The sequence below is a fragment of the Stenella coeruleoalba genome, assembly GCF_951394435.1.
Source record: "Stenella coeruleoalba genome assembly, chromosome: 19".
In the NCBI taxonomy this organism is placed as follows: domain Eukaryota; kingdom Metazoa; phylum Chordata; class Mammalia; order Artiodactyla; family Delphinidae; genus Stenella; species Stenella coeruleoalba.
Window position 1 is genome coordinate 40273708 of NC_137165.1, and position 135505 is coordinate 40409212.

At 55.4% G+C, this 135505-nt stretch overlaps 9 protein-coding genes across 14 annotated transcripts in view; 6 read left to right on the forward strand and 3 right to left on the reverse strand.

Moving 5' to 3' along the window:
• Positions 1-12946: 12946 nt before the first annotated feature.
• Positions 12947-21551, forward strand: PPP1R1B (protein phosphatase 1 regulatory inhibitor subunit 1B). Its single transcript, XM_079904899.1, has 7 exons — positions 12947-13395; positions 15033-15093; positions 15379-15401; positions 15857-15932; positions 19061-19258; positions 20543-20662; positions 20753-21551. Exons 1-7 carry the CDS (start codon positions 13315-13317, stop codon positions 20800-20802), a joined length of 609 nt encoding a protein of 202 aa, XP_079761025.1. The 5' UTR covers positions 12947-13314; the 3' UTR covers positions 20803-21551.
• Positions 21552-22023: 472 nt separating this feature from the next.
• Positions 22024-44812, forward strand: STARD3 (StAR related lipid transfer domain containing 3). Of its 2 annotated transcripts, XM_079904854.1 has the most exons (15): positions 22024-22157; positions 34259-34530; positions 37421-37498; positions 37884-37961; positions 38085-38138; positions 38537-38654; positions 38848-38946; positions 39167-39222; positions 39590-39682; positions 41403-41465; positions 41632-41727; positions 42109-42188; positions 42277-42381; positions 43510-43603; positions 44051-44812. In XM_079904854.1, the coding sequence occupies exons 2-15, from the start codon at positions 34309-34311 to the stop codon at positions 44153-44155; spliced, it is 1341 nt and encodes a 446-aa protein (XP_079760980.1). In that variant the 5' UTR covers positions 22024-22157; positions 34259-34308; the 3' UTR covers positions 44156-44812. The 2 variants fall into 2 exon arrangements, with proteins under 2 accessions (XP_079760980.1, XP_079760979.1); XM_079904853.1 differs by having other exon boundaries at positions 43510-44812.
• Positions 44813-45554: 742 nt separating this feature from the next.
• TCAP (titin-cap) lies at positions 45555-47809 on the forward strand. Its single transcript, XM_079904901.1, has 2 exons — positions 45555-46721; positions 46959-47809. Exons 1-2 carry the CDS (start codon positions 46612-46614, stop codon positions 47350-47352), a joined length of 504 nt encoding a protein of 167 aa, XP_079761027.1. The 5' UTR covers positions 45555-46611; the 3' UTR covers positions 47353-47809.
• A 1383-nt stretch (positions 47810-49192) lies between these two features.
• Positions 49193-51154, forward strand: PNMT (phenylethanolamine N-methyltransferase). The gene is made up of 3 exons (XM_079904895.1): positions 49193-49786; positions 50302-50509; positions 50634-51154. Exons 1-3 carry the CDS (start codon positions 49585-49587, stop codon positions 51073-51075), a joined length of 852 nt encoding a protein of 283 aa, XP_079761021.1. The 5' UTR covers positions 49193-49584; the 3' UTR covers positions 51076-51154.
• A 538-nt stretch (positions 51155-51692) lies between these two features.
• PGAP3 (post-GPI attachment to proteins phospholipase 3) lies at positions 51693-65660 on the reverse strand. 3 transcript variants are annotated; one of them, XM_079904892.1, is made up of 8 exons: positions 65441-65660; positions 64121-64218; positions 63169-63321; positions 55313-55375; positions 54559-54620; positions 54118-54254; positions 53639-53843; positions 51693-53316 (listed from the first exon to the last, which is right to left on the reverse strand). In XM_079904892.1, the coding sequence occupies exons 1-8, from the start codon at positions 65619-65621 to the stop codon at positions 53154-53156; spliced, it is 1062 nt and encodes a 353-aa protein (XP_079761018.1). In that variant the 5' UTR covers positions 65622-65660; the 3' UTR covers positions 51693-53153. The 3 variants fall into 3 exon arrangements, with proteins under 3 accessions (XP_079761018.1, XP_079761016.1, XP_079761017.1); XM_079904890.1 differs by having other exon boundaries at positions 53162-53489; XM_079904891.1 differs by lacking the exons at positions 51693-53316; positions 53639-53843; positions 54118-54254; positions 54559-54620; positions 55313-55375 and adding an exon at positions 57222-57456.
• A 9387-nt stretch (positions 65661-75047) lies between these two features.
• ERBB2 (erb-b2 receptor tyrosine kinase 2) lies at positions 75048-97974 on the forward strand. 3 transcript variants are annotated; one of them, XM_079904831.1, is made up of 27 exons: positions 75048-75323; positions 81391-81542; positions 82456-82669; positions 83430-83564; positions 83850-83918; positions 84103-84218; positions 84344-84485; positions 85352-85471; positions 85737-85863; positions 87900-87973; positions 88063-88153; positions 88393-88592; positions 88943-89075; positions 89162-89252; positions 89943-90103; positions 91572-91619; positions 92950-93088; positions 93171-93293; positions 93581-93679; positions 93962-94147; positions 94282-94437; positions 94555-94630; positions 94930-95076; positions 95452-95549; positions 95748-95936; positions 96219-96471; positions 96613-97974. In XM_079904831.1, the coding sequence occupies exons 1-27, from the start codon at positions 75251-75253 to the stop codon at positions 96966-96968; spliced, it is 3768 nt and encodes a 1255-aa protein (XP_079760957.1). In that variant the 5' UTR covers positions 75048-75250; the 3' UTR covers positions 96969-97974. The 3 variants fall into 3 exon arrangements, with proteins under 3 accessions (XP_079760957.1, XP_079760959.1, XP_079760958.1); XM_079904833.1 differs by having other exon boundaries at positions 88913-89075; positions 96613-97021; XM_079904832.1 differs by lacking the exon at positions 83430-83564.
• A 163-nt stretch (positions 97975-98137) lies between these two features.
• MIEN1 (migration and invasion enhancer 1) lies at positions 98138-99431 on the reverse strand. The gene is made up of 4 exons (XM_079904903.1): positions 99310-99431; positions 99109-99206; positions 98669-98745; positions 98138-98581 (listed from the first exon to the last, which is right to left on the reverse strand). The coding sequence occupies exons 1-4, from the start codon at positions 99396-99398 to the stop codon at positions 98498-98500; spliced, it is 348 nt and encodes a 115-aa protein (XP_079761029.1). The 5' UTR covers positions 99399-99431; the 3' UTR covers positions 98138-98497.
• Positions 99432-104902: 5471 nt separating this feature from the next.
• On the forward strand, positions 104903-113804 carry GRB7 (growth factor receptor bound protein 7). The gene is made up of 15 exons (XM_079904851.1): positions 104903-105037; positions 109152-109308; positions 109423-109576; positions 109760-109916; positions 110043-110164; positions 110257-110334; positions 110708-110845; positions 111183-111293; positions 111489-111587; positions 111886-111966; positions 112079-112195; positions 112362-112422; positions 112549-112636; positions 112741-112834; positions 113056-113804. Exons 1-15 carry the CDS (start codon positions 104974-104976, stop codon positions 113200-113202), a joined length of 1668 nt encoding a protein of 555 aa, XP_079760977.1. The 5' UTR covers positions 104903-104973; the 3' UTR covers positions 113203-113804.
• Positions 113805-128697: 14893 nt separating this feature from the next.
• The window catches only part of IKZF3 (IKAROS family zinc finger 3), a 24534-nt gene continuing 17726 nt past the window's right edge, over positions 128698-135505 (reverse strand). Inside the window, exon 5 of the mRNA XM_079904885.1 lies at positions 128698-129714. Within this exon, the coding sequence (XP_079761011.1) occupies positions 129011-129714 (704 nt within the window). The 3' untranslated portion in view covers positions 128698-129010. The remainder of the gene's footprint in view (positions 129715-135505) is intronic.

Sequence of the window (135505 nt, forward strand, 5' to 3'; positions counted from 1 at the left end):
ATCCCTGAGCCCCCAGACTCCCCCTCCTGCCTTTTTTTTTTTTTTTTTTTACCAATTTCAGTGTGGGGAGGAGGACTTGGGATGCAGGGGTCACAGGTTCCCCTCAAAGTAGCTTTCAGAGAGAGGGCTCAGGGCATGGAGGCTGAGCCTGGGAGTGCCCGACCCCCATTCCCTGGGCACCAAGCTCAGATTCTGAGGCCACGTGAGGCCCAAAATGCCTCCCCTTCCAGGGTGGTTCCTGCCCAGCTGTAGACCCCCTTCTTGGACCTCACACCTCTCAGCAGGCTTAGAGCCCCTCTCCTTCCTCTCCCTACCCCACACCTTCCCTGCATGGGGTAAAGGCAACTCCCCGAGGGGAGGGGAGATGAGGTCCAGAGACACAGCTGAGTCCCACTCCCACTGCCATTTCTTCTTTGCTGATGCTACTCCCCAAAGCCACCCCCCAATATCTCAACCCTTCTGACTTATGGATCTGGCCCAGGCTCTGTTCCCCTGGGAAGCTCTGACTTCCCACAGGCCCTTGCTCCTCTGGCTTCCCGCATAGGACAGAGGCCGTTCATCCTGTTGAAAAGTCAAATCTGAATGTGACATTCCCCTACTCAGGCACCTTCAGTGGCTCCCCATCACCCCTAGGATTAGGCCATGCTCCTTAGGGACACCCTGGTCTGGCTGCTATGCAGCTCTCTCTCGACGCTTGTCCCCGCCTTGAACTCCGCCCCTCAGCCACTCTAAACTCTTCAGCTTTCACGAACCTCATGCCTATGAGCCCTTGCTCAGGCTGTCCCCTCTGCTTGGAGCACCCTCTCCACTTTCTTCACCTTTTAAGCCTAAGCATCACCTCCTCCAGGAAGTCTCTCTGGGTTAGATGCCCTCCCCAGACTTCCCTAATGCCTTCTGCACACCTCTATGGAGGCACAGGCCATGACCTTTGCCTCATGGGTCTCTCCCACCTGGAAGGCAGGAACTGGTCCCAGAGCCTGGCACATACAATATCTGCAATAAGTGGTCGTGGTGACAAAGGTCTGTCCTGCCACTGCCCAGAAACTGGAGGCTGCAGCCAGGGCAGGACACACGCCTAGAGGAAGCTCCTCCTCCTTTCCCCTCAGCCTCCCTACCAATCCCCGCACTGACATGGAACCTCAACCTTCCCCCCTGTAAAATGGGCGTGATAATTACAATAAGATGCCTGCTAAGCATTAAATGAGCTAACAAATGTGGAAGTGCTGCCTCAGCAACTGCCCCATCCAGGTATGGCTGGTTTTGCCTCAGGCCCCTGATCAACTTTAAAAAACACCCCACCACCACCACCACCAACAACAACAAAAAAAACCTTTGGGACTTCTCTGATGGCGCAGTGGTTAAGAATCTGCCTGCCAATGCAGGGGACACGTGTTCGAGCCCTGGTCCGGGAAAATCCTACATGCCGCGGAGCAACTAATCCCCTGCACCACAACTACTGAGCCTGCGCTCTAGAGCCCACGTGCCACAACTACTGAATGCCGCGTGCCTAGAGCCTGTGCTCCGCAGCAAGAGAATATATTGCAATGAGAAGCCCGTGCACCGCAACGAAGAGTAGCCCCCACCTGCCACAACTAGAGAAAGCCCGCATGCAGCAACGAAGACCCAACGTAGCCAAAGGTATATAAATAAATAAATAATTAATTAAAAACAAAACTTTGTTTCTGAAGCTCTGTTCATCACTGCATCTTTGTTCTGCCTTTCTTGTCAGTTTTCCAAGTGAGCAGTTGGGATGTCCTGTCCCTGCCCCTCCACGGGTCTGCAGAGGAGGGCGGTCAGTGGAAGAGGGAGCTCGAGCTGGTCAAAAGAACACCAGACTTAGCAGGGTCTCAACCTTTGTCAAATCATGTAAACTTCTGCTTCCTCATCTGTAAAATGGGACTAGTGCCACTTGTCCACCTGCTGTCTCTCTCAGCACTGATGGGAGGACCAAAAGGACAGTGATTATGAAGTGTGCTTGGAGTGGTTAAGTCCTGATTGATGGCAGAAGGTGGGCACCTGATGGGGCAGTGCAGGGCAGTGGGAAGAGCACAGGACGGGTGTGCATCCCAGGTTTCTTTCCTCCAGGCAGGCTCTGCTTTGAACTTGCCCATGACTTGGGCATGTCCTGATTTCCTCCCCTGGAAATCAGCACCAATGATCTGGGCTGGGGACTTCTGGGTACCTGGTACCGGACAGTTCTCTGATGCCTCCCTTGAGCCCAGTATCAGAGCATGGGGCACCTGAGGCTGGCAGTGGGCACAGAGGACCCACAGCTGCAGTGGTGCTGGTGTTCACAGGAGGACAGCCTTAAAGGGCTGTGCATGGGGGTGGGGGCGGGGGTGTGCATGTGGGGAGGAGGTCACAATTTAACCAGAGACCTCTTGACTTAGTCCCTAGGAGACTGGAGCCCAAGACAGTGTGAATGAGACTTAGCCTTTACTTCCCTGGTTCAGTACCCTGTGGCGTCAGGGGGGCACGGGGAGGGAAGGGAACAGGGGTAGGAGCCTCATGGCCCAATGCCCCGTCTTACAGATAAGGAAACCACAGCACAGAGAGGAGAAGCAACATTCCTTGTTTCACACAATAAGTGGTGACAGAGCTGGGACTAGAAACTAGGACCCTGATTACTGCTTTGGGGTCCTCCCGTCCCTGGGGCCTCAGAGCTCTCTGTAATACTTTAATGTTTTGTAATCCATAATAGTGAAATGACAGTGGCAGTGTTATCTGTGCCAGGCCCTGACCTCACACACACAATCTTATTTCATTCTCACCATGACCTCGGATGTGGGATCACTGTTACCTCCACTTAAAGACTAGATGCTGAAGCACAGAGAGGTTGAGGCTAAGGTTGCTGTGTCAGACTTCCCTGGTGGTACAGTAGTTAAGAATCTGTCTGCCAAGGCAGGGGACGTGGGTTCGAACCCTGGTCCGGGAAGATTCCCATATGCCGTGGAGTAAGCCACAACTAAGTGAGCCTGTGCACCTAGAGCGCGTGCTCCGCAAAAAAGAAGCCACCGCAATGAGAAGCCCGCACGCCACAACTAAGAGTAGCCCCTGCTCTCCGCAACTGGAGAAAGCCCGCAGGCAGCAACAAAGACCCAACGCAGCCCAAAATAAATAAATTTATTTTTAAAAAAATGTTGCTGTGTCAGGGTCACATGGCTGGTAAGTGGCAGAGCCTGGATTTGAACCAAGCTCTGCCTTACTCTGAGTCCAATCTCTTACTCACTTTTACAAAGTGTTCCCTTCTCTGAAACCTGGGTTTATCTCCACACTGTGGGACCAGCAGACGCTACAATAGAGAGGGAAAGGAGGGCACCCTGGGAGGATCTGGGGCCAAGGGTTTGCCTGTTATCCAGGCCCCCACGTAATGGGAGTCAGTGCCCTGGCCTGGGTCTCTGCAGTTCTACTCATGGTAGGTGGCGGGGGGGGGGGCGGGGGGGGTGTCTCTCTACACAAGGAAAGGGGCAGTCACATCAAACATGGGTTTTCTCCACCCTGTATCCCTCTTCCCTCAGCTCCTTCAGGAGGTGCCTTCCTCGTCCCTGCAAGCTCAGTGAGGTGCTTCCTTCACCAGGAAGTCCTCCCTGATGCCCGCTGAGGAAATGTCACTCTTTCCCCTGGCCCTTGGCTCCACGTTGAGCACTTGAGGATGGACCGACCTGCTGGAAACCTAGCTTTACTACTTGCTCACTAGCGGGGGCCCACCCCATTCTGTTTTTCGGTCTGTAAAATGGGAATAAGGAGCCCTGTCTCACGGAATCTTTGTGAAGATTGGAAGCAAAGCGGTGTCCTATGAAGAAGCACCTGGCACCCAGTGGGCCCCTGCCACTCCTTCTCCTTGTCCTTCCCACCCTGGCTTTCTCCCGGCTCTCTCCTCATCACCCCTGCCGCGTGCCGGGCAGAGGGCCTGGAGCTCCCCGGCCGCTGGGTCCCGGCTCACAGCCTGCCTTCCGGCCTGCCAGGCTCCCTCGGCACGTGCCCCGCGCCCCCTGGGGCCGCGCCACCTCCTGGGCGGCCTCGGCGCGCGCCCTCTGGCCTCTAGCCCGGCTCGGGCCGCCGGTCGCCTCCCGGAAGGGTGTTCAACTGGGGCTGGGGGGTGGGGGCGGCGGCGGGAAGCGGACGCTGCCCCTTTAAGGTGCCACCGCCGCGTGGCAGGGAAACAGCTTGTGCCAGCCCCATTCCGCCAGGCTCCGCTCGCAACAAGAAACACAATGCATAACAATCAGGCGCGCTCTTGGAGCTGTGCCACGCGGCGGGGGCGGGGCGGGGCCTTGGGCGGGGTGGGGGCGCCCAGGTCACGACCCCGACCGGCGTCCGGTGGCCACGGGTCGGCCCGGAACCCGCGCTGCCACGCGCAGCCGCTCCGCGCCTCGCGAGGTGGCCCAGCGCCCCGGCGCCCCCGGCCTCGCCCCGCTCGCCTCCCCCTCCCTCCCCGCCTTCGCGCTCCCTACAAAGTTCATTCCCACTAACTCTTTTCCAGGCCACTTCCTCCTCACAGCTGACAATCCAGGGCCCCTCATTCTCCCAGTAATCACTCCACTGCACTAATTGCACATGCAAATATGCAAATGCGTATTAATTAATTACTATACTAATTAGTTCTGTGGTATTTGCGAGTAATAAATCATTGGATGGGAGCGAGGAAGCTGGAGACCTGGCCCATTTTCATTCTGCATAAAATTTTAATGGTCTCTCTGGCTGATCCGGGACGGCGGCGCGCGGAGAGGCTCTTAAAGGGCCAGTGGCGGCGGGAAGGGGCAGGGGCGCGGGGCGCGGGGCGACCCCGGCCCTGGGCGGGCTTGGAGGTGCAGCCCCACGTCCTGCAGAGGCGATCTCCAGCACAGGGTTGGCTCTTCCCCTCCCCTCCCGGGCTAAGGGTCCTCCTGGGTGGCTTCTAAGGAGAGAATCCGGGCCGGGTGGAGGAGGCTGAGCTCGGTTTCTTTAAGAAAGGAAAGAGGGCAAGGAGCTGCGAGAGGCCAATGCCAAGGCCTTTGGCGCCCCGGGGAGACAGAAATGAAGACTCCATCTCCAGGATGGCTGAGTAAACTGAGGCACCAGACAAGACAAGCTTAGCTCTCACCCCAGCCTGTCCCCAGGGGAAGGAAGCCTCCAGGATGTCCTGGGTGCCCCAGTCTCGTCTCTGGTGGGGGCCACCACGGCTGGGGGTACCTCCAAGCTTTCCCTTTCCACATGATCAAACTGCAGCACCGCCTCCATGGGCACCAGCTGGCACCCTGGCAGAGAAGTCCTAGGCTTGAGTGGGCCCCCGGGACCTGGGTTTTTTCTTCCAGGAGGTCGTCAGGACCTAGGCATAGGGAGGGGGCTGGAGAGTTTGCAGGAGCATTGACTCAGGGAGGTAGAGGGTTGTGCCTCCTGACTGAGCCCAAGCCAGGGTCTAGGGGGATGTCAGAGGTGGGAAAACTGAGGAAGTGGAGCCTGCGGGTCTGTCCTGAGCCAGGAACCCCAATACTAGGGTCTCCAGTCTGGTTCTGCTCACCCTGCAACCTTCTGCCATCAACAAGCCCCTAGTGGGGCAAGGCCTATAGGGGGTCAGTGCTCTAGTGGGCCCATGATAGTAACAGCAGCTCACAATACTGTTAATTCAGGGAGACATTTATTTAGCTGGAGACCTGTTCCGAGAATTCTAGATGGCTCACAATCCCCCAGTGACGTAGCTTCTATCACAGGCCCTTTTATGGATGGAGAAACACGGGCACTAGACAGTTAAGCCACCTGCCCAAGGTCACTCAGCTGCGAGGAGTGGAGTGGGATTTGAACCAAGACAGTCCAGTTCTGGCATCCGGGTTCTTTCCACCACACTCTGCCACCTCTCTCTCCACCACTATGTCCTCAGCAACTGCTGAGAGCCGGGCCCTACGCTAAGGATAAGAACTTCATGGGTAGTGTCTCATTCAACCCTCATGACAACCCAGGAGGTAGGTTCTGGGATTCTCCCCATTCTAGAGCTGGGGAACCCAAGGCTCAGAGAGGTTGACTAAGTTGCTCTGGGCACACAGGGAGGAGGTAGCAGAGTCAGGCTCGGCCTGAATGACGGTAGAGGCCAGCAGGTCTCGGGGTGTGGGGCAGGAAAGGGTCATGACAGCTAATAGAACAAGAGAAGAAATGGAAGGGAATTCAATTAGACAGAATGTGGGGAGAACTTTCTTCTTGAGAGGTGGGGCTCCGAGGAGCTGGAGTCAGGTGGAAGCTTTTCCTTCTTTTCCAAGAAGCAGGCTGGGGAAAGGCCATGGCTACCTGAGTCAGGAGGAGGTTGGGGGTTTGAGGAATGGGAGGAAACAGAAGGGCCCAGAATGAGAGAACCCAGTCAGAACCATAGAACTCAGAAATCCGGGTTGGTTTTGTCCCCAGAACACCTACCTGCCCCCACCCGTGGAAATCTCCTGAGCAACCCCACCCCAAGATTTGCTACTTGTGGGGAGCTAGGAGATCCAGTCTCTGCTCTTCCCAGCAGGGGGATGAGAAAGATAATACTATCACATTACCGTAAGCACCTACGATGTGCCAGGCACTTCGTGTGCCTCAGCTTGTCTAATTTTCACAACAGTTCTGTAATTATTATCCCTATTTTATAAATGGAGTCACTGAGGAAGGAAAGAGAAGTTAAGTTACTTGCCCAAGGTCACACAGCTAGTAGGTGGGAGACTGGGATTTGAACTTCTGACCTGGTGTGCTTTACCACACTGTTCCCCGTTTCCTACTGAGCTCCTTGTGTCTACAGGGGCATGGCTGGATTTTTCTTTAAAAATAAATAAATTATTTACTTATTTTTGGCTGCATTGGGTCTTCATCGCTGCGCGCGGGCTTCCTCTAGTTGCAGCGAGCAGGGGCTACTCTTCAGCGGCCATGGCTCACGGGCCTAGCTGCTCCGCGGCATGTGGGATCTTCCCGGGCCGGGGCACGAACCCGTGTCCCCTGCATCGGCAGGCGGACTCCCAACCACTGTGCCACCAGGGAAGCCCGGGGCTGCTCTTCATTTTGGTGCGAGGGCTTCTCATTATGGTGGCTTCTTTTGTTGCGGAGCACGGGATCTAGGCGCGTGGGCTTCAGTAGTTGTGGCTCGTGGGCTCAGTAGTTATGGCTCGCGGGCTCTAGAGCGCAGGTTCAGTAGTTGTGGCACACGGGCTTACTTACTCCGCAGCATGTAGGATCTTCCCGGACCAGGTATCGAACCTGTGTCCCCTGCATTGCAGGCGTATTCTTAACCACTGTGCCACTAGGGAAGTCCAGCATGGCTGGATTGACTCTTGCCCAGCAGAGTCAGGGAACACAGTAGCAGCAGGCCTTTCACCCTGGGTGCCTTTGGAACTTGCAGATGCAAAGAACATGTCTCATGTCTGCCATTCACAAGACCCCCACCCCGCGTGGATTTTCATGGTGCCTTTTATATGCTAGTGGATGTTAGGCAAAGTGAATGTTCTGGAGGCCCAGATCCCTCCTCTCACTATCCTGGGGATGAGTGTGTGGGCATCTCCCCAGAGCGGGGATGTTATCCCAGCATTCCTTGCCGCCTCCCAGCCCCTCCCCCCACCTTGAGAGAACAGCAGGGTCAGTGAGTCTGTTAGCATCTGTCAGGGGGACCACCCTGATATGCGAATTGAGATTCCAGTGCGCTCAGGGATGAGTCCAGGTTCCCTTTGCCTCCCAGTTGCTCAGGGGAACTTCTCTAGGGAATCTGAACACCTCATCTCCCCCAGGACTAAGAAAACCTTTGACACCTACCCTCTGGGCCTGGGAGTCCTGGGTTGGGGGTTTTAGGGCGTTGGGAGGGATGGGCTTTGGGCTGCAGAAAAATCATCCTCCCCTCTCCACTCCACTGAAGCCCACAGAAGCTGGGTTTCATTGGGGTTTCCCCCACACATGTCCAGTTCTTGGGAGATTGGGGGCAAGCTGGGGAGTTGGGGGAAGGAGGCAGGAGGGGCAGGCTGGCGGCTCTGAGCTTCTCCGTGCAGCCCTCGGGGCCGGGTGCCTGGGCAGGAGGGGGGCAGAGCAGCTGTTGGCGATTTATTAAGCAGTCACGGAAAAATTGGTTTATAAATTAACAGCTGTTTTAACTTTAGGGCCTCTTCTTCAGGGAATGGAAGCAGCCGACTGGACCGGGATTGGAGTGTGTGTGAAGCTGGTGGAGGGGGTGGGAGGCGGCAGGCTCCGGCAGCTGGCGTTCTTCGGGGGCAGCCTCAGCTGGCACCTCGGGGGGCACCAGGCAGTGGCCAGAGCAGGGGGTCTCCAGGTGCCCGGGGCTGAGGCTGCCCCCGCCGTGGGCTGCCGGCCTGCTCATTCTTCTCAACAGAATCCCACCTGGGGGCGCCAGAGGGAACAGATACCGCTGTACTCATGTCTGCCACCAGAGGGCAGCATCCGCACATTGATTTTTGCTTCCCACCCAGGTTGGTCCAAACTGGGCTGAGAGAGAAACCCGGTCCAATTCTGAGCAAGAGAGAAGCCCAGTTCTGTGTATGCAAGCGATCTTGTACTTAACTCTGAAGTCAGACGGTTTGCCTTTGAACGCAGGCTCTGGGCAGAAGTTCTGAGCCTCATTTGCCCCAACTATAAAACAGAGTGAATCTAACGAGGATTAAATGAGACAATACATATAAAAGGCCTAGCCCCGTGTCCAGCACAGAGTAAATGCTCCATATACGTCACGCGTTGCCGATTTCTATGACTCATGTATTTATCTATTCATTCATTCCTCAATCCATCCCCTCTACAGCATGTAGTGCGACTGTATTCTGGGCACTATGGCAGGCAGGTGATGATGCAAAGACAGATAGTGGGTAGGACATGTCTCAAAATAGTGTGCTAAGAGTTATGATACTCCCAGTGAGGGGGGAAGGGAGATTGACTTGGATGGGGCAAAAGAACATTTGGGGGTGATGAGAACGTTCTATATCTATATTGATAGTGGTCACATGTTGTATGGAAATGTTTCATAGAAATTTATATTTAAACTTGGTACATTTTATTGTATATAAACTCTAACTCAATAGAGTTGATTTTTAAAAAAGCACCCAATGTGAATTTACTGAATGGGCAAAGGGTTGAATGATGGATGAATGAATGAATGTGTGTCAATGAGTGTCTTAGATGATTGCCCACCTGTCCTGGTGTCACCAGTGTCCCTACTGAGGGTGCCTTTGCCCTCTTCTCTCGGTGTCCACGGGTTTTCCCAAAGGCGGGCCTTGGAATCCCCAGTTTCTCCCTCCCGCTCTCCATCCCGCCCCCCCCCCGCCCGCCCCCCACCAGCAGTGGCAGGGAAAGATGCCCCAGAGAGCCCAGCTAATGCTCCCTGGCTTCTCTAAGGTTGCTTCCAGGGGCTTCCGGGGGCCTCCCTTCCAGCTGCCACATGCCAACACAGCCAGCTTGACTCAGCTCCGTGGTGCCAAGGTCAGGGTTGTGATGCCCAGCTACAGACACGCAGTGCCAGCAGCGCAGCAGCCCAAACACTGGCCGACTCCGCCACCTTCTGGCTATTTTCGGAACTGCACTCCTGGCGCTCTAGAGAAGCTGGAACCTTTATTGAATACTGACCGGGGAGCCCTGCACTGGGCTGGGGACTTCATTAGTTTCACTTTTTCGAATCGTCACAGGTACCATGTAAGGTGGGCTTTGAGACACGAGGAACCTGAGGCACGGTGAGGCTAAGAATTTGTCTAAGGTCACACAGTAAGTTACAGAGCTAAGATTCCTACCCAGGTCTGTCCAATCTACCCAGTTTATGTTGTCCACTAGAGTATACCTTGCTTGGAAGAAAGGAGGGAAAATTCACGATTGAACTCTTTCCCTACCTCCCCAAAAGAGAACAAAGGCTTCACACTTCCAGAGAAGGTGAATGTAGTGCCTCCTGTATGCCGGACAATGTGGCAGGCAAGAGGCAATGATGTGAGGAGAAACGGTGTGCTCAAAATAGTGTGCTCAGACCTACTGTACATTAATAGACACTGTGACAAACTTTGTCAGTCCAAGCAGAAAGACCCATAGTTCAATGGGAGTTAAGTCAAACAAGGTCTTGAATTTGTTCCTTGGACCCAAACGCCTGTGTTTCTAACTCAAGAATAATAACCGAGGAGTGGCATATTATTTTTACATCTCATTTGCATATGATTAATTCTAAGTCAGAGAAAATGGAGGTCACCCTGGCCCCTTGCTTCTCAACCCCTCTGGGATGGGCCTGACGCTGGCCACCTCCCCCAGCCCCTGCTGGGCTCCTCCATCCTCACCAGCCCCTCCCCACTCCTTGCCCCTGCCCACACCTCCCTCCCCCCAGAAGTCCCTTTCCCTTCCTCCTCTGTCACCCACGCAGCCCCCGCCACCTGGCCGCCCACCTGAAAAACTTTTCCCCAAGTTCTTGAGAAGTCGCGTAGGATCCAGGAGAGAAAAATCAAAGTAATAAAACCTCATTTAATTCCTAACGGAGGGCAGAGCTGTGAGCTGCAATTATCTTAATGCTGAGCTATTTTTACTCTCTCTCCATCTCTGTCTCCTGCCTCTCCCTGTCGTGAGGCTTTCTCTCTCCCCCTTTGTCTCTCCATCTCTCACATGTGTTTTCTCGCTCTTTCTTTCCGATGTTTCCTACCTCCCCCTCCTCTCTTTCTCTCACCTCCTGTCTCTGTCATCCTTCCTTCCCTTCCTCCTCCTTCCTGTCTGTCCCTTGTGACTGTTCCTCTGTCAGTGAGGTTCCCCCGTCCCTCTTGGCTCCAGGGTTTAGCAGCCAGAGCTGTGGGTGCCTGGGCAAACAAAGGTTGGGGGAAGAGGGCAAAGACCCTCCCCTCTATCCCTGAAGACCCCATCTTCCAAGCTTAGCCAAGAGAGGAGAGTCTCCGTTCCCAGCTGCCCCAGCCTGGGTCAGGGGAACTTTTCCTGATTCAGGGCCACCCAGAGCTCCAATCCTTTTGGCAGAAGCTCTATGAACAAGCCTCCCTGGTCAAAGGAGCCTCAGCCGCTGTGTTCCCCAAGGCCCTCTCAGCTCGGATGGGCTGTGAGGTTCCACTTGTAGTGATGCCTCCTTGTCCCTGTCCTCTTATTACCCATCCAGCTGTCCTCTGTCCCCTTCATCCCAACCAGGACCTTCCCACCTCCCCAGCACTGGAAGCCACAGGCCTTTCAGCCTCATCTTAGTCCAGTGGCCACTCAGGTTACTGCCTGAGCCATGCCTTTCCTGTGCCCCTTCCGACTCCCAGGACCTCCTCATGTGCACTGCCAAATTGGTCGTTACCGCCCCCCACCGTAACCCAGCTGAAGGAGGGGTCTGGGCCAAGCCAGGGGCTGCCAGAGATGCCCACACCCCTGGGCCAGCAACCTAGCATCTGGCTGTTTCCCCACAAGCATAAAAGTCAACAAACACAGCGGGACTTGAGCCAGGCCTGGGGGTTGGGGGGAGTGGCACTGAGCAGCCAGGGCTTCCAGTGCCCATGGGCAAAGCTCTGCCCTCCTGCTACCCTCTCCTCACCCCCAGAGTGGGCGCTGACTCTGGGGCACTGCATTGTGCCCCTGACCCCATTTTCACAAGACTCCTCTGGCCTCTTGCTCCTTCTTGCTCTGCCAAGGACCCAGCACACTGGGGCTGGGAGTGGAAAAGTTGCTGGGTGGGGGGAGGGGGACGCCTGGCTGTTCCAGGCCCGAGGGTGACCAGGAGAAAAGAGAGCCAACACAAACAGAGCCCCAAGAAGACACATGCCTATGTACACGTCTACACACACACCCTCTCGTCACCGCAGAAGGGCGTTCAGTCCCTCGCCCCTAGGTCCACAGAGGGAAACACCGGTTCCTGCAAAGATACCCAGGACCTGGACAGATAAACAGGGACACTCCAAACCACAGGGCCATCTCCTCCCCTTTCTCCCCTCCAGAGACACACACAAACGCCTCTGCAGAGAGAGAGAGGTTCACACCTCAGAAACGAGCACACACACACCTCTCCCCCCTGCTCTATTCCTGCACCAAACTCACACACGTGATGGCACGTGTACTGGTACAGGCTGGCCCCCCAACACCCCCAAATCTATCTCCCCCAGGCTGGTTCTGTCTCCCCCACGTTAGATCTGGGGAGGCACTTGAATCCAAGATATTTCACGGCAGGGACACATTCCCCGCACCCCACGGGAGTGCTCCCAGGATCACAGCCTCATCCCCTTCTACTGTACAGGCTGGAGCTGTGGATACAGTACCCACCCCCCCACCCCCACCCCCACCCCCCGCAAGCTGGCACAGCCTGCCCATCACCTTGACAGCCTCTGACATCCTCCCCCACCTCACCCCCTCCCCCGCACACACACAGTCTTCCCACACCCTGCCACTCACACCCGCATCCTTGACACTCTGACACACTTACTCACATAGACTCGCACACACTCTCACCACACCGACACCCCCCCACCCCCCCCCCACACACACACTCCCTAGCTATAGGCACTACAGGGCCCCTGGCACTCACTTTCACACACTCCCTGCCATGATGACTGACACGTGTCCCCCCACGCACAACCCGCTCCACGCTCACTCGCTTTCTAGGACACCCCCATTCACAGCGTGGCAGGCTGGTGGTATTCTCTCCACGACCTCACAGGCCTCCCCGTGAAACTCCAAGCATCCACGCCAGGAAGGGGTTAAAGCCAGAGTCCCCGCTGCTGCTCTCCCCTCGGCCTGCCCGCATTATCCTCCCTGCTGGACTCCATCAATAATGCAGCTTCAAGTTCTGGGGAGACGGCAGGGGGCCCCCAGCCCGCTCCCCGCGTCCTGGCTCACACTCCCCGCCCTCCTCCAGGCCCCGGGAGAACACGCTCCTCGGCGCTCATTGGCCCCTGTCTCCTGAGTCCTCCCACCAAGCTCCCGGGCGCCAGTCCCAGGCTGAGGGGACGGGCTGGGCACCCCAAGGCTGGGGCCGGAGGGTGAGACCCGGAGAGACGGAGCGAGGCAGAGGCAGAGACAGAGACAGACATGCGGAGAGGGAGCAAGGGAGATAGAGGAAGGGCGGAGAGACACTGAGAGAGAGCGAGGGAAGGAGGGGAGCGACAGGGACCCAGACCCGCGAGCCGGGGAGCCCGGGGTGCGGGCGCGAAGGCACCGAGGCACGGGCGAGCCCCGGAGCCCGGCGGGGTAGGCGAGCAGGCGGCCGCCCCCCGCCCCCGCGCCCCCTCCCCTCGCCGGCGCGGTATTTTTATCTGTGCGTGAACAGCCCTCCTGCTCCTCCCCGCCGCACTCGGCCCGCTGTCGCCGCGGCGCCCTGAGCAGCGCGCCTGCACCGCAGCCCCGGACCCCGCGGCGCGCGCCCCGCCCACCGACCACCCGCCCACCATGGACCCCAAGGACCGCAAGAAGATCCAGTTCTCCGTGCCCGCGCCCCCCAGCCAGCTCGACCCCCGCCAGGTGGAGATGGTAAGGGGGCTGCGCCCCAGCCCCGGCGGCGCCCCCCTCACCCCCGCTAAACACCCAGGCTCCTCTGCGCTCCGGGGTCTGAACTGGCCTGGGAGACGGGGGCGAAGGAGTCCCGGGCCCGCCTCGGACGCGGCGGGGACGTGGGGCAGCGCGTGAAGTTCGCTGGAGACTCGTGCAACTTTTTCCCCCGGGGCCTCGGTCCTGATCCCGGGGCGGGAGAATCCCAGGCGGCCCCAGGGAGGGCAGACGGTCCTCCGGACCCTGCACAGTGTCCTCCTTCCCAAACTCCCACGCGGACCACTGGTGCCGCTCAGATGTGAGAAACATGGTACACTGACCTATTACACAGAGCAGGCCTCCGCCCAGCTGCCCCACGCTCTGGCTTTCTGTCTAGTTCCACCCTGTGTGCCTGGGCTGGGGTCACCAGAACCTTGTTCTGACCTCTAGACAGAGCCACAACATGGCAACAAGGGTGGGGGGGATGATGACCAGTCATCACAGAAGCCAGAAGTCCTCCCACCGACAACTGAGTTCTCTGGACAGCCTTTCTGGGGACTGGAGGCCTCCAACGGCTTGAGGTGGGGGTGGGGGGTGGGATGTGATGGAGGGAGAGAAGAGGGTTCTGCCCCCCACCCCGCAACTTAGCCATTCACTTGTTGCTGAGATGCAGCTGGCCCCCCACAGTGCAGTGAGAGTGGAGCCAAGTCATTTTGAGGAGAGCTAGGCGGCCATGGGGGCGGGTTGGGTCCCCGGCCCAAGCAGCTTTTGGTCTGGAGGGCAGTGTTGGGAGCTTGGCAGAGGGAGGTGGCAGTTTCAGCTTAATTCACCTGGTTCTCTTTGTGCATTTCCCTGGAGCTCAGAGGGGACCTAATTAACTGACAGTTGGTCTGATTGCCAAGCTGGGGGGAAGGCGGGGGAGTCACTAGGAGTGCTCAGTGCGCCCCCCACCCCCCGGTGCAGCTTGGCTCATGTACCAAGCAGGGCAACTTTTTGTTTTTTATGAGGACTGGGTGAAGAGTTCTGGGACCCAGAGCCAGGCCCCCAGAGACCACACCCAGGCCCCTGTGGGTCTGAGGGTCAGACCCACACCTGAGCCTCAGTGTGAGGTTGGAGGTGCCTGCAGTACCAGGCTCAGCCTCCCTCTGCAACTGGACCCACTTTCCCTGGAGCCCTTGAGCTGACCTTAGGTAGGCAGGGCCATGTGGGTGCCATGGCCCATGGGGCATCTTCCACAGCCAGCTTCAGGTCCTGAGGTCTGATGTCTTCAAAAATGAGAGAGGAAGGGCCTTGGTAGGGGAAGACAGAAAGGGAGGTGGCAGTTCTGGAGTAGCCATGGAGTGGGATGGGCGTCAGCTGGGAGCCAGTGATGCATTTTTCTTGTCCCTTCCCTGCCTTGGCATGCTGTGTGACTTTGAGCTCTTTGCTGAACCTCTCTGAGCCTTGGGTTTCACCTTGGTAAAATGAGGGGGTTGGGTGAGCTATGGAGTTCCTTACAGCTCTGACAGGCTTTGATTCAAAGGTTCCCTGGGGACTCCAAAGCACTGTTTGTTCCCTGCTGCCTGGGTAGGGGGTGGGGAGTGGGCTGCAGGTGTCTGTCCTGCCCCACCTCCTCCCCATCTCTTTCTCTATCTTCTTAGATCCGGCGCAGGAGACCAACCCCTGCCATGCTGTTCCGGCTCTCAGAGCACTCCTCGCCAGGTGGGCCCCTACCCTGCCCCCTAGTCCTGGCCTCATCCTAACCCTGATGCCTTCTTGGGGCCCCTGCCAAAGTCCCATGAGTAGGAGACTGAGCAGAAGATGGGGGGGTTAAGGTCTGGGAGCCCAACTCCATTGGGTTCATTTATTGACCAGGCACCTCCCAACACCAGGAGGGAAAGGGCACAGAGACTGAGCCTTTGGGGAAAGTAATTCAGATTCTTTCTCTCTTCTCTCTCTCCCTCTTCTCTCTTCTTCCTGGCTCGGTTCACTGGTGGCCTCCCTCAGAGGAGGAGGCCTCACCCCACCAGGTGAGTTTCCAGGGGCAGCTGGAAGGAGGGATGCCAGGGCCCTTTGTGATGGGCTGGAGGGGATTACTTCCCAGCTAACACACAGTGCAACCCAGGAGGACATTAGCATATCAATTGGCACCCCGGTGAGAGTGCCTGGTGCCAGGGTGCCACCCACACCCTGCCCTTGTCTTTCCTCTGCCCTTGTCTTTCCTCTGCTCAGACTCAGGCTGGGCCTCCAGAACGCAGGGTCCTGATCTGAGCCAGGCCGTGTCTATGGAGCCCCTCCCAAAGCCACCAGTTAGCCTCAGCCTCGGTGCAGGAGGTGCAGGACCCGAGGGGCGGCAGCGCCTGGGCCTGGACCTGAGAACAGAGGCTAGCCCAGTCTGCCTGGGTTGCCTTGGTGGGATGGAATGGAGGGAGGGTGAAGGACAGGGGCCTCTGTAAGCCCATTTAACCTGGTACTTCCCCAGCAGAGAGCCTCAGGAGAGGGGCACCACCTCAAGTCGAAGAGACCCAACCCCTGTGCCTACACACCCCCCTCGCTGAAAGGTACTGTCTCCCACCCATCAGTTGGGCTGTCCCCTTGACCCCTGCAACTGGGCTGACATTGGGTGTGTGTGTGACATGTTGAGCTTTTGTTGGTGGGGACGGATAGTCTTGTGTACCCACCCCAAGCCCTACTTAGAGACCAATTCTTTCTTAATTTGGCCTTGTAAAAGGAAGGAGCCCAGGGGCTGAAAAGGGTGGCATGGGTCTTAAAATTAGGTTGTGGGGTTGAGAGAAAAGAGGTACGTAACAAGTAGGCATCGGCTCTGCACCTCCTTTGCAAGCATGCACTGGACCACCTCCCCCTCCTTCTCCCCGAAGGGCACCTTCTTTGGGCTGCACCCCTTGCTCTCCTCTCCCATTCCCGTGCCATTTGCACAGGTCTGCACACCGATGTTCCTGCTTCTCCTTTCTATACCAAAAGGCAAGTCATTCCTATAGCACTCACTTATCAAACACCTAGTGTATGCCAGGCCCCCCTGGTGGGTGCTGGGCAAAAATAAGAGTAAGATTTGGCCTCAGCCCTCCTGGGGCCCTTCACCTCAAAGGGTCAGGGAGAGTTACAGAGGAGAGGGTGTTTAAGCTTGGATGGGAAGGCTGAATGAGAATTCAACAGGCAGGCCAGGCGTGGAGGGGCATTCCAGGGAGAGGGGGGAAGGTGTGCAAAGGGAAGCTGGTGTGGAATCACAGGGGGCTTCAGGGCCGGCCTGGAGACTTGGCTTCCGGGGGGGAGCTGGGGGAGATACACCTGGAGGAGAAGGTGGCACAGGTCGGGGTGTGAGGAGGGTCTCCTCCTAACTAAGCCTTAGGATGCCTTCCTACACCCACCTCAGCTCCCACCTGAGGCTCTTCCTGCCTGGCCAGCCCCACCTCCCACGGAGGCTGGGAGGGAGGGAACCAGAAGGGTGTGCGGAGAGCTCCCTCCAGGGTGGGTTTAATGAGTTCCCAGTGACCAGCCAAGTCAACAGGTGCACCTGTCAGCCTGCCGGCCAAGGCTGGGAGCAGAGAGACTGGGAGGAGAGGCCAGAAGGGCAAGGAGGCCTTTCTCTTCCTCAAGGACAGGACGAGGCAGGGACAGCAAGCGGGCAGTGGGTTCAGCTTTTGGAAGGCCTTCCTACCTGTAGGGATGTGGGGAAGGCCAGCCCCTGAAGCAGGCATGAGGGAGGAGGTGGCATCTTCCCAGGAGAGAATATGAGAAATCTCTCCCCTCCCCATCCTGGGCTGGGCTGGGGGCAAGTGCGTGTGAGAGGGAAGAATCACCCTTGGACTCTTGATTGTGAGCGAGGGGCAGAGGGCTGGGGTGAAAAAGATGCCAGAAATGTGCCCCCGCCCCCGTGGCCCCTTTGGGCTGCAACTTAAGGAGTGTCTGAGTGGGGAGAGGCAGGGCGGTGGAAAGGGGCCAGGAGAGGGGTGCGGGGGCTGTGCTGGGGACCTTGGAGCTTAAAAAGGGCCACTTGGGTCGGGGGAACTCAGGTTCCCAGAGCTGGAGACAGAGGGATTAGGAGACAGTTGGGAGGATGAGGGGGAGACCCCAGAGAGCCCTGCGAGGCACGAGGCAGGCGAGGCACGCGGGAGGCGCACGGGCGCCAGCACAGGGCTGCGCACACCTATTGTTGATGCTGTGGCTCACGAACTGAAGAACTGAACTCTCCACCCCCGGCTGCTCGAGCTGCCACCTCCTCTCCTCCCTTCCTCCCTTCCCCAACGCTCAGAGGACCCTTCTGAACCTGCAGGGCACTGTGTTATAGGCTTTGGCTCCTTTCTGGGCAGGGAAAGCATCTGGCAGGGTGGGGGACTTGTAGGTGGAGAAGCTCAGGGCCCCCAAGGAAGGGTGGACACTGAGTCTTGGCTTGAGGGGGTTCTCCAAGGCCGAGCTCTCACACTTGGCTCAAGGTGAAACTTTCCCCAAGGACAGGGTGGGGTAATTTATCGCACTTTTATTGCCTGGGTAGCTTGCCCAGAGCCAGCAGGAGGCACCGGGTGGAGCTCGGGGCAAGGCAGGGCAGCGGGCAGGCACAATGCACCCTCTGTGCCTGGCCCTGAGTTGGCAGGAGAGCGGTGCCCTGCTCCCTACACTGGAGGTTTCCAGCCTGGATCTGCCCCCTCTGGGCTTTCTGAGGGGAGGGGCTGCCTGCGGAGCAAGGAGGAGCTGCAGCAACTGCAGGGCCCAGCTCGTCAGTACCTGGTCTCTGGGCCTTGACTTTAGTGACCCAAATGCTCTAAAATCCCACCAGCTCCTGGCCCCCCTGCTGCCTCTGTCCCAGCCACTCCTCCCAGGGTCCCCTCAACCCCTGTCGTTCTCCCAGAGTCCCCCAGCCCTGGCCCCTTTCTCCTAACCCCCTAGTCCTTTCCATCTTTTGGAAACTTCTCTCCAGCTGCCCACACTGTTCCCTTGCTAGGTCCTATCCCAGCAGGCCTTGGTGGCGTTGGGGGGGTGGGTGGTGTTCACTGCTTTCTAGGTCACCGCAGAGGGAGATGAAGCTTGGGGATGTGGGTCAAGAGTGTGGGGGCCGCGTCTGAGCACGCCGCATCCCCAGGCACGGACTTCACTGGCTGCAGACTATTATGTCCTCAGCCTCAGAACTGTTCCTACCTCTCAGAGCCTAGGGCAGGGGTGTGTGGAGTAGCATCTACGATGGGGCAGTGCCGGGGAGTGGGGACCCAGCCCAGCATGGGGTGGTGGGCAGGATCGGGGTAGCAGTGAGCCCTAAGCAGGCTGGGCACTCCCCTAGAAATTGAAAGGGACACATCCCCCAGGGCCTGGCCCACGGGCCCTGCGCCTTCTCCAGGGGCTGTAGCTGGTGGACAAGCTCCCCAGCCAGGGACTGTTAAGCTGCTGCTGTACCCGCCTGGTCTTGTCCGGCTTGGCAGGAGCTGCCTGGTGCCGGCCTCTGGGACAGCAGCACCTTTGGACAGCTTAGGAGCCAGACGTGATCAGGAGGCTACCCCCTGCTGCTTCTGCCCTGGTCTGGCCCCCAGCAGGCTGACCTGCAGCTTTTAGCTTTTAAACTAGACCCCTGTGGGGGATTAGCTCCGCCCCAGGCCCACAGGAAGGGGGCTGGGGACTGGCACATGCCTCTCCCGCTTCTGGGGCCCGGCTGAGCCCTGCCTTCCCGCTCCCCCTGCGCCAGCTGTGCAGCGTATTGCTGAGTCTCACCTGCAGTCCATCAGCAACCTGGGTGAGAGCCAGGCCTCAGAGGAGGAGGATGAGCTGGGGGAGCTGCGGGAGCTGGGCTACCCAAGAGAGGAGGACGAGGAGGAGGAGGACGAAGAAGAGGAGGAGGACGAGGACAGCCAGGCTGAAATCCTGAAGGGCGGCAGGGGGTCTGGTAAGCTGAACGGGCTGTGAAGCCTGGGCTCCACCACCACAGATTATGTGGGATCCTCCCTGAGTGTCCTGGAACACCCCCTCCCGGTTCACATTTTCTCACACATGTAAAGGGCCTCCCCACTCTCTCATCCCACAGGATGCCTTGCACTCAGCCTTACCTGACACCTGGGCTGTTCCCATCCTTGACTCAGTCCTTCTCCCAATCAGGTTTCCTCCAATAATTCCTCTCTTCCCTAAGAATTAAGGCAAGGCCACCTGAGGTTTGAGGCTAGACCCAAGAAAGGACTTCCCATCCACGGCAGTTGGGAGGTGCAAGGAGATGGGGGATAGTGGGCTAAGAGTATCCAGTGCCCCATCGCCTGCATTTCTGAACACAGGATGTGGTCTCTGCAGGGGGGCACAGGGCTGGTCGATAAGTCCTCTCCAGGAACCTGTGGCTCTTTTCCCCTTTTTTATTTCCTAGGCTGGAGGTGAGAGGGTGCCCTCTAGTGTCTAGATGGAGAATGTAGGATTCAAGAACCAACTGCGTTGGCTGCAGCTCCAACCCCAGCTGCCTGGGAAGACAGGGGCCAGGGAGGGGCATGAAACCTACACAGAAGGCCTCAGAGCTAGAGACCTCAGATCCCCAAATCTCCACAGGGAGTCCCAAGGCCCAGAGAATTCCTAGGCAGGAAGATCTCAGCCCTCCCAGGACTGTTCTTTCTAGGCCCAGGCCATCCACATCTATCCCTCCCAGTGCACCTTAAACGTTTTGGTGCCATTATTTATGGAGATGAAAACTAGCCAACCACTCCTGCTTGACGTGTCCATCCCTTGCACCTCCCCCCAAAATGGCGTGGGCCTCCTCTCTGCCTTGGCAGCGGGGGCAACGGTCATGGGAGCAAAATCTCCAGCTGGAACAGGTGAAGGGGAGGTGAGAGGAGACTTCCCTTAGGAAAGCAGCAGGGCAGTGGGTCAAATGACAGGATGACCAAGGAGCAATATCCATTGGCACCAGTCTTGGAGCAGCTCCTAAGTGCCGGCGCTGGGCTGCAGGATATGAACTATTATCTTATGTAAGGCAGTCTACACAATTTCCCTCTTACCATCCCCTTCAAAGAGGTAACAACGGACCTATCTAAGTCATATGGCTAGTCATTGCAAGAGCTGTCTTAGTCCAGTGCTCTCTTCACTATACCACGATACCCTCCGAAGGAGCCAGCTGAGAGACTCGGCTCCTGTTCCAGGACAGCCAGATGGATACTCAGAGCCTGTGCTTTTATCCCTTCTTTCCCGTCCCCAGCTGGGCAGAAGACTACTTTTGGTCAAGGTCTGGAGGGTCCCTGGGAGCGTCCGCCTCCTCTGGATGAGCCCCAGAGAGACGGAAGCTCTGAGGACCAAGTGGAAGATCCGGCATTAAATGGTGAGGTTTGGGGGTGGGTGGGGCTGGGGAGGCGGGGCTGGGATATTGGTGGGCGTGGCCAGACCCTAAGTCCTTCTGCTTGCCTTGCAGAACCTGGGGAGGAGCCACAGCGCCCTGCTCACCCTGAACCTGGCACATAGGCACCAGCCCTGCATCTCCCAGAAGTGGCGAGGGCATTGCTGTTCCCCAGAAACCCACTCTGTCCCCACCCTATTTTGTACCCTTCCCCTCACTTGCTAGGGCTGCGGCTTCTGACTTAGAAGACTAGGGCTGGTCTGTGTTTGCTTGTCTGCCCACCTTTGGCTGATGCCCAGAGTCCCTGGGCACTTGCTGCCTGATGCCTACCCCTGCCAGTCATTCCCCCATTCACCCAGTGGGTGGTGGGATGTGAGAGCGCTTGCATTGGGAAATCCAGTAAATGGGGGACAAAGGTTCATCCTTCACAAGTCTACTCCCCAGACCCTCTCCCCTGGGCACAGGAAACCCACAGGGCAGGACCCTAAGATCTGGGGAAAGAGGGTACTGAGAACTTTAAGTGCCCACAGATCCTTCTCCATCCCCTGGGGAATTCCAAGTCACCACCCCTCTCACTGGCTTCTACCAGGGCCCAGGATTCAGGCATCCTTTCCACAGCCTCAACATTTTGGAAATCTTCCCCTTATCAACTGCTCCCCAGCCTGGGTGCCTGGAAGATGGACTGGCAGAGGCTGCTTTGTTGCATTTTGTTTGTGCTTTGATGCCAGGAATGCCGCCTAGTGTAAGTCCTTAGGGGGGCACATGGTGGGGGAGCCAGGCTCTCCTTGTCCTCCAGCTGCTCTGCCCCCTTCCCTCCTTCCCTGACTCCAGGACTGAACCGCTCCCATGCTGTAATAAATCTTTGTAAATAACTGCTGAGACTTCTCTTTCAGGGGGAAAGGAGAGGGAGGAGGTAACAGGTTTCCCTGTTACCCTGTGGTGGTCATCCAAGGGTCAGGTCCTCGACCCTAGTGTCCAGTCCTCTAGTTTGGAGCCTTGACTGCTGACAAGCTCCGAGCCATCTTGGGAAGGACCACAGGAGTTCTAGATCCTGCTGGGGATGGCTGAAAGAGGCAGAGGGGGAAGGAAGAGTCCTTCAAGAGTAACTGGATTCCTCCAAAGGGCCTGTCCCCCAGCCCCACAGGCCTCCCCTCAGGAAGATCCCTTTTTCTCCACAGTGCCAGGCCTGTGTGGCCCAATAAGGATGATGCCCCTGGGCTTCTTTCCAACACCCCTACCGTTAGGAATATCCTTTCAGGCCTAACTTTAGCTGCAGCCCCCACTTCCGCCCCTTGGGGGTGGGGCCCGAGGGCTTGGGGGCGGGGCTGCAGTCCTACGCACGTTCGCTCTCGGGGGCGGACTCAGTGGCGGAAGTGGCGCCGCCGGGAGATCCCCTTCCTCTCCGAGGCGCTGCTGGGGCCGCGGAGACCGGCTGCGGCTGGGGCTAAGAAGAACTGGGGCCGTGGCTGACATGGAGCAGGTGGGTCCGCGAGAGGTCAGTGGGACCGGGTGGTGGTACGAGGGCTACGTCTTGCCAGCAGATCCCGCCTCTCTAGCCGGTGTCCGTTCATAGTTCCGTCCGACCCTTCCCACACCCCCTGCGCCCCAGGTTCCGCCCCCTTCCTCTGCTTGGCCTTGCTCCACCCCGCGCCGGGTTCGAGGGTCTCGGGCGTCGACCGTCCGCGGCCCCGCCCACTCGAGAGAGCCCGGGAAGGGCGTCCCGGATCGGCCTCCAAAGCCTATCTCTTCTTTGTGAGCGGAGAAGCGAGGGGGCGGTATCAGGGTATTAAAGGACAGGAGTTGGATATGGGGAGGGGTCAGGGCCTGAAAATGAGGAGGAATATATCTACAAGTTACTGTAGGTCTGCGTCTGTCATCCGGTCTCCCTCAACTTCCTTTGGAAATGGCAGTGAATGACATCCTAATTGACATCAGAAGGGCCCTTTAGTATCTTTCTTGAGTTCTTAGAGGTGCATACTAACTCGTAATTGAAGTAGTTGATACGTGCCTCTCTCCGCCTTTTTTGGCTTCCTCCGCGTCAGCATCCCCTTATTTTCTTCCTACTTCTCTGACGGTAGAAATACCGTTTCACATTCTCCTCTCGCCCAGTCCCTTACTCTGTACACTGAATTTGCGTGGTCTCGTCAACTCTCATGGCTTCAGCTTTACACCACCTAAATACCCGAAACGCGCCCAGATGTACATCTTCAGCGGAGTGCCCCGCCCTGGAGCCTCAGACTTGGCCATCCAGCTACCAGTTGTACAGCTCCACTCCAGCTGCCACTCACTTCGTCTGAACTTGAACTGCTGCCTTCTCCCCTGCAGCTTCATTCTTTCTCTACCACCTCATCCCAGCCAGAAACCTGAGAATTATACTTCCTCTTCCTTCTCAATTCCCATATCTAAGAGGTGACCTGAACATGCTTCACACTTGGCCCTGTGCCTCTCTTTTGTTACCACCCTTGTTGATGTGTTTCTCACCAGGATGACTGCAGTGACTTCCCAGCAACTTCCAGTCATGGCTGCCTGCAACCCAGCCTCCAAACTGTAACTCTTGTGATCCTTTTATTTTTTTTAATTAATTAATTAATTAATTTATGGCTGCATTGGGTCTTCGTTGCTGCACGCGGGCCTTCTCTAGTTGCGGTGAGTGGGGGCTACTCTTCGTTGCGGTACGAGGGCTTCGCATTGCCGTGGCTTCTCTTGTTGCAGAGCACCGGCTCTAGGTGCGCAGGCTCTAGAGCGCAGGCCTAGTAGCTGTGGTGCACCGGCTCAGCTCCTCCGCAGTATGTGGGATCTTCCCGGACCAGGGATCAAACCCGTGTCCCCTGCATTGGCAGGCGAATTCTCAACCACTGCGCCACAAGGAAGTGCCTCTTATGATCCTTTAGAAACACATCTCATAATGTCACTTCCTTGTTTAAAACCCTTTGATGGTTTCCCATTGCCTATGGGAAAGACTGAATCTTTAGCACAATTTACAGAGCTCTCAATGACCTTACCTCTTCCCTACCCTGTGTGTACCCTAAGGTCCAATAATACGGCATTGCAGGATGCGCTTGTCCACACCTTTTGTGTCTCCATGCCTTTGCATGCACCAGCCCCGTTGCCTGAAAGCCCCTTCTCCTCTTAGCTGCTGGGCTACCTTCTGCTTGTCCTTCAGTGCTCTGCTCAGGTAGCATCACCTCTGGACCACCTTCCCCCCACCACCCCCAAGGCTAAATATTGCCCCGAGTCCCTGCAGCACCTGTCCGTAATAGCATGATGATTGACAATACAGACTCCTGAATCAGACTTCCTGCGTTCTTATACTGTTTTGTGATCTTGATGAAGTCACTGCCTTGGTTTCCTCATTTGTCAAATGGAGATAGTCATGTGCCTACCTGACAGTTATTGTGAGTATTAAATGAAATAGTGTATGTTTAGGGCTTAAAACAGTGAGCACATGAGTGCTCAATAAATGTTAGCTATTACTTTTTTTTTTTTTTTGCGGTACGTGGGCCCCTCACTGTTGTGGCCTCTCCCGTTGCGGAGCACAGGCTCCGGACGCGCAGGCTCAGCGGCCACGGCTCACGGGCCCAGCCGCTCCACGGCATGTGGGATCATTCCCGGACCAGGGCGCGAACCTGCGTCCCCTGCATCGGCAGGCGGACTCTCAACCACTGTGCCACCACGGAAGCCCAGCTATTACTCTTTACATAAGAATAATATAGAACAGTGGGTATAACTTTTTTAAATATTTTATTTATTTATTTTATTTGGTTGGGGCCCGTCTTAGTTGTGGGAGGTGGGTTCCTTAGTTGCAGCATGCGAACTCCTAGGTGCAGCATGCATGTGGGATCTAGTTCCCTGACCAGGGATCGAACTCCGGCCCCCTGCCTTGGGAGCGTGGAGTTTTAACCACTGTGCCACCAGGGAAGTCCCAATGGGTATAACTTTTTTTTTTTTTTTGTGGTACGCGAGCCTCTCACTGTTGTGGCCTCTCCCGCTGCGGAGCACAGGCTTTGGACGCGCAGGCTCGGCGGCCATGGCTCACGGGCCTAGCCGCTCCGCAGCATGTGGGATCTTCCTGGACCAGGGCACGAACCCGTGTCCCCTGCACCGGCAGGCGGACTCTCAACCACTGCGCCACCAGGGAAGCCTATAACTTTTAATTTTATAAAGTGCTTGAGGACAGTTGACGTGGCTTACTTCTCATTCTGTCCCAGAGCCCCAAAGCCTGACTCTTTGTCAATGAATATGACTCTTTGTCATTTCTCAATGACTCTTTGTCATTTCTGCTCAAGAAATGAATCTGGAAATGAATAAATGTTACATGGCAAGCATTAATTCTAGAGAAATGTACACAGAGCTCTGGGAACCCAAGCAAGAAAAAGGCCAAGGATGGCTTTCCAGAGGAGCTGACAATTAGTGAGGGGCCTTAGAGCGAGAAAATGAGTTTACCAGAAAGAGGTAGAGACCAGGGTGGGCTCAGAGAATGGAGAGCTCTTGCAGGGGAGGGGGCTGAGGTGGGCAGGAGGGCAGAGGCAGGCTCCGCTGCCAAGGCTGGGGATTCTTTCCCTCACCTGGCCATGAAGTGTGCCCTGCAGGGACCATGCCCTGGGGAGGTCTGGAGGCCTGGTACCCGTGTTTGGGGACAGGTCCCTGGGGTAAGGTCAGCATGCACTCCTGTGGGCTGGGCCTGTGCTTTAAACCTGAATCTGGGCTTTTGTTAGTGCCTGGAATGCCCATCTTCCTTGCGTCCAGCTGGTAGATGTGGAGGCCCGAGGCAAATGGCTTCTCCTCCCTGTGGCTTTCCTGACCTCACCCACTCTAGCCTGGGTCAGATGCTCCCTTCTCTGGGAGCCCACAGTCCTTTGTTCGTTCCTCCCTGAAAGTGCTGATCACAGCATGGCACTGTACACTTATCTGTCAGCCTCCCTCAGCAGACCCGGAGCCCCTGAATATCCCCAGGGAGCAGCACAGCGTCTGGCACCCTGTACGCTCTCAGTTCTCGTGCTGCGGTAAACTGAGCTCTCCCACACCTAGACTTGTTTGGAGGAGGGGGGCGTGGGTGAGACCAAAAATCCTGTACGTTTGACAGCTCACACTTATTGCACTGAACGGTAGAGATGGTTGGCCCCATTTTACAGACAAGGAAGCTGAGACTTGGGAGGTGTCTCAGCAGGAACTTAAGGAACCATCCTCTGACTCCAGGTCCACAGCTGTCTCCCAGAAACTGCCTCGGACTCCCAGCCCTCAAAGGGGCAGCTGCCACATCAGCGGGATAACCGACAAGGAAGGCATCCCATCCGGCCGTTGTGTGTCCCTCTGAACTTTTCCTGCCTGGGAAGAGGCTGATCCTGGCTTTTGTCTGGTCAGAGCTGGTACTGGGAGGAGTCTGTGCTGAATCACCCCCACCCCTGCAGAGCCCTTCCCTCAAGTAGGCTGATAGGACTGAGATCGCCCTGGAAGATGACAGGCTGTTTCCAGACTGACCTTGAGAACTTGACCTCATTAGCCCCCATTTGTATCCAACAGCACCAAGGGGTCGTGTGGGGCCTGACTCACCAGCCCTTGAGTAGGCCAGGGGTCAGAGAATCACAGAGCAGGGGGCATCTCCAACATTAACAGGGCCTGGCATGTAGAGGGAACTGAAGGGCTGAGTAGATCTCAGTTCGTTAGGATTTTCCAATACACGGTACCGTCAGAGCCTTCTGGGCTGGGGAGGGGTAGGGAGTGTACAGTGATCAATATGGTATCTTGGCTTGACTGTACCCTCTCCACTTCCCCAAAAGGAAGGGAGAAACAGAGCCTGGCTTGGGCTTTGATATCTTATTTGTCACTGCTGCCGTGTCCTCCTCTCCTTAAATTCCTACCTCTCCAGGGAACTTCCCAAGCCCTCTGGGTGGGGCAGAGTAGGTGCCAGTAAGCCAACTTTGTCGAGGCTGATGGCATGGGCCACTGAGCCCTGAACTACAGGAGAGCCTAATGTGTACCATCCTGGGCGAGCAGCTCCCTGAGGTCAGGGCCCATCCTACCACCTAGCCGTACTGATGGACCCTCAGTTTGGGCAGAGTGCCATGCTACACATGCCCGGCCCAGGGCCCTGCCTCTAACACTGTGGCCCCTAATATTAGTAACAGCTACTGTTATTTAAACACAGGCACTTTGCAGGTGTTATTTCTAATCCTTTCAATAGTTCTGTGAAGTGAGCTCTCTACCATCCCCATTTTACAGGTGAGAGACTCAGTGATTCGGTCAAGGGCACACAGCCTAATAAAGAACGGCCTTGGGCTTTCAACTCCAGGTCTGCTGACCAACCCCCAAACCCACACCCTTTCCCTTGTTCCAGGGTAGGCATTACAGATCCACAGCCCAGTGAACCTACTAGATATGTGCCATGTATGGCCAGACACTGGGCCTCAGGGGCTTAAGGAGAGATGACTTTGAGGCGCAGGTCTAGCGTGTTGGGAGGGAAGTGCTGAGGCAGAGTCCCGAGACCTGGGCTTGGGGAATCCTGAGGCTGAGGGTGAGGTTTGCCCAGGAGGTGCCTTGTGAACTGGTCTCTGAAGAGTTGGAGCTCCCCCCAGGGGCCGGAGGTCATTCCAAAATGGGGAAACAGAGGCACTGGAGGCACAGAAGGGAGACCAGCTGGCCATGGTGTGTTCTGGGAGCAGCCAGTGATCTGGACAGTATTGGAGGAGGGGTATCAACCCCATAGCAAGAGAAGAGTGCCGGGGACCCTTTTGCTATCTGAGGGATTTAGCTCCTCACCCGGTCTTCTCTCTGTGAGTTGGGGCTCAGGGAAGAGGGGAGCTGCCGCCCTGCCTGAGGGTGCCCAGGAAACCAGTCCCCCTTACCCGTTGGTAGTGGAGGTGCCGGGGCTCTGGGCAGCACGAAACACCAAGAGAGGGTGGAGTCCAGCTCCAGGAGAGGCTGGACAGGTGGGGCCGCTCCTCCAGGGCTGGGTGTGAACGTACACCTGTGCATGTGATGCTGCAGGAGAGGGTGGAAGTAGTCGTTCAGCGCATTTCGTGAATATTTACCAGGTGAGCCTGGTACTGTTCTGGGAACTGGGCACACGGCAGTGAGCAGAGCATGGGAGTCCCTGTTCCAGTGGAAGAAGGCAGGCAGGAAACAGCCCAGCAAACATATAATATGTCTGGGGTGATGTGTGCTGTGAAGACGAATAAAGCAGGGGAAGGGAGTGGAGGTTGGGGCTAAATAGGGTGTCCAGGGAAGGCCTCTCCAAAGGGACCAGAATGGAGGGAGGGGACATTACAGAGACCTAGGGGAGGAACAGACAGGACAGCAGGAACAAGCGTCCAGGGCTGGGAACATGCTTGATGTGTCCAGGGAACAGTGAGGGACTGGTGTGGCTGGAGCAGAGGGTTCCAGGGGAGGAGGCCAGGGGAAGAGGAGGCTTACAGGCCAGGGTGGGGACTTGGGCCTTTACTCTGGGGCAGCTGGAAGCTCTTGGAGGTTTGGGGCATTGGGAGGTGTGGTCTGACTTTTACTGGGATCCCTCTGACTGCTGCGTTGAGAATAGACTTGGGACGAGGACAGGAGGCGGTCAGGAAACTGTAGCAGGTGAGAGATGTGGCTCGGGCAGGTGATGGTAGTGGTGAGCAGTGGCAGCTACTGGCTGGATTTTGAAGGATTTGTTGATCGTTCAGATGTGGAGCGGAGGGCACTGGGCTCTCCACAGGCCCTGCCTGGATGGCTGTTAAGCTCTTTGGGGTCTTTTGACAGCTCGCTCCCCAGCCAGCACAGGCTCTGGAGGCAGCCACGTTTGGGTTCACCGGGTCCCAGCCCAGCACTGAGGGAAGCCCACGTGTCCCTGGGGTCAGCTCTGCTGCATCCAGGCTGGGGGGCTGTAGGCAGGCCTCTCTGAGCTTCAGTCTTCTCATCTCCATAGCTCCTGGTAGCGGGTGCAGTGAGTAAAGGAGAGGATGTCTGCAGGGGGCCAGCGTGGGCCACTGCCAGCCCAGATTTGTTTCTAGTGGATGGTCTGCAGGCCTGTTCGGTCTGCTGTCCTCCGTCCCCGAGCCAGCTTCCACCCAGACCGGCCAGCAGCAGAACACAGGCCAAGGCTGACCTCTTCTGCACGCAGAGCCTCTGCCTCCTGCCCCGCTGTGGATTCTCCATTAACCTGGGCATTAACAGGGGCTTGGTCCAGAGCAACCCCAGCCCTGGCCTGAAGCCGTCCCCCAGAGGCAGTCAGAGCTCGAGGCCGTGTTTCCGCCAAAGAGGCAGGGGTGTCATGTTAGCTCACCGTTCTGCAGGGATCGCTCTGCGTCAGGGACTGTTCGGGGCCATTATGTGTAATAAGTCGCTTAGTCCTTATAATACCTCCAAGAAGTAGGTACTACTGTTACCCCCATTTTACAGGGAGAAAACTGAGGCACAGAGAGGTTCAATGACTAGTAAGGTGGGAATCCAGGCTTTGAATCTTCTCCTGGCTTGACATCCAGTCCTTTCTTGGCTTCACCGATTCCTCCTGATTTGTGCTGAGTTAGGGACCCGTCAGGGAAGCCCCCGTGGCTAGTGCCAGCATTTCCTGAGCAGTGCAGCGTGGGGGATGTGTTTTGAGCCCGTGTCTCCTGTCCCCTCAGCCTGGGGAGAGGGTTTGGAGGAGCCGCACTGCTCCGAAGTGAGAATCATTTCTGGATGTGGATGAGACTTGTTCCGTCCCCTCGGGGTCACAGAGCGCAGCTGGTGGAGGGAACACTAGCTAGAACTTGCGTGGCTCGGCCCAGCCCTCTGTGGGAAGCTGGGCAGAGGAGAGGGTGAGAGGACCTCAGAGGGAGCCGTGGTGGCCTGGTGGCCGTGGTTGACGCCTATGGCACGCTGACTCTGTGGTGCCGCGCTCCCCACGCACCGCTGTCTCCTGTGATCCGCCAGGTGGCCCAGGCTCAGTACAGGTCTCCCCCGTTTCCAGGTGCAGCCTTGGAGGCTTGCTGAGTGAGGGAGGGACATCGCTCACATTGCAGACTTGCCTTGGCCAGGAAACGCCGGCCGGAGCTTCTGGCCTCGGGTGTGACTGAGGCCTGGGAAGGACCCTGTCTGTGCCCCTGCCACCTAAGAACCGTGGAGATTGGACCCTGGGGGAGGCGGGGGTGGGGGGAGCAGGCACCAGTGGGAAGGGGTAGTATCAGAGATCAGTCCCAGGCCCCACGCTCCAGAGCCTGTGCCGGGAGCCAGGGCAGCCCCCCACCTCCCGCCGCAGCCCCTCCCTGGGGAGACACATTTGCCTGGAGCTGCAGTAGCTGGGCCCTTAGTGCACAAGGTGAGGGAACCTGGGCTGAAGGCTTGGACAGCTTGCTCTGGGTCACCAGGCGGGTGAACTGTGGAGCTCACATTTGAACTCAGGCCTTTGGGGGTGACTTTACTACTGTGGTGTAAGCCCCACCCACTCCCGCACCCCACTTAATCTCCCTCTCACCTGGACGGCCTTGCCAGTTGCTGGTTCCATCCAAGCACGTGCCATCCTTCTCCCGACCCGTACGTAAACGCCAGCCTGAGGCGGTAGCAATCATTGCTGCCTTTGTTATCGTGGTAAAGCATACACAGCGTCACATTTACCGTTTCAGCCATTTTCAGGTGGACAGTTCTATGGCATTAAGTATATTAGCGTCCCCTTTACTTAATGCAGCTGAAGAAACCGAGTCTCAGAATGGTTCCCTTTGCCCCGGCTCGCACGGCTGGTGAGGGCAGACTGAGACTTGAGCCCTGGCCGCAGAGTCCAGTCCTCTTTGCACAGTACAGCTGCCTGCTGCTGTCCGCTGAGTCGGGCCCCACCCAAAGCTCCTGCTGCGCTCGGGCTAGTGTTTCCTGGGGCGAGTAAGAGAAGGCCTGGGCGGGGGCGTGAGGGCCCACCCCTCCCCTTTGCCCGCTGAGCTTTCCCTGGGCCCAGAGACCTGCCTTGCCCACTCCTCCCCACGCCTCTTTCCCTTCAGACCCAGGATGATAAAACCTCCAGTTTCCCCTCCCTCCCCGCCACCCTCCCCAAGCCTCAGCCGCTCAGCTTCCGCAAACACATCAAGGGTCAAGTCTGCAGGCAGCCCAGGCGGACTCCTTCATGCCACACGTGCTGCTCCACTCCCGACGCCTCTGAGGGCGCTTGGGAAGGGCCGGTGACAGCAGGTGGTGGGCTTGGCAGGAGACGCTGCTCCCAGGGGGCTGCGCGGCAGCCCTGGCGGGGGCGGTGGGCGGAGGCCAGGCCAAGCTGCTCTGCCGGCAGCTGCCACCTTCCATCCTCCAGGGTCAGGGCAGTTCCAGGCCAAGGTGGCTTTCACCTCTTAGACTGGCAGGTGGTCGGAGGGAGCTCAAAAGCCTTTTGAAGTCGTCTGAATGAGTTATTTTCAAACCACACCCAAGGAGGCGCCTCAGAGGTGACCATGGATGGAGTCTGAGGAGAGGCTGACCGGTGGGGCCCTCTGTGGCTGCGTCTTGTGGCAGGACCCACACAGTCCTGCTTTTATCTGTTTTCTATGTTGAGGTTCTTTTTTTTGGCTGCACCCAGGGAGTGAACCCAGGCCCTCGGCAGTGAAAGTACAGAGTCCTAACCACTGGACCACCAGGGAATTCCCGTATATTGAGATTCTAAGTAAGGTTTTCTTGTTGCTGTTTCGTTTTAAGTTAAACCATGGACCTTTTTCCCACATAGAGAAACGGAGGTTTGCTAAGAAGGACTTGCCCAAAGTTATTCAGGGTTAGTGGCTGCCCTCAAACTGGGGCTCAGGTCTTAACTCCTGACCAGTGCCCATTCTACCCTACCAGCTCTTGCTTATTTGGACCCGGAGTTTCTTTCCTGGGGGAGGGTAATGTAGAACCCTTCTCTCTCTGCCTCTTGGCCAGGCGCCCCCACCCCTGCTTCAGAGCTCCCGGGGTTGGCTCCCTCACATCCCTTTGTCCACAGCTCACCCGGGCTCCGCCAACACCTCTGCTCTCAGCCCCTGTCTGTCTCTCGCTTCCACAGGGATATCTAGGTGTGTGAGTGTCAGTGCTATTGCCACTCTGAGTGTGTCTCACACCCAAGCTGTTGCCACCCAAGTCCTGTCCCCAGAAAGGAAGGGGAAAGCCAGGGGGAAAGACAGACAGACCCTGGAGCAGACTGGGAGTGGGGAAGTCACAGCGCCCTGCCATGAGATAGGGAAGAGGGAGAGGGGGAAGGCAGGTAGAAAAGAGGAGAGAGAGGGAAACATGAGAGAGACTGATCCGATGGGGGTGGAGAGAGACTCACAGATGGGAGAGAGATGGAGAGGAAGAACCAGAGAGGGGGCGAAATAAAGATGGACGTGGGAGAGGGTACAGAGACACTTCTAAAGAAAGGTAGAGAGGTAGCTTGTGAGAGAGACAGAAAGGGGGAGGAGAGATGGAGACAGGTCTGGCAGGAGACAAGAGGGCTATTAGAGACAAGCGAATGTCACCTGCCCTGGGGCTGCGGCCCTGTCTCAGTGAGGGATGCGCTGAGTGTGCGGTCTGGCACCAGATCCAGCTGATGGACGTTGGGGGGTCCCATTGCCTGCGGCCTGTCACATCCCCTCCTCTGACTGCCGCCTTCCAGAGCTGGGCCCAGCCTTCCTTCAATACCCTCCAGGTGAGCTTGTCACAGGGATCCCAAGAGTGTGGTAGTGGGGGGATGGCATTGGGCTGGTGCCTCTGCTGAGAACAGTCAGCTCTGTGTCCACTGGCACAGAGGCAGAGGGATGGGCGATCCGGCTTGCTCGGAACCCCCTGCTGGCCACATACGGGGGGCTTGTTTTGGACTTAGCAGATGGAGTGGGGCATGGAAGGTAGCAGACATAGCAAACGTATGGAGGGGACGGTGAATCTGGAGGGGAGACTGGTTAGATCTTGCCTTCCCAGGATCAAGCACAAAGATCTAGGGCTCCCCTTCCACTGGCCCCCAAACCTGCCCCCTGGTGCTGGCGTGTGAGAACACTCAGGGAGACCCTTGATGGGCTCCCAGAAACTCAGGCCCCACTACACTGCATCAGCTCTTCTCTGTCTCTAGACTAAACCTTTCCTCCCCCCGCGCAGGGGACAGGGCCTCTGAGGGCCCCTGCCAGCAAGCTGGTAGAGCAGAGACCTTAGGCCTGGGGCTGAGGGCCCCCGCCAGCAAACTGGTAGAGCAGAGACCTTAGGCCTGGGGCCTGCACGGCAGGGAGGGGGTGCTCCAGGGCCCCTTTTGTCTCTAGGGTTCATGAGGATTTCAGCCTCGTGATTGCACAGGCAGGTAAGGGATGGGTAAGTCCATTCACCCTTTCGGAACCTTGGCTGTCTTATCTGAAGAATAGGAGGAACCATCCTGCCCTGTGTGGGCATGAAACACGACCATGGGCGCAGTGTTCTGTGGGCACTGGAGCTCTGGGCGAGCCTTGCGTAGTGGCTGGGCTTGCCTGGTCCTCTCTGCCATGTGGCATGGAGCTGAGGGCCAGGAAACCCTCTGGGGCATCCATTTATTCAGCATTGTGCTGGGCCCTAGGAGACAGCAGGGACCGAGTCAGATACAATCAGTAAGACGGTTTCAGATGGTGAGAGCTCACTGAAGAAGGTAAAGCCCCGTCAATTAACCGGGACTGGGGACAGGAGGGTGGGAGGCTCTGAGGAGAGGGCTTTGGAGCTGCCTGTTGAAAGGACTGGGGAGAACATTCCACCCAGCCCGGAGAGCTAGGTCTAAGGCCCCCGAGGCAGGACCGGGCTGCCACGTGTAGGGACCTAGAAGGCCCGGGTGGCCGTCATAGTGAGACGGGCCCGTGCCTTGTGCGAGGAGTGGTGCGAGGAGCCAGGCAGAGCCACGCCCTGCGAGGGCATCACGAGGAGGGTGCTGTTATCCTCAGACCCGGGGGGCGCCCTTGAAGGGCTGTAAGTGGGGAACGGCAGGATCTGATGCATGTTCTGAAAAGCTTTCTCTGGCTGTTGTGTGGAGAGGTGGTTGCTGCGGGGTGGGGAGAGGAAGCCTGGAGACGCGCCCATTAGGAGCAAGTTGGAGCGCTGGGAGAGAGCCGTGCTGGGTGGGCCTGAGGTGGCAGTGATGGGGACATAGCTGGAGATGAAGATGTCATCCCGCCATCCCGCCCCCAGCGCAGAGCACTCTGCTCTAGGAAGTCCCTCCCAGTCGCCATGGATTAGGGGGTGGGAGGGTAGGGCTGGCTGCTGGGAGGGAATGTGGCTTTGTGCTTGGAAAACAAAGAACAGAGCTTGGGACTGACTTCTCCTGGGGGTGGGGGCAGGCCCAGAGGCTGAACCACAGGGCAGCGCTTGGCAGGAGCAGGCTGTGCCCCCAGACATCGGGGAGGATCCCAGAGGCCTCCAGGGCTGACCGTGGGGCTGCAAGACTTTGCCGGGGATGGCGGGTGTAGCAGCACGACAGAGTGAGAGGGATGCTCAGACCCCTCCAGCCTGAACGGCCGGCCACAGTGGGAAATTAGGCAGAGGGCCCCGGGCCACCGGGCTAGGCTGGGGCTGAGGGGCAGATGTGTTTGGGAGCAAACGGGGTCCCCGGGGGCTGCGTGGGAAGGGATGAGGGAGGTGACCAGGACCTCCAGGACCCTGACATGCAGGACCTGAGCCAGCCGCCCTGTCTTCCCGCAGCCGTGCCGCTGAGGCCCGGCCCTCTCTGCCTGGAGGTGGGGGCCGCCAGGATGAGCAAGCTGTCTGGGGAGCCGGCCCGCGACCTGGAGCGCAGCCTGCCAGCCGTGGCCTCCCTCGGCTCGTCGCTGTCCCACAGCCAGAGCCTCTCCTCGCGTTTCCTCCCGCCGCCTCGCGAGAAGCGCCGGTCCATCTCCGACGTCCGCCGCACCTTCTGCCTCTTTGTCACCTTCGACCTGCTTTTCATCTCCCTGCTCTGGATCATTGAGCTGAACGTGAGTGGGGGCAAGGCTGGAGGCACAGGCCGCACTGTGGGGGTTGCCTGGGCCTCAGTTATTCCATCTGCGGTATGGGAGGGTTGCCTCCGTCGGCAGGGGGCAGGGGGGGGGGACTGTTGATTTCCAGGTAAAAGGAAGAATGAGATGATAAGAATAGCTGTTCTCATCTTCCAGAGAAAGAAACTCAGAGAGGCTGAGTCGTTTATCTGAAGTCTCTCAGCAAGTATGTGAAGGCGGCAGGGTTTGAACCCAGTCTCTCTGGCTCCAGAGCTTGCAGTCTTGACCTCTGCTCCATACTGCCCCCTAGCGGACACTCTTGAGGAGGGAGCCCAGAGGACTCTGAGCTGTTGAAAGCTTTGTCTTCTTTCTGCTCTACATTACTCTCTGGCTCAATTCATTCATTCATTCATTCAACAAACATTTTTGAGCCCCTGCTGTGTCCCAGATACTGTGCTAAAAGCAGAGGGTACAGTGGGGAGCAACCAGTAAAAACTCCCAGTTCCCCGTGGCACCCAGCTCTCCTTCCCCACTTGGGGCATTCTCCAGTGCCCCCCAGTTTGGCCTCTTGGGTTTGGTGAGATGCCACCTAGCAGTCTGGAGGCGGAGCTGCCTGTCGGGGCAGGGTCTGCCCCCTTCTCCCCCTGTGCAGGGCTTGGCCAGCTGGTGGTGGGACCTAATCCCCGGGTGCTAACAGGGCAGAGCAAGACCTGATGTAGAGGCAGGAGCTGTGGAACAGGGCATCCCAGGCTTGGTCCCGTGCCAGCTTCTCCTCTGTAGTAACCGTGTGACCTCAGCAAGGGATTCAGCCTCTTTGAGACCCCCTGTTCTCCTTGTGCAAAGTGGGTCAGAGTTCTGCATGGCAGGTGCCCTTCCTCCAGATCGCAAGCTCAGGTGTCAGGAGAATGACTGGTGCTAGAAATGAATTTGGAGAAGGGACTGGTTTAGGGGTGAAGAGGGTAAGTTTGATTCCAGGCGTGTTGAGCTGGAAAGCAAGGCAGGGCTCTGAGGGTGACTGTCCTTTGTGCACAGAGATGAGCTGGCACCTTCAGCGAGGAGCCACAGCCACGGGGCCTTTGGGACCATCTTACCGATGAGAGAGCTGAGGCCCAGCAAGGTTCAGGGCCGCTTGAAGAGCTTCCGAGGTCTTAGACATTCTTGCTTTTGAAGGTCCCGTGCAGCATCTCAAAGCAGGCACTAAAATTCACCCACATCCTTCATTCAGTATATATATTTACTTGCCAGAAAAGAGCTGAAAAAATTTTTTGATAATTTTACTTTTGAAACTCTCTGGCTGTATTGGCTGTAATAGCTTAGCAGTCATCATGCAGACTTGGGAATTCTTGCAAAGTGCGCAAATCTAACCTCCAAATTGTTTTCAAATGTGATGAAAAATTTCAGAGTGCTGGATTTAATAGTTCATAGAATCAACATAATGTTTCACTCAGTAGACACTTAATTGAAATTTTATTAATTTTCAGTTCTGTCATCTTATTTTCATATTTTGGAGCATATATTTTTTAAATTTTCTAACAGACTGTGTGTTGCCCAGTGGATGCAACGACCCTGGCCGGGTTATAAGACCTGTGCCAAAGTCTTGTAGCCCCTGGCAAAGCAGGGGCTGGAACTCCACTGTCCTGGGTCCTCATGCAGTGGGCAGGCGGGTACCCAGGCAGAGGGAGAGTTCTCTGTAAAGAGAAAAATGGTGGAAGACAGAGCTTGAGGGACAGGGGCTGTTAGGGGTGGGAGGGGCCGTGGAGCCCAAGAGGGAGCAGTCAGGAGGAAGAGGTGGACCAAGCTGGGGTGGGGTGCGGTGTCAGACCAGGGGCAGCGAGGCGTCAGACTCCACGGGGCTCAGAGCCGTCTTGAGGTTGAGGCATTCAGTGGGGATGTGCCGGGGCTCGAAGTTCAGTGAGGGGCTGTCCACATTGCTGGCTCCTGCCCCGAGCATCAGAATCACCTGGGAGTTTTATAACCATTCTAGATGCTCAGCTCAGCCTGAGATTCAGACCCAGTGTCTGAACATCTGTATCTTTAACAAGCCCCCTCAAGCCCCCCTGCCCCAGTTCATATCATCTGCCGGAGATCAGAAGCCCTGGTCCAGGTGTGAAGGCTCTTCCCCTTCAGGGCTCCCAGGCCCCATTCCTGAGAGTCCCCTTGTGCCCCCCTTCTCCGGGGGCTGGCGCCCCACCTGCAGAGGCGTAAGCCTGCCACCCCATTCCTCCTGAAGCCTCAGGCTGCTCTAGCTCTCGGTGTCCATCCAGACCCCTCACTCCCCAGCCAGGGTCTCAGGGGTCCCATTGAAAATGTGTGGGTGGCGAGGGCAGGGGCAAGGACCAGTCTGCTCGCTCTGAATGCCATCCCCTCTAGCAGCATGATGGATTTTGCCCATTAAGCACAAACCTAATCAATTGATTTGCCACCTGGGGCTCCGTCTGACACCACTGCCCACCCCTGGCCCCCATCACCCCAGATGGATGCTTGGCTGGGAAGATAGAGCACCGCAGTGGTGGGAGGGAGGCACGCTCCCAGCACCCTGTGTGCCAGCGCTGCCTACCTGCGTAGGGCTCATCGCCTCTCCTGCACAGCCCCGAGGCCCTCCAGGCCTGCCTCCTCCTGGGCAGTGTGCCCGCGAGTGTCTGGGCCTCAGCTTAGCCTCGCCTGTCTGGGCTGCCTGGATCCTTAGAGAAACAGTAATAGTGCTGGGGTCTCAGGTCCCTGGCTGGGCTCCCCTGCTGCCTCAGGGGCTTCTTGGGTGGTAGCTGAGCATTTGCAGCCTCTCCTCCTGGTTCTACTCTCTCCCCCTCCCGCCCCCTCCCCCCTGGGAGAACAAGGGGCAGCCCTGGGGACTTGGTTCCGCTTGCAGAGCTGTCCACATCTCTCTCTTCAGACCAACACAGGCATCCAGAAGAACCTGGAGCAGGAGATCGTCCACTACAGCTTTAAAACTTCCTTCTTTGACATCTTGGTGAGTGGCCTTGGAGATCCTGGGGACAGAGGGCATAGGAGCGTGACTCTTTTCGCTGGATTCTCTTCTCGCAACACACATCCTAATCTGATCAGGGAGACTTGCTCCTGTCTTCAGGGAGCCCTCAGTATTCAAACGGGTTCCTACATGAGGCCCCACCTTCAGAGAGCCCCAAGTGGGAGGGGAAGACGAGAGACCCCTATCCAAGAAGGTCACATCCAGATCGTCCCCAAAGAAACGCTGACTTGGCCTCGGCCATCCTCTCCTGGGGTGTGCGCACCATGTGGAGGGAGCCTCGGGCAGCAGGACTGGAGGGGGAGGCCAGCCTTCAGCAGCGGTAGGGCCATTGGCTTGCCCGTGATGGTTCCCCGGCCCCCCACACCAGGTCCTGGCCGCCTTCCGCTTCTCCGGACTGCTCCTGGGCTATGCTGTGCTGCGGCTCCGGCACTGGTGGGTGATTGCGGTAAGATGCCACTTTCCTGGCAGCTCTCAGGCCCTGGCGGGGCTGGCGCAAGAGATGGGATGGAGGAGGCCTCACTCCCCAGCCTCTGTGTTCGCTCTCTTCCTCCTTCCCTCCCCTGGGCAGGTCACCACGCTGGTGTCCAGTGCATTCCTCATTGTCAAGGTCATCCTCTCTGAGGTCAGTGGCTCAGGGTCTGGCTGGTCTGGTGGGCATCTGGCCTGAGGGGTGGGCTTCTCCCAAGAAGGGGCCGCTCCTCTGAGTTTGGGTGTCTGACCCTGTTGTCGGGGTTGGGGTGAGGGGGAATACTGTCCTTTGAGATTTCTAAGGGGTCATCTCCACTGGCTTTCCGCACTCGCCCTGCTGCAGCCCCAAGGACGGAAAGTTCCTCCTCTAGCCTAACCTGAGTTTATCCTGCTGCAGAACCCATTAATCCATCCATCTCAAAGGCGTGTGCCCCAGAGGGTCCCCACAGCTGGTCCCAGGAGTGGGGTGCAGGCCAGAGTTGGTAGCCCCAGGGTGGGGCTCTGGGTTTGAGGTGACTCCCTGCCGTGGAGCCCAGCCCCCTCCCTCCACAGCTGCTCAGCAAAGGGGCCTTCGGCTACTTGCTCCCTATCGTCTCCTTCGTCCTCGCCTGGTTGGAGACCTGGTTCCTTGACTTCAAAGTCCTACCCCAGGAGGCTGAGGAGGAGCGATGTGAGTGCTGGGGGGTGAGGGGGTGCAGTGAGGGTCGGCCCCACCCAGGAGAGGAGAGTTTCGGGCCTGAGAGCCAGTTCTGAGCTCTCTTGCCAGCTCTGCCTCTAGGAGCCTTAGGGTGAGCCTGGGCTGGGGGACCCCAGGCTGACTGTCCTTGGTCTGGGGCGATGGCTGCCCACATCTGCTCCCCCAGGGTATCTCGCTGCCCAGGCTGCTGTCGCCCGAGGACCCTTGCTCTTCTCCGGCGCCCTGTCCGAGGGCCAGTTCTATTCACCCCCAGAATCCTTTGCAGGTGCGGGCTGGTGGGTGGGAGAACTGCCTTCGGGGAGGGGCATTGGCTGGGTCTGTTCTTTCTGTTCGTGTTAGCTCCCCTGGGAAAGCGAGCAGCCCTCTGCCACACCCGCTTTCATACCCCTACACCATTGCCCTTGTACCCCGACCACCCCCCCCCCCGACCCCCGCCGCCCCGCTCTCTCCGCCTCTTCCCATTGTCCTCTGCTTGTTTTCTGCAGGGTCTGACAATGAATCAGATGAAGAAGTTGTTGGGAAGAAAGGCTTCTCTGCCCAGGTATCTGGCTGCCTACCCCGCCCCGGGTGGGCACCCTGGAGGAGGGGCCAGTGGTGCGCTCAGCCAGGTGGGCAGGGGCTTCCCAGCAGAGGGTAGACCTTAGGCAGCCTGAATGCCAGTCCGTGTCCATCTGGGTGTGTGCCCCACTGTCGGTCAGGCCCACTGGTCTGCTTCCTGCCTGGGGCCTGGGGGTAGCAACCGCAGCCACGGCACCTGGTCCCAGGAAGCCCGCAGGGCCCGGGAGACCAGCCCAGACCCGGCATCTGGACATCTGGCTGAGTCAGGCTTCCCACCCAGCCCGGTGCAGAAAGAGCAGGTGGGGTGCAGACCCCAGGCTGACCCCTTCCTGACTCCCATCCCTGGCCAGGAACGGGAGTACATCCTCCAGGGGAAGGAGGCTATGGCGGTGGTGGACCAGATCTTGGCCCAGGAGGAGAACTGGAAGTTTGAGAAGAATAATGTAAGAAACCTGTCTCCCACCTGATCCTGAGGGTTTTCCTGTGGGGAGTTTTCCCTCCCTTTTCTGAGGCCTGAGAAATAAGCCCAAAGATTGCACGGGTTGGAACCATATTCCTAACCCCGGGAGAGGGGGCTGAGCCCTGGGGTCAGCCACTTGGTTGGGCTGCATTGGACATTCCCACCGCCCCTCTCCCTGCTTCCCCCCCCCCCCCCCCCCACTGCTGCTCTGCTCCCTCGGCTCCAGCTTTGAAGGGGAAGCCAGGCTTTGGCCCTGTGTCTGGTGTTTTGTTTCAGGGTCAAAACAGTATTATCTAAAAAGATGGCAGAGAGCTTGGAAAACAGAGGGAAAACATCGTCATCCCTTTCTCTGGCCAGTTCCTCTGGCAGCCCTTGTCGGCCTGGAGACACGGTCCTTCGTGGTTGCAGCCGCAGCTGTGCTCCTGCCTTTAAACTTGATATCAAAAGCCTTTCTCTCCTCATTGCAGAACATTTGTCGGAACCACTGTTGTTTTTTTTTATTGAAGTGTAGTTGATTTACAATGTTGTGTTAATCTCTGCTGTACAGCAGGGTGACTCAGTTATAGACATATGCACATTCTTTTTTTATATTCTTTTCCATTATGGTTTATCTCAGGAGATTGGAGATAGCTCCCTGTGCTATACAGTAGGACCTTGGTGTTTATCCATTCTACATGTAATAGTTTGCATCTACCAACCCCAGACCCCCGTCCATCCCTCTCCCTCCCCCTCCCCCCCTTGGCAACCACAAGAATGTTCTCTATGTCTGTGAGTCTGTTTCCATTTTGTAGATAGGTTCATCTGTGCCATATTTTAGATTCCACGTATAAGTGATATCATACGGTATTTGTCTTTCTCTTTCTGACTTACTTCACTTATATGATAATCTCTAGTTGCATCCATGTCGCAAATGGCATTATTTCGTTCTTTTTTATGGCCGAGTAGTATTCCATTGTATATATGTACCACATCTTCTATATCCATTCATCTGTTGATGGACATTTAGGTTGTTTCCATGTCTTGACTATTGTGAACAGTGCTGCTATGAACATAGGGACTTTTTGAATTCTTTTTGAATTATAGTTTTGTCCAGGTATATTCCCAGGAGTGGGATTGCTGGATCGTATGGTAATTCTACTTTTAGTTTTCTGAGGAATCTCCATACTGTTTTCCATAGTGGCTGCACCAATTTACATTCCCACCAACAGTGAAGGAGGCAAGGAGGCAGAACCACTTTTTTATTTTTTGGCTGCGTTGGGTCTTTGTAGATAACTTCGCGCAGGCTCTCTAGTTGCGGCGAGCGGGGGCTACTCTTCGTTGCAGTGCATGGGCTTCTCATTGCGGTGGCTTCTCTTGTTGTGGAGCATGGGCCCTAGGCGTGTGCGCATGTGGGCTTCAATAGTTGTGACGTGTGGGCTCAGTAGTTGTGGCTCGCAGGCTTAGTGGCTCTGCAGCATGTGGGATCTTCCCGGACCAGGGATCAAACCCGTGTCCCCTGCATTGGCAGGCGGATTCTTAATCACTGTGCCACCAGGGAGGTCCCAGAACCACTGTTCTTTAATGGCTGCTCAGATATCCCCAAACTCCTGGAGTTTTCTACCCTGAGCTGTTAAAAACCTGCCCTGCCTGTCACCCATTCCTGCCCCCCAGGCTCCCCTCTGCCCTACGCTCACCTCCCTGCCACCCTTCTGTCCCTGCCACAGGAATATGGGGACACTGTGTACACCATCGAGGTTCCCTTTCATGGCAAGACCTTCATCCTGAAGGTGAGTGAGGGAAGAGGTGTTCTGGCGCCTCCTGCTCTGCCTGGGACTCGAGGAAAGAGCCCGGGGGTAGGGGGACCCTCCGGCAGGTTTCTCCCAACCAGGAGGGAAGGGCTGGTGTGCCCGAGTACATCTGGCACCACCCAGCCCTCTGCCCGCCCTGCTCCAGACCTTCCTGCCCTGCCCCGCGGAGCTGGTGTACCAGGAGGTGATCCTGCAGCCCGAGAGGATGGTGCTGTGGAACAAGACGGTGACAGCCTGCCAGGTGAGCCGAGCCAGGGGGCCAGGCCTGGTCACCCCTCAGGGCAGAGGCAGAGCGACATGGCAGATGAGGGCGCAGTTGTACCCCAGCATGGCCAGTGACCCCCAGGGGACCCAGGTCATGTCATTGGACTGCCCTGTGCCTCAGCTTCCCCATCTGTAAAATGGGGATGGTCGTACTAGTGCCTCCTGGAGAGGGTGGGGAAGATGCAAAGAGGAAAAGCTCAAAGCGCCTGGCCCAGCCAGTGCCCATGAATGGGAATGGCTCTTAATTAAGGGACCTGAGCGGAGAGCAGGCTGGCCTGGGGCTTTCCTGAGATGCTGGGACCCTTCCCTGGGGTTTTCCTGGGGTGGATACACCTCACGTCTGCCCTGACGCCCGCAGATCCTGCAGCGAGTAGAAGACAACACCCTCATCTCCTACGATGTGTCTTCGGGGGCCGCGGGCGGTGTGGTCTCCCCCAGGTGAGTGGCCCCCATGCTCCCTCCTCTCAGCCAGTCCGCCTTCCTTGGACTTTCTCGGCACCCCCTGACCTAACCCTACCCGCTCCAGGGACTTCGTGAACGTCCGACGCATTGAGCGGCGCAGAGACCGATACCTGTCATCGGGCATCGCCACCACCCACTGCGCCAAGCCCCCGACACACAAATATGTCAGGTGAGCTGAGCCTTGCCTGGGGTCGTCTGCGCCGGCCCCTCCCCTGGTAGCTGTGGGGACAGGGCAGGGTCGGTGTGTACAGTTGGGCACTTTCTCCTGCCGAGGCTGCCTTCCTGTCCCCAGTCCCGCTGCCCCTAATCCTGCTTATCTGCTGGAGGCTGGACCCACCACCAGGCTGGAGGGCAGCTCCAGGATAGACTGTGAATGGGGATGAATAGGGACCAGCCCGGGAAAGGGGGCTGGGAGCCATGAGGTTGCACTGGTCTGGGGGACCTGAGCAGGAGGCTCTGTGTTCTGAACCATCAACTTCCTGCCTGAGGAGACTCGGGCCCCTTTCATCCCCGCTGCCTGCCCCGCGGCCTTGCCTTCTTCCTGCAGCGCTTGGAAGTACCTCCAAAGGAGAGGCCTTACTCTCTGCTGCCTGTTCCAGGGCCTCCTCCAATTCTCCTGCTGTCTAATCCTAGCCCTGCAGGTGACCTCCTCCCAGATACCCCACTCTTCCCCTTCTGTCCTGGGGTTCCTCAGAGAGCACTGTTCTTTGAGTGTCAGCTTGGGGCTCTGGTCTCGCCACCACCGCAGACTTGCTGGGTGATGGGCAAGCTCATTTCCCCTCTGGGTGCCAGCTTCCTTATATGGAGTCAGGGGAGCTGTAGGCGAATTAAATGGAGATGGGATGTGCACCATACAGCTCAGGCCTGACGCCGCCTGACAAGGCGCCCCCTCCTGGAGACCAGTGGCACTGCACCGCTCCCAGAGCTGGGCCCTGGTGAGAAGTGCCCGCCCAGCCCACCTCCTCAGGACTAGAGCAGACCTAGAATCCCTGGACCGACTAGATGAGGGCTGGGAAGGCGGTGAGCTGGGGCTTCCCTGCCACTGGGGGTATGCAAACATCGGCAGGCGGTTGTAGGAGGATTCGAGCGTCACATGGCAGGTGGGGGTGGAGGGCTGTATGCTGTGGCCTCTGGGACACCCGTCCTGGGCCCTGCTCAGGCAGCGAGGGGGTTGCTGGACCAGCAGCTCCCTTCGCTCTCCCACCCCAGTCCAGGGTGGGCCAAGAATGGGGCGGTGGGGGGGGAGTCAGGGGTTCTGCCTGGTTCCAAGGTCCCCCACTGGTGCCTCTCTCCTCAGGGGGGAGAATGGTCCTGGGGGCTTCATTGTGCTCAAGTCAGCCAGTAACCCTGGAGTCTGCACCTTCATCTGGATCCTTAATGCAGATCTGAAGGTGGGCGCGCCGGGGCTGCGAGGCAGGTTCTGTGGAGCGGAGGGGCCTCTGCTGTGTGACCTTGGGCGCTCCCTGCTCTGCTCAGAGCCTCCCCTACTCTCTGCCTCCTTTCTTACTCTAAAACTGGGGGCAGGGTCCAGGTGGTCTTCTCACCCTGAGTTGCCGGCGGGCTTGTGCCTCCCCTTTTTACCTCTGACTCCCGAGGACCCCAGGAAGGGTGGCTGGCTGCCAGCCCAGCCCCTCCCAGGTCTTTCTGTGTGACTCACGCCAAACCCGGGGCACGGCATGTTCTTCCTGCCGGGGGGAGGGGGGAGGGGGGAGGGCGGCCTAGGCTGCATTCCAGAGCTGCACCTGTGTTCTGGCCCAGAGCAGCCCCTGCTGGAGCCAGTTGTTGAGGGGGAGCCCCTGCCCAGGGCAAGCCTTCCTGGAACTTCTCGCCTCCCCCAGGGCCGCCTGCCCCGGTACCTTATCCACCAGAGCCTCGCAGCCACCATGTTTGAATTTGCCTTTCATCTGCGGCAGCGCATCGGAGAGCTGGGTGCACGGGCATGAGCGTGCCCCCTCACCACCCTGCGGGCCAGGGTCCTGTCGCCACGGCCTCCAGAGCCAGAGGAGGGGCCGGTTGGGCCTCCCGCTGCCGACAGAGGACCTGGCCTCAAACAGTGGGGAGGAAGGGGCTTCCTCCCACAGCAGCCCCTCGGCCCCAAGCTGCCACCCTCCACGCGCTTCACTGTGCCTGGAAGCCCTGGCCGTGGGCAGGTCGAGAGCTCAAGCGTCTGACTCTGCCGCTGAGGCCAGTGGGGTCCATCCTGCCGACGTTTACATGGCGTCCCTGCCTCCTGGAAGAGGAGATCCGCTGTCCCCACCTGGCCAGGCCGGGGTCTGGAATGGGAACCTTGGACTTGGTTGGGGAGGACCCTGGGCAGGACAGAAGTCAGGGCAGCCTTGTCACCATTGTGAAGGCGCAGGACCCCCTTCTTCCGCCTGCTCTCTCATCACGGTGTTTTAGGATTACTTAAAGGGTCTGGGACCTTTTTCCACTTGCACTTGTGGGGGTGTAGGTTGCAGGTGGGAGTGGTGGGTGCTGGCAGGGAGCCTGCCTCTCCCAGGTTCTCTTCAGGTTGCCTCCCCCCGCCCCGCCCAGGGCCTCGTTGGGGACCTTTGTAATTTGAGCCAATTAAAGACATGAACTCAAAAAAAAAAAAAAAAGGCAGTCCTTCCAGCCTGGCCTCTTGAGGGAAGAGAAGGGCAGCACCGCGCGGAGGCTGCAGCCGTCACATGACACACCCTCTCAGAGCCTCGCAGAGCCGGGATGGAGCCAGTGGAGCCCCAGTTCCTGGAACCACCCCCAACTTTCTTGAATGGTTCATCTGGGCAGATGACTGCTCAGAGAAAAATTCCCCACCTCCCTGCCGGGTCTCTGGGTCTCCGGTGAGGGAAGGTCAGGTTAAGGTCTCCAGCCCAGGATTGGGAGGAGGGAGGTAGGGAGAGACCTGGCAGTACCCACAGCAGGCCTTGGTTGCCACTGGGGTCCCAAGGCTGGGGTCCGGGGGGAGCCTGGACGTGGGGCCTGGCCTTCCAGGTCACTGATGCACCTCCGGGATCCGGGCCTCTGGGCTCCACTTAACCTCCCGTCTCTGCCCCATCACACTGGGGCCACCAGAAAACCTGCCCTCCCCCCTCCCTGCCTTCAGGCTTCCGGAGGAGCTGACTTGCTTAGAGCCAGGGGTGGGGGCGGGGTCTCCTCTTGGTCCTGGCTAGGTGTGCGACCCTGGGCAAATCTACCTCTCTGAGCCTCCATTTCCTACTTTATAAAAGCTTTTGTAAGGTTAAAAGATACCAAGAATCAGGTGTAGTGCTCAGTAGTCAAGAGGATGCAGTTCTGCCCCAGGTGGGTGCCCACAGGCCTTACCACTAAGTTCTCATCTCAGCTCCTGTCCCTGCCTCTCTTGGTGCCCTTTGCTTTGTCCACTCAGCGATGCCCTTATTCCTCCTCCCCCATGCCCTCCACCCTGCGTGCCAGCTTCCAGCAGCACGCGCCGCTGCTCTCAGTGCTGGGCTGTCCTGGCAGCCCTCCTACTGGCCTTCTCCCTGGGGATGAGAGCCAGGTCCTGCCCAGTGGCACCCTGGAGCTGGCAGGACCCAGAACTCCTCTGGTACGGCCATTGTGAACAGAAAGGGGGCAAAATGAGGCCCAGAGAGGGGCAGACGCTGACCCATAGTCACGTAGCCCATTTATGGCTGCTTTGGGGCTAGAGCCAGCTCTGGCTGCCACTCCCTGGAGCCCCTGGATTCCCACCTCACCCCACCTGAGGTGTTGGGGTAGAGCTGGGGCCACCTCCCACATCTGCTCCCCCCACCCTACTGGCCCGACGGCAAAGGAAGACACCTGGCAAAGGTTGGCGTCCAGGATCCCACGTGTGGAATTAACTTCCGTTGCCCCTGCTGGTGAGGTGGTGGTCAGGGGCCAGGCCTTCAGGGGCGGATGCCCGAGGACGTGGCGGCACTGTCCCTTCTTGCTGAGGGGATAGTCAGGGGATGTGCCCTTGAGCCCAGGCAGTGGGGAAGGACACGATGGCCTGGTACAGAGCCCAGAGGGGGCCTCGGTTCCTGCTGTTTCCTGCTCTGTTTACAGACAAGCCGCTGTCCTCCCTGGGTTAGGGGAAGGGGTGGGGCAGAGGGCAAGTGCCAAGGTGGCACGAGGCTGGGCACGTGCCTGGTCCCAGATGGTGTCTGAGGAGTGTCAGACACCTGGAGGTTCACGCTGAGGACCCCCGCCCCCACAGGAGCACCTTGAGCTCTTCAAAAGCTGACCTCTGACCTGGGGGCAGCCAGAGTCCAGGTACCCCAAGCCCCGCCCTGGGCCCGGAATCCCCCAGCAGTGAGTCTTGGCTCTGCTTGTAGCATCTGACGCCAGAGGGCCTGAAAATAGCCCCTGGAGGAGGGGGAGGGTGGGGCTATTTAAAGGGCATGGGAGGAACAGAGCCCAGAGGGAGTGAGCGGTCATCATGGCCACTTCAGAGCTGAGCTGCCAGGTGTCCGAGCAGGACTGTGAGCGCCGAGAGGCCTTCTGGGCTGAGTGGAAGGATCTGACGCTGTCCACACGGCCTGAGGAGGGGTGAGTGCTGGCCAGCTGGGGGTCCCTCCTCCCCTCCCCTAGAGCACCCTTCCTGAAGCCAGAGCGCAAAGGCCAGGAGAAGTTTCGGGGGGTGGGGGCCAGGAGAGTTCCCGCTGGGGGGAGCGAAGTGGAGTCACCCCTCCAGCACCCCAGGTCCTGGCACCCCAGGTCCTCAGCGTGTGACTGGAGGGCAACAGATCACAGGAGTTCAGTGTCCCCTTCCCCTCTCCTTCCCAGTTGCTCCCTGCATGAGGAGGATGCCCAGCGGCGGGAGACCTACCACCGGCAGGGGCGGTGCCAGGCGCTGGTGCAGCGTTCCCCCTGGCTGGTGATGCGGATGGGCATCCTGGGCCGCGGGCTGCAGGAGTACCAGCTGCCCTACCAGCGGATGCTGCCGCTGCCCATCTTCACCCCTGCCAAGGTGGGCTCCACCAAGGAGGAGCACGAGGACACCCCCATCCAGCTGCAGGAGCTGCTGGCACTGGAAGCAGCCCTGGGGGGCCAGTGTGTGGACCGCCAGGACGTGGCCGAGATCACCAAGCAGCTGCCCCCTGTGGTGCCTGTCAGCAAGCCCGGCGCCCTGTGTCGCACCCTGTCTCGCTCCACGTCCCAGGAAGCACAGAGAGGCTGAGAGGGACGGTGACTTGGGCTCCACAGTGCCTGCCCTGGGCTGGGCCCTTCCTGGCTAGGACCACGGAGGGGAGCTGCTGGCCATGGAAGCTTTGTAGTTTGCCCAGAATTGGGGGCTAGGGGAGGTGGAAGCCAGAGGCCAGGATGCCTGGGTCTCCTGAGTTCCCACAGGGAGGGAGCAAAGACGGTGGGCACTAAGGGTGGAGTGCTGGGGGCCAGCACAGCCGAGTACCCCCAGGAGGAAAGGCAGAAAATGCTGGTGAGGGTAAGAGGTCCCTGAGAGGAGTGACCCCAGTCCAGATTTCAGCTTCAGAGAAGGATGAAGAAAAAGCATAAGGAATGCTCAGGGAAGGAGGCCTGGAGAAGAGCGGAGGCAGGGGGACGTGAAGAGGGCCGAGGCAGGGTGGAGCTCCCAGCACCCTCTGTTAGCGCTGCAATAAATGCCCAGTCACATGCCAGAGTTTCGTCTCTTTCCTGGTGGTTGAGGGGCCCACCCGTTGGTGTCCCCCCCATGCTCACTTCTGGGAACAGGCCCTGCATCTGAGCTAAATATGGCAGAGTTAGTGGGTCACCCCATGCTCCTGGGCGGGGGGGGGCGGGGAGGGTTGCAGGGACAGAGCTATAAACAGGGTGGCTGTCTGTCCAGTCCCCCTGACTCTGCTCTGCAGTGCTGGCCTCTGTGTGAGTCCCCTGGCACTGGGCAGTGCCCAGGAGGCCAGTTGGCATCCAGGGTTTGTTTAAATGACCTCATGAAGAATATGGAAGGGGCTGGCACCGGGACTGTCCTCAGCTGTGCCTCAGGGTGTGGATGGGGTCAGTGACCCCAAGGCTGACCTCTCTCTTGGTTCTGAATCCAGACAGAATCAATCCTTGGCTGGGGTCAGGCGTTCTACCCTCCCTGCCCCGGGAGCCCAAGGTGGCTTCTTGGGGGTAGGGTGTGTAGGGGGTGGTCAGGTTCCTGTGTGTGACCCCTGCAGCTGTTGTGGTGACTCATGTCCCAACCTGGCTGCCTGGTCCAACAAGAAGACACTTTCCCTTTGGGACAAGGTGAGGGTAAGGGTGTGGCACAGAGGAGGCCAGGGGCTGGTAGCCCACCCAGGGCTGAGAGGCACTAGACTTAGCCAGAGGAGGGCTCCACTCCAGGAAGACCACGGAGATGGCCCCGCAGAATCCACTTCCCATTTGGGAGGATAGGAAGGGGGACCCTGGCATCTCAACAGCCTGGTACCTGGAGTGCCAAGCAATCTGCAGGGCTGGCCTGGCCCTGCTCCTCCAGAGGGGGCTGGAGTGTGGGCTGGGAGATGAGAGGGGTCAGACTCCAGACCAGGCGACACATCTAATCCCTTGGCACCCAAAGGCTCGGATCGCGTCCCCTGGTACCCCTGGCAGCCTGGAGAACGCACCCCGCGCCCTTCCGTCCTCACCTGGGTCCCTCGCCCCGGACGTGACAGAACGTCCCGAGCCTTCCGCCCTCGGCAGCCCCCAGATACGCGGCTGGGACCCTGCAGGGCCCGCAGGGGAGGCCCGGGCAGTTCCGTCCGCTAAGTGCTTTATCCCTGCTTGCCTGCCCTATCGTCGCTGTCATCTGACGGGCGGGGCCGGAGCTCCGCTCTGGGGCCCCGGGGCGACCGTGGCGGAGGCCAGAACGGACTGTCCTTTCCGGAGTCGGGGCGGGGGGCGGGGGGAACGCTGGAGGACAGGGACGAAAGAGGCCTAGGGGAGAGGCGGAGAAGGGGAGTTGGGGTGACCTCACTAAGGAAGGGGGGGTGGCTGTTGGACAGGGTGTCCCAGAGATGTCCCTGGTGCTGGGAGCTGGGAATGGGGGAAAGGGCTAGCTTGAACCCTGGCAAAAAAGAAGGGAAGGGATGCCAGGCAAAAGGGGTGAATGGAGAAGAGCTACAGGGAGGAGCTGGGGCTGGTGGACGCAGGGGTCTAAGGAGTCTGGGGGCACGAAACTGAGGGGCAGGGCGCGGGAGCTGGCCTTGGACCAGGGCAGGTGAGGCAAAGGGTGGAGGGCAGAGGGGAGCAACCGTGGAGCAGGGGCGGGGCCGGATGCTCCCCCCGTGTGTCTGCTGCTCCGACACTAAAGGAGATGGATGGGGTAAGGGAAACGCAGCGCGCGTGGCCCCGGGCGGCTCATCGCTCAGCCGCCGCCCCCGCAGCGCAGAGGTCGGGGCGGGGGTCCGGCCGCAGATAAAGGCGAGCGGGGGACAAGGGCGGCCGCGGCAGCAGCATGAGCGGGACAGGCCTGAGTCACGCTGCGGGCGCGGCCCCCGACTTAGACCCGGGCCGGGCGGCAGTCGCCTTGGCCTACCAGCGCTTCGAGCCCCGCGCCTACCTCTGCAACAACTACGCGCCCCCTCGGGGGGACCTGAGCGGCCCCGATGGCGTCGGGCCTTGGAAGCTGCGCTGCTTGGCGCAGACCTTCGCCACCGGTGAGCGCTGGGAAACAGAACAAAGAGTCATCAGGGAGCCAAAGGGGCGCGCACGCGACAGCCAGATGGGGATAGGTAGTTAAGGGGTGAAAACAGAAGCAGAGCAAGCATCCCTCACGTGAGGGGGGGGTCGGGAGGGAGAGCACTCAGAATTGAGAAGTGAGGGGGGGAATGCAGAATGAGGGGCAAAGGCGGAGGAGAGAAGCTGCCAGGCACCTGAGACTTCCCCCACTTAATCCTCACTGGTAGGTGACTAGAGTGTATAGTTGCGGAGCCTGAGTCACAGAGAGGTTGGGTTCATTTCCCAAGGTAAAAGTCAGCGGGCGTTAGAGCCAGACTCAGACCCTGGTTAGTCTAACTCCAGAGCTAATGCTTCTTCCAGACAGAGACACACTTCCAGGGGGAGAAGGAACAGAGAGAGGGGGAAGAAGCCCCAGGTAAGGGAGGCCGTGACTGAGGCTGGGGGCTGCAGGCACAGGCCTAGCACCACGACCTGCTTCCTCTGCCCCACCCAGGTGAGGTGTCTGGACGCACCCTCATTGACATTGGTTCAGGCCCCACTATCTACCAGCTGCTCAGCGCCTGCGCCCACTTTGAGGACATCACGATGACAGATTTCTTGGAGGTGAACCGCCAGGAGCTGGGGCTCTGGCTGCGAGACGAGCCTGGGGCCTTCGACTGGAGCGTGTACAGCCAGCATGTCTGTCTCATCGAGGGCAAGGGGTAAGGGCTGGGGGGTACGGGTTGGGCAGGGGGTTTCCCACGGAGTGGCTGGTGGGAGGCAACAGAGAACGGGGTGTGGGCAGTCCAGAGCCCTGGTCCTGACTCTGCCTTCTGAGTCAAACAGTGAATCCTGCCAAGAGAAGGAGTGCCAGCTGAGAGCCAGGGTGAAGCGGATCCTGCCCATCGACGTGCACCAGCCCCAGCCCCTGGGCGCTGGGAGCCTGGCGCCCCTGCCTGCCGATGCCCTGGTCTCCACCTTCTGCCTAGAGGCTGTGAGTCCGGACCTTGCCAGCTTCCAGCGGGCCCTGGACCACATCACTACACTGCTGAGGCCTGGGGGGCACCTCCTCCTCATCGGGGCCCTGGAGGAGTCATGGTACCTGGCTGGGGAGGCCAGGCTGGCAGTGGTGCCAGTGCGTGAGGAGGAGGTGAGGGAGGCCCTGGTGCGTAGTGGCTATGAGGTGAGGGATCTGCGTACCTACATCATGCCTTCCCACCTTCGGACAGGCGTAGATGATGTCAAGGGCATCTTCTTCGCCTGGGCCCAGAAGAAGGTGGGGGTGTGAGGCCCCAGTGCATACAGTGTCGGCGGCCCTCACCCACCTAGATTCCCTGTTATCTGAGGTGGCACCTAATAAAGAAATAAGTCCGTGCTGATTGGTGTTAAGTGCAGTCTGCGGCTCTCCTGGGAAGCTACAAGGGCCCAGAGCTCTCTCTTGTGTTGTGGGCATATGGGAGGCATCAACCCTGGCCTTTTTCCCAGAAGCTTCCATGAAGGAAGGTTTCCGTACACTCATTCTTCCCAAACTAAGGAAAGCCAGGGTCAGAGGAAACTCATTCAGCATCTGCTGTGTGCCAGGCACCTGCTAGGTCCATTCAGTCCTCACACTCGGCAGCAGGTCCTGTTATCCTGTTTGCAGGTGAAGCTCAGAAAGGTTAGGAACGAATAAATAATAGAGGAGCTTAGCAGAGCCCAGAAGGGGAGGTGAAGGGGGATAATTAGGAGAACTTGCAGGCGGTGGTGCTACAACCCAGGCACAAAGGCCAAGGGAAGTCAGAGGGGAAGAACAGGCACCAGCTCCCTCTCCCAGCCCCCACTACGAGCGGGACGGGAGCTCCATCCAGATCTGCTGTTGCCCTGAATCTGGTCCTTGCCATCCCCACTCCCATGGGCCTAGGTAGAGACGCCATCTGCCTGTTGCCTCCAGCCAGCTCTTCTTCCCTCCAGCCCACCCTACTTACACAAATGAGCCGGAAAAGGGTAGGTGAGTCTGAGAATTGGTTTATTAAGAATGTCCCTTGCCACCCTCCTACGTTAAAATAGTTCTTAGTATCAAAAGAAGTTACAGGTCACCCAAGTCCCTGAGGTTGGAGTCCTAGCTCAGCGCCCTTACCCCCAGGGAGAGGCAAGAGGGCAGAGAATCCCGACTCCTTGCTCCAGTCACAGACACTGCCTTTGGATGGAAAGTTTCTGCAGCTCCATATTCTGTCCTTGTGGAGCAGGAATGTGCTATGGCTGCTGGCAACTGGCAGGGGTCACCTTTACCAGGGTGCAGGTACAGCACGGCCCCTGCCTGCCTCTGGGAAGACCAGAAACCAGACCCAGCCAAAGCCTTCTCCCCTCCTCCCTCAGATTGCCCCCTCCCTCCCCTGGGTCAGGCAGTGGCAAAGGGGCTTAGCAGGCAGGACACTGGGGTAGGGGCTGGCCAACCACGTCCAGGCAAGGAGGATCCCCAGTTTTCTTCCTCCCTCTGCCTCCCAAGGGGCTGATTCTGGGGGAGATCTTGGGTTGTGCAGAAGCCCAACGAGGTTCGTAAAGAGGGCGGCAAAAGAAAGGAACACATATACACACATGCAGCCTGGACACCCTTACCCCTGCCAGATCTTGGGGACACCCTGGCTTTCTGCCTGGCCTGGGGCTGTGTATAGGGTTGGTGCTCAGTAAATGGCTGTGGACGTGATTTGATTCCCCCCCGCCCACTGTGTGGCATTCCCACTCCCCTGCACCTCCACTCAGTCTCTACACGTTCCCCTAACCCACACTAACCCGCCTGCCCCCCAACACCACACTTCAAAACCACTCACATACACCCCCGCTTTCCACACTGCACAAGGCCAATGCTCACACACACTGCCCCACCCGGCATCCCACACACCCAGGCCCGTGCCCACCAGCCCGTCACCTACACACTTGGTCTCCCTTACGCACTCACGTGCGAGCTCCCAACCAGAAGAGCAGCACAGGGGCCAGAGGGATTCCTGTCCTGGGTTCTCTGGGGTCCTGGCCCCGAAGAGGGAGTGTGGTGAGGCCTCTGGGGGTCTGACTGGGACAACAGTCTGGGTGAGGCTGCTCCCCGATCCCAACAGCTTGGTCCCTCTAGATCCCATGGGGAGAATGAGACCTGCCTTGAAACCTGGGCAAAGAGCAAGCATCTAGTGCCACCTAGTGGTGCCCCGGAGGAGGGCACGGGGGTAACAGAAGGGGACCCCACTATATCCCCAAAGGCCTGTGGTACCTGGTCTCCCAGCTAGACAGATGGCTCTGGGAACCACCCAGGCAGTGAGGGGATGGGAGGAGGAAGATGATGGGGAGGGAGAGGCAGCCCTCCTCTCGGTGGAGCTAAGAACACAGTTCCAGCCCTGTTCAGCTCCAGGGAGCAGAGGGGTTGCCCATTTTCCAGCCCCAGATGTTCTGAGGCCAGGTCTGAACTGACGCCAAAAACTGTGAGGGCCATGTGGGGGTGAGCAAGGGGCTGGGCAGGTTACATGATTCTGGTCCCACACCCTTCATGTCCAAGTACAAGATGCTAAAAGGAAAAAAAGGCATCTCAAGGATTGGGGCGGGGACGGGGGGAAGAAGGGGAGCCAGCAGGGAGGGACAGAGTCCCCAAGAGGGCAGACCCGCTTCCAGGGCCTTCAGTCCAGTTTGAACTTGGCCTCTGATTCTTTCAGCAGGTAGAGGCTGTCATCTTCCAGAAAGCTGTGGGCCAAGGGAGGAGCCCACTGAGGCACAGCTCTGAGAGCGTCCCCTGGGGGCAGGGTGGGGTGTTGCAGGCGAGCGGGCAGTGGGTGACCAGCGCACAGAGGCCTCTAAGAGGCAGGCAAGGACGGGCAGGGAGGAGCACCCACCTGAAGAAGAGGACGTGGACAGGGATGGTGCTGACGTGCCAGATGGCGTGGGCATCCAGGACCCAGAAGAGAGGCGGGAAGTCTAGCAGCTCGAGCAGGGACAGCCCCTGCAGCAGCAGGACCACCACGATGCACTTGTGCACGTGGGGCAGCCGCTGCCGATTCCGCAGGCACCAGGTCAGCCACCACGCCGCGTTCACCAGGCCTGGGGGCGGGTGGGGGCGGGGAGAGGCTCATTCCCCGACCTCCTTCTCTCCTCCCAAAGTCTCTCCTAGCCCCCATGCTCTGTGACCCCAGGGCCCCCCTCAGGGGCTCCTCCCAACCTCCCCCCTCTCCCACCCCCAATTCTTTTCCCTTCCCTCCCCCTAAGGGTCTTTCTAGAAGCTCCTTCTCTGGGAACAGCACCAATGCCCACCTCCACCCCAAGCCAGCAGCTCTGCAGATGGTCCAGCCCCCCCAGAGACCCTGTCCCACCTCACCGATCGCCACATTGGCCGCCAGGTTGTAGCCATAGTCGAAGCGGACGAGGCTCAGGTAGGAGACGTGCGCCGTCAGCATTAGCAGAAGGAGGGTCCGGAAGGCACTGGCCACGGCCGGGCGCTGCAGCCCCACGGTCCTGCCCCGCCACCCAGAGCCGCTCAGATGCAGAGTGACCCGTCCCGCAGCAGCAGCAGCGTGGGGGAGCCACTGCCCCCTCCCCCATCAAAACAGGCTAGCAGGGCAGGCCTGTGGACTTTGCCAACCTCCTTGGAAAGAGCCAGGGCCCCTGGTCCCACCACAGAGTCCCTCTCCAGAGCCGTCTGGAGCGTATGCACGTGCGAGATGAAAGCCCTGGGACAGCACCCCCAGCGGAGAGACTGGCGACCCCTTTCTGCCCCCAGGGTCTGATTTTGCTCCCCCAGCAGCCAAGGCGGGCTCACCTGACACAGCACAGATACACTGAGTGTAGGATGACAGTGGAGGCACAGAAGTAGTCCATTTTCTGAGGACAAGGAGAGCTGGATGAAGGACCAGTGTGTGGGCAACAGGTGGTGGACAAGGCTTCATGCAGGGCAGGCTCCAGAGGGGACCCACTAGGGATGGGGGCAGGGAGGGGTGGCAGAGGCCCAGCCAGAGTCTAATGTGGGAGTCCTAGGCCTATGGCTGGTGGGGACGTGTCTCGTGCTCCTTTTGTCTATCGCTGTCTCATGCCTGAATTCAATAGACTGACCCTTGTATTCACATACAATTTAAAAAAAAACGTGTGCTCAGCAGCGAGGCTTTAGAGGTATTGGTAGAGGGTGCCCGCCAAGACTCCAGAACGTAAGAGCATGCGCAGAGTTCAGAGCGTGGTCTGGAGCTCAGCAGCTGTGGGCTCAAGTCTGGACTGCACCCCTTCACTGGCTGCATGATGCTGGGCAAGTGATTTCACCCCGTCCAAGGCTCAGCTGCCGCATCGGTTAAGAAGAGCCAATAAACACACCTGCCTCACAGGGGTCAAGTGAGGCTCAAGTGCACGAATAGGTTTAAAACGCCCAGCACAGAGCAAGTGCTCCGTGAACCGAGTCAGCACGAGAACTAAGAGAGAACTAAGCCAGCTCTGCCCCACCGCTCCTGGCTCCTCAGCTCTGCCGCACCGCTCCTGGCTCCACTGGGGACTGTCTCCAGCAGAAACGGGAGTGGGAGGGCGCTCACCTCTGTGACGTCGGTGTCCCTGGTGTGGAAGACTGTGGACCAGAACCAAGCATTGAGGGAGACCTGAGGAGGGAAGTGGCTGGTGAGTGTGGTGCCCCAAGGTGGGGAAGACCCCCCAGAGGGCTCACATCCATCTCACTTTGGGGAAAGGGATCTACAGAGCTGAGAAGCATGCTTCCCCTGGGCCCTGGAGCCCATGGACTGGACAAACCCGTGTCCCTCCACCCCCACCCAGCCCAGGGCCGTCAGGCTCAGCTTCCCACCACCCTGAACCCCCAAGGCCACGGGGGCTGCAGCCGCCACAGGTTCCGGCCTGGCCCAGGAACCAGTTCCAGCACAGTCAAGTTCCCTAGTTACTCAGTGGCTAAGACAACAGCCCCCGGGGGAACCTCACCTCCTCCCCCAACTGGCAGGTGCTGATGACAGCCCCACCCGGGCCAGGTGAACCAGTGACCTCAGCCTCTGGTGGCGGGAATGAAGTGGGTGGGGTGGAGGGGCTCGAGCCAGCTTGGGGTGTGTCCAGAGCAAGCAAGCAAGGGAGGGAGATCAAGTAGGTCCCACTGGGGCCAGTCTCTGAGGAGGAGCCTGGCCAACGGAGCCCAGCCTCCTCCCGGCTGGGCCGGCCCAACCCTCCAGGCCCAGGCCAGTGGCTGCTGCTCCAAGCTCTGGGAGGAGTAGAGGAGCAGGGCTGGAGGGGCAGCGGTGGGCAAGGGCCCAAGGGAACGCTGGAGGCCTTTCTCCTGGAAATTAACCACGGGGAGAGCGCACAGATCATCTTGCAAATGAGGCCTGCCTCTTGTGGGAGTTGGTGCTGACATTTTTTTGAGGGACTGCTGTGTCCACAGCAGAAGCCCAACGTACTGAAAGAAGGGTGGGCTGGGGTGGAGATACACACACTGGAGGGCTGGGAAAGCAGCCAAAGGGAGAAACAGCCAAGGTCTGGCCTGGAACGCCCTGGAGGTGGGGGTGGATGCACTAGGGTGGTACAGGCCTGCCGGAGATGGGTAAAGGCCGGAGCTGCTCAGTGGGGTCCAGTATACCAGGAGAACTGGACAGGCAGGGGACAGAGGGAGCAGGGTAAAAAGCCACTCTCCAGCCGGTATGCAGCAGGAAGGTCAGAGGGTAGGATGAGTTCCCTAATGCAGGCTCGAGGGGGCTTATGAGGAAACGGGAAGAGCAATGGGGTGGAGGCCTGGGCTCTGCTGCAAAGCTGGAAGTCTCTGGAGGCTCGGGGAGTCCGGTGTAAGCCTGTCTGGCCTGGGTCCAGGGCTAACTCCTGCTGCGTATGCTTCTCATGACCTGGGCACAGGCTTTGTCCTTCTGGGCCCGAGCTTCCCCCTGGGACAAATCAGGGGCTGGCCAAAGTGATCCTTTGTCCCCTTTCCAGCCCTGATGTCAGGTGATCAGTCCAGGTCAGGCTGCTTCCTCCTTTGAGGACAGCCATCCTGTCCCATCCCTGGTGCTATCCCTTCCCCAGAGACAGCAATGGAGGCATGGTCCGGAGGCTGGAAAACGGGTCATTTTCCAGAGCAGAGTCGTTTCTCAGACTCTGCTTCTGCAGAGTCTGTGGTACTCAGGGTCAGCGTGGGGAGAGAAGCAGGCCCGGGGCTGGAGACGGGGCCCAGGCGATCACATGGGCCAGGTCTCCTGGGCAGGCGAGGAACAGGGACACCCTTGGGGAAGAGTAGCCCTGGAGCCAACGTGAGGGGGAGGTGGTGGGGAAGGCAGCAGGGAATGGCGGCCAGCCAGGCCTCCTTGTCACCCATGGCAGGAAGGGGGAGGTGACAGGAGGACTGAACTAAGTGGTGGCTGGGGGTTGGGGGGGATGCACAGGGCTAGGGCTTAGCTCTATGGGATGGGGCTGGGGGCGGCTTGGTTCCCTGTCCAACTGCCTCCCCAGGGGGCCTTCCACTTACAGAGACCCACCTGTAGCCTGGACTCTGCACCCCTGAAAAGTCCCCTCTCCCCTTGGGAGTTTCCCATTATGGAGGGCTCCTCTTCTGACCCTCTCCACAGATTTGGGAGATAGTGTCATTAACAATGCAGGCCCTAGGGCCAGACTGCCAGGGTTCAAATCCTGCCTCTGCACTTCCTGTGTGTCCTTGGGCAAGTTATTTAGCCTTGCTGTGCCTCAGTTTTCTCATCTGTAAAATGGGAATAATCATAGTATTGATAAGGATTTAATGAGCAATACAAGTACAGTGTACAGCACAGCGCCCAGGAACAGGGTTAAACATTAGGAGTTACTTCTCCCCACCTAGTTGACCAGTGTGGGATCCTCACACCACTTCACAGACTTGAGGCCAAAGAGCCCAAGTCTGCCTCCCATTCTCCCTGCCGGCCAGGGAGGTCTAGGCCAAGAAGGGGTGGTCTCCCCACAACTGCCTAGGCTCATCCCATAGTTCCAGGCTGGGGGCAGGATGTCTGCAGCCTCCATAAGGAGATGGACTCTGGGTTCAAGTTCTGCCTTGGCCCCTAAAGAGCTGTGTGATCTTGAACAAATAACAGCTTCTCTGAGCCTCAGCTGCCTCACCTACAAAACGGGGTTCATAATAGCATCCACTGCGTAAGAGGGTTGTGAGGACGATGTCTGCAAAATACAGGGCGCAAAGAAGCCATTCAGTAAGTGGTGGCTGTTACTGTGGCCTGGCACACGCTAGGTGACCCAGAAATGTCAGTTTCCTTCATCATGTCCAGGGACTGACCCCCTACCACTTCCCTTCACCTGACACCCCCCCCCCGCAAAGGTCACAATGTTCCAGGGCAAACCACAGGGCCCCAGGGTCTCTTGATTCCAGAATGCAGATGCCTCAACTGTAGGAAGAGGCCCCTCGTCCCTGCGCCTGAGCCACTACCCCACCAGGATGCACTGAAGAGATGCTACTTCTCTTCACTTGAGTTTGTCATCAAGACTCAAGCGAAGGGACAGAGGGCCGTGGAGGGAAGGGACAGCCCAAGTGTACGGCTGCTCCCAGCCTCCTCAGCCAAGCCTGAGTAGCATGAGGGGGCGGGGGGATAACTGGTCAATCAGACAGGCCAGGAGGGCGATGGACGCCAAGAACTTTGCATAAACGCTGAGGAAAGGGGGAGGCGGGGCAGGTTGCCAACGAGGGTGGAACTGGTGGGGGACAAGGAAGGCTGGGCGGAGGGAGAGCAGGAGGCTGTTTCAGTCTGTTGGAAAATAGGAAAATTGAGACAAAAATATCACAGCCGTGAAACTGGTTGGATGCCAAGTGAGCCAGATCTGTCAGGAATTCGACCCCAGTACTAAGCCCCAGTGCTCGGGGCTGTCATTGACACCACTGAGGTGGGGACAAGTGGGTCTTTAAATAGCTCGGTGTCTCAGAAGTGGGGGAGGCAGAATGTTAAATATGATGCCTGCTGCCATCCTGGGCCCCCCCAGAGGCCTCAGGCAGGGCAAGCCGGCCCCAGTTCACTCCTGAGAAAGGAATGGGCAAGGAGTGGATGGAGACTAGAGAAGGGGGGCTTTTTCCACCATCAAAAAGGATCCCTTGGGCTTCCCTGGTGGCACAGTGGTTGGGATTCCGCCTGCCGATGCAGGGGACGCGGGTTCGTGCCCCGGTCCGGGAAGATCCCACATGCCGCAGAGCGGCTGGGCCCGTGAGCCATGGCCGCTGAGTCTGCGCGTCCGGAGCCTGTGCTCCGCGGTGGGAGAGGCCGCAGCAGTGAGAGGCCCGCGTACCGAAAAAAAAAAAAAAAATCCCTTGATTTCTTGCCATTGCCTGTTCCACTGGCTCTTGTCTGACCGTAGGGACGTCCTTCCTGAAGTCTAGCCACCATTCTGCTGTAGGCTTAACCTGTCTCTTCTCACAGTTCCCTCAGCAGAGGTAGGGTACAGTTAGTCCCCACCTCCCTGAATCATCCTGCAGAGACAGTCTGGGACTTCCCGGCACCCTCAGCCTCACCTCTACCCCTGAGGACCTTTCCTTGTTGGATGAAGGGGCAGAGCACTGGTCTGGCCTGGCAGCTTCGGCAGAGAGCAGGGGCCCCTGATTCCACGAAGTCAAAGGTCTGTGGAGGGCCGAGCTTTCGAGGCTCCTCCAAAGCCTGGCTGCTGCCCAGCCTACGTCCAGGTCTAAATGCCAAGGCAGGGGTTGACTTCTCGTGCCAAAGCTTCATTAGCTCTGCTAATTCCCGGAGAAAAAGACTGAGACCCACTCCCCTCCCCAAGACCTAAGCTGGAGCAGGTGGGGGGGCCTTCCCACCCCACCCCACCAGAAATCAGGAGCCCCACTTGTTCCAGAAAACCCAGCCCAGGACAAAGTCCACTGCCACACCCTCCACAGAGCCTGGGATCCTTCGCGCTTGCAAACATACACAGGACTAAAGATCAAGTGTAAAATCCAAACTGGATCATCAAAGGGAGTGTGGGCACTGAGACTCTGTCCCTCGAGGGCCTACTGGTGCGTGAAGTGGGTCCCATGTCCCAGGACACCACATCCCATAGGGTGCCCTGTGACACAAGCCCCAGGTATCTGTCCCCTCTCAACCTAACATCTCCTGATCTGTCCCTAAGGGTCCTTGGTCACACTGGACTGCAGGGTACACCTGGGAGGTATGATCCTCACCAAGAAGGAAGCTGAGTGGCAGATGCCAGTGAGACGAAAGACCCAAGAAACAGGGAGATCAAGGCAAGAGCTGTGAAGTGACCACTGGCCTCTGGCGCGTGTCGTGAAGACAAACGCTGGGACCCTCAGACCAGCACGTCCACCCAGGGAGGCTCTGAGTTTAGTTCGGAGAGATCAGGCCGGGCTGTCCTGTGCTAACAGGGGCAGGGGCGAGGGGGCGGTAAAGCGGTGAGCCAGGCGGCAGTGTCCCTGGAAGAACCCCAAGGGAAAGGGGACGGGTGTACTGTCCTCAGTTTCCCCACCCTTCCTGCTTTCTTGGCCAGGACCAAATTCCCTTCTCTGTGTGAGGCCTAAAACAGGAAGTGGTGGCTCTATCCCACCCACGCCTGTGACAGGCTGGGCTGATGCCAGGCCCTTGCCTACACAAGAGTCCTTGCCTCTCAGCCTGGCCCTTGGGGCCCTCTCCGCTTCATCTTACCCCCCTTCGACGCCCTTTCACCCAGCCACGCTGTGGTCAGGCTGACCTTCCCAAGGTTGCCCGTCCAGGCCCCACACTGACCAGCTTCTGCACCTTTGCTCCTGCTGTGCCCCCAGCCTGGAATGCTGGAATCTAACCTCCTCTCCTGCCATGTGCACACGTCTAAGCCTGACCAGGCCTACGAATCCCGGATGAAGCCTCTCCTCCTCTCTGCGCTTCCCTGAAAGACTTCTCCCCCAGACGATATGATCTCCCCACCTCACAGCTCCCAAAGCTCTCTCCCTGAGCCCTCCTCACCTCTGCCTCCATCCTGCCGCCCAGATTGGCAGGACCTGGACCTCCCACTTGGCTTAGCTCCTTGGGGCGGGGACTTCAGCTACCACAAGCGCTAACCTCTTTCTCCACCCACGGCAGATGCTCCATAAGCATTTCGCACAGCACGTGGAGAGAGCCCAGAGAGGGACTAGGTGCTCAGGCCCTGGAGCCAGACAGCCCTGGGTGCCAGCCTGTCTCCACTATTCACTACCCTGTTAGCTGTTAACTTGGGGCAGGTTTTCCCCTCTCTGAGCCTTCCACAAAGCTCACAGTGGTATCACAAGGATTAAGTGAGAAAATGTATGTACAGAACTGAGGACCATGCCCGTCACGTAATCTGTGTTCTGTAACTGATAAAAGTTATTAACGTCTATTGAATGGGAAGTGTTAGGGAGGAGCTGCATCACCCAGAGGCTCGGCAGCCTCCTTGCTGCCCTGCTTCCGATCCCCATCCCTCAAGTCTGAGGTTTGGCCTGGACTTCCGGCACCCCAACACTATCAGTTTCCCCAAGGTCCTCAGAGATCTAGGGGCGGCCTTCAGTCTCATTTTATTTGACTGAAGCAGAACTCAGGAGTATGGCCTACTCTCTCCTTCCTGTCCTTGTCCCAGGGCTCCCCCAACCACACGATGGATCATTTCCCACCTCCCCCTCTGGCCACTCCTTTTGTCTCTGTTGCTGGCTCATCCTCCTCTATTCAGCCATTAAGTTTTGGGGTTCCTCGAGGCTCCATCCTAGACCCCTTCTCTTCTCACCAAGTTCTCCCCTGGTGACCGCATCCACAGTTTCTATCACTGTCTCCTAAGCAGAAGCACAGGGGTCATCCTTGATTCCTCTCTTCCCATCTTAGGTTATCCACACAGCCAAGAAGGTAAGAGTGTAGACTCTGGAGCCAGATGCCTAGATTCAAACCCTGGCTCCAGGGCAGATTACTTAACCTTTCCAGTCCTTGGTTTCCTCATCTGTAAACTGGGGACAATAATACTACCTACCTCATAAACTTGTTATGGTATTAACAAGGTTAACATTTATAAAACGCTTAGAAGGGTGCCTGGCACACAGTAACAGCTATGTAGTTGTTTGTAAAATAAATACATTTAAAAAATTTTAATGTCACCTCCAAAACATAGCTCAAACATATTCTCTTTAATACCTTCCTTCCCAAGACCCAGGCCACCTCTCTAGTCTCGCTACTGTGCCCCATGCTAAAATTACCAACTAGGCCCCGCATCCACTCCTGCCCGCTCCAACCTGGTCTCTACACAGTAGCCAGGATAGCAGATCTATTCACGAAGCCCCTTCTCTCCAACCCTCATTGCTTCATGAGGCTTTGACCGTCGAGATCTAAAGTGTTACTGTGCCTTCCAGGCTCTCCATCCCCATCCATCTCCAGGCTCCACCTGCTGCCCACCTGCCCACCCGCCTCACACCCCCTCCCAGCTTCCTGCCTGGTCGGTCTCCTGGCCTTTCAGGTCCTCATATAACCTGCACTCTGTCCTGCCAGTGCACATTCACTCATCATTCTGATTTGACCTCACACACCCCTTCCTCAGGGAAGGCCTCCCTGGACTGCCCTGTACTGGTCTAGACCCCATCACACACCCCGACAGCAGCACACATCTATCCTCCACTGCACTTGTTCACAGCTGTCCTTTTACATTCAATTGTGTGCTTATGTGATTAGTACCAGAGGGCAGGGACCTGTCTGTTTTTATATCCTTGTGGCTCTCCTGCACCCAACAAAGTGCCTGGCACAGAGCAGGCGCTCGATATATGAACAAGAGGCTGCTTTGATGGCAGGAAGGTGAGTGAGGGTGGGCTGTTTCCCTAAGGCTTCCAGTGGTAGCTCTGGTCTAGAGACATCCACCACCTCCTCCTCCTCCCACTCCCCCCCCAAGGTTGCTGTGGCTCCTGCACCACGGTCCCTGCTTCTCACACAGCTCCACGCTCTGGATGCTGGCTCTTCTGACCAGCCATTCTGTGAAGCTCACAGCCCTCTCTGGATACTCAGATGGAACATATTTCAGCTTCTCCAGGGATGGTCTAAGACCAGACTGAACTCTAGATGGAATGCTGTGGCTGCTACTGCCTCCAGGCCTCAGCTGGGGTTGACAGTGCTTTGAACCTTCCAGAGGGGTCCTTGGAAAGACCTGTGGTCCCCGCATGCTCCCTACCGCCCATCTCCCTTCTGTGGTTGTAAATTGCCCTGCTGGGTGTTTCAGCAGCTTCCTGCTTCAGGACAAGAACAATGTTTCTTTCCTCTCTCCCACTCTCTCAAACAGCCTGACCTAGGACTCTGCTAGAAACAGAAGGCCTAATTCAGTACCTTCCATGTTCTCCCCAGGCTCGACCATCCCATAGCTGCAACTTTTACCCTGGAAAACAGAGGGGAAGCTAGGTGGGTGATAATGGGGATCTAAGAGTTCCTCATTCCTGGGTGAGGGTGTTGAGCAGGAATCCTGCCAGGTTACCTACCCAAGCGAAGGCCACGCAGGTAGGGTACATAGGGGATGAAGCTGGCACGGAGGTGCGGTAGCGACAGAGCATAACCAGGCTGGCCAGGCCATTGAGGAAAGAGGCCACAGCAGAAGCTGGTTCTTGGAAGCACAGGAACCGGAAGAAGGGCCACTGAAAAAGGAGCACAGGGAGGGGTCTGAGGAGCAAGCAATGCCCAGTTGGTCCAACCTACCGCTGCTTGACCTGCTGCATCACCAGGCCCCCGGCCGGCTCCGCAGCTCTGGACCTTGGCCAAAGCCTCAGGGGCAGTCCCTCTTCAGCTCCGCAAACTCCCCTGCAGTCCCTGGGTGAGCGTTACCCCTCTATCCTGGCCAGCACTCACAGCACTGGGAAGACCAGGCCGGGCAGTGTGGATGGCTCAGTATGGCCTGGTGGAAATAGCACAGACCTGCCATCTAGAAGACACAGGTCCTAATCCCTCCTCTACCACTAACCACAGCCCTCTGAGCCTCAGCTTACTCTGTGACAAACTGGGGAGAATAATTCTTGCCAACCTCAACACTCTAGAACAGGATCATACTGGATCAAAAGGCATCAGCAAGCTGTGTCTCGCTGGGCAATCTGAGGGGGTATTATTATTTTAATCCAGACTCCTACTGAAGAAGCAACAGAAGGTGTGCCGGGGGATGCTCAGGGAATTGGTCTTTGTAGCAAGGTGGGCATCTCAACCACCCTAAGCAGCCCAGGACCACTCCCTGAGGAGACTCCAAAGCCTCCCAGATCCTGTTACCTCAAATCCAGAGGCAGGACACACTGTTCCCATCTGATGATAACCAGCATGTTTTGAGAAAAACAGGTACCTGCCCCAAACACACACTCATCACCCCACACCCTGGCCTGCTTGGACAGCGTGGTCCAACTAGAGGCATCTTACTCCCATCATCTACCTAACCCTGACCCTCCAACTCACCTTGCCATGGAACTGAGGCACTTTGTGACCTTCCTGGAGGTAGAGGCCAACGGTGACCCACATACACTCATACTTACAGTCATCCTGACAGGTCCAGCCTGAAACAGATAAATATGGCCTGGTGAACTCCCCAGCATAGGGAGGCACAGAGCGAGCTCGAATGGGACCCAAACTCAAACAGGCCAAGAGGTCCTGCAGGTTGGAGAGAACCAGAAGAAATCGGAAAATTCTAGCTTCCTGCTTGGATGGATGAGAGATGGTGTAAAATATACATAAGGGAAAGGCATGTGTGTGTGTGTTTCAGCGGGTAGGAGTGTACAGTGAGCAAGTGGAGATGTTTCTTCTCTCTTCCTTTTACCCAAGACGGAGACTTTGGCATCTGATGGACTCATCTGTGGATACCTGGGTTTATGTTTGCCTTTCCTGAACACAGGATTTTCTCTCACTCACCAGGGAGAAACCCTTGCCGTTTTACACCCCATCTATGAAAATGAAGCCCAGATTCTTCAGTCTGACTTTTAAGGCCCCATATTCCCTTTCTAACTTTATTTCCCACTACTCCTTTTCATGCACCCTGCTCGCTGAGTAAACCAAGCTGCTGGATGTGTCCATATCTGTCCAGGGCCTCCACTCTCTGTTTTCTGTCTGGTATGCAAAGGGATAGTAAAGAGAAGAAACGTGTAGTCAAACAGGCCAGAACTAAAAACTCCACTTTACCACTTACTGGCTGTGTGATTTTGGGCAGGACACTTAACCTCTCTGAGTCTCCCCATCTGCAAAAATCAGGTTAAGAAAATTGACCTCAAAGGGTTGTTGTGAAAAATAACTATTTTGACACCTGCCACAAAGGAAGTGCCCACTATGGCCACAGGCCTAGATTTAATGCATCCATCCAGAAGCCCTTCCTCTCGAATGTTCCAAGATAATCACTGCCCCCACCTCCTCAAAGCCAGAAACGATTCCTTCCTCCCTATTACTTAATCTAAGAGTCCTTTGGGGCTCAAATCATCCTCTCCCTTGCCCTTGAGAAGGCTAAAGTCCCCTTGGGGACTGTGAGCCCCGAAGTCAGGACCCTGGTCTGATTTCAGTGTCCTTCCAGGTCTTTGTACCCAGGAGGTAGTAAATGCCCATTTGACTGACTAAATAAAAAGTAAATGAAGCTCCTGGTTGACAGACTATCTAATCACTCTGGGGTTCCACTCACTCACACTCACAATGGACCCGGGAGAGGAACTAAGGTACAGATTGCAGAGTGGTCTTCGGGGGCGAAAGGGGCAGGGCAAGTCCAATGGGCGGGGCCTATCGCGGGGTGGGGCTTACCTGCTAGACTCATGTAGATTGGCTGGCGGGAGCGGAAGTGCTTCAGTGCGCCCCCCGAACAGTTCCGCTCCTCGCACCGCAGCACGCAGTCGCGGTACACCGGCTCGCGATCGCCCTGGGAACCGCTTGCTAGTGCGGCTGCCCCAACCAGCAGCACCAGCCGCACTGTTCCCCCGGCCATCCCTTCACCCTGGCCCTCCGCCGGCGGAGGAGCTTAGGAGTCTTCACTTCCGGAGTAACCGGAAGTGCCTTGTGTTCTTTCATCTACTCTCCGCTGAAGTCCACCCCAGTTTAAATAAACGTTCCCGGAATTTTTTGGGCGCCTGCCCCGCCCCTCGCCTTAATGTTATTTACATGTAACAGACGTCAGGGTTAGGGGAGGGGAGACACCAGGTGGGTTAAGAAGCAAAATAAAGTGGTATCTTATCAACATCCGTCTTCTTTCTTTTCCAGGGCCTCTTTATTTCAGGTAGGGCTAGTTTTCTGTCCCCAGCCCTGTCGGGTTTCCACTCCCTAATGTACCCGGAACTGTCCATTTATCTCCATCTTCACTGGCACCGCCACCCTAGTTAAAGACATCATCGTCTGTCACCGAGGCAGCCGCATTAGCCTCTTAACACATCCCCCTACTTCTACTTATACCCCTCCAGCCCATGCTCTATTTCCAAAAATTCAAATTTGACCATGTCATCCTTCTTCATAAAATACTGGCTCCCACTTGCCTCAAGATAAAATCATAACTCCACAAGCCCTGCACGATCCAGCCCCTGCCTACTGGTCTCCCTCACTCGTCTGCCCCAGACTCCCCTCAAGGGGTCATGTCTCTCAAGCCCCGTGGCTCTGCCTCGTCTGTATCACTCTTGCTATCACTCCTGCTGATTCTTTTAGTCTCAACTTAAACACTACTTCTGGGGGTGATAACACCTGGAGGGTGCTATAACATACAGTGGTCTCTTTGTCTTGTTTACCACTCTACTACCAGCACTAGTACAGAATTTACCTCAGGGTAGGCACTCGCTAAGAACGCGTTGTTTTTGTTTTTGCTTTTGTGTTTGTTGTTTTTTTTAAGTAAATGAACAACGTCATTCATCGTAAGAATTTGGGCGCCAAACCAGGGCTGTCAAATCACCAGTGTGATTCAGACCACGCTGAGATAGGAGAGGTGTCCTGTTTCAAGAAAAATTAACAGGAGGATCTTTGGGAATAGAACACTCGCTTTATATCACCCCTCCTCCCCACACTACCACCAGCACAAACACACACACCCGTCTCATTGGCGCATTGACGCCTTGTAGCTAGATGCATAATTAGTGTGTGTGTAGATTAATGACTGCCTTTCCTCCTCTCCACTCTCTTCATCCCTGGTCAACTTTTTATCTTGGGAGGTGGAATGAGCTGGAAGTAAAATTGGATTTGGATTCTGTTCATTCACTCGTTTGGCAAACATTTCCTGAGCACTTAGCCCTAGCACCAAGGTGGCAAGGCACAACTCCAGGAGGCACCATTCATATTGTATGTTCTGTGAATGGCGCTCAGGGGTGCTTCATTCACATTCTATTTTCTGTGAATGGTGTCTCTTCCAGTTAAATATAACATGAATAGTGTCCCCTGGAGTTGGGCACCCAGTTGATGCTGATTGGGAAGCTGAAATGAACAAAACAACCACTCAGCCCTCCAGGAGCTGATGGAAAACAACAGAGTGCTAATACTACTTTGCATCTGATGGATCGGTTCATTTTTTTTTTTAATCTTAAAATTTTAGTTTTTAATTGAAGTATAGTTTATTTACAATTTTGTGTGATAGATCAGTCCTTTTATAATACATTATTTTATTTCGTCCTTACTATAACGCTTGGATGAACCTTTTTATGAGGATCCCCATTTAAAGATGAGGAAATTTAGAATTAAAGAGGATGAAATATGGACAAAGCAGGAATTCTCCCTCTGAGAGAACACCAAGGTAGAAATAGAGCTCTTTTAAAACTTTTAAGGTTCCAATTTTGGAAGCCTCATCCTATATTATATCAAACATGTTAAAATGTGGCAACACCCACATTAAAGAAATTTATAAGTAACTATATATAGTTGAATTGAGTTGCTGTAAATAGTTGACATAGTGTTACATTTCGTACATTTTTAATAAATATTATTTTTTTTGTAGTTTTCTTATCGTATTTTGGAGCTAACATTGAAAATCTGTTCATGTCTCAAACATTTCATAGGTCCTTGAAAACTCATGGCTACCTGATGGAGAAAACAATCCTATGTTAAAGGTGGAGAGGGCGGTGGAGACATCTGTCATGTTGTCCTGGTGGGAGATGAGGTGTTGTTTCTCTGGGACATCTCTTGAGAGTTTTGCCTGCCAGAAGAGCCCTACACAATTACCAGGCTTCTCCATCTCCCCACTTTTCAACACAGAGACCCTCCTATCCTTCCCCACAGAGCCCCCTCAGCTTAATCTGCTTCCTACCTTGCATTTGGTTTCTTATGTGAGCACAGCCTGCAAAGTCATTGATTCATTCCTTCAACTCAGGCTTATTGAACCCTACTGGGTGTCAGCCATTGCACTAGGAAAAAAATAGGTGAATCAGAAATACTTCCCAGTCCAGGGAGGAGAAAGACAAAGCAAACATTATAGTGTGCTGAGGGCTCATAGGCAAACTGACCGTATTCTTAGAATAAAAATGGGAGGATAGTCTACAATGAGGGTTCCTAATTCGTCACATATGTATTGCAGTTTACCATGTGCAAGTCTCTGGGGACAGTGATGAACTAGGTGTCATCCTTCTCATGGTCAGAGGAGGGAGACAGACAACAAATGAGTACCAAATAAAAGACTAAGATAATTTCACTGCTAATGTAAGAGCACATTGGTATGATCACTATGTAGGATCATTTTAATTTACATAGACTCTCTAACCAGCAATTTCTCTCCTAGGGATATCTACACAATCTCTAGGTATACCTACACAAGTGCAAAATGGGGTAAGTACAAAGCTGTCCATAGTAGCATTGTTCATTATTTTCAATAGCAAAAAAAAAGAATGGGGCAGATTTATAATGTCCTGACATAGAAAAGCTTTCATGATAGTTTTGGTAAGTATAAGAACAGTGTGTGTGTTTGTGTGTGTGTGTGTGTGTTTACACATCACCTCATGTGAGGAAAAATAAGAGTATATATTATGTTTGTTATTTTAGAGACTGTATCTAGAAAGATATATAAGAAAGTGGAAATAATTGTTGCCTCTGCGGAGAAGGGGAATTGTGTGTCTGGGTGACAGGGAAGTGAGGGACATTTTTTATTCTTGTACTTTGAAAAATTTGTGCCATCTGTGTATGTCATCAGTTAAAAAGAAAGAGAAAATGTAAAAAAAAAATTTCATGTAGTCACAAGCATTGAGTTATATAATTGGATAACGTAAGTGAGGGAGGGAGGGCAAGGGAGTGGGGAGGGAGGTGGAGGCTACATTGGATTGGGTGGTCAGAGACTTTTTGAGGAAGTGACAGTTGAACTGAAACTCTCTTGACCAGAAGGAACCAGCCCTGCTAACACCTGGGGGCAGATTGTTCTAGGCTGAGGGAACAGCCAGTGCAAAGGCCCTAAGGCAGGAACAAGTTTGTCATCTTTGAAAAATAGAAAAGAAGGCTGCATGGGTGGAAGGCTGTGAGACTGAAACAAAGACCAGAGACCAGATTCTAGAAGGTCTCAGGTCACAGGGAAGAGTTTAGGCAATGGGAAGCCATTAGGAGGTGTTTTAGCACCAAAGCGAATGAAACGATCTGATTTATGTTTAAAACATTTACTTTTTAAAAAAATTATTTTTATTTATTTATTATTATTTTTTTAATTGAAGTGTAGTTGATTTACAGTGTTGTGGCAATCTCTGCTGTACAGCAAAGCGACTCAGTTTTTTTTTACTATTCTTTTTTTACTATTCTTTTCCATTATGGTCTATCTCAGGGTATTGAATATAGCTCCCTGTGCTATACAGTAGGGCCTTGGTGTTTATCCATTCTAAATGTAATAGTTTGCATCTACCAACCCCAAACTCCCCGTCCATCCCTCTCCCTCCTCTCCCCCTCCCCCTTGACAACCACAAGTCTGATCTCTATGTCTAGGAGTCTGTTTCTGTTTTGTAGATAGGTTCATTTGTGCCATATTTTAGATTCCACATATACGTGATATCATATGGTATTTGTCTTTCTCTTTCTGACTTACTTCACTTAGCATGATCATCTGTAGTTGCATCCATGTTGCTGCAAATGACATTATTTCGTTCTTTTTTATGGCCGAGTAGAATTCTATTGTATATACGTACCACATCTTTTTTTTTTTTTTAATTTTATTATTTATTTATTTTTGGCTGTGTTGGGTCTTCGTTTCTATGCAAGGGCTTTCTCTAGTTGAGGCAAGCGGGGGCCACTCTTCATCGCGGTGCGCGGGCCTCTCACTATCACGTCTTCTCTTGTTGCGGAGCACAGGCTCCAGGCGCGCAGGCTCAGTAGTTGTGGCTTACGGGCATAGTTGCTCCACGGCATGTGGGATCTTACCAGACCAGGACTCGAACCCGTGTCCCCTACATTGGCAGGCAGACTCTCAACCACTGCGCCACCAGGGAAGCCCAACCACATCTTCTTTATCCATTCATCTGTTGATGGACATTTAGGTTGTTTCCATGCCTTGGCTATTGTGAACAGTGCTGCTATGAACATGGGGTGCATGTAACTTTTTGAATTATAGTAAAACATTTACTTTGGTATTGTGGGGGAAAAGGGGGCAGGTTGAAAGGGGGCAAGAGCTGTAGAGCGAAGATCAAAGGCCAGCGCTTTCGCCTAGAGAACTGACAGAGGCTTAGACTGGTGGGGGGAAAAGCTTAGATGTATTAGAACGGGAATTGATAGATCTTAAAGATGACTGGATGGAAAGGGCAAAGAAAGGGAGGCATAAACAATGTGGGTTCCATGAATGAAATCATCTGAAACTGGAATTGTCCTCCCAAATCAGGATTTCATGATTGCCCTAGCTTTATGTTTCTGGAAGCTTCCTAGCCTCCTCTTCCCCAAACCAAAAGCCAGAGGCAAGAGTGTCCTCATTCACACCCCAGTGGTCTGTATCTACAGCAGCAAGTGGGGTGAGCTTGGGGTCCTGAAGGCTTGAATGGAGCAGGAAGACCCAGTGATTGTGAAACAAGGAATCTGGAATCTGCCTAACAGATGACTCAATGGGGCTTTCGAGGGACAAGCATAGGGGTTGAAAGGGTCACGACCCCCACACCAAATCCTAAAACACTGTGACCAGGGACCATTCAGTCCAACTCTCTCATATTTCAGATGGCAAGGTGAAGCCTTATTGAAGGCCACACGGCCCAGCTAGTCTGAGGACAGACCCCCAGATAAAGTAAGGACACATGGCGAGCAGCCAGCACAAACACACCGACGGCACAGGACACGGGATCACAGACCGTGACAGCTGTGTGCGCACAGGCCAGGATGGACGGCCCCGGTGCTTCCTGCACGTGCATTAAAGCCAGGTGAGGCGAGAGCACAAGCGGCCTAGGGAGGGAGGAAGGCAAACTACGCAGGCCTTGGGCCTGCATTCCTGAGATGAGGGTGACGGGCTGAGGGGGGCAACCAGCGTGCTCAGGGTCTAACGTGTCTGGTGTGCCCTTTGGGCTCTGCTCCTTTGCTAACCTGGGGACTGGGGCTAATCCTGGGCCCACAGAGGGGCCTCCCAGAGGTTAGGCTGCAAGTGTTCTGAAAAGGCCACCTTTAGGAAGGACAGATTTTCTTATCAGAAACTTCTAGATTACTCTACGGTGGCCCCAGAGAGGCCTTGTGCCTACTTTCAGGGTATCCCTTCCAACTAACTAATTAATACAGACACTTCCCCAACAAACTATGCCCCAGACTAGAGGCCTTGTGGGGTAGGCCCCAGTTTGTGGCCTGGACCTTGGACTGTGGACCTCATCTCCTCCCTTTTTCTGTTTGTTTTCAATCCTCTGACCGCAGGCTGGCTGGTGAGGTAGGCAGAGAGGAGGAGACTCTGGTGCCAACACACGCACACACACACACACACACACACACACACACAAGGCCTCCTGGGCCCCCAGTCTCAGGGGTTGGTCAATGATTGACTGGTATTTCACAGGCCGCTGGTTCCAGACCCCAGCCTGTTGACCCCTTGAGGTCACCTCCCTAAGCCAGAGCCCCTTCCTGCCTCTTCAGTGCCAGTAGTCACTTCCACTGCCCGCAGACCCAGTACCTGCCACCCAAAGACCGTCTCAGGCAGTTCTGGGGGGCTGCCCTCTGTCCTGCCACCCCTTTCCTCTGCAGTTGTCTCTGTCTCCCTGGGTCCCTCACCGGACCCTTCAGGCAAACTCTTAGGCTCCTCCAGCAACCCTGGCAGTCCCCTGGCCCCCTCCCTTCTCCTCCTGAGGGCACCACCCCCCACCGCCTTTGTCCCTCAGATATCCCCTTTCCTTGGCTTCTCCTGGCAGGCCCTGCTGGAGGGGCAGTTGAGGGGAGAAGCGAATCAGCAGCTCCCACCCCTGCCCCCCTTCCTCTCCTCTTGTCAAATGCCAGACAAGGTTTTTTCCCCTTCCTTCCTGGCTCTGAATGGGTTCATTCTCTTTGGGAAACTCAGCTCCGCTGGAGCCTCCTCCAGGGGCGTGAGTTCTGACCCCGCTCCTCCCCCATCCCCACTCCAGCCCCCACACCCACTGGCTCCGCCCTCCCTAAGCAGCCATCTAGGACTGAGCATTGTCTCCAGACCAAGTTGCCTGCTGGGATCTGGGATGCGGGAGAGGGTGGGCTTGTCTGCCCAAGGCGGGAGTAGGGGGTGGGGAGGCGGGATCTTTGTGGAGGGAGGGACCAGCAGTTGCCCCGATTTCTTGGAGGACCCCCCCTCTGACTCCTGTGCAGGGACCCGCAGGGAGGGTGGGTTCATGCACCCTTGATTCCGGGCTCTGGAGCCAAATGGATAAAGCCAAAGTCTCATGGCTCAGTTACCTCGGGATCCAAGGGTTCCTCTTCTGCAAGATGGGGAAAGATAACACCCCGCCAGAGGACTCAGTGAGATGAGGAGTGTGGCTCTAGGACAGACGGTGGCACCGAGTAAGGGACTCAGGAAAGGATGCCATCACAGCAGCTTTCCCGACAGGACAAGCCCTCCCAACACAATGGCAGGGAGCATGGGGCCCAGGGGAGGCAGGACATCTCTAACCCTGACTCTAAGACCCTGATGGTCTCTTGAAGCCTCAAGCTTGGGCGCCCAGTGCAAGTCCTTCAGTGTGCGACCAGCAAGTGACTCTTGGGGCCAGAGCGCGTCTCCTCTCCCTGAAGGGCTGAGAGGCTACGCGTCTGAGCAGCACCTTGACTAGGTCCTGGGCTGGGTGATGGGGTGAGGGTGAGGGGCTGGCTTTGCTGGCTGTTCACCTATTTCCCTCATTAGCTCTGGGAATGTCTTGGGCAAATTGTTTAACGTGTTTGAGCCTCCGTTTCCTTGCCCCTCACCCTCATCCTAACTCTAACTCTAACCCTAGAGAAAGTAGGGATATTGATGCCCATCCTGAAGGGCCACTGTGTCCCCATACACAGCAGTATTTCTTGAACGTTTATGACTATAATCCAAAGAATAAATCCATTGTACCTCATCACCCAGGACACACATGCCCTTATCCCACTTGTAGTCAATCTTCAATTCCATTCTATTTCTCAAAAACTAACTGGGACTTCCCTGGTGGCACAGTGGTTAAGAATCCGCCTGCCAATGCAGGGGACACAGGTTCGAGCCCTGGTCCGGGAAGATCCCACATACCGTGGAGCAACTAACCCATGTGCCATACTACTGAGAGCCACAACTACTGAGCCCGCGTGCCACAATTACTGAAGCCCACACGCCTAGAGCCCGTGCACCGCAACAAAGAGTAGCCCCTGCTCACCGCAACTAGAGAAAGCTTGCATGCAGCAACGAAGACCCAACACAGACAAAAATTAAAAATAAAAATAAATTTATTTAAAAAACAGAAAAAACTAAATAAATAAATAAAATAAAAAAGAAAGACAGACTTGTCCTGGTCATTGAAATTGGTTTCACAACCAACCTTCTAATGGATACTGACCTGCAGTTTGATCATCACTGATTAGAGCCAGAGGTGGACTTACCATGGTGTTAAAGAGGGGTAAGCTTCAGGCCCCTCATTTGCATTTATGTGTCTAATTTTGTATTTATAACTTTGTTTTCCTTTTCTTAAAGAGAGTCCCCCAAATTTCATAAGCTTCAGGTCTCACAAAACCTGGATCTGTCCCGGTATAACTAAACCTGAGACCACTTTTCCAGCAATTACTGTGTGCTAAGTACTGTGCTTAGAGCTTCAGGAGTATTATCTCCTTTAACCCCTAGCACAGTGTGCCAGATGCTATTTTACAAGTGAGCCAGCTGAGACCCAGAGAGGTTCAGTCGCTTGTGTAAGGTCACACAGCTAACGCGTGGTGGAGTTGAGATTTGAACCGAGGTCATTCTGATCCCAGAGTGCCGTGTTCTCAAGTTCCCTACTGTGAAAGTGCCTGCCTAGAGCCACGCTAGGAATAAGGAAGCAGTTTAAGAGATGCTAATGTCCTTCATTCTGCAGCCCCCAGTAGGTGCCTCTGATCCCCTCTTGACCAGCACAGACATGCTCAGGGCTGAGCATTCCAACTAGAGTTGCCAGATTTAGCAAATAAAAATGAGGATGCCCAGTTAAATTTGAATTTCAGATAAACAACAGATAATTTGTTAGGATAAGTGTATCTCGTGCAATCTTTTGTTGGCATTTCCAACAAAAACATGCCTTCCTTCCATCCCCACCCGCACGAGACCCCCGACCGGGTCTTAGTAACTGGGTCAGGGGCTCCAGGTGGAATGCAGGGTGGGGAGGTGGAATTAAGCAGACTAATAAAAGGCCAAGGACAGAGAAGGAACCTTGGATGAATTGGGTGCTGAGTGCCCCGTAAAGAAACAAGGATGTTCTTTGAAGGATTGAGATGTAGGTTTCTACATCTCTCCCCAATCTGACTCCCCAAACTTGTAGACCCCCTTAAAAGCATGCTTTTCAGACTGGAAAAGATATCTAGAAGATTCGAGAAGGTATGCCAGGGAGTCCTGAAAGCCACAGGTTAAACGCAACACATCCCCCTACTTGACTAACATTTTTACCTGAGGATGCGGTAGGAAAACCATTATTTGATATTAAAACAAATAGGCATGGGATGGAGTAGGATGCAAACGGCCAGGAATGTTTAAGATAAAACCTGCGACTTAAAAGAAAGTTAAGAATGGCAGGCTAAAGCGTTTGCCCCGGACTCCCGGGGGAGGGGCGCCATCACCCTCCTCTGCTTTGGGGGGTTCTCCAGGGAAACGGGTGAGAACTGCGGCGGGCAACCCTGGAGTCCGCGCGCTGGCAGCAACGCCACCCAGGCCTGCGCGGAGAGAGGGAGAAAGTGAAGCTGGGAGTTGCCACTCCCCGGGACTTGCTGGAATGCGGTTGGAGGGGGTGGGGGGGGGGGACGAGCTGCGAGCGCGCTGGCTCCCAATCACCGGAGGAGGAGGGGGTGGAGGAGGAGGGCTGCCTTGAGGAAGTACAGGAATGAAGTTGTGGAGCTGAGATTCCTCTCCATCGTGCCCACAGAGCCGAGAAGACCCCCGAGGCCGCCGGCCGCCCCTGCACTGGGTGCTCTTTCCGGCGCGAGCGCCCGGCCCCCTCCCCTCGCCCGCCCGGCGCCCTCGCCGCCTGGTCTAGCCGGAGCCATGGGGACGGAGCCGCAGTGAGCACCATGGAGCTGGCGGCCTGGTGCCGCTGGGGGCTCCTCCTCGCCCTCCTGCCCCCCGGAGCCGCGGGCACCCAAGGTGGGTCTGGGGTGGGGAGGGCAGGGAGCGGCGACGGGCCCGTGCAGCCTGGGACCCCCGTCTAAATCCCTGGTCAGACGGGAACAGAGGGGCCATCGGAGCTTCCCGACCCGAAGTTTCGGACAGTCCGGGGGCTCAGAGCCGCCAGCCCTCGGGCTCGGAGGGACCAGAGGAGGTGGGGCAGGGGGGCGATTACACCGGAGCGGCTCTAGACGTCCCATTCGAGGGACTTGTGCTTTGCAGACCCCGCGACGGCTCCGGAACTTGTCAAAAGAGGTCTCTGCAATTGTTCAGAAAGTTTCCCTCAAAGGGTGTATAGCAGGGTGTGTGTGTGTGTGTGTGTGTGTGTGTGTGTGTGTGTGTGTGTGTGTGTGTGTGTTTCCCCTTTCTTGAGCCCCCTCAAGCGCCTCTCTCAATGCCTTTCCAGTTGGCAGCCTCCGCCTCCAGACTGGACTGGGCTGGATTCCTGGGGGTCCCTTCTGCCCGGCCCCCTCCCCGCCCCCTTTCGGCCGACTGGGTTGAGTTACTCCAGCTTCTGGCACGATCGGGGTGTGGAGGGGGGAGGTGGGGAAAGCAACCTGTCCAGCCAGAGCCGGGGAGCAGAGGGTGGCCAGTCCGACTGCAGAGTTGCCTCACGCCGGAGACTGGCGTGGGGGAAGGGGGAGACGTTTGTTTTGAACAAGTCTCGTTAGGGCCGACTTAGGGCTCTGTGCTTTGTGACTTGGAGAGCGTGGGTCACGGAGGGGTGGCGGTGGGCTTCCTGGTCTGGGGCATAAAGTGGGAGGGTTCTGAGGGATTCCTGGGCACTTGGAGGGAGGGGGAGGGTAAGGAACGGGGCCAGATGCGGGTATGCCGAGGGCCGGGTTGTCCTGCCTTTTCCTTTGGGCTGTGTATGGGGAAGGGTGCTGGGGTGGGGTGCAGTGTGTGTCTTGCCCTATCTGTCCGTCTGGGTGCGATAGCGGTGAAAGCTAACGTGTACTGGAAATACACTGTGTACCAGGTGCTGTGCGTGTTTTGTCTGGGTTCCCTGCTTTCATCCTCAGAACAACCCTGTAAGAGAAGTCCTAACTAGTGTGCCCATTTTCCAGGCTTGAAGACCCGGGCTTCAAGAGGTGAAGTAAGCAGCAAGTAATTGGTGGGTCCCAGATTGGACCCCAGGCAGTGCAACCCCCAACCACAGCTTCAAAATCACTATATTCGTCTGCCCTGAACATTGGGGGGCCGCTGCTGCTCCCTACATCGCCTGGTTGTGAGAAGACAGAATGAGAATGTTCTAGGAGTAGTGGGTGGTCTTCATGGATCAGGGAGTCTGGAGAAGGGGTGGGTGTCGGGCTGTCTGTGTGTTGCCCGAGGGCCCCCTCTGTCAGAGCTCTGCTGTGTTATCTGAGGGATGTCTATACTAGGGTGTTCTTGAGTTGTGTGGTCTGTGTGTTTGTGTGTCTGGCCTTTGTGTGACCAAACGGCAGTCTCCCTGCTGAACTCTGCCCTCTCAAAGAACTCCCTCAAGAGCTGCTGTGAATAGCGGGAGGTGCCCCCGCGCAGCCTTCTCTCTGAGGAAGGAGACTCCTCTTTCCCAGGAGCCTCCCCTTCCCCTCCGTGTTTCCCAGGCAGGCGTCTTCTCCCCTGACCTTCTGAGAAGCGTGAGGTGAGGCAGGCGAGGCTGGGCTGTCAGGCTGAGCCGCAGCCCTCCTCACCTGGGCCTGGGAGTCGAGCAGGGGGAGGGCGGCCGGGTTGTTGCAGTGCTGGGATCTGAGGGGTCGGTTCTCCCGCCATTGACAGGGAGCTTCTCAGGTCTTCCTCACCCCTCCGCCTGCAGTGCTGGGTGCAGAGAGAGGTGTTGGGTGTGTTGTGCAGGGGAATGGCTAAAAGCAGAGCCCCACTCAGCTGCCTCTAGCACGCCCGGTATATGCCAGGGCTGAGGGCTGGCGCAGGCATGTGGGGGAAAGGGAGATGGGGAAGGCCCAGAGGGTTGGGATTTTCTTTTCTTAGAGGTCAAGGTTTTGTAAAGCGCAGCAAACACATCTTGCAGAGCTCATAGTTTAATTCCTGAATGATTCTCCCAACAGCATCCTTCTTTTTGCTATACTCAGGGAAAGTAACCTCATTTTAATATTCAAGAAAAAAAATAATTGAAAGATAGGATCAAATGCCGAAAGAGAAAATGCATTGTATTACAAAGTCAAACACAGAGCACTGTTAATTTTCTCTGGGTTTGGAATTACCCGGACTCCTGCTATATGAACTTCTCTTGCCTTAACTTTTAGAAAAGTACAGCGTGCTTCCTATTTGCCTGGTTCTCATCCATTACAGTTTCATTTCATCTCTGCAACAATCCTGTGAAGTAGGTGCACAGATGAGGAAACTGAAATTCAAAGAAACGAAGTGACTTAGCCAAGGCTTCCCAGCGACCCAATCATGTCCAGGGCATTTTTAGACTCTGACGAGGAGGCATTAAGAGTTGACCAAAGTCTTATTCCCTTCGACAGGAATGGGTTAAGCAAAGCCTCAGGGGCATTCAGGTGGTCAGACTCCGGTAGAGGTGCTATTTTGTTATTTAGGTGAATGACCTCCCTTATCTAGGCTTTAGAAAATGAGGGTGAAGAAAATGAGGGTGAGCTGCTCCTCGCCCCCCACCAGGTTCCCTCTTGGCTTTGGAGTCCTCTCCTTCCCTGTACCAGCCGACGTCTGCCTTCCTCTTGGGCCCTCCTGGCATGGCAGGGGACTGAGGGTAGGACCGGGCCAGAGGCCAGTGGGACCTACAGGGCTACGGGTGAGGGAGGGACCAGTGTCGGGCTGGGGCTGGGGAGCTGGTGTAGGGCCAGGCTGGTAGTGCCTGGCCCTGGGTGCTGGGATGACCTGGAAAGAGATCCCCCTCCCTGCCCTGTGGGAAACCCCTCTGGGGTGACACCCCTATCTCTTAATAGGCCACCTTTCCTCCCCACCCCTGGGAAGAGAGCCGAGACAGGGTGAGGGGTGCGTGCTCTCTTAAGGAGTGGGAGAATTATTATAGCCAATGTTGTGTTGCCCCAGCTCTGTTTACAAAGCCTTGTCACGTTTACAGACTGTTTCTTGATTCATTACCTCATTTAACTCTCATGTAATTTCTCTGCAGAGAGTAAGAGTTGTCATCATCCCCCACTCACAGTCAAGGTCAGGTCAGTAAATATTCACTGAGTGCCTGCTAAGTCACAGGCACTGCTGGACGTAGAGGTGAATCTGATTTGACCTCTGCCCTCGAGATCCAGGGACTTGATCAAGGTCACACCGTGAGTGGCCCAGCTAGGGTTGTGGCCTAATGACCTGAGCCCTGGCCCCAGGCGTGTGTGGTGGGTGAGTCCTGGTGTCACTGGAATGGGCTCTGGCCCCACGGGTCTGGGGGAGGTGAGCTTTGGGGATGCAGGCAGTGTTCATGGAAACCAAAGGAAGTGTTGGCTTTCATGCTGGTGAGCGAGAGAGGCAGCTGGGGCTGAAGGCTGGTGGGGAAGAAAGAACCCACTTGAGAGCCCCCCAGAGCTGGGACCTGACCACTAACACCCAGCTAGAGGGACATGGCGGCCGTGACCAGCCTCTGAAGAGAGGGCTGGACATGGTGACCTCAACTGGTCCCTTTTGGTTTGGAGAGTCTTGATTGGAGTTCATTTATTTATTCATTCATTCATTCATCCCACAAACACTTATCCAGGGCCCACTGTGTCCCTGGCTCCGGTCACACTGACTGCCCCAGAGATCTGGAGGGCGAGGCTCCCGAGGGACAGGTGCTCCGGAGACAAAGCGCTCCCCTGTGTGGAACAGGACCTCCTACCCCCGCCCCAGAAAATCAGTGGGGGGCAGAGTGGATATGGGGACCATGGTGAGGACTGGGGAGGGGGAGATGAGTGAGGAGATGGGAGGGGGAGGGAAGTGTGGAGGTAGAGGAGGTGTCAGGTTGGAGGATATTAGCCCCCAAGCCTCCAGCTCCCTGGGAGTAGGTCTCAGGCTCCCAACGTTACCACCTGTTGCAAACGTTTAGTCTGAATCAGACTCAAAAACGGACACAAACAAACTCGTGGGGCGGGGCTGCTGCTCCTTCTGGTCCTCCTACCCAGCTCAGCCACTCGGCCCTGCCCGAAGCCTATAATGTAATCAGTGGCATCAACAGAGCTGGTGTGTATTTACCTTTGAACAGGGTGTGGGGAGGGGTGTGTGTGCAGTTAGGTCTAGTGGAAGGAATGTGGGATTTGAAGTCGGCGCAGACTCGAGTTCAAATCCTCCCTCTATTGCTCACAGGCTTTCTGATCTGGGGAGAATAACCCCTGGCAACCTCAGTTTCCTTCTTTTCAAGACCGAGGTTGTAGTCGCAGCCTCTGGAGGATGAGGCTCCACGCGGAGTGCCTGCCGAGCGTTCCCTTGTTGTTTTCCTATTGCCTGGCTACCGCAGCTGGTGTCCCTTCGAGGCGGCAGAGGGCGCAGGGCGTGGAGACGGGCCCCTGCCCCGGGCTTGGGCCAGGGCCTTGGGGTCTGAGCCTGGAGACAGCTGTGCGTGCAAAGCAGCTGAAGCTTCCGAGGCTGGGGGAGGTCCTGGCAGCGGGCGTTATTTTGGGCCTGGCCTGCCATCCCCGGCTCCTGTTTCTCTTGGGAGTCTGGGGGGAGGGACCCTTGAGTTCTATTTCTGGGTCCTCCCATTCCTCCCTCTTTGCTTCCTTCCCTATCTGGCCAGAGGGGTGGGAACAGAGACCACTCTAGGTGCTCCTGGGAGGCTGCCAGCTAGTGGCCATTGGCCCAGGCCAGAACCCTGGGGGCTTGTCCCACCAGCCTTTCCCCCGATTTCTGGAGGCAGGGGGTATCTCTGATTACCCCCCAGGATTTGACCCTAGGCTCCAAGCTGCTGGGAGAGCAGGGGATCAGACCTCAAAATCAGCCACTGTGCTGTCCCCCTGAGTCTGCACGTAGTCCCTGGGAGGTGGAGTGGGGACCAACAGGAATTCAGGGCAGCTGAGGCACCTGTGGATCTGGGGGTGCACCCCACCCACCTCCCCCTGGCACACCCTCCTGGGCAAGATGTGCCAGGTGATTCATCTTCTCACCAGAGCAGAAAAACGGGTTTAACTGGGCACTTTAATCGCCCCCACTGCTGGCAAGCATGGTGCCAGCTGTTGCCCAGAGCGCCCCCTTACCCGGGCTAGTGTACCCCTTTTAGTATCCCTGGGCTTAGTGAGTACTTCTGGTCTCAGGGACACTGGGCTGGGGTCCAGGTGGACTGGGCGGCAGTTCATCTTGACGCTCCTTGGCCGGTGGTTGGCACCAGGCAGGTACACAGGGCTGACGTAATGCCCTTGTGGCAGGAGTTTCGTGGCGTAGATTCTGCCAGCTGGTTCTGAAGTCTTGCGCTGAGGAGGTGGCAAGGGTGAGGTACCAGCTTAGGAGCCTTTGGAGTAGGCAGCACTCTGGCTCAGCATCTGCAGCTCGGGTCCGGATGCCCATAGTTGGGATCTGATGTTCCTTTTCTCTGCCTCGGGGAATTCCAGAAGTCCCTGCAGTGACCAGGACCCTGGTGGTCCCCATGCCCCAGCTATGACTCCAGCTGACCCTCCTTCCCCACTTTCTGGGTGGCATTGTGGGGGTGGGTACCCCTTGCCAGGAGGTTGGCACGTGGGTGGCGTTGTTTGTTCGGGAGAGGGTCAAGGGGTATCCAGAGGATTCATGATTCATCATCGCGTCTCTTGGGGGATTTTTACCCGTTGGCCCTGAGTTGTGCCTTTGGGACAAAGGGAGGCTTTCTTTGCCAGCCAACACTCTGGATCAAACGGGCAAGTCCCTAAGGCTGGCACAGCGAGACGCCCTCTGGATGCTCAGGATGGGCCGAGTCAGGGGAGCTTCTCCCCTGATGTCCCTCCTCTTCCCAAATTTGCAAACTTTCTTTTGCTGTTGCACGTTCTGTGGGTACGAGCGACACAGGAGGAGGGATCCTTCCATTGTGCTTTCTCGCTGTCTGTGGTGGCATGACTCTGGCGAGTAGGTTGGCAGAGGTGGCCAGGTTGGCAAAGCTCACTGGGCAGTGCCCTCTGACCCATCTTCTCTCTCCTGCCAGTGTGCACCGGCACAGACATGAAGCTGCGGCCGCTGGCCAGTCCCGAGACCCACCTGGACATGCTCCGCCACCTCTACCAGGGCTGTCAGGTGGTGCAGGGTAACCTGGAGCTCACCTACCTGCCCGCTAATGCCAGCCTCTCCTTCCTGCAGGTGAGGCCCATGGGCAAAACCCAGCCAGGCCCTGTTTCCTGCTGGGCTGAGCCCTCTGCTTGCAGATGGGTGGTAGAAGAGTGTTCCCCACCCTGTATTTCCTCTTTTGTTGTGGTTCCTCAACTGGGAAGTCCTTTCTGTTGTCTAACCCCCGTCCATCCTACTGCAAGACCAGTTGACTCCTTCTCTACAACGTGGCTGGCCGTGGACATCTCTGGGTGGAATGCACCCGTTCCTCTGCTAAATTTTTTGCTCTCTTGCCAGCATGATCACCTTCCATTGTCCAACTGCCCCAGCCACTGTCCCCCTCCTACCCGGAGTAATGCAAGGGCTGGCCGGTTCCCGGTCCAGTTCTGCCACTGACAAGCCATGTGAATGTGATCTAGGCCCCTGGCTTCACTGGATCTCAGTTTCCCTATCTGTATATTGGGAGCAACAGACATGCTTGAACTCCCTGGGGGGCCCATTTTGAAATCACATGGAAAATGTATGTGAAAGGGTCAGGAGCAGGAGAGAGAATGGAAACCAGCCTCTGTGTTGTGTCCATGGTGCCCTGGAGCGGGGCCTCAGGTGCGATGCTTAGTCTGTCAGATCACAAACATCACCTCGTCCAGGGCTTTCCTTTACAGATGAAGAAACTGAGATGCAGAGAGGGTGGGGTACTTGCTTACAGTTTACAGAGTGTGCCCCCACCATTTTCTTTCTTGATCGTACTAGAATCTGGTTCGGGGATGTGGGGAGTGGCCTTGATCTCCATTTTATGCCTGAGGGAGCAGGACTGGTCAGCGGCTGGGGGCCTTGCCCAAGATCCCCGAGCACAGGGTAACCTGGAGGAGGCCTTGTGCGGGGGGGCGGTGGTCGTGGTCCAGGGCCTGGACCTGCCTTAGCCATACCCTACCCTGTCCCCTCCCAGGAGATCCAGGAGGTGCAGGGCTACGTGCTCATCGCTCAGAACCGAGTGAGTCAGGTCCCCCTGCAGAGGCTGCGGATCGTGCGAGGCACCCAGCTGTTTGAGGACAACTATGCCCTGGCCGTGCTGGACAACGGAGGCCTTCTGGAAGGTGCCCCCCCTGCTGCACACACTGCTCCGGGAGGGCTGCAGGAGCTGCAGCTGCGAAGCCTCACAGGTGCTCATCCTTATCGTTGAAACTCCCTGCTGGTCATTGAGAACTGACCAGGGCCCCTGTCAGCCATGGGGATGCTTCGTGTGAATAAGAACTGGGGTCCCTTCCGGATGGATGCAAGTGGAGCTAGGGGAGGCGCCCTTGTGAGGATTCGAAAAAGATTTCCCTTCCTCCCAGGAAGTCACAGCTTGTGCCAGCCCACGTAGCTTGATAGGATGCAGGCTGGGTTTTTGCCCACTTCCTGGCTGAATGCACACGTACAGTGAACAACCTGTGTAACTGTACGCGGCAGCCTTGGAGCTGACAGCGTCCCAGACTCTGAGTGCCTGGTGCTTTACCTGCATAACCCCATTTCAGTCGTGCTTTAATCTTGCAAGGGAAGCATCAGTGTTATTCTCGTTTTACAGATGAGAAAACTGAGGTTTACAGAGGATGAGTGACTTGCTTGAGGTTACACAGCGAGTTAGTGGTGGTGAGGCTGGATTTCACACTCGCTTTTAACTGCTAAGCAATGTGCACAGAGTAGAGGTGGAGGAGAGGAGACAGTGACACGGACAGCTCACTCCGCCCCGGATCTCCGTTTGTTCACGTGTGGGGTGGTGTTGGCAGGGCTAAGAGATGCCGAAGGAGTCTCCTCTGCTCCCTGAGGAACCTGGGGCGCGTTTAAGAGCCCCATTCCCCTTTTAGAAGGCAGGCAGGCCCCGAGGGAGGTCAGAAGATGACAGATGAGGGAAGAAGCACCTGATTATTGCCCGCCCCACAGAGATCCTGAAGGGAGGGGTCTTGATCCAGCGGAACCCCCAGCTCTGCCACCAGGACACGATTGTGTGGAAGGACATCTTCCACAGGAACAACCAGCTGGCCCTCATGCAGATAGACACCAACCGCTCACGGGCCTGTAAGCCACGCCCCTCGCCGCCTGCAGCCGCCTCTCTCTCTCACGCAGCCCACCGACCCCAGACTCCTGGCTTACTCCACGCCCCCCGCTGCCGCTGCACTAACACCACCCATTTCCTCTTTCTCTGTGTCTCTTCATCTCTGCGGTTCTCTGCCCTGTCTCCCTCTGCTTCCAGATCGTGCCTCCGGTTTTGGAGTCCTCTCCTCCTGCCTGCATCTCTCCCTCACTGTGCATTCTGTCTCCTGGTCTCTGTCTCTCTCACTGCCGTTCTGTGTCTCTCCCCAGGCCCACCCTGTTCTCCAGCTTGTAAAGCTCCCCACTGCTGGGGAGAAAGTTCCAAGGACTGTCAGAGCTGTGAGTTACAGGGAGGCCCAGAATCTGGGGGCAGGGGCTGGGTGGGAATAAAGGTGACATGGCGGGTGGGTGCCAGGCCTCGGCATCTTCCCTGAGGCAGGAAGTCTCCCCAGAAGGTGATGCTGGTGAAGGGGCCCGGTGCCTAGGCTGCCGCCCAGCCCTCATCCTGCCCTTTGCCCAACAGTGACGCGAACCGTCTGTGCCAGCGGCTGTGCCCGCTGTAAGGGCCCGCAGCCCACCGACTGCTGCCACGAGCAGTGTGCCGCCGGCTGCACGGGCCCCAAGCACTCTGACTGTCTGGTACGTGCCCCCGGCGCCCCAGCCCTCGGGCTGCAAGGGGAGGGGCGTCCCGCCTGGTGCTGCCCTTAACCCTCTGGCACACCAGGGCCAAACAGCCCAGTGCCCACCAGCTGCCTGTCCCCCAGGCCTGCCTCCACTTCAACCACAGTGGCATCTGTGAGCTGCACTGCCCAGCTCTGGTCACCTACAACACGGACACCTTCGAGTCCATGCCCAACCCCGAGGGCCGTTATACCTTCGGCGCCAGCTGCGTGACCACCTGTCCTTGTGAGTGCCGGGGAGAGACGTACTTTTAGTAGTTTTGCTGGGGCCTTTGGTTTATGTAAATGCAAGCATGTTGTGAGTACTGTCCGCCCCTGGCTTTGGAGAGCTGGTCACGGCAGTTCGTACTGAGCTGCCTCGTTCTTTCAACAGCAGTGGAGCGGGTGGCAGCACAGAATAGCAGCTAAGAGCCCACGCACAGAAGCCAGACTGCCTGGGTCTGAGACCTGGCCCCGCCCCTTATCAGTCACGTGACCTTCTTGCTGTGTCTTGGTTTCCTTATCTGTTAAGTGGGGGCCAAAATAGTCCCATCCTCACCAGGTGGTTACAAAGTTTGAATGAGTTAATATTTGCAAAGCTCTTATAACTGTGCCCAGACAATACTAAGCACCCCTAAATGTTGATTTTTAGATAGATCAGAGTTTTATTTACTAGCTCCCCTATTTACTGATGATCATTTAGGGACTGGCCTCAGACCTGGGGACCTCTTTCCTCCTGTCACAGGAGACAGCAGTGGGCTCTTGGGTCCTGGTCGTACCCTCCCCATGGTGGGTGAGAGTACGGAGTGTGGAGCTAGATCATTTGGGTTCACATCCTGGCTCCTCCACTTACTAGCACAGGGACCTTGAGTAATTTAAACAGAAAACTCTGTGCTTTGGTTTCCCTTTTGGCAAAATGGGAATCCAACGGTGCCTACCGCACAGGGTTGTCGTGAGGAGTGGACGAGTGTTCAGGGCTCAGATATGGTGTAAGGGCATTTTGGTATCGGTTGATATCATTCTTATTGCACTACCTGGGCATGGTCACACAGCTCATGGTGGGGCAGTGCTAAAAGGCCAGGGCACGTGGACAGACGATCTTGATCTCCTCAGACAACTACCTGTCCACGGACGTGGGATCCTGCACCCTGGTTTGTCCCCTGAACAACCAAGAGGTGACAGCTGAGGATGGAACCCAGCGGTGTGAGAAATGCAGCAAGCCCTGTGCCCGAGGTACCCAGTGGCCGCCCCCTGCACACCCAGCCTGGCCTAGCCCGCTGTGCCACCCTCCCTCAGACCCTCCTGGGACCCGGTCCTGTTCTCCCACTGACTCTGCCCCTGGCCCTCCCCTGAGCACTCCCACAAGCTCCCCCATGTCTCTGCCAATGTGAGGAGGGGGCATGTGGCCCCAGGAGGGGACTGTGGACAGGACCCAGGAGGTTGAATTCCTGGTGCTCCATGTGGAGGCTGAGGTGCCCCCCTGTCCCCCTCCCCACAGTGTGCTATGGTCTGGGCATGGAACACCTGCGGGAAGTGAGGGCGGTCACCAGTGCCAACATCCAGGAGTTTGCTGGCTGCAAGAAGATCTTTGGGAGCCTGGCGTTTGTGCCGGAAAGCTTTGAGGGGTAAGGATACCAGAGTTAAGGGTGGGCACATGGCCTGAGGCAGCATCAGGGCAGTCACCGAATCCTGAGGCCCCAGAAGTGGAAGCATTTCTCGGGGATGGCGGGAGACAGAGGTGGGAGGCCAGGGATGCAAAGGAAGCAGGTGGAAGACCAGCAGGGACTTTGGAGGGGGGAGTTTTTCTTTTTTGTTTGCTTGTCTTTGGCCGCGCCGCGCGACTTGCTAGATCTTAGTTCACCCACCAGGGATTGAACCCAGGCCCTTGACAATGAAAGCGAGGAGTCCTAACCCCTGGACTGCCAGGGAATTCCTGGGATTTTTCTCATAAATGACACGTTATCTATGAACATGCACTTGTATGTAGGTCACACCATCCAGATAAAGTAACATTCTCTTTGAGTTCATCGTAGCTTTATTCATAATGGCCCCGAACTGGAAATAATGCAAATGTATATCAGTAGCTGAAGGAATCAATAAAGCTGACCCTTGGACATCACGGGTTTGAACTGCGTGGGTCCACTCAAATGTGAACTTTTTTCAATAAATCCGTACGACAGTACTACACAGCCCGGGGTTGCTTGAATCCGGAACCGTGGATGCAGAGGGCTGACTGTAAAGTTATACTTGGATTTTCGACTTTGTGGGGGTTGGTGCCGTAACCCAGGCATTGTTCAAGGGTCAACCGTAAAAGGTGGTATATCCGTACAGTGAAATTCTCAGCAGTAAAAGAAATGGCCTACTGATACGTGAAACAACATGAATGTGTCTCAGAAACGTTATGTTAAGCAAAATAAGTCAGACAAGAGAGAGTCCGCACTGTATGATTCCCTTTGCTCTAGAATAGGCAAAACCACTGTGTGGTGAGAGAAATCAGAACAGTGATTGCACCAGGGTGAGGGCCTGGAAAGGGACACAAAGGAAATTTCTGGGGTGATGGGAATGTTCTGTATACCAGTTGGGGTAGTGGATAGGTGAGTGAATGCATTTGACAAAACTCAGTAAACTGCACACTAAAAATCTGCAATTTATTGTATGTGAATTATACTTCAATAAAAATATGTATTAAAAAAGGAGAAAATTCCCTTCAACACTTTCTCCACCTTTACTCCCCTTTCTAGAGGAGACCACTCTTAACAGTTTGTGTGTGTTCTTCTAGACCGTTCATACGTATATGGATACACACGCACAGAGAAACGTAGTGTTAGTAATTTGGGGGGAAAGGTTGATTTAAAATGGGAGCCTGTTGTGGATATTGTCTGCCCCTGGCTTTGGAGAGCTGGTTATGACAGTTAGTTCATGTCCAGCTGCCTTGTTCTTTCCACAGCTGCGGTAGAGGTGGCAGCAAAGAGTAGCAGCTAAGAGCCCAGGCTGCCTGGGTTTGAGACCTGGCTTCTACCACTTACTAATCGTGTGACCTTCTTGATGAGTCTCAGTTTCCTCATCTGTTAAATGGGGGCAAAAATAGTCCCGCCCTCATAAGGTGTTATAAAGTTTAAATGAGTTAATATTTGTAAAGCTCCTATAACCGTGCCCAGCAGATACTACACGCTCCTGAATGTTAGTTTTTCGTGTGTAGTCTGGATAGATCAGGATTATATTTAATAGCTCCCATTTACTGATGTTTAGGTATTTAATTTAAAAATTTTTAATTTAATTAATAAAATAAATTATTAATAAATTAATTAAAAATTTAATTAAATTTTTTTGTTTAAATTTAAAAAAAATTTAATTTTTAATTTCCTTAGTTTTTTTATTTTCCCTCTAACAAACAGTTCTCCTTTGCACATGCCTTTGGGAACAGGGGCCGGTGTCTCTCTAGGCCACATTCCTAGAAGTAGAATTTCTAGATCAAAGGATATAAATATTGTTTTGATATTTGCCAAGCCAGGGCCTGGGCTTTGAAGTTCAGGATGGGAACAGCCGGGCTCGATGGGCAATGGGTTTAAGTGGAGGGGAGGTTGGGGAGGATGGCAGGGCCAGCTCGTGGAGGGGGGTCTTACCCATCCCCTTCTTGGCCCTCTCCTAATCCTCCTTCTAGGGACCGAGCCTCCAACACTGCCCCCCTACAGCCTGAGCAGCTCAGAGTATTTGAGTCTCTGGAGGAGATCACAGGTGAGCTCTGTCTCTCTGAATCCTGCTTCGATGCGGCTGGGAGGTCTTCGTCCTGTCCCCGCACCCCTAGCCTCACCCTGTGTCTGCAGGTTACCTGTACATCTCAGCGTGGCCAGACAGCCTGCCGGACCTCCACGTCTTCCAGAATCTGCGAGTAATCCGGGGACGAGTTCTGCATGAGTGAGCACCAGGGGAGGGAGGCCTGACGGAGGAGGAGCTGCCCCGGGAGGCCCGGGAGAAGCTCTGAGTGTGTAGGGGGGGAATGGGGGTTCTTATTCCCCGGGCACTCCAGCAGCAGCATTCCCATGGAAGTTTGCAGAGTGTGCTAGGGACAGGAGGAAGGCGAGGGCAGCCCTTGCTGAGGGGGGAGGGTCAGTGGTGCGTTGCCCCCCTGCATTTGAGCACTCCCCCTCCCACAGTGGTGCCTACTCGCTGACCCTGCAAGGGCTGGGCATCCGCTGGCTGGGGCTGCGCTCTCTGCGGGAACTGGGCAGTGGGCTGGCCCTCATCCACCGCAACGCCCGCCTCTGCTTTGTACACACGGTGCCCTGGGACCAGCTCTTCCGGAACCCCCACCAGGCCCTGCTCCACAGTGCCAACCGGCCAGAGGTCGAGTGCGGTAAGACAGGGAGCCCAGCACTGCTGCTCAGGCGTGCCCACGGGCCTCTGGCAGCAGCAGTCTGGGACTTACTTGTGCGTGTGCACTGCCCGTCCCTGGTGCACCATCCTTGACGTAGCTCTGGTTGGCCTGGCCTCTTGGCATGGCTTCTAGCAGGGTCCTGCCACACTGCCTTGCCATCCCTCCCTTCCCTTTCCTCTCTGTTCCTGGAACCTCAGAACTCTTTCTCTCCCTGCTTTGCGCGGCACCTATCCCCACCTCTCCAGCTCAGAGCCATGCCCACAGACTCTTCCCCCAGCTCCCTGGAGTCTCCCTGAGAGTCCCCTCTGACCCCTTCCTCCTCACTGCAGTGGGCGAGGGCCTGGCCTGCTACCCGCTGTGTGCCCACGGGCACTGCTGGGGTCCAGGGCCCACCCAGTGCGTCAACTGCAGCCAGTTCCTCCGGGGCCAGCAGTGCGTGGAAGAATGCCGAGTACTGCAGGGGTATGCGGGGCAGAGGAGGGGGCGGCCGGGCTGGGGGGTGCACAGGGGCTCCTTCCAGACCCCTTCACCGGCCGTCCTCTCCTCAGGCTCCCCCGGGAGTACGTGAAGGACAGGTACTGTCTGCCATGCCACCCTGAGTGTCAGCCCCAGAATGGCTCAGTGACCTGCTTTGGCTCGGTGAGGTGCTGGTGCGCTCAGAGCTGGGTGGAGGGAAGCAGGGCAGGGTTGGGGGTGCTGCCAGGGACCTGGCCAAGTCCAGTAAAATACCCCTGGGGAAGACTCCAAGCCCAGACCTGAACAGTAGGAGGGTGGTAGGAGGGTGGAAGGTGGCTGGGATGCTGGGGACAGCAAGAGTTGCGGACGCTGAGGCCCTTCAGACCATACAAAGGGCCCAGGGAAGCCTGTGCCCTTGGCCGTGGCTGTGCTAAGGTGGTTAGACCTGGGGGCTTAGACATCAGGTGACCTGGATTCAAATCCAGGCCCCACTTGCACTGGCTCATTCGTAAAATGAACGTTATACTAGTACCTACCCCATTGGGATGCAGTGAGAATTAACTCAAAATAGGGTTTGGCACAGTGCCCGAGCACAGGAAAAAGGCTTCACAAGTTAGTTACTATTATTACTTGCTGTTATACCTTAGGTAATACACTCCCCCCACCCCACCAGGCCTGGGGATCAAGCTTTGAAGGTGGGGAGCTGGGTGCAGAACAGGGGCATCAGACACAGCAGGTATGGGGCTGTCCCAGGAGCAAGGTGGACAGTGCTGCTGAGTGACTGAGGGAAGCACAGAGGGGACCCAAGGGCCTGATCCTGCTGCCCTGGGGGTGTCGGTGCCAGCCCCCCACAAACCCTTCCTCCCCTCCCAGGAGGCTGACCAGTGTGTGGCTTGCACCCACTACAAGGATCCTCCCTTCTGCGTGGCTCGCTGCCCCAGTGGTGTGAAGCCTGACCTCTCCTTCATGCCCATCTGGAAGTTCCCAGATGAGGAGGGCATGTGCCAGCCATGCCCCATCAACTGCACCCACTCGTGAGTCTGAGGGCCTTTTCCACGGAAAGAAAGGCTTTGTTCCAGGACCCTCTCTGGGGCTCTTATTCTAAAAGTGGGACAACTCTGCCTTTGCTTACCCCGAGACCCTTAATTTTTCATATCTTTTTTTTCTGATCACAAAAGTAACACGTGGTTAAAAATTTTTTAATTAAAGCATGAAAGTGAATCGTATTAGCAATTCTATCCCACTGTTAATAATTTGCAATATTTTTCCCCCAGTTTTTTTATCTATGCACACACTAACATACGTATTATTATTATAACATAAAGTATATGTTTATATATTCTTCTTCTTCTTCTCCAGTTTTTATCTGTGCACACTCTAGTATGTACTTCTTTTTACCAAAATGGGATCATAGACCATACATATTGTTTGGAAATTGCTTTTTCTCACTCAGCATTGCAATTTTGCTTGCAATGTTTTTCCACGTCCTAACACAGTGATCTGCCCTGTTCTCTTTATGTTTTTCACTTCGTTGTTAATTACACACGGAGTACATGCATACATTCTTGTGATACACATTTTCAGCAGTATCAGAGTATAAACACTGTAAAGCAGAAGTGCCCTTTCGTCCACTCCCCCACCCACCCAGTCCCCCGCCCTCCCCTCCCTGGGGAGAACCACCAGCTCACTCTGGTGTGCTCTACACATGCATTTTACATTTATGTTAGGTTGAAGGTTGCTGTTTTGGGAAGTCAAAAATGATCAAGAAACAGCAATTTCGTCTGACTCACATATAGTCAGTTTTGGTTTCTGTGTGTGTGCATTTTTTAATATAAACAGGATAGTACTCTACATATAGTTCTGCACTTTGCTTCTCCTCCGTCCCGGCACTTTATGTATCTTGGAGGTTCTTTCTTGTGAGCGCACATGAACCTACCTCCTTTTTTTTTTTTTTTTAACTACTCAATCTGCTGTATGGATGTAGTCTTACTTAACCATGTCCCTGTTCGAGGGATATTCATTGAACTTGTCTCCTTTCTTTGGGGGGGGGGGCGTGCAGTTTATTGCACTTGAGCTCCATGTACAAGTGAGCATTTTGTACATGCCCCCTAGTGTACAGGTGTTGACATTTTTAGGGTCTATCCTGAGAGGTGGAACTGCTGGGTCACAGTATTGTCAGACTGTCCTTGGTGCAGGTTGTGCCCAGCTACTACCCTGGCATCCTCTACAGAGGGGATAGCCAAGCTTTTGGACTTGATGCTCCTCTGGGTGCCCCCCACTTCCTACCCAAGACAGGGAGGTGCAGGGGATGCAGGTTTGCAGATTGGAGAAGGCCTCCCCTGTGGGGTGGTAGAAAGAGCCCTGGTGACCTTGAGCCCAGTTTCTGCCTTTGTCAATTAGGGATCATAACTCAGCTACACCCACCTCTGGGGATATTGTGAGGCTGAGTGAGTGCAAGAGGTGGTTCCCAGCCTTGTTGACAGGACTCTCTCTCTTCTGCAGCTGTGTGGACCTGGATGACAAGGGCTGCCCCGCTGAGCAGAGAGCCAGGTCAGCCTGGTCCCCAGGACACATCCCATGTTGCCCCTCAGTCCCCCTCCGGCCCCTGAGTGGTCACTGCTGTAGGGAGGGGGTCTCCTGACATGACACATGTCCCTCCCCCAGCCCACTCTTCCACTAAGGACCCTCCTTTCAATTAGCTTCAACCAGTGGACGGAGGACCTGCTCGGGATGCTTGGGGGGCAGGGAACAGGAAAAGATGGCGAAGACACCCAGCACCTCCCCACCCTCGAGTAGGTAGGGGTCTCCTAAGGGACACAGGCAGCCTGCAACTCCCTGGGACTCAAGGCACGTTGAGAAGAGAACGCAACGACAGCACTGAGGATGGGACAATGAATTCTTACCTGGGGTCAGTGGGAGGCTTCAAGGAGGAGGTGGCATGGGAGCCAGGTCTTGAAAGAGGGGCAGGTATGTCACTTGCATTAGGAGGAAAGCAACCAGGCAGCATGGTGAGAGGGGTCAGGACAATCTAGGACGTGTTTGCTGAAGGTTCTGCTGTGGTAGGCCACTGAGTAAGCTCAGAGGAGGGAGTAAGTCTGAATCAGGTTAGGGCAGGATCTTGGAGGGCATAGGCTCTCCCTCACCATGAGGCCACAAGCCCTGTGATGTCCATCACTGCCATCACTGGACTTGATTTCTAGGCAGTGGGGTGTTTGGGGAGAAAAACAGATTGGAGTATGTCCTAGGTAAGCACTTGTCCATGACACAAGCGTTCATTAGAGGTCTGTGATGTGCCAGCCCTTGGCTAAGCAAGGGAAGGGGGCAAGGATGACAGTGATGTAGGGTCAGCACCCAGGAGATCCTTCTATCCCAGGATGAGCTGAGTCTTGAAAGATGACCTCATGCAGAAATGATGGTCCAGGTAGAATTAACAAAGGCTGGGAGGTGTGGAAATCATGACCTATGGGTGGAAAATTTGGCTAGAATATCAGAATCACTGGGCGCACGTTCCCCACCTCATACCACAATCAGACTCTCTGGAGGGTAGGGCTCCAGACTCTTGCATACTGACAAGCTCCCTGGTGATTTTTTGTCAGGAAGTTTGAGAATCCTGGGCTAGAGCCCTGGGCAAGAGCATAGACAATTTGGAGATGTGGGTGGAGAGGGTTTTGAATGCCCAGCAAGGAGTCTGGACTTCATCCTGGAGGCAGTAAGGAGCCGAGGGAGGTTTCTGAGTAGGTGAAACAGGATGGGAGCCTGCACGTCACCCTTCCAACTTCCCTTTCCAAACGCCAGTGACCTTCATGCCCCTCCATGGGACCCCTTCATCCCTCCTGCCCCAGACTCGTCCCCAATCCCTGACCCTGGCTCCTGCCCCCAGCCCTGTGACGTCCATCATTGCCGCTGTGGTGGGCATTCTGCTGGTCGTCGTCGTGGGGCTGGTCTTCGGCATCCTCGTCAAGCGGCGGCGGCAGAAGATCCGGAAGTACACGATGCGGCGGCTGCTGCAGGAGACAGAGGTGAGGCGGTCCGAGGGCCTGTCGCGTGGCCTGTGGTCTGCAGCCCGGCCCGCGGCACTGACGCACCACCCCTTCACCCCAGCTGGTGGAGCCCCTGACACCGAGCGGAGCGATGCCAAATCAGGCTCAGATGCGGATCCTGAAAGAGACAGAGCTGAGGAAAGTGAAGGTGCTTGGATCCGGAGCTTTTGGTACCGTCTACAAGGTCAGGGGTGGGGCCAAAGTCCTGGGTGGGCGGTCCCAGAGGATGCGGTCAGGGCGGGGACGAGGGTTCTGTCTGGAAGACAGCCAGGGGCTGGGGGCGGTTCTGTTGGGTGGGGCAGTTATGTATAAGGGGATAGGGAGAGGGCTGAAATGGCGAGGTTGTTGCTCAATAATGGGGTTGGCCCAAGGGTGGGGAAGGATTGGGAGCACAAGTAGTGACCCCTTGGACGACTGCAGGTTGGATCTGGCCCACCCTCCTCCTGCTCACATCCTCCTCTCTCTGCCCAGGGCATCTGGATCCCCGATGGGGAAAATGTGAAAATCCCAGTGGCCATCAAAGTGTTGAGGGAAAACACATCCCCCAAAGCCAACAAAGAAATCTTGGACGTAAGCCCTTCCACCCTCTCCAGCTGGGAGTACAGTGGGGACCCCCTGGCTGCAGGTGTGGGCTGTGGGCTCTGTTTTCACTGGGGCTTTAGGAGACACTTTGTGATCCCCCAGATCTCTACTCTTAACCTCCTGAGTCTGTGGGCCATGGTTCTGGTTTGTGACGAATGGGGTTGGATTGAGTGAGGGTCCCCAGTCACGGCTCAGCCCTCGGGAGGGGTGTGTGGTGGTTTGGGGGCTAGTGGTTTCCCATACCCTCTCAGTGTGTACCCTTGCTCCCAGGAAGCATATGTGATGGCCGGTGTAGGGTCCCCATACGTGTCCCGCCTTCTGGGCATCTGCCTGACATCCACGGTGCAGCTGGTGACACAGCTTATGCCCTATGGCTGCCTCCTAGACCACGTCCGGGAGCACCGCGGGCGCCTGGGCTCCCAGGACCTGCTGAACTGGTGTGTGCAGATTGCCAAGGTATGCACTTTGGGGGCCGGGGCTCTGCGGGTGCCCTTGGGAGCACGCCTCTGTCTCCACTCAGAGCTAGGATGAGGAGGTTTCCTGGGAGAGCTCTGGCAGAGCGAGGTCCACACAGATGCCTCTGACCCCAGGGGATGAGCTACTTGGAGGATGTGCGGCTCGTGCACAGGGACCTGGCTGCCCGGAATGTGCTGGTCAAGAGTCCCAACCATGTCAAGATTACAGACTTCGGGCTGGCTCGGCTGCTGGACATTGATGAGACGGAGTACCATGCGGATGGGGGCAAGGTCAGAGGAGGGAGCAGAGTGAAGCAAGGGGGGGGTGGGGTCTGGCCCCTGGGAGAACTCAGAACGGCCACCTCCCCACCACACCTGGTTGGAGCACTTCCTTCTCTGCTCTCCCAGGTGCCCATCAAGTGGATGGCGTTGGAGTCCATTCTCCGCCGGCGGTTCACCCACCAGAGTGATGTGTGGAGCTATGGTGTGTGATGGGGTGGGTCGGAAGGGTGGACACAGAGCCGTGGCCCTGGGGGGGATGTGGGTGGAAGGATGAGAGCTGGGATGGAGCGAATTAAGGGACACTTTAGCATGAAGGAAGGAAGGGGCTGCCAGTGCCTCAGTCTGCCAGGGACTGCGGAAAGACTGGGTATCTCCTGCCCTTGACACTGCGTCCCTCCCCTCCTTCCCCCATGGTGCCAGGCTCTTGGATAGAGCCTCTGGGGCTCAGTGCACTAACGCTCCCTCTGGTCCCCCCACCTCTTGACCCCATCTCTGCCCCAGGTGTGACTGTGTGGGAGCTGATGACTTTTGGGGCCAAACCTTACGATGGGATCCCAGCCCGGGAGATCCCTGACCTCCTGGAGAAGGGGGAGCGGCTGCCCCAGCCCCCCATCTGCACCATTGATGTCTACATGATCATGGTCAAATGTGCGTGGTTGAGCTGGGTCGGCTGCTTGGAGAAGTGGGAGGGCCTGGGTGGAGGGGCCTACAAGGGGCAAGGGAGGGGGCCAAGAGCAGGGTATGTTTAATGCAGCCTCAAAAGGGTCTCACTTCCCTTTACAGTACCGGTCCAGAGGAGCTATCAAGGACCAGCTAGAAAGAAACTTAATGCAAAATAAAAAGGGGAAACTAGTAGAGATTCTCAAAGGTTCTCTCTCAGGATCCGAGTCTGGTACCTCTTCTCTACCACCTGAGGGCTTTGGACTCTAGTAACTGGGGTTGTCTAGGCTGGGGGTGGGGGTGAGGGGCTCTGCACACAGGCTGCAGCCAGAACTGAGATGCTGGACTCCTGCCCACCCCCAGGTTGGATGATCGACTCTGAATGTCGGCCAAGGTTCCGGGAGTTGGTGGCCGAATTCTCCCGCATGGCCAGGGACCCCCAGCGCTTTGTGGTCATCCAGGTACCGGGCCTTTCCACGCCGTCCCTGCCTATGGCTAAGATCACTCTCCCTTAGAGGGAGGAAAGGGAGATGATTCCTGGGTCCCAGGCTTCCAAGCCCAGCCCTTGCCTGACTCGTCAGAACTCTGGTACTCCCTGAGCCTCCCTCGGGAGGCTGCGCTGGGGAGAGGCTGCCACGCTCTGTCTCCCGCCTCCCCAGAATGAAGACCTGGGCCCTCCCAGCCCCTTGGACAGCACCTTCTACCGCTCGCTGCTGGAGGATGACGACATGGGGGACCTGGTGGATGCTGAGGAGTACCTGGTACCCCAGCAAGGCTTCTTCTGCCCAGACCCTGCCCCGGGCTCTGGGGGCACAGCCCACCGCAGGCACCGCAGCACATCCACCAGGGTCAGTGCCCCCTGTCACAGTGTGGTGGGTGTGTCTGGTTACTTCCCCCGACCCCAGTGGACTAGAGTCCCTTTCTCCAATGTCCCCCAACCATCACCTCTCACGGAGGAGACCCCAATATCCCCAAGGATTCCTACTGCTTTCCAACTGTGACCCCACTCTTGCCACAGTGACTGTGTCAAACCCCGAAGGCAACTTCCTTTTATCTCTTGTGACCCTGTCACCTCCCGTGGAGTCTCCATCATGAATGACCCCCATCATGACCTTCTCGCTCGTCCTCAGAGTGGCGGTGGTGAGCTGACGCTGGGTCTGGAGCCCTCGGAGGAGGAGCCCCCCAGGTCTCCACTGGCACCTTCCGAAGGGGCTGGCTCTGATGTGTTTGACGGCGACTTGGGAATGGGGGCAGCCAAGGGGCTGCAGAACCTCCCCCAACATGACTCCAGCCCTCTACAGCGGTACAGCGAGGACCCCACAGTACCGCTTCCTCCCGAGACCGATGGCTACGTTGCCCCCCTGACCTACAGCCCCCAGCCCGGTATGGAGTCCAGGCCCGAGCTGAGAGGTTGGGAGGTGGGGATTGGGGGTGCTCAGCCCAGGGCCCACTATGGGGGCAGGGGCAGCAGCCAGAACACACGGGCTCCTCCCCCTAACAAGCCTCCTTCTCTTGTCCTTTCAGAATACGTGAACCAGCCAGAGGTTCGGCCACAGCCCCCCTCACCCCTAGAGGGTCCTCGGCCTCCTCCTCGACCTGCCGGTTCCACTCTGGAAAGGCCCAAGACTCTCTCCCCTGGGAAGAATGGGGTTGTCAAAGACATTTTTGCCTTTGGGGCTGCCGTGGAGAACCCCGAGTACTTGGCACCCCGGGGCAGGGCTGCCCCTCAGTCCCACTCTTCTCCGGCCTTCAGCCCAGCCTTTGACAACCTCTATTACTGGGACCAGGACCCATCAGAGCGGGGCTCTCCACCCAGCACCTTTGAAGGGACCCCTACAGCAGAGAACCCTGAGTACCTGGGTCTGGACATGCCAGTATGAGCCAAAAGGCCCGGGCCGCTGAGGCCCTGCTGGCCCCTCAGGGAGTGTGGAAGGCCTGACTTATGGCCCGCGTTGGGACGAGGCAGGGAGAGGGCCCTTGGATCACATCCAGAGCGGCCTGCCATGCCAGCAATCTTCCTTCCTCTTCCAACTCGTAGGTGGCTGAGAGCTGCCCAGCCTGGCTGGAAGAGGGGGCAGCACCGGGGAGTCCTGACTGATGCTGGAGCCCTGGCCCAGCCACTAGGGTCCACTGGATGCCACAGCCAGTCTCCTTACCTGCGGGAGCAGCCCAGCCTGACTTCTTCCAGAACCTGACACTGAAGGACAGGGAAGCTGAGCCTAGGAAGGGAAGAGGCCCCAAGAGGGTGTCTAGGAACCAGAGCAGAGACTCCCTGAGACCTAGCTCTGCCCCTAAGAAGAAGGGGACAGCAGGGGACGGCAGCAGCGCCCAGATCCGGTCCCTGTACAGAGTGCTTTTCTGGTTTTGTTTTTACTTATGTTTTTTTGGTTGTTTTATTTTATTATTTTTTTTAAGATGAAATAAGGACTCGGTGGAGAGTGGGTATTGTGGAAGCGGGGTGGGGGGGCAGTCCCTGGGGTTGCGGGAGGAATGTCCCTTCTCCATACCCACTTTCTCCATTTGCAAATATATTTTGGAAAACAGCTGGACACAAGCCTATGTCTGGGATGGCTCTGAGCCATCCCTTTACTGCTCACCTCTTAACCTACATTCAGTTCATCTTGCCTGGAGGGACTGGCTAGGAATCTTCGGAAAGCTTGAATGAGGAGCCTACTGCCAGTTTCCTGGCTCCTGGGTTGGGGAAAAACTGGTTGGGATTCTGACCTGAGAGCCCTTTGATGACCAGATCATTCTTGCTTAGAAAAAAAGAAACTCCTAAGGCCACCCACCAGAATGGGGTAATTTCCTCCCTGTAGGTAGGGGTAGTCGGGGAAGGATGGAGGAAAGAAGAGGCAGTGCCTACTGTGTGACTCATTTTCCGTGCCTTGGCAAGGAAATCATTGAATTAGAAGTAGCTATCCAGAAAAAACCCACCCAGACAGCACGATCACGTTGGTGGTATAAAGGTTGGGCTGGCCTCTGTCTCCCTCTCCTCCCTTCCCACAGTCCCAAACTGGACAGAAAAACACACACTAGTGGGCACTGGTGTTTGCAGTGCCACTTTATTGCCAATAGCTGACATTGCCTGGGGTTAGTGGAAAATAAATTAGAACTATGGTAGCATCTGACAGGTATGGCTAAGCTGGAGAGGGGAGCAGGTTTTTGTGGGCACTGATCCTGGGAAAGGGGTATAAGATGGCTGTAGAAATGTCCATGGAGAGGGTTTTCTCTTTCACCCCTAAGACCGCAGAACCCTCCTGGTACCCAAAGGGGCAAAGTGGAGACCAGGGTCTCTTAGCTACGGGGAGCTAAGTGAGGTGAAAGAGGCAGTAGGGAGCCCTCAGCAGAACCAAAGGGGTGACCAAGGCTTGGATCCCAGAAGAGAACAGGAACCCAGAATCACGTGTAGTCACAGGATGACGCAGGGAGGGCGGCTATTGGTGATCTTTTCTAGGGGTTCTCCGTTACTGGCTCTTCGGATGGCCTCAATGAGCTAGAAGGCAGAGATGTGGAATGGGATGACGCGTTCATTGTAGGGTCAGGGTGAACCAGGGGTCTTCCCAGCATGGCAAGTACTCACATCTTTCTCATAAGGAAAGCCTCCATTCTCCAGCTTGGAGAACACCAGCTGTCCATTGATTTCGATCTCAAAGGCCCCTGGTATTAAATAAACGGATGAATGAACTGTATGCTGAGAACAGGCAAAAGTCAGGGGAGGCCCTCCACACTCCTTAGACTTAACACAGGCTCCTCCTTCACGTCCTTCACGGGCCCCATCCGCTTCCTTTGAACTCGGCTTCCTAACTCAATAGAGGGTTCCCTCCCCTCCAACCCTACACTTCAGTCTCACCCATTTTTCCCAACAGGCTTCATCTGTAACCCCCCCTCACTCAAGTTGCATGAACATTTTACTATGTGCCAGACACTGCTGGACACTATATAGAACAGCCAGTGCCAGAGCTAGAAAGTGGTAGAGCTGGGAATTAGAACACTGACTCAGCAGGTGCTCTGCGGCCTCACCTGTGCCCCCCAGGCGCGACTCGATCTCGATGCCAGGATACTGCTCCTTCACGGCACTCGCCAGCTCCAGGTAGGTCGCCTCGAAGCCGCAGGGTTCACTAGGGAGAAGATACCTGAGGTCCGCTTGGGTTTCCGGGACGGTACCTCCGGTGGACCCACCCTCCTCCGGCCCGGATTCCCCCACTGGCCGGAGCCCCTCACCAGTACTCAACCACGATGCGGACCCCACTGCCCGGTTCGACCTCCCCGGGAGGGGGCGCTGAGGACGCCGGCCCTGTCTCCCCGCTCATTACTGCCGGCTCCCCACAGCAGCTGCTTCCGGGTGTGACGCGACGCCGCAGGCACGTGACGGGGCGGGGCCGCGCGTTACATCCGGGCGCCCCCTTCAGGCGGCTGCTGCTGCTTTGTTTTGACACTGTCACCAGCTGGAGAGCTGGGCTGCGAGGACGGGACCAGACCAACTTTCCTGGCCTGCGTTCTCAGCGCCCGACTTGCCCCGCACCTAGTGTCCGCTGGACTTCACGGTCTTATTTAATCTAATGACGTGTCTTAGACTGCAAAGCGCTTTCCAGTTTACGAAAGGAAGAGAAAGTGGGGCAAGCGGACCCAGGGCCTGGGGTGGGCTGATGGTATGGAGCAGTTGCCATTTCACACTAGTTGATGGCATTTTATTTTATTTTATTTTTAATTAATTATTTTGGCTGCGTCGGGTCTTCGTTGCTGCCCGCTGGCTTTCTCTAGTTGCAGCGAGCGGGGGCTACTCTCTGTTGCAGTAAGTGGGCTTCTCATTGCAGTGGCTTCTCTTGTTGCGGAGCACAGGCTGTAGGCGCGTGGGCGTCAGTAGTTGTGGCACGTGGGCGCAGTAGTTGTGGCCCAAGGACTCTAGAGCGCAGGCTCAGTAGTTGTGGCGCACGGGCTTAGCTGCTTCTCGGCAGGTGGGATCTTCCCAGACCAGGGCTCGAACCTGTGTTCCCTGCATTGGCGGGCGGATTTTTAACCACTGCACCACCAGGGAAGTCCCACTGATGGTATTTTAAACCACTCCACAGTTACACGCTCAGGTGCTTCTCCTAAGCTCTAAACTGCAGGCACAGTCTGGGCAGTCGCCGCCGGCCTTCCGCCTTCTGGAACCTTAGGCTTTGATGCTTCGATTTCGCAGGCTCTATGCTGCCATCGCATGCATCCAGTCCCTGCACCTCCCCGTCTCATCCTAGCCCCGCTACAGAGCTGGTTTCTTTATTCCCGTCTTGTAACTCTAGAAATGGAGGCTGTCTCCCTGCCTCTACTCTCCTTGGAGTCTCACCATAATATCCTCACATTCATTTTTAAACAATTCGATGACTTATAGAGTTGTGCAGCCATCGTTGCACATTTCCACCAACATGAAAAAGTCCCACCTGTGTACTTGCAGTCAATCCAGCGCCCGGCTCCACCCCTAAGCCACCACTGATCTGATTTCTGTCTATAAACTTGCCTCTTCTGGATATTCTTATACATGAACTAATACGCAGTCTTTTGCTTCTGACTTCTTCCACTCCGTTTAAAGTTTTTGAGGTTCATCCATGCTGTAGCATGTACCAGTGGTCTGTTCCTTTCAGTGCTGAGTAATATCCCAATGCATGGATGTACTGTTTTATTTATCTGTTCAATACCAGTTGATGGACATTTTGAGTTTCCAGTTTGGGGCTGTCTTGAGTAATGCTGCTATGAATGTTCATGTAAGTGTCTTTGTATGTGCACGTGTCTTTACTTGGGTAGATTCCTACGAGTAGACTTGCTAGGTTGTATGGAAAGTTTATGTTTATCTTAAGCAATGGTCAAACTGTTTTTCAAAGTGGCTGCACCATTTTACATTCCTACCAGCAATATATGACAATTTGTTTCCTCATATCCTTGTCAAGACTTGTTGTCTGTCTCTTTCGTTATAGCCATCCTGACGGGAGTGAGGTGGTTTTAATTTGCATCGCTCTAATAATTAATGATCTTGAGCACCTTTTCATGTGCTTATTAGCCACTCACATATCTTATTTGGAAAAACACTTATTCAAATCTTTTTTTTTTTTTTTTTGTGGTACGCGGGCCTCTCACTGTTGTGGCCTCTCCCGTTGCGGAGCACAGGCTCCGGACGCGCAGGCTCGGCGACCATGGCTCACGGGCCCAGCCACGGCATGTGGGATCTTCCCGGACCGGGGCACGAACCCGTGTCCCCTGCATCGGCAGGCGGACTCTCAACCACTGTGCCACCAGGGAAGCCCTATATGTGGATTTTTAAAAGTACGTTATACAGTACTACATGATCCAAGGTTGATTGAATCTGTAGATGGAAACTGGATAGGGAGGGCTGGCTGTAAAGTTATACTCAGATTTTCAACTGCTCAGGGGTCGTCGGTGCCCCTAACCCCTGTATTGTTCAGGGGTCAACCCTATTCTGGATACAAAGTCCCTAATCAAACATACGACTTGCAATTATTTTCCTCCAGTCTTCCACAGGTTTGTTTTTTTTTTCTTTTTTTAAAAATTTTCTTAATGATGTCTTTTGAAGTGCACAATTTAAAAATTTTGGTAAAGTATAATTTATAAATTTTTTCTTTTGTCATTTGTGCTTTTGCTGTTGCATCTGAGATCTCTGCCTAACACAAGGTAGGAAGATTTTCCTGCATAATTTCTTCTAGAAGTTTTATAGTTTTAGCTCTTACATTTAGGTCTATGGCCTATTTTGAGTTAGTATTTGTACATCGTATAAAGGAAGGATCTAAACACATCTTTTGGCATGTGGATATTCAGTTGTCCCAGAACCATTTATCAAAAAGACTATCCTTTTCCCCATTGAATTGTCTTGGCACCTTTGTCAAAAATCAATTGACCAGCGCTTCCCTGGTGGTGCAGTGGTTAAGAGTCCGCCTGCCGATGCCAGGGACACGGGTTCGTGCCCCGGTCTGGGAAGATCCCCCATGCCGCGGAGCAGCTGGGCCCGTGAGCCATGGCCCCTGAGCCTGCGCGTCCGGAGTCTGCGCTCCGCAAGGGAGAGGCCGGAACAGTGAGAGGCCCGCTTACCACAAAAAAAAAAAAAAAAAAAAAAAAATCAATTGACCAGGGACTTCCCTGGTGGTCCCGTGGTTAAGAATCCACCTTCCAAACCACGGGACTTGGGTTCGATCCCTGGTCGGGAAACTAACATCCCACGTGCTGCAGGGCAACTGAGCCTGCGCGCCACAACTAGAGAGAAGCCCATGCTCTGCCAGGAAGAGCACGCGTGCCGCAACTAAGACCCAACGCAGGCAAAAATAAATAAATAAAGAGTTGATATTAAGAAAAAAAAATCAATTGACCAGAAATGTAAGGGGTTTTATTTGGACTCTTGATTCTGTTCTACTGATCTATAAATCTATTCCTTTTTGTTTCTTTTGTTATTTAAGAAATTCAGATATAATTTATACACAGTAATACACATCCTCTTGAGTGTACAGTTCTGTGAGTCCTGTTGTACGTCCACCTGAGATATACACATCTCCATTACCTCCTCATAAGCTCCTCTGCTGTCAACCCCTCTCCCTCCTCCCCAACTCCAGATCTGCTTTCTGTCCTTAGCATTCTGCCCCCTCCAGAAAGTCATATAAATGGAATCCTATAGCCCTCAGCCCTCCAAGTCTGAGTTGGCTTCCCTCTCCAACCTATCCTTCAACATCCAGAGTGATTTTTCCAAAATATAAATCTGCCTGCTCCTCTGTGCCTCTACTTCAGCCCAGATGGACCCTGCAGGGTCTGGCCTCTGCCCATAGTTCCTGCTGGTCTGGACAGACAGGATAGATGGCTCGTAAACCCGGTTTACAGAACAACCACCCAAGGGCTTGTCAGTACCACACATTCCTGGGTCTTGGCCCCAGAGACCGAGATTCAGTAGTTGGGGAGGGGCCCAGGGATCTGTTTTTTTATACAAGCCTAGGGAGATTTGGAGGCCGTGGTCACAGGCCACGCTTTGAGAAACAGAGCTGAGTACAAAGCCTTTCCCCACACCTTCCACACCTGCTCAGCTGCACCTGTGTGGCCTCCTCTCCTTCCTTCTCCACCCCACTCTGCCTACGCATGCTCTGTCCTGTTTAGTCAAGGGCTCTGACGTTTGTTCCATCATCATGAAAGGTGCCCCCCCCCCACTTCCCATCCACTAATCCAAATCTCTCTGCCCCATACAACTTCCCCTCTGCTCAACTGTCACTTCTACAGAGAAGTCTTCCCTAACTCCCTGGGTAAGCCATTCTCCCAGCATAGTTGTCTCCTGTCATTTCTTTCTTTCTTTTTTTTAAGTTAATTAATTAATTTATTTTTGGCTGCGTTGGGTCTTTGTTGCTGCGAATGGGCTTTCTCTAGTTGCGGCGAGCAGGGGCTACTCTTTGCTGCTGTGCGTGGGGTTCTCATTGCAGTGGTTTCTCTTGTTGCAGAGCACAGGCTCTACGTGCACAGGCTTCAGTAGTCGTGGCTCGTGGGCTCTAGAGCGCAGGCTCAGTAGTTGTGGCACGCAGGCTCAGTAGTTGTGGCTCGCGGGCTCTAGAGTGCAGGCTCAGTAGTTGTGGCGCACGGGCTTAGTTGCTCCGCGGCATGGGGGATCTTCCCGGACCAGGGCTCGAACCCGTGTCTCCTGCATTGGAAGGCGGATTCTTAATGACTGTGCCACCAGGGAAGCCCTCTCCTGTCATTTCTTATTATTTGTGTGATTCTTTGATTAACACCAGTCTCCCTGATTGGGCTGCATGAAGATAAGGGTGGGGTCTGTTTTGTTGCTCACTGTATCCCCAGTGCCAAGCATGGGGTTGGCATATACTAGGTACTTAACAAATATTAGTTGAGTGGATGAAGGAATGATTGAGTGAGTTATCTACTATGTTTTGCACAAGCTGTCTAGTGGCCCGGGTGACCCTGCCCCCTCCCCCACATCTTTGCTTAGTCCGCTCGTACTGGTTTTTCCAAGGAAAACACAGTTTGGAGAAAGTTGAGCCTGGAGCCACTCCTTCTTGGTCCCCCAGGGCAGACCTCTTATCACCCCTATGAATTGTTGGTTAACCCACTGTCACCCACTTGGGCTGGAAGGCGGCTGCTGCCTTTGATCTCAGCCTTCCAGGCCCTCTCTCCACCCTTGTGTTTGCCTAGTGCAGAAGGAGAGCGCTAAGGGGAGTCCCCTGGCACCTGGCCAGACCTTTCCCCAAATCACTCCTCCTGCTATGAGACCTTGCCTAACCCCTTCGATTTTAGAAGGGGAAGCTGAGACCCTGGACTTTGCTTAGAAGGGAAGATATATGCTGGGTGCCTCTGAGGGGCCAGGGTGCAGTCTGGGTGGCCAGACTGTGGCTGGAGGTCAAGGGGCAGGCCATGTTGCTGGACTCCCTCTGGCTGGCTTCCCTCTTTCGCAGAGTGCCCTTTGCTCCAGGGGGGTAGGACCCTGAGCAGCAGACAGGCCCCCTAAATTGGCCAATGAACAGACCAGGTCTGGGGAGGGGCATGGGGAAGAGTGGGCTGGGCCATTTTCCCTGACTTTCCAGGCCCCAGCCTCTCCCTCCCAGGTCATGAGGATACTAGATCTTCGCTCTCGAGGCAGTTCAGTTCGACTGTCTCTCCCCTGGCACCTGCTAAGAAGGACAAAAACAATCCCAGCCAGCGTAGAGTGTCAGGGAGTCCCCGCCCCTCCTCCTGTGCTTCCTCCTCCCCTGCCCCTCCTTCAGGCCCCGCCCCCACCTGCCCAGGATAATTTGTTTCCTTGGGCCAGGAGCCTGGACAACAGAGCTCAGCCTGCCCCCACTTCTGCGTCCAGTCAGGACACCCTCATGCCACCCGTAGAGAAGAGGGAGCAGATTTGAAGTCAAGTCCAGGCATCTGATGTTCCTAGATAGAGCCGGACTTCGAACGCTGTGTCCTGCTACTCCTGCTGGGGCTCCTCCAGGTAAGGGGACCGAGATCGGTCCCAGACGACAACCTGCTCCCACCCCGCAGCCGCACCAGGGCCCCAGGCTGTGCCAGTCTCAGGACCAGGAGCTGGCTGGCCGGATGCCCAGGTGGACAGGACGGGCGGCCGCCTGGCTCCCCCTCCCCTTCCCCCCTCAGTGATGTCAGGCCAAGGGCGGGGACAGGAGGGGGACAGGTAATTAAGGGCTTGGAGTCTCCCTCCCTAAACCGGTGGCCCCAGCCAGGTGTACCAACACCCAGGGTCCAGGTAAGGACCAGAGCGGGCATTTCATCTTGGGGTCGGGGAGCACCGGCAGATGCAGGATCAATAAGGAAAAAGATCTGGCCTCCTGCTGTGTTGCTCTAGCGGCCTCGCTTTCTCTTTCTCTCCAGTCTCCCATGCCGCCCCCTCCTCACCGTCTACCCCCAGTCTCTCCCTATGCTCACTTCCCGTTCTGCCTGGTCCTTCGTCCTTCTCCGCATCTCCCCCTCCCTAACCTCCCCTACCCCAGACACACTCAGGAACCAGCTGATGGGGTCGGGGAAGCAAGATACCCCGTGGAGACGTGGCTTTCCCGCTGAAACTAGCCCTTCCCCACATTCCCAGAGAGCTAGGAGAGGAGTCCGAATACCGAGGGAGCTGCCCCAAGTCTCTCCCTAGCTCAGTCTGACTTGACCCCAGTTTGAGTTCCCCCAAGTCTTTATTAAAGACAGACGTCTCCGCGGGGGCAGCGGGGCACCCACCAATTTGGAGGGCAGTAAAGGAGAGGGATTCTCTTAATTGCTAGAGCTCCGTCTCTCTGGATTGTATCCTGACTCAGGAACACAGGGTCCTGCCCTCGGGTGGGAAGGTGGGGGTGGGGCAGGCCCGGGGGACGTGGGGTGGTCTCTTCTGGCTTCAGAAAGAAGTGGTCTCGGCAGGCTGGAGGGCTAGATGTTGGGGGATCTGCAGCTCGGGGGGGCCTGGGAAGAGTGTGTGTGCGTGCGGGGCGGGGAGGGCTGCCTCGTCTGTCTGAATAGGCTGAGGAAAGACCCGGTCCGAGTCTGGGTCTCCCTGGCACGTTGGGGATGGAGAATGCACCTGCCCGCCATTGTCAGGCCTTGCAACCCCACTGCCCCTCAAGAATGCCCCCTCTTGGTCTGCCTGTCCTGGACTCTGCTCTCCCCTTTCCCCCGATATCCTGCTGGGGAGGCCCCCCGTGAAGGCTAGCAGCCTGTAATGATTAACTCCACAGACACTCCAGCATTCTTCCCAAATTAAACTTTAAAAGAGCTGCCCCCCGGACTCCCATTGGGCGTTTTTTCCCTAGTTAGGGAGTGGGCGGGGCCTCAGGGCCCGTGGCCCTCCCCCCAGCTCCGGGTCATCTAGGGGTTTCCCGCCTCCTCACCTGGGCCCTCACCCTAAGGGCTCCCCCACGGGTAGAGCCTTTCCCCCCCACACACACACTAAAACCCGATGGGGGCGGGGCGTGGGGTCCTGGGCCAGGCCGGGGCCTTCCCGCCACCTCCCGGCGCTTCCAGCCCCTCCCCCTCCCCTGGGAGGTACCGAAGGTGGCCTTGTTTTCTACGGGCCTCTTACTGGGCCCTGCCACCCGCCCTCGGGGCCAGCCAGGTGGGGCAAGATTCTGGAAGTAAACAAGGAGGCTGAAGGCCTGGAGGACGGGAAGGAGGGTGGGGCCGGAGCCGCCGGGGCCGAGAGGCTGCTGGGGAAGCCAGCGCTGGGATTCGCAGTAATGAGGGGACAGATTGATTTGGGGGGTCGATTTCTTCAATATAACCTTCCCAGGGCCCCAGTTTGAAAGCTTCAGCTCTCTTGGCGATGGGGGTGGAGGCTGCCCAAGCCGGGCAGCTAGGACCCCGCTTCTCCTCCCTTTTCTCTTTGGTCCCCACTGCCCCGTGCCTGTCTTGCCTTAGAAGGGTCTGGAGAGCAGGGTGGAGGAATCTGAAGGCTAAACCCATCCTGAGTCAGCCTTCCTGCCCACAGAGGCCAGACTCTAGTCTGACTTAAATCTACCCTCTTCCCTTCCAAATGCTGCCCAGATTCCTCTTCCCTCTGGGATGGGGGAGGACCCAGTCTTCTGGGCCCCAGACCACCGCACTGGTGGTCTCTGGCTTCCTGGTGGAGGTAGCCCCTGCAGCCCCTCCCCTAGTCCTCCTCGGAACGAAGTCACCAGGGCTGGCTGCCAGAGGTTAGACGGGTGCGAGTGGAGTGTTGATGTGCCGGTGTCTCTGGATGTTCGATGGTGGGTGTGTCTTCCCCTTCCTGGCAGGACCCCCCTGGCTCTCTCTCTCCTGGCCTTCCCCTGTCTGCCTGTCTGTGTCTGTCCTCTTGTGTGTCTTGACTTTCTACTCCTGTTCCTGGGTACACTTCTGGCCAGGACAGCCAGGAGAGTGTATTAATTAGAAGGACCCTCATCCCCCAGGGGTGATGAGTCTGAGCCTCATGGGCCAGCTGAGTCCTGGGTGCTAAGGGTGGGCAGCAGCAGCAGAATGAAAGTCTTGAGGGCCCCAGACAGGAGAGGGAGCACTGCATGTTTCTTTGGGTTACTTTGGGTGCACTAGGGGCACCTCTGAGAGGTCAGCTCCACTCCAGATGGGCTTCTGAATCCAGGCCAGGCCTTTCTTCTCTTCCTCCTGGGTGAGGGGGCTTCTGGGCTGGGTGGTGGCTACTGGGGCCCATTGCAGGTGCCACCTGTGCTGGAGGAGTTGGAGTTAGGCCAAGGGTGGGAGGAGGAGATGATGTCAGAGGAGCCTCAGCGCCCCCCTCCCCACATCCTCCTCCTCCTCCCCCCCGTCCTGTTCCCGGCCCCTCCCCCATTCCTCCCAGGCCAGTAGATTGGGGGGGGGAGTGGAGGGGGTGGGTAGAGGCAGGGTTGTTTGTTTCTCCTAAGCCAGGAAGTTGTGCAGATGAGTCAAGGTTGAATGGAGAGCCCCAGGCAGTGCTGTCCCACCCCACCCTGACTCACCTGTCCCCCAGATCTCCTAATGCCCTCACTTAAGGGTTGGGGACCTGCCTCCTCCTGGGGGGGCGGGGGTCAATCCTAGGTACCTTAGGCACCGAACAGCACCGGCCCAGTGTCTGGAGAGCAAGTAGGGCGCTGAACTGTGAGTCTTCCCAGGTCCTCCCAGGTCTCAGCCCAGCCAAAAGGGTCTTGGTTCCTGTGGGGGAGGGGCCTGCAATGCCCCTACCCGCTAGTGGGCACCTTTGCCTCGTCTCTTCTCTCCTTACTCGTCCTGGATGCCTGTGGGTGATAAGACACGGGTAAGACCCTGGCCTTGCCTGGGGTGGCCGGGCATCTTCAGACCAGTGGGTGGATAAGACAGGTGCACAGTAATTGGCGCAGAGGCCCCAGCACAGTGTGGAGAGGGAGCCCTTCAGTCTGAATGTGGAAAATCCAGGAAGGCTTCTCAGAGGAAGTGGTTCGGCATTGAGGCCTTAAGAAATTTAGGCAGGAGGAGGGGCCTGGGGAAGGCATACAAGGTTTGGGGGCTGCTAGGGCGAGGGCCCCCAGGCTAGCTTCCTCCCTCCCACAGCAGCTGAGCCCGCCTCCTGCCCTCCTGGCTCCTGTCCTTCCGCACCTCCTTCTCCCCTTCTGTGCATCACTCGGCACTTGGGAAGGCGTTGCCACAACAGGCTCTGACAGCAAAGCGCTGGAAAAACCTGGGGCAGAGCCCAGAGGAGTGAATGCCCCACGTTCAGAAAGGGTGACACCGAGACGCTGAGCCCCAGACCATCCGTGCGTCATGGAGTCTGTTGCCGCTGCCTGTCTTGTGGTGGGGGACCCTCACAGCTCTTCCCCTGGACAACCTGGGCCTAAGGAAGAACACTGGACTTGGAGCCCAAACACCGGGTTCCACTCCCTGGCTCACCTGTGATGGGGCAACGATGCTTCCTTCTCAGGAACTCAGTGTCCCCTGTGTTAAAATGGGCACAATCTACCCTTCCTCAAAGGCTCCAGGGAATGCCAGTTAGGGGGGAGCAAGGAGGTGCTGTGTAAACTCTGGGGGGCACCTTGACAGCAGGGGGAAGTCAGGAGGTCTGGGTCCTCTTGGCCCCTCTCCCCAGGACAAGGGCACAGGAGCAGCTGTGTCAGCCCCCTCTTCTCCCTCAGATGTCATGGAGCTGGGTCTGTCTCCACCTCATCTCAGCAGCTCCCCAGAAGACCTGTACCTGGCCCCCGGGACCCCTCCTGGGACTCCCCCACCTCCCGATGTTCCTCTGTCTGGGGAGGTGAAGAGGTCCCAGCCTCTGCCCATTCCGACCAGCAGGTAAAATGGGGTGACGGCTGAGGGGGGCCAGGGGGGAGTGGTCAGCGCCGGGGTAACGCACAGAAGCTTGCAGTCAACTCCTCACTCCCCCCTCCTTCCCCCCACACCGCCCAGGAAACTTCTTCGACAGGAGGAGCTGCGGTCAACCTCTCTACCCTCCATCCCCAACCCCTTCCCCGAGCTCTGCAGTCCTCCTTCACAGACCCCCATTCTTGGGGGGCCCTCCAGTGCAAGGGGGCTGCTCCCTCGAGACACCAGCTGCCCCCATGTGAGTTGTCCTGGGAAAAAGAAGGCAGGGAGCGTGGGGTGCTATGGGACAGGGCTGGACACAGTGCCGCCCCGGAGGAGGTGGGGGGATTTGGTCAGGGATCCCTGAGGGTAGAGCAGACGGGGGACGGGAGAGAACCATCCTTTGCCCTTCCCCGAGTCTTCTGCCATTCCTGGGGCACAGGTCATAAAGGTGTACAGTGAAGATGGGGCCTGCCGGTCAGTGGAGGTGGCAGCGGGCGCCACGGCTCGCTACGTGTGTGAGATGCTGGTGCAGCGATCTCATGCCCTGAGTGACGAGAACTGGGGGCTGGTGGAGGGCCACCCCCACCTAGCACTGGGTGAGTTGGGGTGCAGGGGGCTGCCTGGCCCGGGAGTCAATGCTTCACACCTTGGGCTAGGCCGGTGGCCCATCCGGGAGGCCTCGTTGGTCTCCACTGACCCCTGCTCTTTGCCCTTGACCCTAGAGCGGGTCTTGGAGGACCATGAATCGGTGGCGGAAGTGCAGGCTGCCTGGCCTATCGGCGGAGACAGCCGCTTTCTCTTCCGGAAGAACTTTGCCAAGTACGAGCTGTTCAAGAACACCCCAGTGAGTGTGTGTGTGTGGGGTCTGGGCACTGGGACACCCCGATCCCCACCCTGGACCCTCAGTCCCTGACTCCTGGCTCCTTTTTCCCCCAGCACTCCCTGTTCCCAGAAAAGATGGTCTCCAGCTGTCTGGACGCACACACGGGCATATCCCACGAAGACCTCATCCAGGTGAGGGGACACCCCCATTTCACGGCATGTCCATGACTCCGCAGGAATGCCCAGTGCTTCTTGGCCCTTAAGCCTGTGCCTTCCGTCTTTGGGGTGGAAAACCCAGCGCAGCCCTAAGTGACCGTGGACAAGTCACTTTCTCTGCCTGACCATCAGTTTCTTTGTTAAATGAAGACAATAAATGCATGTGAAGCACCTCCTGCCATAAAGGAAGGGCCTGGGAAGCCCTGTGTGTGTGTGCGCGCGCGCGCGCGTGTGTGTGTGTCTGTGTGTGTGTGTGTGTGTGTGTGTGTCTGTGTCTGTGTGTCTGTGTCTGTGTGTCTGTGTGTCTGTCCATCTCTAGGCCTCTCACCCTGCTCTCCTCTGGCCTCAGAACTTCCTGAATGCAGGCAGCTTCCCAGAGATCCAGGGCTTCCTGCAGCTCCGGGGGTCAGGACGCAAGCTTTGGAAACGCTTCTTCTGCTTCCTACGCCGGTCTGGCCTCTATTACTCCACCAAGGGCACCTCCAAGGTGAGGTCTTGAGGGTGACAGCCCCAGCCCCTCAGATACCCCATCCCTGGTCCTTCTAGGAGCTGCCCCTTCTCTGTTGGAACTCCTGGACCTTCCCCCCTCTAGGCCCTGAGACCCACAGCTGCTCTTCTTTCCCTCCCAACTTACCTGCCTCAGGAGTTAGCAGTGGGAGAGGCAGTGAACTGAGTTCAAGTCCTGGCTCTACTTCTGTGTGCTGTGTGACTTGGGGCACCTCTCTGCTCCTCTCTGGGCCTGAATTCTCCCCAGCTGGCTTAGGGGGGCAGTGGTGGGGGATGGGGTCTGCCTTTACCGAGTGTTGCTCCCTTGTGCTGTGCAGGACCCGAGGCACCTGCAGTATGTAGCGGATGTGAACGAGTCCAACGTGTACGTGGTGACCCAGGGCCGCAAGCTCTACGGCATGCCCACGGACTTCGGCTTCTGTATCAAGGTGAAGAGCCTGGCCTGGTCTGGGAGACAGCAGGAGCTTCTAAGCACCAGGATCCTACCTGGGGCTTCTAAGCTCCCTCTGGGACCCCCAGACTCCTCTGCCTGCACCCTGCCCTGCCCCACGGAGACGGGAGACGGGAGATGATCTCTGGTCCTAAAGGCAGATATAGGACCAGCCGGTTTCCTCTCCCCGCAGCCAAACAAGCTTCGAAATGGCCACAAGGGGCTTCGCATCTTCTGCAGTGAGGATGAACAGAGCCGCACCTGCTGGTTAGCCGCCTTCCGCCTCTTCAAGGTGAGGTCCTGGCACCGGCTTGGGGGGCTGGCCCAGCCCTGGGGATCCCTGGGGTGAGGGAGGAGTTATAGCTCTGCCCTCAGGAAGGCTCCAGAATGAGGGGGCATCACAACCTTGCTCTCTCAGAATCCTTGGTCCAAGGCTGGAGTCTCAGCTCTGGCTTCAGGAAAGGCCCTTATCCAGGGGCAGAGACGTAGCCCTGCTCTTGGGGAGCTCTGGTCTGGGTAGGGGGCGGTGCCACCGCCCAGCTCCCAGCACCTGCTTGACCTCCGGCCTTTTTTCTCTCTCCACCTCCCAGTATGGGGTGCAGCTGTATAAGAATTACCAGCAGGCACTGTGCCGCCCCCTGCGCCCACCCTGTGTGGGTTCCCCGCCCTTGGTGAGTGTGCCCAGAGGTGTTAGTGTGGGGAGACGGGGGAGGCACCCAGGCCCCGTGCTGGGGATGCTTGGGTCCTGCTTTGACCCATCCCCCCACCCTGTCCAATCTGCAGAGGAGTGTCTCAGACAACACCCTGGTGGCCATGGACTTCTCTGGCCACGCCGGGCGTGTCATCGAGAACCCCCGGGAAGCTCTGAGTGCCGCCCTGGAGGAGGCCCAGGCCTGGAGGGTTTGTTCTGGGGACCTACTCTCCACATGGGTTTCCATGGAGTGGGAAGAGGAAAGCGAGGGGAGAGGGGAGGCCCCCAGCTGCGGAAAGAGGCTCTGTATTCTTCAGGGGCTGGTAATACCCCAGCCACGCCCTGACCCCCCCGTGTCCCTCACTTGCTCTGCAGAAGAAGACGAACCACCGACTAAGCCTGCCCACCCCGAGCTCCGGCACGAGCCTCAGTGCAGGTGGGTGAGGGCCCGCCGTCCCCAGGAGTGGGGACTGCCATGGCTTCTCTGCGCGTTCCTCACGGGGGGGTTAGAACGAGGGTCCCCGCCCTGGAGTGACCGCCCCTCTGCCTCTCCTCACCCCAGCCATCCACTGCACCCAACCCTGGTTCCACGGACGCATTTCCCGCGAGGAGAGCCAGCGGCTCATCGGGCAGCAGGGCCTGGTAGACGGGTAAGGGGCAGGGCTGGGCAGGGCAGCAGCGCCGGGGACAAGAGAGACGTGGGTCAAGGTGGCAGCCGTGTGTCCTCGGGTAATGTTGCCCTGTCTCCTGGCAGCGTGTTCCTCGTGCGAGAGAGCCAGCGGAACCCGCAGGGCTTTGTCCTCTCGCTGTGCCATGTGCAGAGAGTCAAACATTACCTCATCATGCCGGTGAGTAGCCCCAGGTTCCTGCTGCAGTGGAGACGCAGGAGCCCCAGCAACCTGCCCTCCTCGCCAGGCCCCCTCCCCACGCTGGCCCCCAGTGTGCCTGCGGTCTCCCGCTCTTTCCTTCCTCCTGCTCAAGCTGTGGGGACCTCAGCCCTGACCCAGGAGGGAGCTCATTCGGCCCCGGGCCCCTCCCTGACCTCCCACCCCCTATGGCCACACCCCAGAGCGAAGAGGAGGGGCGCCTGTACTTCAGCATGGACGAGGGCCAGACTCGCTTCACCGACCTGCTGCAGCTTGTGGAATTCCACCAGCTGAACCGCGGCATCCTGCCCTGCTTGCTGCGCCACTGCTGCACCCGCGTGGCCCTCTGACCACCACACAGGCAGGCCTGCGTCTCAGCCCACTCTGCGCTGCTCCTAGGGTGGACGCGGAGGGGGCAGGAAGTGGGGCCAGGGTCATCGTGAATGGCTGGGGGCTCCCCCACCCCGGTTTCCTCCTCTGCTCCTGGCCTCCCTCAGGCCGAAAGTGCTCCCCGCCTGGTCCACCTTAACTTCTCCTTAAGGGAAGGCACTTGGGTGGGCATCTTCCCTTCGTGGCGCTGCTCTGGGGCAGGGCATTATGGGAGAAATGGGGGCAGCCCCGGTGGTCTTTTGTTTGTTTGTTTGTGGGGTTTTTTGCGGTTATGCGGGCCTCTCACTGTTGTGGCCTCTCCCATTGCGGAGCACAGGCTCCGAACGCGCAGGCTCAGAGGCCATGGCTCATGTGGGATCTTCCCGGACTGGGGCACGAACCCGTGTCCCCTGCATCGGCAGGCGGACTCTCAACCACTGCGCCACCAGGGAAGCCCAGCCCCGGTGGTCTTTACACTCCACACTTTGTACAGACTGAGAGGCCAGTTGATCTCTGTTTTATACTAGTGACAATAAAGATTATTTTTTGGTACTCACAGGCGTGAGTTCTGTCTGGCAAGGCACGGTTAGGTGGAGTAGAGAGGAGGGGTGGGCACCCGTCAAGGCCTTGAGAATGTGTCGGATGGATCGAGGCCACATGCTGGCCAAGCCTGGATGTTTCTTTTTTTTTTGTATATCCCATCTCCCCACTAATCCCCCAGTCATTTCTTAGAAACCTGGATGTTTCTTGAGGTCCTCTTTTGGTCATCTGAGAGTTTCCAGTGCCCAACATGGAGCCTGGCCCATAGTGGGTGCCCAAGGATTGCTTGTTAAATGAATGAATGGACAGGGGACTGTCATCCAGGTGAGGTTTCCTGACAGGACCTAAAGCTATGGAGGTCACTCTGACAGGGCCTGGGAGCTGGAGATGAGTCAGACAGCATCCGTGTCCTTGGCAAGTCCTGGGCTACCTGGCGAGATAAGGAGTCCTGAGAAACGCACGATCTACCACCACCAAGTCACACAATGGCTCTGTTACCTTACCTCCAACAGGTCCCTGTGACGCACCCCCCACCCCCCGCCCTGTCAACCCTCTCCGTCCTCCCCAACCCCAGGTCTGCTCCCTGTCCTTACAGTTGGTTCTACGCCCTCCAGAAAGTCCTATAAATGGAACCCCACAGCACTCAGCCCTGTGGGTCTGGCTTCCCTCTCCAGTCTGTCCTTCAGCGTCCAGAGTGATCTTTCCAGAATATCACTCTGCCTGTTCCCCGTGCCTCCACTTCAGCCCCGATGCACCCTGCAGGGTCTGGCCTCTGCCCACTGCCCATACCAGCCCATGTTTTTGTCGAAGAGTTTTATAGTTTCAGCTCTTACATGATGGGGGAGCTTTATAAGAAAGGTATCAGACTGGTAACACCTGAACTCCTGCTCAATCTTCAGATCGCAAAGAGATAGACCCTCCCTCCACACGTGTGAACCTCAACGGGTCATTATTTTTGCCAAGAAATCAAGCTCCCTGAATCCAATGACTAGTTTATCGGAAATAAAAGGAACAGAGGAACATGTGAAATGACACATGGGGATACAATTACCAAAATCCAGATTGGGGAACTACAGAACAGATAACCCAGTTTCTTCTTCAACAACAAAAAATTACAAGAGAAAAGACGGGGTTTCAAGAAATTTAGACATCTATCAAGCAGATGTAATGTGTTGACCTATTTGATTCAAATCCAAACTAGAGAACTGGAAGAAGCATTTATGAGCAATTGGGGGAAATTTGAACTCTGATGAGATATTTGGTAATATTAAGGAACTATGGTTAGCTTTTTAAGGGGTAATAGTGGTATTGTGGTTTTTTTTTTTTTAAGTCTATACGTTTAAGAGATTCATTCTGAAGTATTGATGGGTGAAATGATGTCTCAGCTTTGTTTTTTAAATAACCCAGAGGTTAGGGGAGAGAGTGAGTATAGTCATAGGTTGACCATGAGTTGACATTGAAGCCGGGTAATTATTCTTTAATTTTGTATAAGCTTGAAAATCTAGAATAATTTTAAAAAAAATTAATGTAGGATCTCTCCCCAAATCTTTGAGATTGGCTGGGCACGAGGTGGTGGGATCCCATTTTGCAGGTGAGGAAACTGACTCCTCGTTGAGGAGAACTGCCCCAAATCAGTGGGAGAGCCAGGTCTGGCCCGTTCCCCTGCCCCTGCCAGGCTGACTTCCAGGTGGAATTCCCAAGTGGCCTGTAGGGGGGTCCTCCCCTGGAGAGCCCCCTCCCTTCTCTGCAGCCCTCTGGCTGATGGGAGGTGTTGTCCTGAGGTGACCTTGAGAAGGACCAACCTCTACAGCCAGCCCTCGGGCCAGGCTTGGCAGCTCCAGCAGCCACTCGTGACCGAAGCATCCCCAACCCTGGCTAATCCCAGGCTGGGGAGCCAGGCCTGTCAGACAGAGGTGGGCAGAAAGGCCTCATCCATCCTCAGCCTGGAACCTTCCGGGGTTTACCCTGAAGAACTTACTACAGCCCAGGTGTGAGAGGGGTGCAGATTTTGTTTCTTTTTAGCAGGGTTTAAGGAGGCAGGGACCAGTGCAACCTGCTGCCTGCCACCTGCTACCTGCCACGGTTCCCAGAACCATCCTACCAGTGGCTGCCCCTCGGGCTCGAGCTGGCTGGTACTGGCTGTGTGCTGGCCATGGATGCCCAGGGCCACTTCCGAAGCATAGGTGCAAGGGGTCCAGGCCGGGGTGAGAGTAAAGGGGTTACAATGAGTCACCTCTTAAGCATGTCCAGGGATTTAGGCTGCATAAAAACAGGACACAGGACTTCCCTGGTGGCGCGGTGGTTAAGAATCCGCCTGCCAATGCAGGGGACACGGATTCGATCCCTGGTCTGGGAAGATCCTACATGCCACGAAGCAACTAAGTCCGTGTGCCACAACTACTGAGCCTGCGCTCTAGAGCCCTCGAGCCACAACTACTGAAGCCCGCATGCCTAGAGTCTGTGCTCCGCGACAAGAGAAGCCACTGCAACTAGAAGCCCGCGCACCACAATGAAGAGTAGCCCCCACTCACCGCAACTAGACAAAGCCCAGTGCAGCAATGAAGACCCAGCACAGCCAAAAAATAAATAAATGTTAAAAAAAAAAAAAGCTCTATTTAAAAACAAACAAACAAAAAACAGGACACAGTGTCCCCTCACAGCCTAAGACACAGGGTAGGCGACAAAGCCCTTCTATGTCAATCAGCTAATTGGAGGATGTGAGACAGAGATCATTCCCATTTTATAAATGGGAAACTGAGGTTCAAAGAGAGTCCCCCCCGAGGTCATAGATGCAGTTAGGGACAGAGGTCAGACTCAGCCCATCTTGCGAGTGGTGAACACAGTCCTTCCTCGCCCTGTCCTTTTTCTCTGCCCCCTTCCTTCTCAGGGCCACCATGAGGGACCTGGACTGCTGGGGGCCTTTCGAGGCAGCAGCTGGCTCAGCCCTGAGCTGGATACTGGAAATCGGCAGCTGGACATCCTTGGTGAGTGGCTGAGACTGCTGGCTTCCTGGAGGAGAGGCAGCAGTTGAGAATGCGGGAGACAAGGGCCCCTCAGCTCATAGAGAGACCAGGGCAAGATTCCCCAGCTCTGAGGATGCAGCATGACCCCCAGAGGCCAGACAGCAGAAGGGACTGCCAAGGAGAGCTGCAGTGCTAGATAGCGGAGGCCTGTGGTTATGAGGAAATCTGGGCTGGTGGGAGGAGGCGGGGCAGGTAGAGGCTAGTGCCTCAGATATTGTCTTTTCAATATTAAGTTATTGGGTTTGATTATCTTAAAAAATGTCCTTGTTAAAGAACATTTCAGAAACCGGTAAAAGACTTTGGGAAAGAAAAGGAAATTCCCCATATCTCCCCCTGCTGAGGACGCAAGCATTGAGAGAGGGTGGTGCAGGGCCATACGCAGGGAGCTGGCCCTAAAAGGCCTGTAGTACGTCATGGACACCGGCTCCTGGGGCTAGTGTGGCTGCTGTGAGCCTGGCGCCAAGGCGCAGAGCTGTCCTTGGCAGCAACTGGGCCGGTAGGAGGGTGTGGCCACAGGGTTGGCCTCCCTGCCTGCTCAGGTATGGAGGGCAGGGAGGGCTGGTGCCAACTTTCTGGACTCTGGGAAAAGGTGGGCATGATTCTAGGGGAGCCCATCTCTCCTAGGATGTCCTGGGAGGGTCATCCAGACAGACAAAACTCTGGCCAGTTCATTCTCTCCCTGCTCCCCAGACATCCTGGTCAATGAAATCTATGCAGCCTCCAAGTTCATGAGCGGAGGACCTCCTGGTGCAGGCCTGAGGGTTCCACCTCAGGTCAGTGACCCTGTCTGGCTCCTTCCTCTTGCTCCGGTGCCAGACACACCGAGGAGGGAGGGAGGGAGGAAAGGAGAGAGGCAGGGGAGCCCAAGGACACTCAGAAAGATCCTTTCTTCTGAACTGTCTACATGAGCACTTTTCAAGTGTTCCAGCAGGGGTTTGGGGGCAGGTTGGGGAGCTCTGGAGGGAGCACTGCCTTTATATCTGGGAGTTCGGTTTCATGGTGTATTTGGGGAAAAAAAAAAAAAAAAAAGGCTTCCACTACTGAACCACCTCTCTGGTCCAGCAGGCAGAAGAGAGGAGCCAGAGAGGTCAGGGGTTGGTCCAACTTGCACAGAGGTTGGGGAGTGGTGGGGGTCTGTAGCAGAACCTCAGCTTTGGGGCGTGGGCGTGAGGTGTGCAGTAGTCTCTTCAGACAGAGCTTTCAGCTGGGGTAGGGAGTTGGGAGAGGAGGCAAAAGAGAGAATCGTATGTTGGGGGAGTTTGATGTTGCAGACTGGCATCAAGAACCACAGGGGAAAAAAATAAAATTAAAAAAAAAAAAAAAAAGAACCACAGGGGAGTGGGTGATCCTGGGGGCTGAGGCTGGTGCTCGGGGGTCCCTCATGATGTCCATACAGGAAGGGGTGTTGGGAAGCGGTAGCATTTGGGCTGAGAAGGGTCGTGCTGTACCAGGCCCTAATGAGGCCTGAAATTCAATCTCATGTGGGTTGAGCTATGATGGCTTCTAGCGTCCTCTTGCAGGGCCGCGTCTACCCCAAGGAAAGGGCAGGTTTTTCTTTCCCAGGCACCTGGAGGGCTGTTTAGTCGGAGCTGTGTTTTCATGGTAAGCAGTTTGTTTTTACTCGGATTGGGTTTATCTTGTGGTTCTGGGGAGACTGAGGGAGAGTGGTAAGCCAATGCCACTCTGTTAGGGCCGCCACGTGGATCCCTCTAAGGTCTCTGTAGTGGCGCTGGGCCCTGTGACCTTGGAGTGTGAGGGGAAGCTGTACACGGGGACAGAACGGGCCACCTGTACCCCCACAGACCCGCAGCCGATGGACGTGTTCCTCTGCATTTACTTGCCCAACGCACGCCCTGAGTTAGATCCAAGACAGTGTAGAAGTGCACATTCCTACCAGGCATTCCAGGGTATCTCCTTTCTTCCCTCTCCTCTTACATCCATCAGCCCGATACAGGTTCCCACCTTTTGGTTCCCTTCTCCCAAGCTGAGCCATCGTCCCAGACATCTAAGGGATGAGCTGGGGGTGGGAAGGGGTGGCTGGGTGAGTAGGAGTGAGGATGCAGCCGGGGACCCATCCCACAGTCGCTCTGGCTCCGCAACACGTGCGCAAGATGATCTGCACCTTCCGCAAGCCCTTCCTTTCTCCTCTCCCCCCAGGAACAACCCGGCCTGCACGCGGTCGCCGGCGCCGACGGGCTCGAGCTGTCGCGGAGCTGCGGGCACCTGTCTGGACAGAGCCCCCTCCGCCTCTGAGGCTGAAAGGCCCGCCGGCTTCGCCAGCGGGTTCGCTTAGGGGGGCGGTGCCTGACTTTCAGCTGACCCGGCCCCGCCGTAGCCGCCGAAGATGCGCCGTCGATCCCCGGGCCAGAGGGAGTAGGGTCGCGCGGCGCCACAGCAACGAGCCCATCCGTCGCGGGGCAAGGGGATTAGTTTGCTCTTCATTGCGAGTCGGTGGGCTGGGTGAAGGCCTCTAGAGACCAGGCGGGTGGAGGGAGGTCTGAGCGCCTCATCCAAGCACCGCGGGGCCTCCGGGGGCGAAGGCCAGGGAAGACCTCGCGGGCGCGGCGGTCCAGCTCCCTGGGACCCTCTCCCCCGCCTCCCGGCCGCCCCGAGCCGGCTCAGCCGCGCGGCTGCAGTGACACCCAGTGGCGGTGGCGGGAAGTGCAAGCGCCTCTCCCTCGGCTCCCGTTGTTAAGGTCCGCGCCTCTCGAGGTTCCCACTCGTGGTTACGAGCGGGCACCCCCAGGGGAGAAGGCCTCGCTTTGCAGACTGCCCGGCGGGGCACTTCCCCTTCCCCTCCCCCAGTTTCCTCCCCTGCAGTCGCCCGAGCGCTAGGAGATCCTGCAAGGCTTCAGTGCCCGGAAGGGCGGGGCGGGGCGCAGCGGCGGCGCTGGGCTGTGACCCTGAGCAGTTTCACTTCTGGATCCTGCTCGGGGTGTGAAGGGAGAGTACCTGGGCTGGGGGAGGAGGGGGGACACACGGCTCGCCGAGGTCCAGCGCTCAGGACCCCGAGTAAAGGATGGGTTTTTACTCCTGGGGTGTCACGCGACCCACGCCTTCCTTCATTTTCCGTCCCCCCTCCCCGCCCCATGGGTTCCACTCCGCTGTCCCCGGAGCTACCGCTCCTCCCCAGCAGCAGCCGCCTCCGCGGGGGCTGCCGACCCCCGGAGAGGCCCCGAGCGGCGTGGGCGGCAGGAGGAGCGAGCTGTGAAGCCGCAGGCAGGGGGTTAGGCTGCGGGCTGCTGAGACGCCGAGCTGTTTCTCAGAAGTGCCGCTGCCCCTCCCCTCACACACCCCTCAACTCCCACCTCGCACCGCACTCCTTCCCCCACTCCACCCGGCCTTCTCTTTCCTCTCCCAGGCACCCCCAACCAGGGAATCTGGCGTCTGAGTCCACGAAGAGCTAAGAGGACGTCCTGACAGAGGACAGGGGCCCGGGGCTCAGACCCAACCTCACTGCCCATATTCAGAGTCTCCCACCATTCCACTGTCCGTCCCTGTCCCCACTCCCCACCCCCAGCTTGTGGGCCGGGATTGGAATTTTATAGAACGGTTTTCTACGACCACTTGGGACAATCATAGGCCGCCATCACCCTGGCTCCAGCGCCCCACCTCCCTCCCAAAGAGGGAAGGAAGAGGGGACAGAACCTTCTTTCTCTCCTATTCTTGTTTCTGGATGATGGGAAAGGTCTGGCTGGAGCAGTGGGGTTGAGGCCAGGCTGTCTCTGGTGGAAAGAACTTCAGAAATCGTGACTCCAAGGAAAAAATCAAGGCGCAGAGAGGGAAAGCAGAGTGCCCAGGGTCACCCAGAGAGTGGCAGGGCTGGGACTGGCACCCAGGAGTCCAAGTACTCAGCTGGAGTCTGCACAAGGCCAGCATTTGCTTTACGGAGACTACAGAGCTTTGCTGGATTCACTGACTCTGCCTGTTTTCCCCCAATGCACAGACACACACACACACACACACACACTCACACAGACAGACACACACACACACACACACACACACACACACGAGTCTAGGGGAGGGCAGGTAAGGTTTGTGAGAGGGAGGTGGAGGTGCTGAGAATGTGATTCCAGTGGGGGCAACACAGGGACTGAGACAACGGAAGGATGAGCCTGGGGGAGGAGGCGGCATCTGCCCCCCTAGTTCCCATCCACCCCCGGGGCTGTGGTTTATTTGACTAGGCAGTTCTTCTGGGCCAGGGGGCCTGGGGGGCTGGGGGTTGAGGGGAAAGGCGAGGTGATGGGAAAAGGCTGCTCTGGGGCTTCCTGCCCCCTCAGTCCTGGGGAAGGGGGGCAATTTACATCACCCGCAGGCCCTCTAACCTCCATTCTTTCCACTGCAGGCTCTTTCCCTGGGTATGTTCCTGTTATTCTGGGGGAAGCTCTGTTATTTGGGGGGAAGGGAGGCAGCTGCCTACTTCACAGGTCAAGACAGAGTTAAAAACAAAACCGCAGCAAATTCAACACCCCGTGTCCTTCAGGGACTTTCCATGACACCTTCCTTCCCCCCTCTCCCCCAAGCCAGGGAGTACCTCCCCAGAGGGCCTCCCCACCCCAGGTGCAGTGGCTTTTGGCTTTTATGCAAACAACTGTCTGACTGGGAATGCTCTGCAGCCCGACCTTGTGTCTGTCCTGGCTGCAGGACCTCCTCTACCAGTCCTCAGCGTTCCTGGCCTTCCCAGAACTCCCCCCCCACCCCCCCGCCACTCTTCCTCAGACTCTGGATTCTAGGGGATGGGAGGGAGGGAAGGGAGCTAGGTCTTGTCCCCCTGCCTGCCCTCGGGTGGAAGTTGCCTGCAGGTGGAGGTTTGCACCGCAGCCTGAGTGAATGGCCTGCTTGTGTTGAGGGATGGGGGAGGAGGAGGGTGCAGGTGTAGGGAGGCCTCCAACGCCAGCCCCACCCCCACCCCAAAGCATCCACTTAGTTGCCAAGAACTAGTAAAGGAAGCTGTCATCAAGCTGGAAGGAAGTCCATTCAGCCCCAATCCCAGACCCAGCCAGCTGCCGAGCTCTCTCCCCAGCAGAGGAGTCTCCCCGCTTCCCTCTCTTCTGAGCTGCTTCTGCTTTGGGAAGGGAGTGAGGATGGGGAAGGCCACAGACCATCCTCTCCAAGGCTGAAAATCAGCTCCTGAGGGGCTATTTTCGAATGTATTTAATGCTCCAGTACACAGGCAGGCTGCAGAGCCATTCCTCTCTCCCTGGCCTTAGCGCGGAGACTGGAAAACCTGCTGGAGAGTCTCAGGGCTGTCTATTGGTGCTGAAGGGGGGGATGGAGCTGAAGACAGAGCCAGTGAAAGCTGCCACCGACCCGGCCCCGCATTTGCTAGCCCCTAACTTCAGGAACGTCTTCCTCCTGCCTCTTCCACCGAGGAGGGGAAGGTAAGGTGTTCTGGATGAGGCTAAGCAGAAGGCCAGACCACCCCTCACACTCTTTTCCGACCTCTTCTCAGAGAGAACAGAGGATATCAAGACAGGAAGAGAGCCACGTGATCCCGATGCCATTCTCCTAGGAGTTTCCCCCAGCGCCTGAGGCTTGGGCCTCCAAGTATCTACAGATTACATTTCAATGTGGCCGAGTTCTCCTGCCAGTTGAGTTCCCCAGCGTGGATGTTTCTGAGAACCCAGAGATGGAAGAATCAGGACTTGCCTGTCTTTCAGGAAGGATCCCTGCTGGGAGGGAGGGCGGGCTGGTGTCTTGGAACTGGGAGACACCGTGCCAAATCTGTCCCCGACCTCCTCAGACCCCCTTAGTGAACTAAGGGCCAGTGGAACCAGAACCCCACCATGGGGACATGGGGGCCAGCGGCAGGATACCAACGGCAGGTTCAGCAAGGCCTCAGGCAAGATGTTTTATTTCAATGATAATTCTCTTTATCTAGGTATCTGAACTTTAAGAAAGAGCCGGAGGGGCTAAATTAAGAAACTATTCTTAGGGGCAGAATTAATTCCATTTTCTGACAGCAGCAAGGACAAATGATAGGCGTGCACAATGACTAATTTTAAACACACCAGTATTTTTTTTTTTATTTTTCAGTGTAAAAACCAAACATAATAAAGAAACTTTGAAAACTATCAGCAGGGTTGTTTGTGACGCGGGAATGCATTCATTACGGTTCTGGCAGGCTAGCATTGCTACATTTCAGAAGCTGCTTCTTTACACAGTCTTTACAGAGGAGTAGGGCACTACAGGGGTCCAAGGGGTCAGACTCCAGGTAAAATCCGAGAGGAGTCAAGAGAGAAGGTCACTGCTGGGCAGGGAGGGCATTTCTGAGAAACCCAGATGAGCGTGCTGTGAGCACAGCCTGTGTCAAAACCACTCGGCAAGTTGTCTCTCCCTCACTCCTGGTGGGAAGGCCACCCTGAGCCCCAAACCATGTTCCCTTCTCTGCCCTGCCCCCACCCCGTCATTCTGCAGACAAGGGTCATCCACAGACCACACGTGTGGTGGCTTTGGCAACCAGAAATTTAAAATAAACTATGGTTTTTCCAGTAGCCAAAAGGATCCCTCACCAAAGCTCACAGACTGAGAACCTGAGCATGCAAAACCACAGTCTGGGTGAAGGGATGTCTGCTTTTCAAATGACCTGCTAATTCTTTGCAACCCACAGTAATTTGGTTTCTGTGAACCCACAGAAGCAGGCCCACCGAAAAGGACCTTGTCTGCTAACCTGGAAAAGTCCTTGTGTAAATGAGTCATTGGCAATGGGATCAGTCATTTTTAAGGCTGCCCCATTTTCCTAACATGTCAAAATGTCTGTTCTCAGTCTTTTTAGGAGAGGGTGAAGCAAAGCTGCACCCGTATTCAGAAAATGAACTAGGTCCCCCAGATGCATGGCATGGGCTTGGGAGAAGGCGGGTGGCATCATGGGACTGCTCTCCAGGCTTCTAGAGTGGGGTGGATGGAGAGATGGACAGTGAGAACCATTTGAGGAAACTCTAAATCGCTTGAAGAATTAATGGTTGAGGGCTCGTAAGACGGTGAGGGAGCAAAGCTAGGCTACTTCCCTGGCTTCAAAGCCATGAAGTATCTGTACCATGTGGTTCACACACATTGGTTCTAAGGCTCAGCATATTCTTTACTCTTAGGCATTAAAACAACATGAAGGAAACATGTGTGTTAGCGATCAGTTGCCTTCATTGGCAAGTGAATTACTATCACAGTCCTAGTATGGTCTTTGAATATTTTCCATGTCTTTAAATCCAGATACAGTACATATAGTGGAAAATTTGCAACCATTCAACAAAATCTGCCCCCACGCACACAAAAAACAGAGTAACTTTACCTAATAGACAAAATTACATGAAACCTCACAACGTCCTTGGGAGGTAGATATTGTTATGTCCTTACATTTTAAAAAATCAAAACATTAACATTCCAGTTTCAAATAACAACTCAATATCAGCATATAAGACACTCCAATATTGTAATATTCAGAGGAAACTTGCCTCCAGCTTCTTCAAAGTGCAAAGACCTGTTTCTCATGTTTTTTTTTTTAATTTTAAAAAATTCATTATTTATAAATTTATTTATTTATTTATTTTTGGCTGCATTGGGTCTTCGTTGCTGCGTGCGGGCTTCCTCTATTTGCAGCGAGTGGGGGCTACTCTTCCTTGTGTTGCGCAGGCTTCTCATTGCAGTGGCTTCTCTTGTTGTGGAACACGGGCTGTAGGCGCACGGGCTTTGGTAGTTGTGGCACGCAGGCTCAGTAGTTGTGGCGTGCAGACTCAGTAGTTGTGGCACATGGGCTTAGTTGCTCCGCGGCATGTGGGATCTTCCCGGACCAGGGCTCAAGCCCATGTCCCCTGCATTGGCAGGCGGATCCTCAATGACTGCGCCACCAGGGAAGCCCCTGTTTCTCATGTTGCTGGCATGATGTGGGACACGCTATATACAGCTTGGGTAAACAGAGGTACAGTCTTGTGCTTTGAGCTCATACAAGTCGAAAGCCTACACCTCTCTTCTAGGCTCTTCCAAGTCCACAGTCTCCGACCCTGGGTTCACTCATCATTCTCAGAACTGTTCAGTCTGTTAGGCTTAGAGAACAGAGTCCTTTCCCTGGGATGACCCAGGTTTAGCATTTGGTTTCAGGTCAAAATTGTCCTCTTTACAGGCACTTAAATCCCAAATCATTCTGCTTTTCTGAACTCTGCCTATAGAGATTCTCTGAACTATACTTTCTGTCTGAGCACAAAAATAGCTCCTAATTCTTTAAAAGATAAGAGAGATCACTGTGTATCTCTTGTCTTCTGCACAGCCTAATTCTATTTTCTAGGACAGAAGTTTCATCACTCCACTTTCTTTTCTCTTCTTGAGCTCAAACTCCTAATTCTGAGTCTTTGTCAAAGAGCCTGGACACTCTGAGAACTCAAATCTTAAGTATCACAGAGTTTCCAAATCTCCACTAGAGACCAACGTACCTACTCATAGTGGAGTACACTTTAAAGTTAGGACTTCAAACACTAAACATTTAACATTTCCATTACAGTCTTACTGGCTGTCCTGGGATATATATCAGAAGTACTGCTTTTTTCCCCTGAAAACATTCTAAATCTCACATTTAGCAGGAGGAAAAAAAGCAGAGGATAAGAACAGTGATACAGAGGCTACCTGGAAAAAATGTTATGTTGACATGAGATTTGTTAATAACACAGCGTTTCAACTGAGTAAAATTTTGTGTTTTTAAACATTTATCTTTGCAAAAGAAATCTGAGGCCGCTTTACTTCTGGGTCTGGCAAAATGTTAAGCCTTGCATTTAAAAGGTGAGACATTTGTCACTGACAAAGTCAGAAGCTGAGTCAGGAACAGTTCAGAATGGGTAACAAAGCATATGATTAGCTAGCTTCTCTGTGTCAAGGCTAATACGTCTTTTTGGGAGAATGACTTAGGGAATCTAAAGCCTGGTGGATTTATTAACATCTCTCTTTCTCCTGGTGGTGTTGGTGGAGGGTAATGGGGGAGACACCTCTGTTTGGTTCTCTGCCAGGAGGAACACCTATGCAACAACTCAAATAGCGATAAGGAACATTTGGAGAGCCAGCTCTCGGTCTTTTCCACACTCATCCCAATTCTGCCACCTTGGCTGTAAGGGAACTTTTCACGGGTTTGGTTGTTCCTCAGATTTCGGTCTCCTGGGTGTGTGGTGGGGGCCTGGCTAATAAGAGGGTTGGTGGGAAATGGAGAGAGAAGACCTATGAGGCTCACGTTCACAGGGACTCTGGCTGAGAAAGGAAACGTGCTGTCGGAAGCCGCCAGGGGACCTCACCGTCCAGCAGGGTCAAATGTGAATCCTCCTCGGTCCTCCTTTCTAGGCATCTTGCTAAGGTTCTCCTTTACCTTCTTTCCCACCCCCAGCAAGGGAGGGGGTTAAGTAGAATAAGGATTGCCTGCAGAAGTAAGTGTTTACCTGTGTTGTGGGAACGACTACATACCACCTGTTTCAACTTCAAGATTTAAGAATGTGGAGTTTCCACATATACATTTTCTCTGGACTTGACATGTCCCAGTCCAGGCTCAGAATGCGACAACGAAAGTGCAGCCTGTGTGAGTGGTCGCCCCACTCAGAAAACTGACCTCAGAAGAATGGAAATCATTCAGAAAATCCATTACTCACAGAGGAAATGAGGGTTATACTTACAGAGTTCCCAAGTTGGTGGGATGGGCCTTAGTTTCACTATCTTAAGGTGCAGGAGTTGGTCTCTTCACTAAAGACTTTCCCACTAAGCTGGTAGAAATGCTCGCTTTCCCTAGCTTTCTCTCCTACTAATCCTTGCTTTCAAACGCTCTTTCTTTTGTCCCCTGAAGAGTCAACATGATGTGTGATATTTCAAGAATATAATAAGCAGCTCTTCTTTCACAACGGGTATAAGCAACCTGGTGTAGCTTGGAGTCCAGGATTATGGAAATACAGTGAGGTACTGAAGACTACACACCGAAATACATCTAGTCTTTTAGCTGAAATCTCAAACGTGTTGGGACTGTTGCCATGGAATTTCACAAGATCTTTTTTCCTGAGACAGACGCCATGCTACAAAGAAGGATAAACCATTTGTGCAGTCTGTGGTGGAACATTTTAATTACTGGCAGCACATAAACGAGTTGAGTTTGAGCCTAATGCATAAAGCCCTTTCGAAATATCAAGGCAGATACATAAAACGCTAATCCACCAGGAATTGTGGGTTCTTGGCTCCGGTAGAAATGTTCACACAGCTGACTCTTAATTTGTAAACAGGCTCCATGAAGTTGTTCCTGGAAGCGGATTTATTTTCCCTAACATAGGTTCTTTAAAAGGAGAGAAAAAAAAAAAAAAAAAGGCTTTGGCAAGCAGCTGCAGGTGCCCGTTTGTGTGTACACTCTGGGGCAAGATCAAAATCCCTTCCTGTTTTTTGTTCCTCTCCACCATCCTCTTCACACCACAACTCAGTGGTTAAAGGAAAAACTTAACAATACTTCCATTTTCACACCAAAGAAATGTGAAACGTATATTCATATACATACTCTTCTGCTTAATACCCATACATTAAGAGGTTTAAAAAAATAATTGTGGTTCCTGCATAATCACATAAATTTAAAGCTGTAAAGGACCTTCGAGAACATCTGAATCCAATTCCTAGTTCTATGGTTGAGGAAGCTTAGTTTTAAGAGTTAAGTGATTTGCCCAAAGTCACTTGGCTAAGTAGTGGCAAATATGGAATCAGCAGATTTTGTGACCCTCAGTCCAGTGCTACTTCTACATTTTTTTTTAATTTTTTTTATTTATTTATTTTTTGCAGTACGCGGGCCTCTCCCGTTGCGGAGCACAGGCTCCGGACGCACAGGCTCAGCGGCCACGGCTCACGGGCCCAGCCTCTCCGCGGCATGTGGGATCCTCCCAGACCGGGGCACGAACCCGTGTCCCCTGCATCAGCAGGCGGACTCTCAACCACTGCGCCACCAGGGAAGCCCTACTTTTACGCTTATTACATCACTTTTCCTTGATAGCATGTCTCCCATAATTAATGATAAAGATGACCGACACATCTGCAGAACCAAGGTCAGACTTCCGGGAATCTTTGTGGAATACAACAGCTCCATTTAAAATGGGGGTTGGGAACCCTCCCCCCAACTCCGACCTGCCTGATCGAGGATATCCTGCCAGCAGAGGTGCTCCCCTCTCACTCCATCCTGAAGTTCAGCTCTGATCCTGGTCATCCTCGGTTCCTTTCCTGTGGGGAGGGGGAGGCTAAGTCATACTTTCAGGATTCTTTGGTATTTTTTTGGTCAAAAAATCATTGGCCAGTGTGCTTTGGGTTTGTCCACCAATATTCCATGAAGGAGATGAAAAACTTTCAGGTGGTTGTTCCTCCTTCCCTCCATCCCTGGGTGCTGCTGCTAAACAACTCCCCGCCTCAGAAGCAAGCCTGCCACTCGAGACAGCAGGCAATGGCTGCCATCACCCATGGTGGACAACCTCCTGGAGTTCCCATGACAGTCTATATTGAAACCATTAGTTCCTCTGAGAGAGAGTTTCTCCTGTGCATGAATGGTTTGACTCAAAGCAGCTTTTAATTGGAGACGGGAGGGTAAAGAGTAGAAGCAGAAGTACCATCAGAAAACTTGGGTTATTTTTGCTTGTGTGGTAAGAAGTGGATCTGATGCTTGGAGACTAGGGACTTCAGTTATTGGTAACATTTTATGGCTGTTCTTTTCCTTATTGTTAGACTATAATTTGCGATGGAAGGTTTATATGCTAACCCTTTAGTCTTGTGTGAAGTGCAGAAGGGCAAGCCTTCCCAGCAAGGTCAGCTGGTCAGCAGTTCTTCTCTGTGGACCTGGGCATATGGCTAAAAGTCTTTTCCACATATGGGTGATGTGTCTCAGAAACAATGTCTCATGCAGCACAACCAGGGGACTCTTCTGGTTGGCAACAGACTCCAAAGAATGCCTGTCTATTGCTGCAAAAGATAATGACCAAATGCTTCATTGGCTTTTAAATATCATAAAATTGAAGTCCCTGACGGGAAAACAAAGGTTTCACAAAAGTAGTAACATGATATATCTGCAAACAATTTCTGAATGGGGACAGCATTTCTCTGCTGCCCATGTGAACGTGATCCTTTGGACACTAAAATGGCATGAAAAGGGATTGGAACTGAGTTTGTTTTGAGAGTGATTTGTTAGGCGAGGGGTATTTTAAAAATGATGTTGAATGCTCAGGTGCAAATCATCTCTGGGCCCAGATCTTCACTTCAGCATGGCTCTGTGTTCTCCTCTGGCTATGTGAGATGAGAACTCATAGCGATCGTGGCTTCGATAGCCACACATGTTACACTCAAAAGGGTCACGAAAGCCGTGGCAACCCATGTGAATAGTGAACATCACGTAATCCAGGAAGAGGACTCGACAGTGGTCACACCGGTACACATCCATCACCTCCCCTTCTTTGTTGATCACTTTGATGGAGTCTCTTGGGCAGATGGGTGGGGGCTTGAGGAGTTCATAAGAGCGGGGGACCTCCTTCAGAAGCGGCATCCCATTGCGGGCCCGAGAAGGGACCATGTGATTTTGCTGGTAGATGTGATTCTGGCGTTCCTCATGGTTGCTGTCAGTGTCCGTGGAGTCGTGGCCACTGTTGTTGGGGGAGAGGCCTCTTTCAGAAGGCAGACTCTTCTCTGGCAGCTGGACATTCTTCTTTTCCAGGTCCTGGGGGGCACCATTCGGCATCTCGGCACGGGTGAGGGCTATGGGGTACATGCTGCTGATAACTGGGACCATCTCTGAGGTGGGAGCAGGCGGTGTCTGGACCAAGGGGCGCAGGGCTTCGGCACCAAGATAGCTGATGGCGTTATTGATGGCCTGGTCCATCATTCGGGTCTGGATTATCTCACTCTCTTTCTCATACACATAGCTGGGATTATAGCTGACGTCAAAGCAGTGGCGCTTCTCACCTAGAACAAGGGAAGGAAAGAGTGACAAAAGGAACAACACAAAGGCAGAGAGTTTGTAAAATTATTTTCTGGAGTCCTTGGAAAGTGAGGAAGGACAAGTGGCCTGTTCAAGAACACTCAGCCCAGACAGAATGGTCCCACACGGGTGTTGAAGCCTCAGGGGACAGTGATTGACAGCACCTGCTTGGACAGTCAAAATAACTGAAACCAGCGGGCAAAAGGGAGAGTCAGAGATGTCACTAAGTTGAGGCTACAATGTGAGTTGTTTCCACTGCTCATGTCAGAGGGAACCCTGGAGAAAAGAAGCAAGAGAACACCAGGAGGGGGCTTAAGAGGGGGCAAGGCAGCCGCCAGTGTGCAGGAGCATGGGGACCTCTGCACTTCTATTGTCCATGAACTCTGAAGACGCAGTCAATCCCCGAACTCTTAGTTTGCTTGTTCTTTTCTGCTTGTAACACTAGGGAGCCGGGGGCCGGAAGTGCTGCAAAAAGTGGGGATGCTCTGGCCTCGGCAGCTTTTTAAATAGCTGCAGAGGCAGAAAAAATAGCCCCCCAAACTCCAGCTTACCACTTCCCAGACACATCAGTTATCAGACTGACTGAGATTTAAATAAAAGAGCTTCAAATGTAGAGAGTTTTAGAAAAGGCTTTTTCTTGATGAAAGATCATCATGATCTTCGCCCTCTTCATAAAGTGTGTTATTCTTCTTTTGCTTGAAAAGATGTATCATTGATACATGTGTGATCATTAGTACTTATCTCACACTTAACTGAAAAATTTACTTGTGGTCACCCTCTCCTACTTCTCATGTCAAACTGCTGAGAAATTTTGAAAACAGAGTTTAGCCACCTTCAGGGCGTGTGGGTGTTGTGTGTTAGAAAACAGAGGCTCTCTGGCCACAGGGAAGGCAGGAGCGGGATCTTCAATGATGGCAGATGTGCTCAATGGTGAGTGGCTGGTAGAGGCAAGAGAAAGTGGGGAAGATGTGTCAAGGGCTGGAGGTGAGGCTAACATTATTGCTGATGCTTTTTCATTCTGTAGACATTGGATTCTGAGAGATTTGCTAAACCGTAGCCTCTCTTCCCTAACATCTCCTAGGCATGTTGTGGTTCCAGAACGTGGCACTGCCATACAGTAGAGGCTTCTGGGAAGACAAAACAGAAGAAAACAAAAAGGATTGGAAGAACCAGTTTCTGTTCTTGAGGTATCTCCAACCTAGTGGGAGAGAAATAAGACTTGGCTAGATGGAATTGGAGAAAAATAAATGTTAAAAGTTGAGAAAGGGCTGCCTTGCTCTATGGAAGCTTTTGATTTTCTTTTAAATGCCATGTTTGAGGCGTTTAAGCAGGGTGGGTGACGTGTCTTCTGTAAAAAGAATGAAAAGGGAAGGGCAGGGTGGTTTGTAAATATACAAACTGTATATTTAAGTGTTATGGGAATGCGAAAAATTCAGGAGTACTTGTGGAAGGGAAAGCATTCTTGGAAAACCTAAATTTTGAGAAGGGTCTTGATGAACTGGTAGGATTTAGATTTTCAGAGACGTAGAAGAGATATCCTAATTGAGGGATGAGCATGAATCAAGACAGACACGTGGGACCGTCCAAGACATGGGCTGGGAGGGGTAAGAGAGTCTGGTTAGAGCAAAATATCAAGAAGTGTGGAAGAAAGTATTTCTCCAAACTTCACTCAGCCCTCCACATTCCGCAATATTCATACCCCAGGGTGGTGTGGTGGTTGGGAGCACGAACTCTAGAGTCAGATGGTGTGGATTCGATGCTGCCTAGTTGTGTGACCTTGGGTAAGTCACTTAACCTGTCTATGGCTCCATGTCCTCACTTAAAATGGGGGTAATAATTGTACCTACCTCAATTGGTAAGCGCTTAGAACAGTGCCTGGCACATAGAAAGCACTTGGTAAATGTTAGGGTTTTTTGTTTGAATCAGCTCGCATTTCCTTCCTTTCTTTTTTTGCTGAAGAAATTTGTTTTTTAAGGAAACTTTATATCACTAACATAAACAGAAAATCAGAATCACTTGCCACAAATATAAGGTAACTATGAAAAATAAAGACAACGAAACAGCAATTTATTAAAGTTTGATCAGATACTGTAAGTACCTGGAGACAAAGATCCCCTCTCTCTTTGCTAAAAATAGAGATTACCAAGTGTGTGATTAGTGTTGAAGACAATTAACATCTTATTACATCTAAATCTTTCTCCTTGGTATAATCAGGAAGATTGAAAGAGAACTAAAAAGAAAATAACTTTCTTGCCATGTGGATCAAGGTTTTCAAATGCTCTGTGAGCCTCCTGGCACTTTGCTGCCAACATTTTAGGAGATACTGAAAAAAGATAACACGTGGTGGGACCAAATGATGGGCATTCTGAATAACCAACCGTAGGGTTTAGATTTGGACAAACGGCAAACCTCTATAAACCGCATTGAGCAAGAGATGCTTGTGGTGAAAATGTTATTTTCAGGATATTAATGTAACAGCAATGTGTAAGATGGACCAGAACAGTGAGAAACTGGAGACAAAAAGACCTGCTAAAAGATCCAATCTAATCAGGTAGATTTGTCCTGTATCCCCACTACCTTAAGGCCAACCTGACAGTTTCCAGACAAATACCTGAGAGAAAAAGTATGCACAGAAAATCACCGTACCTTGGCAACTCCATAAAAAGGAACAGAAACGTAGACCTTTGCCAAAGTAATCAACGGTTCTTCTTTTCAACTGCCAGATTGGATAAGTCTCTGATTAGAGCTGTTTGGAAGAACGAGACTGAGGACATGAAAGCTGTCTAAAGTCACAAATATTCATTCCCCTGAAAGTGACACAGAAATGATGAACTTTGTTTCCTGGCCTTTTCAAGGTTACTGATGATTTTCCAGTGTGGTTGGATCTACTCAGTTCCCCAAATACCGGGGGTCCCTGGAAATCTTTTTAATCTTTTCGCCTAACAGAGAGGCTCCAGAAAGTTTCCGAGGTGGGGCAGGCACATCACAAACTCTGCTTTTATCTCTTCTCCCAAGAGTTGGTTTTACTTAACTAGGCCTACAATTTCATAATCTATACCACCTGCAGCACATGTCAGAAAACAGCTGAGTGCTGAAGTTGTAAGAGGCAAAACAATAAGAGGAAAATCAACCCCTGGATGAGTGGAAATATGTGACTGAGTTCTGTGGTTAACGCAGACCATTGTTCATTGTTAAGAAGATGGGAGAGCCTCAGATCTTCACGTGCACGCAACCTGCACTCATCAGGTCCCCTCATCTCCGAGTTACGGTAACTTGATTAGTGCAGATGATTATCAGTCACCTGTAGACACGATGACTCAATGTGTATGAAACTCAGAAGGGGTAAACTACAGTAATTGAAAAGCCAACAGCTCACGTTTCTTTAGTAATACACTCATAAAAAAGGTTACTCAAACCACAAGAGCACAAGTAACTGCTCCCAAACCTGCACAGAGCTTCTAGTCCAGCTTCTAGTCAAAATCGTACCACACACGTTTGAGTGATTAATGAGAGAAGCTTCGTGCTGAATTACAGGTTTTCTCCCAATGATAGTACAAATGGCAACAACAAGTCCTAAGTTTAGAAACCAAGGCTACTTGGTTGGGCCGTTCCCTACCTGTGATCCCCTTTAAAGGTGTCAATCCCTACCATCTAGGCTTTGGTAACTCTGAACTGAGCAACTGCCTGACCTGAATTGCTGCAATGTGGTGAGGGCATATGGTTGTTGGCTTCTAAGTGCCAACCTGAAAGTACAGAATCATAGCCTAAAGCTAAAAGGGACCTTAGCTGAGCATGTGGATTTAGACCTCTGCCTTTGGGATGGAGGGACAAGATCCACTACTCTAACCTGTTTACTTCTCTACTTCACAGTACCGAGCACTGTGCCTTATATATATAATACCAAGAAGAATAGCTACTATTTATTGAGCCACTACTATATACTCAGTGCTGTCCTAGGTACTTTGCATATTGTCTCACTTTACCTAAGATGAATTATCATCTCTTAGTCAGATGAAGGACCTAAAGCACAAACGGGTTGATTAACTTGCTCAGGTTGCTCAGCTGGTAAATGGAGAACCAGGATGTGATCCAAGGGCCCATATACCTCAGGATATGGCTGAGCATTAACTGCTGTTTCCTGGCTGCTACCTCGCCCATGGCTGCACAACCCCACCACTAGCAATGACTTCAGATTCTCTGCTGGGATGGTTCCCATAGGCAGTAGAAAAGCAACTGTGCTTTGTTCCATATGGACCAGTAGCATGCATTCAAGAAATTTCTATGATGAACAGAGTTGTCATGATGTCCATAAAGTGCTTAACAGAGTACTGGCACATGTAAGCACTCAATAAGTGGTAGATCTATTATTATTGTTATTATTATTGTTATTTGCCTCACACCATGTTAAGTGTTTTGAAGAATACAAACTTAATTGCAATCCAGGAGGAGATGTAGTATGTACACAATTTCATTACAAATTAGTATCCTTAATACTATGTGGTGGAACAAAGTATAGAGTAGCCAAGAGAGTGGAGAGAGAAAAATACGGACCATGTCTCAAATATGCCACGTAACATGGGACAAATATTAATCTATTCTCTCCTCTAAAGTCTCCGTGAAATCTGAGGTGGTAATAGTGGTGGTGCTGGAGACAGTTACACAGATCACAAAAGGCAGACTGTTAAACTCGCCTTGAGTGCAGAGGGAGAACAGAGAAGAGAGAGAATTCAGGCAAGTATGGGAATGGAGACCACGTGGAGGTTTAGGGGGCAGATGGGAGGGAGGGCATTCCAGACAGTGAGCATGGAAAGAAGGATTACAAAGAAGTGGGACTAGTTCATTATTGGCTGAATTAAAAGATTAGTCGGCTGAAATGATACATTCAGAAAAGATAACTTGGAGACAGATTGTGAAAGACTCAGAACGCCTGGGTGGTTTGGATTTTATTCTGATGGGGAGCCATTGAAAGATTTTTTGAAGAGGAGGAGAAATTATTTGAACATTAGAAAAATAACAATTCTGAGGTTACAGTCATCATGATGGGATAATGTGAAATACTGGGGTTTTCTTTAAGCCTTTAAATTTCTTCAAGTCATTTAACTGTATCTGCTGATGCCTTCATACAATTTCCCATGTATCATCGATTGCTCGTACTCCAAGCACATATCCTCCCCCCGAAAAAGGGCAGGTAAGCAGGGTAAATGGAATATCTGATGATGATGATGGCTGATCTCAATTTAAATGAGACTGAAGTGGCTATAACACCTCTTCCAGGAGGAGGAAGGCAGAGGGTAGGAAGCCACAGAACGAGAAGCAGGAAGGAGGAGAGAGAACAGAGAGAGCCATGGGGGTGGCAGAGAGGAAAACTGAGCTGGAAACCACATTTTGTTGCTGCAGAAGCCTTTGTCCTCTGTGAGTCACCGTGAAGTGCTATTTGGTTGTCATCTGCCCTGATGGAGTCACCACAGATCTTTTCTCAAGAAAACACACCCTTAAGAGAGAATGACTGCCCTTCTTCAAGGCTTTTTCTTCCACCAGCTCTCAATGACTAGACCCTTCCCTTTCCAAAGCTCCTGTGTAGCACACATGACGTGCACTGCTCTGGGTGACTTTCTGGGGGAGGAGGGCCTCGGACTGCAGCACTTTATAGACCCAGGCTCTGGCCCTGCTCTGTCACCTACTAGCTGCATCTCTCCATCTTTCCCTTCCCCCTTCCCTCCTTAGTAAAAGAACTTCACTGGGTGGTTCCTAATATCCCTTCAAGCTCAAAAACGT

Excerpts from the sequence above, each read along its gene's own strand:
- GRB7 (XM_079904851.1), top strand. The coding sequence starts at position 104,974 with ATGTTCCTAGATAGAGCCGGACTTCGAACGCTGTGTCCTGCTACTCCT. Across the intron at positions 109,309-109,422 it reads CTGCCCATTCCGACCAGCAG|GAAACTTCTTCGACAGGAGG; the intron begins GTAAAATGGGGT and ends CACACCGCCCAG. Across the intron at positions 112,835-113,055 it reads AACATTACCTCATCATGCCG|AGCGAAGAGGAGGGGCGCCT; the intron begins GTGAGTAGCCCC and ends GCCACACCCCAG.
- TCAP (XM_079904901.1), top strand. The coding sequence starts at position 46,612 with ATGGCCACTTCAGAGCTGAGCTGCCAGGTGTCCGAGCAGGACTGTGAG. Across the intron at positions 46,722-46,958 it reads TCCACACGGCCTGAGGAGGG|TTGCTCCCTGCATGAGGAGG; the intron begins GTGAGTGCTGGC and ends TCTCCTTCCCAG.
- PNMT (XM_079904895.1), top strand. The coding sequence starts at position 49,585 with ATGAGCGGGACAGGCCTGAGTCACGCTGCGGGCGCGGCCCCCGACTTA. Across the intron at positions 49,787-50,301 it reads GGCGCAGACCTTCGCCACCG|GTGAGGTGTCTGGACGCACC; the intron begins GTGAGCGCTGGG and ends TGCCCCACCCAG. Across the intron at positions 50,510-50,633 it reads TGTCTCATCGAGGGCAAGGG|TGAATCCTGCCAAGAGAAGG; the intron begins GTAAGGGCTGGG and ends TGAGTCAAACAG.
- STARD3 (XM_079904853.1), top strand. The coding sequence starts at position 34,309 with ATGAGCAAGCTGTCTGGGGAGCCGGCCCGCGACCTGGAGCGCAGCCTG. Across the intron at positions 37,499-37,883 it reads CTTCCTTCTTTGACATCTTG|GTCCTGGCCGCCTTCCGCTT; the intron begins GTGAGTGGCCTT and ends CCCCCACACCAG. Across the intron at positions 38,947-39,166 it reads ACCCCCAGAATCCTTTGCAG|GGTCTGACAATGAATCAGAT; the intron begins GTGCGGGCTGGT and ends TGTTTTCTGCAG.
- ERBB2 (XM_079904833.1), top strand. The coding sequence starts at position 75,251 with ATGGAGCTGGCGGCCTGGTGCCGCTGGGGGCTCCTCCTCGCCCTCCTG. Across the intron at positions 83,565-83,849 it reads CACCAACCGCTCACGGGCCT|GCCCACCCTGTTCTCCAGCT; the intron begins GTAAGCCACGCC and ends GTCTCTCCCCAG. Across the intron at positions 83,919-84,102 it reads TTCCAAGGACTGTCAGAGCT|TGACGCGAACCGTCTGTGCC; the intron begins GTGAGTTACAGG and ends TTTGCCCAACAG.
- PGAP3 (XM_079904892.1), bottom strand. The coding sequence starts at position 65,621 with ATGGCCGGGGGAACAGTGCGGCTGGTGCTGCTGGTTGGGGCAGCCGCA. Across the intron at positions 54,621-55,312 it reads GGGACACCGACGTCACAGAG|AAAATGGACTACTTCTGTGC; the intron begins GTGAGCGCCCTC and ends CCTTGTCCTCAG. Across the intron at positions 53,844-54,117 it reads GGCGGCCAATGTGGCGATCG|GCCTGGTGAACGCGGCGTGG; the intron begins GTGAGGTGGGAC and ends ACCCGCCCCCAG.
- MIEN1 (XM_079904903.1), bottom strand. The coding sequence starts at position 99,398 with ATGAGCGGGGAGACAGGGCCGGCGTCCTCAGCGCCCCCTCCCGGGGAG. Across the intron at positions 99,207-99,309 it reads CGCATCGTGGTTGAGTACTG|TGAACCCTGCGGCTTCGAGG; the intron begins GTGAGGGGCTCC and ends TCTTCTCCCTAG. Across the intron at positions 98,746-99,108 it reads GTCGCGCCTGGGGGGCACAG|GGGCCTTTGAGATCGAAATC; the intron begins GTGAGGCCGCAG and ends ATTTAATACCAG.
- PPP1R1B (XM_079904899.1), top strand. The coding sequence starts at position 13,315 with ATGGACCCCAAGGACCGCAAGAAGATCCAGTTCTCCGTGCCCGCGCCC. Across the intron at positions 13,396-15,032 it reads ACCCCCGCCAGGTGGAGATG|ATCCGGCGCAGGAGACCAAC; the intron begins GTAAGGGGGCTG and ends CTATCTTCTTAG. Across the intron at positions 19,259-20,542 it reads GAAGGGCGGCAGGGGGTCTG|CTGGGCAGAAGACTACTTTT; the intron begins GTAAGCTGAACG and ends TCCCGTCCCCAG.